We start from the raw sequence: 144,179 nt of genomic DNA on the forward strand, positions 1-144,179 counted from the left end.
TTCGCATTTCGCGTGCGATGCTCTACCAATTGAGGTACCACGGCACCGTTTCCCCATCCACTTTCTTGGGTATTTGTGTTTCCTAGTAGAACGCTGGGAGTGTTCGCCAGCGCCACTACTCACAGACCTTGGCGGCAGACGTGGAACGTCCTTTTTACAGCAGGTGTCACGAGAACGCGATTTCTTTGGGTGAAGGCGACTGGTCAATAAACCCACAGATGCTACCTGAAGGCATCAATGATGCCGGATTCGAGACGCTCGTTGTGTAATAAACGAGAAGGGAGGAGATTAACCGAGGGGCCCGATTTTTTAAATTATTGATATCATAAGAAGCCAACAAACACTGACACCAAGGACATCATAGGGGAAATTACTTGTGCTTAATAAATGAAATAAAGAAACGAGAAGTGATTGGAAATGAAAGTGGATGAAAAAACACCGCGAAATGCGAAGCTTGTGGACTCGGTACCCGCCTGCGGCAAATTCTTTTTTGACCTGATGCAGCCTGTAGTCAGCCGCGTGAAACCATCCTCGTGCTCGGCTCACCGTCGCGATCTTTTTCTCGCACCCACAGCGTACGGAGCGCGGGCCACGCAGGGTCTTTACGCACTTGAACTTCACGAAACGTCACGACGACGTTGACGCCGCCGGCTACGACGACGATGAAAATTCGCGCGTTCATATTATTGCTATCACAATAATTAGGATTACAGAAGGGGCGAAATTAGTGTTGCGAGAACTACGCAAAGATGTAGGAGTCGGGGTGGTCTCACAAAAGACGAAATAAGGTGGCACGCGAAGCTTGCCTAAGTGTCCATCTGTGAAGGGTGGCGAGGCCATCGGCTCGATGGTGGGAAGCTTTTGCCAAGTTGCACTTCATGGCGGAAGCAAAAAAGGGAACCGATCATTTGTTTTGATAGAAAGCGTTGGCCTTTGTCCGTGAAATGTTTTCAAGGAGCACCAACGCAGCACAGTGTCTCACAGAAAACGATGGACAATCGCCCACCGGCAGAGAGCCCACCGGCAGAGATTAGTTGCTATTAGCGCTGGAGATGCCACGTAGCTTATTGCCACACTAGCTTACCTATTTCCGGCAGCATATGTACGCAAAGGCCTTAAAATTTATACCGCGAAGCTCTTATGACATTTCTGATGCTATGGGAAGAGGTAGAGGTCGACACGCGAGAAAGCTCCGTGGTTTTTCTAACGCGCTGCAAAAAAGACACGAGAACATAAACAGCTATAGGCACAGTGGGAACTGCACAGCCAAAGGGGCAGGACCGTCGTACATGGTCACGAGCTTGGCAGACTCGCAGGTGTTCCGAAGCCGTGAAGTCACACAGCTGTGCGACGACAGTCAAGTGCGCACGAGCTGCAGCGGCTGGCAGCGAGTGCAGCTGGACTGGAACGAATACGCAAGGAGAAAGCGCAGAGAGCCCGTATTTACAAGCTATGTATAAAGTATGAGCCATCAGAGAAGACGGAAGAGTGCCTTCCAATGCAATGAAGACGTCACCTTGAACACAACGCGGGTATCTCTTTGCAAACACTACCTGCGCACGCGTGCACATACGCCCTCCTTATTCTAAACATGACGCAAAAGAAAAAAAAATACATTGTCGAAGTAGCACGCATGGAGTAGTATAAGTAAATAGAGGGAACCAGTTTCTGTATAGAAGCAAGCAGTCATTCTTTCTATCCTTTTTTCGGATCGATGTGGCGGTGGCAGCAGTTTAAGATGGAGAGCGCATCAGGGACCAAATAAAAATAAAACGCTTTCACTGCCGGCAGTAAATGTTATTTCATATCGAGTTTTTTAACAGCAGTCTGACGTAGAGCACAAGGCCCTGTTGCGTTTCTTACAGCTGCTGCACGTCCTTATTTATTCTGAAGTAAATAAAAACTGAATACTCTTTATTACGTATGAAACGTTCAGGTACTACCTCGACTTTGGTTTTAGTTGAAGGATTCGAATGCGCTATTTTAAAACCCTTGCTTTTTTTCTCGTCTTCCCGTGGCAATCTGCTGTCGCACGGTTTTTAGGAAACAGTTTCGTACACCACTGACGATGTTGCACGAGGGTCTGCATCGTCTGCCAGTGAACACGCAAGATGGAAAGCTCAACGAAGGAAAGAAAACAGCGCCCACGTTCGTTGTTCGTTGACCTACAACTGCCTATCGCCTGGATTAGTGAGACGCGAGCAGGCCATGTTGTACCCTAAGTGGCTCGCAGTCGCATTTACTAACTGCTATGCTTTGATTGGAATAGAGCACAGCCCTAAATGCTACGACGTGTGCAGATGTGTCGAAAGATGCACATACCTCCTTTGCGTCGCCCATGTTACCATGCAGAAAAGCAAGTACTGTGCGCAGCGATGAATAGACTGGGCCGTCTTTTAGAATAAAAGCAAACATTGCTAGCTCGGTACTTCCAAAGGAACTCCGCACAGAACTACGCTTTTCTCTCTCATTATCCCGCTACTCTTTTGACACCACGCAGAGAAACCAACCTGAACGACCTCTGGTTAACCTGCCAGCCTTGATATACATCCTTTTTTTCTCTCTCTAACATAATATGTGTTAAATACCAGACAAATGGTTTTTGCGTGAGAACGCCTTTGCCTTTTTTTTGTGTCATTAACAGTGTATGTGATTTCTGCAGCACATCAGTAACAAAACTCCTGCTGCCTCGTTTCTATTTGCAGATATGTGGCTCGAAATACGAGTGAGGAATTCTACTGTAGACAAGCCAGAAAAAACTTGCGTAGAAAGTTTCCGACAATCCTTGCCGAAACTGAAGGGCAAGCGAAGACTAGTATACAAGCATGAATGTCAGCGAATCCTTCCCCAAATAAATGAATGACGTAAGAGGCACTGGAGGCGCGAGCTTCCCGTCAATTCACGTTTGCAGTGGTCATGTCGTCAGCAGGCGCTCTCTCGGTGACAAAAGGCTACGAAATGCAACTTTTACTCGCTGATGTGTCTTGTTTTATTCAAGGTGCAGTGCGAGACTGACTGTGCTTTGAACACTATGAATGTTTTCAAGTGCTAACTCTTCGTCACAAATCCGCATCGCACCAAAAGGATACATAAATTCGTATTGCTCAGAACTGTGCGAATTGGTGCGCCATAATGTTGAAGACAGGGACGTACAGTCAAGTACTCATGACGCAAAGCGTTGGTATTGTCTTTCGTGAATAGTCACCTTGATATCCGTTCGTTACTCGTTCCGGCAAAATTTTTGGTCTCTTTACTGCGGCGCTTGCGTTAAGAGTGTTTCAAGGCTCTTACTGTCAGGCCTATCCTACTGCCTGACGGTGTGAACAACTTAGCGGAACTCAGTAGCCATGAGGAGGTGATGGTTGCGGCTGTCGCAGAAGGATGTGAATGATTGTTGCTGAGCGAAAATTGCATCATGGTAGGAAAGCTTGCTAAGGAGAACGTTTATAAAGTTGAAGGAATATTGATGCCAGGAAAATCAGTTTTTTTCATCGCTTATGCAGTCGCCTTATGACATACCCTAGAATATTGTTCCATAGCCTATTTGTGGTGGACGTGCTTGTAACTAAAAGTAACGCGAAAAGAACCGCTATCACAAAGGAGGGATCCCTCACTTAAATTTATGGTTATGTTGCGATGATTTTCATTGCAAGAATATTAGAATATAGGCTGTTAAAGAAACAATTCTTTAAAAATACAGGGTGATAGAAATTACAAAAAAAGAATTTCTTACAATTTGATGGCCCACAGTGGTTCAGAAAAGAAACCAAACAATCATGACTCACATCTTCAGGATCTGTAACGGATTTAGCTCTGGAACCAACTGTCGTATGCTAGTAGAGATGTCCACTTGAGTATATATGAATCTATCCTAAAAGCCCGCACACTGCAAGGCCTAGAATTTACGAAAATATTTACTACATGTGCGTGAAGCCAGCACTGTGCATATACCTCCGAAAAGCAGACGGGACATTTAGGTGGCAAAGCATGAGAGGTCGGCTATAATTTTCACACACAACATGCAACACTTGTATGCACTAAGGTTTTAAGCACTACGTTTTGAGGAACTTATCGTTGATTAAAGGTGTTTGACGTCTCAATGAGTCATTGGTGCCATGAGAGAAGACAAAGTGCCAAGCTTGAAATTGCTTTACAACGATCAGGTCTTTTTCTGCTGCAATCAATGATTGGATGACGTGTCATCTGGTCTTGAAGTAAACTTATATTATATGAATAAAAAAAAAAATAAAAACAGCGATGTACGTGAGGTGGTCAAAGCGGTGAATCTTTCCGGCCTCCACGCGAAAGACATGTTTACTAAGCAAAAAGGCTCAAAACATTGAGAATTAAGATTGTTTCAGTAATCTTACCATACATGTTGCTCTCTTTTGTTGAGTGCATAGCCAAACAACCAGATATTGTTGCGGCATTTTATTGAGCAATGTTTGTGCCTTGGCTAGTTGGGAATCCATTTAGGAACAGCGGATGGAATGAACGAAAGAACGAAGTCAAACGCTCACTTCCAACTGAGAGTTTTTAGAAAAAGTTAATTATTGGGTTGTTCGTGATGAAGCCACACTGTCCAAAAAAGCTGTTACTTTAAAGAAAATTGACAGAAACTTTCTGCACCGCAAAAGAAGTTTTCTGTGAGTGCTTCATGACAGAAACCGCTCAAAAGAAAATACAGAAATTTTGGCTTCTTGATCTCTAGCCTCTAAATCGAGTTAAGACTAACATGTAACCGTTTTATATTATTGGAACTGCATAAAGAACTATAAAACAAAATTTTAAAGTTCCTTTTCTTTTTATACACGCCGTGTTTTTTTGCATATACCACGCACGACGCGCTGTTTGCTGTGCGGATTTTATGCCCCATATCATAATCAATATGGCTGCTCTTAGAGTGACCGCATGTCGGCACTGCTCCGTTTCTGTTTTCGAAAATCGTAAGAGGTGAGCAGTTTTCTTTTCAAGTTCATTACAAACAGTACACGATGTATTCTTTTGTCAATATATTGCGTGTGTTGATAACATAGAACAGGACTACAACGTAGCCCGAAAAGAAAATTCAGGTGGACGGTGACAAAATTTAGCTACTACGTGTTCCGACATTTCAGCGTACGTTGTGCTTTGTGAGGTAACGTGGAATTCCGGTAATAAATTTTGCTTTAGTTTTTCGTTAAAACACGCGTAAAGGCTGGCCAGTTGGCTTGCAAAAGTAATATTGTCTATTCTTGCATTTTCAGAACGTACTTGTTTTTGCAGTAGCTGCGAGAAAAAAGAAGCATGCCTGAGCTCTCAACAAAGCTCACTTGGCGACCTTAGCTCTTAGCTATAATGAAATGTTTAGTTCATTGAAGTGACTGAAAGGGAGACATCTTGTGTTGTGTAATATTTTATTTGCTTTGATGCTGGCATATGAACCCGCCGCATGTGAGGGCACGTGGTATCCTGTATTGATTTCGTTGCTTCGCTAGCTACGGTTCGAGTGTATTAGTGCTTTACCGTCGTGATATGCTTTTGCGTCGACACTGACTAAATCGCTTCATTTTGAAAGTAGTTAGCGGGAACACTGGACTGCGTGGCTTTGTCTACTATCTGCGCGTTTTAAAAGCACAGCGCGGAAGGGGCTAGTACCCGAGCCGGGAAGATATGCTGTCGCCACGCTCGTGGCAAAGAATTGCTCGCATGGTGTCTGCTAGCCTCACTTGCCGACTCAGACAAATAATAACAAAATGTACGAATGGTGGACTGCAAAAATCGGAAACAAATGGTCGAAATTTGCATAGATTGAACTGCAGCAACACATTTAGGAAAGAGGTAACAAAGTAACATCTGCCATTGTTTCGCGTATATGATACCATACAGTTAACGTAATGTGTCCACCACTTTCAATTATCACGACTATTTTCTACCTGGTTCCATTCTGCTAGACATTGTTATGAAAATAGCTGATGTGTGGTTTGTTTGCGACTGTGTATTTAGCGGCCGGCCGCAAGGGGAACTGACGGAGGTAGCGCGGGAGGGACTTCGACTCGGCCAACAAGTGCGTACTTTGCGCGCGCGACTGCATGCCGTATCCTGAAATTGATCTGCACACGGCCCATGCCTTGGCGCGCGCTGTGTTCTCACCGCTCTTGCGTTGAACCGATAGATCGCACGAAGATCGCTTCGCTCGCTGCTGCTGCTGCGCTTGCGCATGCCAGTCTTTTGACAGCGGGTGTCCGCGCTCATCAAGTGTGATGTGTACACGTTTGCCTGTGCGCGCTAGCACCGTGCTTGTTCATTCAATCTGTAAGCGAATGTTTCTAAGTTTACACGGCCGATCAAACTAGTATTCTTACTTCTTATAGCTGTCTACTAATTTTCTATAATAATCGATGCTTCGCCTTTTGCGCGAAAGTGTGACTACTTTTTTAGTTCCCAAAATGTAAAAGAACGCATGGAGGATATAATAATAATAATAATAATAATAATAATAATAATAATAATAATAATAATAATAATAATAATAATAATATACCTTTCTTCATGAACACAAGCGGTACAATGTGCCAAGGCATAAGGAAAAAAGTTCATAAGAAAGCAACTTGGATGGTCCTAAAACCAGAAGGTCAAAAAGGCAGCAGACAGCAAGGAGCGATAAAAAAAAAGAGAAAGAAGGAAAAAGAGAGGAAAGAGGAAGAATGAAACGAAAGAGAGAAAAGAGAGAGTAAGTTCATAAGCACACAGGATCTCACTTAAACAAATTTGCTTCGCACATCAAGCAACTCGGGAAAAACAAATATAGATATATAGAGACACACAACTCTTAAAAAATAAGATTAGGTAAATAGTGAAACCCAATACTTGGGACAATAGAAATTATACAGTTCTCTGCCAGAGCAATTAGGTACATCGATGGACGCAGATCTGAGATTATTCAGCAAAGTGGGGAGGGGGTAACAAGCCATCATGCAAGCCAACACATGCGGCACAAGTCAATATTTCGGAGACCTGGTGTTATAATATGGGATGTTGCGTTCTAATCTAGCCAGAGATGAAACACCGCTCATGTTCTGTTTGGTTTCTTTTAGGTGTCCAAGAGCAAGGCGGTAGTTAAAAATGTCACTGACTTTAATTACCCGAAGTTTTTTTAAGTAGGGGCTCAAATGGGGAGTCGTAGGGCATACCACTAATTACGCGAACAATTTTCTTTTGTATTACAAGCAAACGATTAATATTTGTAACAGATGTGGTGCCCCAAATGAGGCAGCAGTAATGAAGTTGGCCCGCAAAAAAAGCAATATAAATTAACATTTTAACCTTCCGAAGCATGTAGCGAATGGAGAAAACGTGTCCAGTAATGTGGGAGAGTTTGCCTGCAAGAAAATGAATGTGATCGCTCCCGCTTACATTTTCATCAAAAAAGACCCTGAGTGTTTTCATAGCAAGGAAGACTTCAATTTTAGAAGGCCCTAACACCACGTCGCTACAAATACAGATATTCTTATTCTTCGCTTGAAATAAAACTGCCCTTGGTTTATGGGCGTTAATCTTGAGACCGTTTTCTAGAGACCATAAATATATTTTTTTCCAAACAAGAGTTAGCCACTGATAGTAGTTCCGGGGCATTATACGAAAACAGCACAGTAGCGTCGTCGGCATAGACTGTGAATTTGGCATCGGGATCAATATTAACGAGATCATTGATGTAAAGATTAAACAGAAGATGCCCAAGGATACCGCCCCGGGGAACACCAGCCGCAACACAAGAAATTTTGGACGATTTGCTGTTAATGAACACATATTGGCATCTGTGCTGCAAGTACGACCGAAATAATTTTAAGGCGACACCGCGGATACCGTAGTAGGTAAGTTTATTTAATGATAGTCCATGACTGATTTAGTCGAATGCCTCACTAAAGTAAATAAGTGCGCCTAAAGTAAGCTAGCAGTCCTGAAAAATTTGTGAAATATATTCTTTCTGCTAAAGAAGTCGATCTGTGTTTGCGAAAGGCATATTGCGAGTCAGGAGGTCTTTAGTTTCAAGCAAGTTAGAAACACGGCTAAAAATTATTTTTTTCTAGAACTTTCAAAAAGATCGGGAGTATATTTAATGGCTTGTATTTGTCCATCGCTGTTTTATCACCTTTCTTGAATAAAGCTAAGGCTTTTGCAGTTTGCATTTTACGTGGAAAGGCACCACTAGCGAGTGATAGATCATAAATATGCGTTAACACTGGGGCAATTACATCGAGAACATATTTAACAGGTTTCATCTGCAAGTTATCTATATCGCACGTGCTACTGTCCTGTACATTTGAAAAAATACAGATAAGTTCACTTTCATCAGTCGGCTCGAGAAAAACGGTGTCATGAGGCACGGCTTTAACATGACCGCATGCACTGATATTTTTGGGTAACCTACTAATGTTGGTGAAATAATCACTGAAAACATCAGGTAATATTTCGCCGCTATATCAACCCCGTCTTTCTTCATAATAACAGGGAGTCGGGCATCAGGTGAACGACCGAGTAGTGAATTGACCTTTTTCCATACTTTCATACAATCGCTCGAATAGGACTCGAAATATTCATTATTATAGCGAATCCTAGCAAGTCGCAGCTGCTTATTCGGTTTATTACAGTATCTCTTAAACGTGTTTAGATCTGCCATGTCACGGGACAAGATAAACCTGTTATATAGCCTATCTTTTTCTTTGATTTCTTGGAATAGTTCTGCCGTGATCCACGATTTTTTTTTATATTTGAGGAGCGCTTTGTTTTAGTGCGAGTTGGAAAATGCCGGTCGTAGAGCACACAAAAAATGTCCAAGAAAGTTTCATACGCGAAGTGAGCACAGTTTGACTGAAAAATCAAACTCCAGTCAATATGTCACAGTTCATCACGGAATTTGTGCACTCGCAATGGGGTAATTAGCCGGGTGGAAAATTCTTACGCGGAAGATCTTTCAATTTTACGGTTGACACTAAAAACAATTGGCATGCGATCACTGAAAACACAAGAACGGACACCAGCTTTTGTATTACGCTCACAGAAATTGGTAATAAATAAATCAATACAGGTGGCTGTGTGGCCGGTCACTCTTGTCGGCGCCAAGATAACATTTGAAAAACTGTAGGAATGTAACAAGAGCATAAAGTGACGACACAAGGGGGTTATGCAAGTAGGTCAACATTAAAGGTGCCACGCGAAATAACTTCATAATGATTATTAGAGATATAAGTAAAGAAGTTTTCAAGGAACAGAAAAAAAACGCTCAATGTTACCATCAGGCGGCCTGTACCCTACAGTAACCAATAAATTTGAGCATATAACTGAAAGGCCCTCATAATCTCTGGTCGCAGTACAGAAATCTTCTATGCGCTGCACTACTAATTCGTTTCGAACCAGAAAACTAACTCCACCGCCAAGTGTAATCGTCCTCGACTGCGTGGAGCATCTGTAGTTCGGAGGTCACCAAACGTCCGAGTTTTGGTGGTACCACGTTTCTAACAACATGATAAAGGCGAAAGAGACGCTTAGACTGCCAAAAATGCGTCGAGCTCGTCATGCTTATTGCAAGCAGACTTACAATTGAACGCATTTTACACCATTTCTGTGTGTATAGGCCCATAGAAGTTAAACACGTCAGAAGGGCACACCCAATCCGCACAAGACATGGTGGACGTATACAAATACAGTCACCGGGAATTCAGGAAACAAGTTTGGCAAAGTCACTGGGGCATTTTATCAAGTGCGCGCGATCGCCCTCTTCTTTCCGGACGAAAATTTTGCCACTTTTATATAGAGCTAAATATATTTATATATTTATATTTATATAGAGCAAAATAAACATTTCATCATATTAGAAGACGTCTTGCGTTTTCTTAATGAAATTGTGCGTGACACAGATTCGGTGGAGGCTTGTAAATATCGTTCGCAACCATTTTTACTAAATAAAATGATTCTGCGCGAAGGCCGGGCGTGGTTCAGCAGTAGAAGCGAAAAAAATATTGCCCTGCCGATCAGCGGAGCCGGTCTGGCTTGTACCAACTGGTGTTCAAAACGCGCGCGCCCATAACCGAAACCGGAAGGTGTTAATACCATCCGCTTGGTGTGCTACAGCCAATTCGGCCGCTGGGCTCAATGGGAGTGTCCGCTCTTGTTGAAATGGCTTTGTCGAAGCCGTGGGCTGCGTATTTTTTATTGCGATTGTACATTCCTTGCAGTTGAGAAGGGCGCATGCTGGCGATGCGCATATTGCGTCCTCGTCACGGGCATACATGAATTTCTAAGGCGCGCAACTTCATGCTCCACGCTACTGAAAGATGCCGTTAGAAGCGAATGTTTGGCTCCTGCTGCAGCTCGTCGGTGAAGCCAGTTGCTGTCGTGTCTCACGGCCCAACGCTGTCAGAAAAGCGACATCAGCGGTAAGAACAATAGCACTTTCTTTGTGCGGAGGGGCGTGCGCCTTGGACAACTGATTCGCATTGAAAATGCACAAAGGATAAGTCTTGTAAACTGTATACATTTTTTATTATCGGGTCAAAAAAAATATAGAAACAGGCGGTGGCAGGTAATATCGATGGAACGTTAGGAGCTTGCTTTGATTTCGTTGTGTAGGCAACAGATGCTCTGAGGGAATTGTGGTGATATCTAAACATATCTATCATTGTGAGACAGTGTTTTTCTGCTCAGCGTAAAAGATTCGAACTGGATAAGTGTATGCAGCATTTTCATCGCATGGAAGATAGCTGCAGTTATGATCTCAAGAAAAAAGATGAGAGAATTATCTCTGTTCTTCACGTTCTTTCTACTGCTGCCGGCAGCGGTGCGACTCAGAGGCGATCTCGGAACATTAAGGGAGCGACGAGGCGCTAAGATTGACATAAAGGACGTAAGTAGGAACATATATTACTCCCATTTTTGCAGTGAGACGCAAGTGTTTCGGAATTGAAGCTAGACTATTTGAAAGGGTGCTGATGCCTTTTTTTTCGGCCGGCTTGTGGGTTTTCGATGTTATTATGCAACGATACTGCTTTTGTTGCGAGTAAACACTTTTGCTTGTGAATTATAATTGTGAATCTGACATTTCGAAACTGCAGAGTTCGTACTGCGGTTGTCCTTAATGAAGAGCTCCTGACAAATTTCGACCTGCTGGTGGTTTTCACGTGCGGCGAAAAGCACCTGGGTGTTTTGGCATCTGGGTCTATCAAACCAACGACCTCGCGTTCTACATCAATAGCGCTGCGCCATATCCACTGAAGTCCTCGCGCTTGTGCAGCGCGTGGAATCAAAACTGCGCCATCTCGTAAATCAGGGCTGCGATTTGGCATTGCAGTGGGTCCCCGCGCACATCGGCCTGCCCGGGAACGAAGCGGCCGACGCCCTCGCGAAGCAAGCTCTCTCGACTCGCTTCCCCCTAGCCAGCTCCGTCACAGAACACCTATACAAACTCAGAGAAAGGAAACTGTACCTTCCACAGTGCTACGGAAATAAGCATAGCGGTGGCGTCGTGAACTAAAGTATGGGATCACAGGTGGCGCTGTGCAACAGGAAAGGGAAACGGGGTTTTGCACAGTACGGCGGCCGCTTTACCAGGTGTTCTGTGGCTTTACTGTGTTTCTGGCTGCTGCGCCTCGATCGTGCTCCCGCCAGTTTAGTTGCTGTGTGGCAAACGTAGCGCCTACATATATGTGTAGGCGCTACGTTTGCCACACAGCAACCAAACTGGCGGGAGCACGATCGAGGCGCAGCAGAATACATGTAGCGCTGAGTAATATCGAGTTAAGGCGCACTCTGAACTGACTTTTAAGGGCATCCCGAGCCGTTTTTCGTTTATTACGCCGCCGTTAGCCCGAGTAGTGCCGCCACGCTCCAGCTGTTGCATTTCGTGTAGGGCTACTGACAGAATGCGGTTTCCAGATGGCACGATGGCCTCGACTGGAATAAACGCACAGGACACCAAAGATTGAGTAAGCCTGAAAATATTTTATTTGCATTTTACAAGTACAACAAAAAGCACACGTCTACGCATCCACACAAACGCGGTTACATAGTCAAGAACATAGTCAAGAGATGGCTCATTAATAAGGGTAGCACAAACGCACAAGAAAGAAGACCTAAGCTACAAAACGTACGGTCGGCTGCTAAGTATAATAATGTCCCTGTCACCGCGTGTCACTTTTATACAGCATCCTTACAGCACTACCAGGCCGGGTAGTTTGGCGGAAAGAACGCAACAGCTTACGGCCGTCAGCTGCCTCTTCCTTACGGGTGTCATAATTATTCTAATCTCCGCATCAACGTCGTGCAAGTCCGCATACAGGTATCTGTATCTGAACCATATGCGCCAGCTTAATACATGTGTAGTGAAATTATGATAACCACTGCGTCTTATCAAACGTATTGGTTTTGCAAATGCGCATCACAGCTGACAGAACGACATACTGTAAGTGAAGCACTAGAGAACAAGGACAAAAGGAGGATACAACACTTGAAGAGGAAATGAAGAATTAGTAGGCGTACAGCAAACAAGCGATGACGGAGAACACACAATGATGCATCGGGTGTTCTGTGACATCGGTTTGCGTACTTACGGTGTTATGGAGATCAACGGCATAAAAACGTACCTTCAAGCGTACTCCGTCAACCTCCGCCGCATTCATTATGATAATCAACGCCTAAACAAAATGAGGCACTATTTTTTGCTAAGAGTAGACCTCTTTACAGCAAGTCTATGTAATGACTCGCAGACGAAACCAGCATGCTTTCGAAAATGTTTTACCGCCGTAGTATTCGAACGCCAACGGCCAGGAAACACATCGATACCAATAGGCTGTCGGTGGTTAACCAAGTACAAAAACCTTGACGCTATGACTAAAAAGCAGCTTCAACAAAAAAATTTAAAAAAATCAACTGCCTATTTGCCTGAGGTAAAAAAACATCCTTAGACACCTCGATTGTTTATGTGAATGGTTTGTGTAACGTAAAAAATTCAGCATGTTCAGCGCCCCTAGCAGAAAAAGCACCAATTAAAGTATTCGACAAAATTACAGTAGCTCCACTTGCGCGCTTACGCTGAAACACGCCTCGATTGATTTTTCGCCCTCTGTGGCCCATTTGTTGAACATGAGAGTGTGCGGGGCCTGGCTCCGTCACCCGTTTCGACGTGGCCAAGACGGCGATACTGCGCATTCTCCGCGCGCAGCACCCGGATCCGCGCGTTGCTGCAGGTACGCCCCCTCGCCTCCTCCCCCGCGCGGGTCTCTCCCGCTGGGACCGCTCGTTTCTCCTTCGGCTGCGCGTCGGCTGCTACAACACGGCCGCCAGAATGCACAGACTGCACGGAAGAGGCAGCCCCGCGTGCTTAGATTGCGGCGAGGAGGAGACGCTTGAGCACCTTCTGCTCCGCTGCCCGGCCTTCGATGTTGAGCGCACTGCGCTATTTGCATCATACCGTCGTGTGGGACTGCCCTGTGACTCGGAGGGAGCACTTCTCTTTCCGGCAGTGCACCCTTCCATTGTCAAGAAAGTGCTTCCTGCCCTACTTGACTTTTGCTGTGACACGCAGCTGAGAGCACGGCTGTAAGCCCCGCATTGCTTCTTCACCCTTGTTATTTTTTTCCGCCTTCTTTTCCTTCTCTCCCTGATCTTTTTCTCCCCACTCCCCTTTCCCTGTGCAGTGCTGTTGAGGTGTCCTCCTCTGAGAGATAGTTACGGCACTGCACTTCTCTCTTCCTCTCCTTCAAAAGTCACTACACACACACACACGCGCGCGGCAGGGTTATTTTTTGTTTACTTGCCTTCGCTGTATCGATGGGGTTCCGCGTAGGATAAACGCTCACCATGAGTGAAAGTTTACGCCGCAGGTGAACAAAGCATGCATCCACGCCGCAAGAAACATTCACCGTCATGCCTATAATGCATACCGAGGAGAACAACGGCACCGGGACGGAAAATTACTCTAACAGTAAAATTTAGCATATTGAGGTAGGACTTGGTAAAAGCATTGAAGAAAAAGCTTGCTGCTGCTGTGTTTGCTACAAACATGCTGTGGTATAAAAAATATACCGACTGCTCATATAAATGATTATGGACGAATATTTGTCTGAATACCTTCGAAGAAAGAATTCTGTATTCGCATAACTAAGCGCATGTTCAGCTTTCAAGAAGAAAAAAATATTCGCACATTAACGTTATTGTATTGTTAATATTCTTATATTATTGTCAGGCTTTGTGCCTGTAGCTCTTGCTTCACTTTCTTGTATTTCGAAAGAAAGAAAGAAAGAAAGAAAGGAGGAAGGAATAATAATAAAACGATGTATACACATGTAGTAATATGTTCAAACGTGAGAATATTTTTTCATGGAAATATCTCGCCCGGAAATGCCTGGCGGATCATCATTTTGCATATCGAGCTACCTATCCTCTTCAGTCCCGAATTACGGGGGGAGGGGCTGTTAATTCCTGTATCCAAGTCACAAAATTTGATTCTGAGGCATTGCAGGGGCTACACTGAAAGAAATGCAAGGTGGCAAGATGAACATATGGGCATTTATGTTCGGAGCATTTATAATTTTTGAGTAATTGTCATTGCTGACAAAACACAGCACATTCCAAATCCTGCAGTGTAGTCACACATAGCAATAGGTAGTGTTTAAAACATGGAGGCCGTGATGTATTTTTTTTCGGCTCCGCGATCACTTCCTGCACATGCATCTCATAAAATAATAGCCTTCGAGATCTGATTTGTTTGAAAGGCCGCTGGCGGCGGGGCCTATTATTTGAAAACCACCTATATTTTGCACACCATAGGTATATGGAGCTTCACGGGGTAGGCAGAGGGTTCAACTAAACCACAGCCTAAGTAGGTCTTCGTTTTTCTTTCCTTGCCACTTCTGCAAGGAACTGACAAGAAGAAGTCACAGAAACAAACATGCGCACAGTGACTGAATAGAAGGCATTAGATTTGTTAATTATATTGTAACGATGTTAATAAAACAACGCTATTTATTAAGGGTGAACTTGTGCCCACAATCAAAGTCCCTGCGGTCGAGAAGAAATCCCCGGCAGCCGCGTTCTCAAAACTGGCCTTGAACCGTCTTCCTCTTCCCCCTCGCGTGATACCTCGTGCGCGTCGCGCATGCGAGCCGGGTCCAACTGGCTGCCCGTGCCACGAAGATTGCTGCCTGTTGCTGAACAACACCACGGTACGGCGTGCACAGTGTCCAATACAAAGGGCGCACAACTTGAATGTCACCAAGTTTGTCGCGGCAATATGCTCAATACCTTTATAAAACGTGCCACATTCTGGCGCTAATCTTTGGATTGAGAAAGTAAATACTCGGGCGCATTGGTTGTAGTCCTCCGTTGTCGTGAACCCGCCGTGGTTGCTCAGTGGCTATGGTGTTGGGCTGCTGAGCACGAGGTCGCGGGATCGAATCCCGGCCACGGCGGCCGCATTTCGATGGGGGCGAAATGCGAAAATGCCCGTGTACTTAGATTTAGGTGCACGTTAAAGAACCCCAGGTGCTCAAAATTTCCGCTGTCCTCCACTACGGCGTGCCTCATAATCAGGGAGTGGTTTTGGCTCGTAAAACCCCATTGTTTAATTTTAATTTTTCTGTTGTCGTGGCATTGCGCGCCAAGATAGACAACAGACAATTCATAGTCCGATTCTGTCCTTTCACACACATTTTTATGCTTTTGCGGAGAAGCACTGATATTGGTCTAGAACTTAAGCTACTGGGTACAAGCTTGAGTAATATTAACGTACACTGTGTGGATCAAGTCACAATGCGAGGTATGTATCATTATTTCATTGCAGTTCTTCAACACAAGCGAACCAATGTGGACGTTCTTGTCATCTGAAAAAGTTACGGTCGACTGTAAAGTGGAAGTGGTGAAAAGTATAACTGACACTTACGTCAGCTTTCAAAGTTCTTTCATCGTGAAAAACTTCAGGTAACGTTAATGGCCACGTTTCACGGCGAGATGTGGTCATAATTACTGGGTTCTTGTCGCAGGGCAAATTTGACAATTCTGGGGACATTTAAGATGATGGACGCCGAGAAGAACAACAATAAGTTTGACACTGTTCTGCTTTCCAACCCAGGTAAGCTCGTAGCCCAGGCTGCGTGTTATGTGTTGCACAGAAAATTAACATTGTGTGCGTGATGAGCATTGATTATCTTGTGACAGAGGCTGTTGATAAAAATAGAAACACAAACAAAAAGAACCATAAAATGCAAAGGGCACACACAAAGTAGAAACACTCAAAGGCCAGTGACTTAAACTGGGCCTTGTAGTTGTAGTTAGGAAAAATTGCGTCCCATTATTGCTACTCGTTTTTCTTGCGCAATTCTTTTACAGAAAGAGCCTACGTGATCAAAGCACTAGGAACAACGAAGAAATTTCAAAATGTTAGGTTTTTCTTTTTGTAAAAGCAAGCAGCTAAATGTAGGTGTTGCTGTTTATTATAACACAGGTGGGAGAAAGAGCCGTGATATTAAAACCTCTGGAATATCTGCAGTAGCTGCATTTTGTCCCACAGGCTTTGTAGATTCAGGAATACCTAGTCCGCTCTCGTGATAACCTGTCTTTTCTTTTATTCTTGTTGCCTGAATATCGTGGGTAACCTCAGTGATTTGAATTTAAAGCTGACAAGTGCAAAAGGTAGCAATTAGCAGAACGAGGGCTGAATTCACGATACTTTGCCTAAATTCATGGTTTCGAAAAAAAAATTTGTTACCACAGCAAGAAAGAGAGGGACTTTAATGGCAGAAAGTTGGTAGAGGTCAGCATGAGCGAAATTCCTCTGGTTTGCTACTACACTGTAAGGAAGGGCTTTGGGGAAGCATCAGAGAGAGGATGCAAAGAGGAAGGGAAGATTCCCTACAAAAAGTACATCGTAAATTCCGGCACAGAGGTCCTGCAGCTCCCATAGGAACAATGATAGTACACGGATTGTCCTAATCTTCGTGCTTTTGACTTCACTCGTTCTTGTGGCGTTAACTACACATGCTTTCTGTCCGTAAAATTTCAAGCCAGTGTAGTTTTTTGAATAGAAAGCAATATGTCTCTCTGCGCATGCGCAATGATTGCAAACTGTTGCATCTATAACACACTATTTTGTTGAAAATGACCAACTTGCGAAGCCTCAAAGGCGCTTCAAGCCAAGACAAACTATAGGCAAATCAAGGTATTGCCTATCATTCTCATTCTGGATAAACTTCTGGACACTAATGCCAGAGTTCTGCCCAGGAACTCTTGTAGAATACTCTATGCTCGTTACTATTGGCGTGAGAAGAAACAATATCGCTGTAGTCCATTCAAATGAAAGATCGAACTGTAAAACATAGCATGAAATTCTACCAGCAAGGGGGAGAGCAAGGAGGTGCAGCGTTCAGATTCAGCTGTATGCTACCTTTAGAAGGAACGGAAGAGAAGAAATCCGGCAGAAACCATCTCACGATGAGTGCTGTAGTTAGTGCGATCTGCTTTGAAGCCAAGTAGCGACACGGCGTATTGCCAACGTAGGAACGCATCATGCACGAGGCGTGTGTGCACCGGGCTCCTCTTTCGGGCTTCGCGTTAGACACTCTGCGCTATCTAGCGGCGCCGCCATGAAGTATGCGCGTGGCGCGTGTGGACGACTGTCCACACGTACGTGATGCGGGTTGAATTCTACTCAGCACCAAGATATCTTAAATAATCTTTATTGTTATTGAAGAGCGGCAGATACCCATCGATCCAACTTGAGCCTCCGAGATGTGCCGCTGCTGCGGTACATGCTTTGAAAGCACAGCTCAATTCTGGCGCATAGCTAAGCGACCTGTGCGCCAGAAATCATGCTAGTACTTTTTGTAGGAATCTTTCCTTCTCTTCATTACCCTATCTCTCTCGCTTCCTCAAGTCCGGAACAATAGCTTTCGAGCTCGGTTCTCGCAGCACAGCAGCCCGATACTCTACCCACTAGATGGGCTATCCATGGACTTAAGTAGGCGGCAAAACAGTTCAAGACAAAAATAGATAGATAAAGAAAGCGCGATAAGTATCGTAAAAATGCTAATCGCATTAAAAGAACAGTCGAGGGGCTCGAGTAAATGTGATTCCAATTCTTATTTCACGCACTTTCCGGGGACGGACGGACCAGCCGACCGACCATCCATCCAACCAACCGTTTTCCCGCCAACTTAGGCTACTGTGTGTGGGTAGTTCATGGTCGTATGCGTAGGGCATCAGCCTTCTGGGCTGGTGGAACACGGTTCGGCACCAATCAATGGACCAACGTGGGTCACTGGGTACGTGGCAACGGGTATGTGGCGCTCCTCAATGAATCTCCGAGGCCAACTTGGGAAAGTGAGAACGTACAACTGTATGTGTGGAGCAACTCAAATGGCTAAGACACCCTCTGAAATTTCCCCAGTAGTCAGCGGAATCAAATCCGCGCATGCGCGGTCATTTCTCCGTCGCCACTATAGATGGCGCAGTGTGCTAGGGACTTTAGTTGGGAAGTGCGAGAGAGAACCCCGGCTGCATATACGTTTCGGCATTGCCACTGCGGTGTGCGGCCACACGCGTATTGCTTCAACAAAACTTTCATTAACGTGGACATTAATCTTGAGATGCGTTCTGTCGGAATTTTGATAGTCACGACCATGTATAGCGAACACTTGATGAAACAAGGAAAAACATTAGAGAACTTACCTTTGGTATCCATTGAAAGTAGAATAATACGATAAAGGGAACTGAAAGCGGGTAAATTTATAATTTGCCGTCGACGGGACCTGAACCCGCTCCTTTCGCATTACGCGTGCAATGCTCTAGCAATTGTGTTACGGCGGCGGCTGCTCTCCTGTCCACTTTCACGGGTATTTCTACAAATGTATCAGATCTGAATTTGGGAATGTTAGCTAGCGCTACTGCTGTCCTGTCCACTTGCTTGGCTATTTGTACATGTGTACAAGATCCTACTTTGGGAATGTTAGCTAGCGCCACTACTCTGCTGTCCATCACGCACAACCTGTGGGTGGCTAGAAGCCTCTACAATATTCATAAAGGGTGTGTCCTAGCATGTGGTACCTGGCCAGCCTCACATCCACACACATCACAATTACATGTCACGCAATATACACGGAGTCCAGGCACAGATGCACGGTGGCGCCTAGTGAAGCTTCACTACAGCCCAAGACACCACTTGTACGTGTCGCATAGCGTTTTGTAGACGCTATCCGCTGGAGAAGCACTAGAGCAACGCGCTGCGGAGATGTGTTTTCTGGAACCGTGCAGACCCTTTTCTTTGACGGAGGGCTCATTGGTGTGACGTATGCTGACGTAGCCTCGCTAGCACACTGGCCTGGAAAATTTCATCTAGGTGGCGGTGCGTCGAAGCCCTCTCTCACAATCGCCCCAATGGCAGCGGGCAGCGAGAGGCGCTCTTTCGTTTCCAGCTGCTTCTACACCACCTTCAGACGTAGGAAATCTGTCGCGCGTCGTCACGTCATCTCAAAGAGCTATAATAACCGGCGATGAGCGCTCCTCGTAGCACGGTTGGGCCAAAGCGCGCGTGCTTTTCACCGACGCCTTTGTACCGCCGCTGAAAGTCTAACCACCACCGACCGCCACGGAAGCGCGCGAAATAATCAAAGAAAGCTACTCGCTTTGGAGTTGTTACGACAGCACAAAGGACAGTGCCTTCGATTTTGGGGCATGAGCTCGCTTCTATGAAGAAAACCTACTTTAGCACCTATTTGCAGCAGGGTAAGGAATGTGGCTGCTGCACGAAAAAAAAAAACCGAGATGACGCAGCACGTTGCAATGAAATCCGAAGATATTCATGAAGTCGGACTCGTCGGCGCTCTAAGCTGGTGGGAACGTTAATCGGTCAGCTCACGAAATGAGCAAGACATGATTAGAATACTGGAGAAAACAAAAAGAGAAAGCATGGGAGGAATGCGGATTGGATTTTTACAGGCATAGATAGCTCTGTGAGATAGACCTATGATAGGAAGAATGCTAGATCACGATAGACACAGTAACAAATAAATAGCTCATGTCGGCTAGATGACTACACTTTGTCACCCCGATTTAAAGGGCATTCCATTCCATATTTTTTATGATGTTTTGGATCAGAGTAGTTGCGACACGGCCTGTCTAGTGCATTATTTTTGTACTTTTTAAAGAAAATGGAATGTAACGCGATTGCACAGAATGTCATCTTAGCCAAGAAAATATCCCGTTATCAATAAACCCCCTACGTGATCGTGAGTCGTGGCTTGAAGCAGATCCCGCGATCGATGATGCAGTCGTTAGCCTAATTAGATCTTTGGGAAGTGGAAGAATGATGCATTAATGACATATAGGACGAGGTGTAGAATATAAATCGAAAATATGAGTTCAATTTAGTGTCTTTTTATATGGCTCATGGGGCAAATGGTGAAGGCAGTGCCTTTACTACCACGTATCTCATAAGTCTATGTTCAGTGCGTTTCTTTCAAGGATTACATTTAAAATGCAGTCCAAATCCTCAAGAATGCACTAATGTTTTCGTACATCGGCTAAGGTTGTGTTATAAGGAATAAAGGATAAAGAATATATGTTATACAGTAAGTAGCCAGTTCAAAAGGCATTCTGGCATCAAACTAGAGATAAAATTTAAGATTGCAACAGACGTCACAGACAGAAAGTTACTTCGAGGGTAAAGGTATTTCGGATAGCCTTCAATATTGCTCCACGTTTCGCAATGCATAATGTGCAAGAAGATTTCAAAGAAGAGGTGTTTCATGGAACTCTTTGTCGAAGAGAGGAACTCAAAGTGGCTGATTCTGTTCTCAAAACAAACATTGCAACTAAATGAGAGTCGGGTAAATATATGAAGTGCTCAGAAAGTTGTCATAAAAGATCTGTTGAAGTATCTGCTCTCCACGGAATGCAGATTTTGAAATGTTGTGATGCAATAATGATGCAATGCGCTACGATGCCTATTATCTGTCTGATTTAGACTGCTAAGTTGAATGAATGAACAAATAAATAAATAAATTAATAATTCAGGAACACCCACAGACTTTTCTCATATTTTCTTATCTTGCTCCAGTGCGAGTGTCTGCAGTTGAGTGTAAGATGGCGAAACATTGAAGAACGCTAAACGGAGGCCTACCTTGTAGTATACGAGAATGGGTCACACGATGACTTCTGTTTACAGGTCGTCAGCCTTACGGATACGAACGTCTTTTGTTCCAAACACCGGACAACAAATGTGGTGTCTTTTTGGTGGCCATATATGGTAGCAAGTGTAAGTATTACGGTACCGTCCGCACTTTCGCTGCGTGCTTGAAAAAATGCAGTGTAAACGGTTGAAGGGATAAATTGGGAGAGGAAGGACCACATAAAGTATTTCCCTAAAATGTTGGCAGATATTAATATAATTTGGTGAAAGCTAGAGTGATTTGCCGGCGTCGAAGTCTTCGCGTATACTCAGCAGAAGAGAGGAGGAGGAAAAGGCCTACCAGAAGGAGAGTAGAAGAAATCGAAAAAGAAAGGAGTATTTGTCCAACTTAATAGACATATTCCACTTTTCGCTTTCACAGTGATGAATACTTCAATTGAAGGTGTCAATAGGAATGTGCTGCTTGCTTTCTATACGTTCTACGTGGGAGTACGAATGACAGCTAGAGCAAGGGAACAAACAGTTGAGGCTTTTCGCCAATTTTCTAGAGCGCAGGCAAAAAGCAAACATGTAAATAAATAGCCAAAAGAAGCATCGACGCTTTCCTAATCTTTGGTTAGAAAAAATAGGCCTGTTTAAGAACATAACATCATTTAAAAAAAAATATTTTTCGGCTATTTCTATAAATGAATAAATCGATAAAATGAACTTTTATTTCTCCTTGAGAAACGTTGGGTTGGCGACAAAGGGGCATTTACTTATCCCTACGTGGATGAATGAGAAAGCATTAGGGCCACGCCAGCGACACCCAGTGGTGACACGGCGGCACCCAGGGGCACGGCGACATCCAGTGGTGCCACTGGTGGAGTCAAGTGGCTCAAGCGGTCACGTCAGGTGAAGCGCCATGACGTCGTAAGCAACGGTCTTCGCCACAAAGTGCGCACAACGCAAGGTCGTGGGCTCGACTCCTACCAAAGATCAAGAGCGAGTGCCTTAATTGATTCTACCTTAGTTAACTATGCCTTAATTATCATCAAAGGCCGTGAGTTTAACTACCACCAAAGGTCGAGGATTCGAGTGCCTTTACTCTATCCTAACTGTGCCCTAATAAATTTCGCCTTAATTAAAGCCAATTATCTTGTGTTCGACTCTCACCACACGCTGTGGGTTCGAGGGCCTTAACCAACTCTATCTTAACTGTGCCTTAACTAACTTCATCTTAACTGTCTTAATTAACTTCGCCTTGGCGCCAGTTATCGTGGGTACGACTCCCACCAAATGTCGTGGGTTCAAGTACCTTAATTACCTCTATCTTAATTAACCGTGGCCTAATTGATTTCATCTTACCTAACACCAAAGGTCGCGGGCTTGAATCCTGCTAAAGTTCGAGGGTTCCTAGTCTTTTTGGACCATCGTTTGGTCACGCCAACGCCGAGAACGCCGGATTTTCTGCCATATTAGCCATACAATTCCTTCCCATTAAAAAAATGCTCAGAATTGCAGCTTAGCTGGTGAAACACAAAAATAAAAATACAACACAGCGCTTTATTTCCTTTGTTTTCGCTTACGCTCGCTCGATGACTCCTGCGCTGATGCTCTTTGCGAGGCCCAATTCGGCAGCACAGCTGACGAGCGATACAGCCAGAGTGAGTGCCAAAACGACGCTAGGTACTGCTCACACGTGACCGCCTACCGCATTGCGTTGGGACGTCATGGCATAGAAACCTGCGGTGAAAAAAAAAAACACAAGTAGCTGTAGAAAGGATATTATACTAAGTTTTAAAGGGTACTCTGAAGCTTGCCAGTGATTTATCTAAGGCTTAGAAGTCTACGACGTATATGTAATCTACGAAAAGAAGGCTTGACATTGTTGCATCCATTCTTCACTAATACCAACCCGTAAGTCATATGCTTACAAGTGTTGGTTTCCAGGCGCAACCACCTTTCGCGTGAATAACGTCTAAATTTTATAGGCACCTTAAATTGCCCCTCACCAGGCACCCCGAAAATTTCAGTGCTACGGTGGAAGTTGTCATGCACCGTCTATGGAGCGTTTTACCGCAAGAACCCTTCGAACTAGTCCATTATTAAAATACATAGGAGAAATTGAAACGTCGCGTCGCGATGCTGCCGAGAGGCGAATTTCTCTCCCAAAATGTACTGGCCTGTTCTTTTACCTCGAAGGGCGTCTGCCAGCGACATTCCGTTGTGTCCCGTCTTCCTCTCCTTCCTGTCTCGCACTCGCGTTCGCATACCGAAGCTGGAACCGCGTCACACTTACGCCACGAGCCCCGCTTCCCTATCTCTTTCTTCTCTTCCCCTTAGGCTGCTCGGCAAACTTTCACGCGTGGATTTTCGCGTTCTGCATTGGACGATTTACCAAGTTCAGGCGGCGTGATCGCTGACGTCGTCGGCCATGCGTCTGATGTAAACACGTTCTTGGGTGGGACTGATTCTCCGAAAATCGGGGCACCCTCGAGGAAAAGGGCACACGGCTCATGGTCTGAAATTTCAGCTGTTTTTGTCCCATGCATGCAGGGGTCCGACAATCGGCAGGAACGTTCGCAACCGTGTTGTGTGCGGGACATGCTTGTCCGTTTGTAATGACCGCACGTGGTCGGGATTGCTTTAGCAAATGACTGCAAAGAATCACCGGCAATGTCTTGCTTGCTAAGTACGACTTGTAAGTGCACATTTTCTATTTGCAGATAAGTGGTACGAAATGCGTGTGAGGAGCTCATCTTTAGCGAAGATAAACTTCGAATGTGTGCGACGCTTCGAACTCGCCAGACTACGCAACGGCAAGCGAAGAGCAGTGTTCACGAGTAAATGTCGCGACATCTTGGATAGCAGAAGGGAATGACATAAGAGGCATTGCAAGTAACAGTTTCACAGTCACATTTCACCCTTGAACAGAATGTCGCTGACTCGGAGGCCATCGGTTACAGGATGCTATGAATTGCAATGTCATGGCAGGGCTGTGCCATGCTTTATTCGATGGACCATGAGCCACATTGGGAACGAGATTTATATATATATATATGTCTTTCAATTTTGATGCTGTCATTAAAGTTATGGAAGCCGAATTCTAAAGCAATTTGTACACGTCATTACTCTACATGACTGTGAAATGGCGCGCCATTATTCTGCACCCAAATTGAAGGCAACACATTTGTGCAACTTTGCAACATCACAGCCCCATTTTCATCGAAGCTGTTGGTTCTGAGCTTGAATTATGTATTTCCGTCGTCTGTAATGAAACCACCTTTCAAATGTAGCTCGCGTATGCCATGCTCCCCTCACATGCTTTTAAATTCTTTGAAGTGTCGGCGCAACAAAAACGGGACAACCGTGTAACAAGCCCCCACTCATGGGGTTGTGTACGTGTGTGTGTCTATGTACTAAGAAGCTTTAATTCCCGCCTTAGTGTATATTGAACTTTGCACACACATCGTCCGCAATGCTCTGTCTTTTATCACCAAATTTGACCTGAGCGGTTCGGACAGTTCCACCATTGCAGGTGTGTAAATTCTATTTATTTTTTTTTCAGGCACACTTACAACTCTCTGGAGCTCTAACATGCATAATGTGGAGTAGATGGTGGAGCTGACCTCCTCTTACATCGCCTGTCCGGCAAAAAGTTAAATTATGGGGTTTTACGTGCCAAAACCACGTTCTTATTATGAGGCACGCCGTAGTGGAGGACTCCGGAAAATGCGACGATCTGGGGTTCTTCACCGTGCACCTAAATCTACGCACATGGGTGCTTTCACCCGAATCGAAATGCGGCAGCCGTGGTCGGGATTCGATCCCGCGACCTCGTTCTCAGCAGCCCAACAGCATAGCCACTGAGCAACCACGGCGGATTACCCGTCCGGCAACGTAATTCATAGTATGCATTATATTCACCCGAAATATAAACACGATGAATCGCTTAATTAAAGGAGGTCATTAAGGGTACCTCGTACACAACATATCAAGCTTTTCTGGGCACCTACCAGCTAGTGTGTTTTCAATGGAAGGAGCGTGTTTTGCGCGAATAATTGAAAGTACATGTCAATCATTGAAAAAGGCGAGTTACAGAGAGGTTCAAGATGACAAGCTACAAGAGACAAATTGAGGGGTTATGCTCGGATAGCTGCGATTTTGTTCCCAAAGCGGTTAAACATTCAGCCATGGAAGCCTAAGGAAACGACGAAAATTTGTACTCGGCTTTCGTGACAAGAACGTTCACTCTGATGAAAATAGGGCGGTGTGTATGTAGTCATTGTATATTAGTCTGAAGACCCAGCTTTCGATCAATGTCAGTCTCGACGTTGCACACTTGGCGTAACACTGTTGCCAAAACCTATTTTTGAAACGGTCCTGTAAATTCACGTGGCATCTCGATAAACATGAGCGTATCATTGCTGTATAGTCGGAAGCAGTGGCCCAGTGGTTTAACGGCATGCATCTGTCGCCCCACATCATGCTGGTGGTTGTTAAATTCCGATAATTACTTGTAAAGCCACATAGGACATAGTTTTACCGTCTCCCACCAGAAGGCAGAAACAGAAAGCTCAAGCCTTGGTTTCGGTTTCTCTTTTTGAGGGGTGCTCTTCAAATGAAGTATTTTGCATTTTTCCTTCCCAAAACTTAGCAACGTGCAGCTCACTTTTGACATCGCTTTTATAATATTTTATTCCTTGGACAACATTACCTTCAAGCATACGCGCGTCTTTGTGTTAGGCAAAAAAAAAGCTTTCCTGCGTTCTAGCATGGAATGCACTAAAACGTACAGTTGTGGCAGGGCACGGAAAGCAAACAACTTATAGCAATCTAGCCTTCCTTATAGAGGCATCTATATTTGTGGCGGAGAAAAGAAATAACAAAACTAGGTTTCTTGAAGGCCGCAATCTTTCATTTTTATACCATGCCAACTAATGTTGAACTCTAAAAAGAATCGAGGATGTAGAGGCTAAAATTAAGTTTAGCTAAAGACACCTCTTATAAGGTGTTCGGCAGGTTCTTGCTAAAAATGAAAGATTCCGGCCTTGATGTTGCGGAGTTAGAGAAGGAAGTTGTCCTGCAATCAAGCGCACAACACTTGAATCAACTTGTCGAGGACTTACGTGGCCAAAATACCTCATTGGTAAATGAGAATAAAGAACTGATATCTCAAAACTCCTCACTCACTCGTAAGGTCGAAGAACTTGAGCAATATTTACGCCTCAGCAATGTTGAGCTCAAGGGCGTTCCATGTTCCCAAGGGGAGGACTGTGTCGCAATCATGGAAATGCTAGGGGAGAAAGCTGGACGTCCCATATCGCCTAATGATCTCGACATTGTTCATTGCGTGCCTACACGGTCTACTGACAAAAAGAACATCATTGCAAGTTTCTGCTCTCATACTAAGAAATCTGACTTCATCAGTAAAGCACGTAAGGCCAAGCTTAGTCCCAGTGATCTAGGCTTCTCTAGCGTTTCTAACGCACCTATCTTCGTAAACGATCATCGGACCCCATGTAACAAGGCCCTGTTTTCCAAAGCCCTAGCACTGAAGAAACAAAATATGTGGATGTTTCTTTGGACTGACAACTGTCAAATCTATGCTAGAAAGACTACTAACAGGAGAGTTTTGCGCATCCGTGATCATTCCGACTTGACTAGAATAGACTAATACCACAGAAACAAGTGTTAATTTTCTCACCACTTATCATATCAATAATGGACTCTTTCCTGGAACCTAATCAAGTTAACTCTTTCATAAGGGGATTTCATTCCGTTATTCATTTGAATGCTTGAAGTCTTCGCAAAATCTTTGATGATATTGATCATTTCCTTTCATCATCTTCTAGCTCATTTTTATTAATTGCCCTGACTGAAACTTGGTTATGAGACGATGACAAAAATCTTTATTGCTTCCTCAATTACAATTCAGAATATTGTAACAGATTCACTAGCATTCATGGTGGTGCGGCAATATATATCTCTCCTGATCTTAGTTATCGCAGACGACATGATATACACTTACGCATCACTAATTGCGAATCTGTCTCGATTGAAATAGTTAATTGTTCTCCCTCTAATGATGACAGAGGTTTCATAATTGGTTGCATTTATCGTTCCCCTTCATCATCAGTCGATGACCTTTTTTATAATCTTGATCATACTTTACATACCCTTTCACTACAAAATAAAAATATCATTATGACGGGTGATATTAACATTTACCTACTCAATGACACATCACCAACAGTTATTTCTTACACCAGTCTACTACAAAGCTACTGATATGAATGCTTAATTGATGTTCCTACACGACAGGTTCTTAATGGCACAGGGATGCTAATTGATCACGCCCTCTCTATCTTAATAACTTCACCAGAGGCGAAAGTCCTTGATAATGACATAACAGATCATTACCCATTGCTTCTACGTTTTAAATATAACTCGAGTCCTTGCTCTCTTTTACACTATAAATACGTTCTGGACAAAGAGAGCTTCACAACTGCCATTGCTAATATAGACTGGTCTGAAATAAAAACTTTGAATGATCCTCAGAAGGCATTTTCTAAATTTCTTACTGTAATTATATCACTTATTCATAAATTCACTTGTAAAAGGAAATGTAAAAAAACCATTGCATTCTCTCACAATCCATGGATGTCTAAAAAGTTATTAGCAGCTTTGCGCAAACGCGATAACCTGTACAAAAAACTAAACACCAGCCTTTTAATACGAAATTAATTGCCCGATATAAAAGGTTACGCAATTCTATATACAGCCAGTTAAAAGCGGCAAAACGATTATATCTTGAACAAAAAATCTTACAAGCCGGCAATAAGAGCAACTTGAAATAGAACATCGTCAACTCCTTTCTATACAGGAATTCTAAACCAGAACACCTACCAAAAATCATATACAATAACTCAGAGTATAACTCCCCTATCCAAATAGCCAACGCCTTCAGCTCCTATTTTTTTGATAATGACAAACCCTCTCCTTCACAAGTAACTCAACTTAATCGTCTCCCTCACTCATTTTTTTCTTTTCCCCACAACGCCAGAAGAAATATATAACGTTATATAGGACCTAAAACCCACCAGTGCTGGAATAGATGAAGTTCTACCTGCTACCATTAAAATGATTGCCCACCTAATTTCTGATATCATGTCTCCCATTACTAATTCGATGTTCAAGACTGGCGTGTTTCCTGACGAGCTTAATCGCGGTAAAGTCATTCCAGTCCTAAAAAAAGGTGAGAGCACAATAATACATAACTACCGCCCTATTTGTATTCTACCTTTTTTCGGCAAAGTTCTGGAGAAATTAATCGCATTGCGTCTAAGCAAATATCTCACTAAATTTAATATTATCTCTTCGTGCCAATTTGGCTTTCGTAATGGATACTCCACAGATTTGGCACTCATACATCTAACTGACCAATTAAAAAAGTAATTGACGATGGTCTATTTGCAGGTTCAGTTTTCATTGATCTAACAAAGGCAGTTGATGCTTAAACCATATTATCCTTTTCGTTAAGCTCTAGGCTATCGGTGTTCGTGGTCCTGCGCTTTCACTATTAAAAAGTTACTTATCAAACAGAGTTCAGATAGTGTCTGTGTCTAATGTCTATTCCAGAGGACAAACCACTAATTTTGGCGTCCCTCAAGGATCCATCTTAGGACCACTACTGTTTTTGATTTATATCAATGAACTACGTAACTGTTTGTCGTCTACTAAGTGCATTCTGTACGCTGGTGATACTACCATATTTGCCTCTGATAAAAGCACGTCACTTCTTAACAAGTTAAATACTGATCTAGAAAATGTTTTAAGTTGGTGTAATGCTAACCGATTATCTATTAATGCCACCAAGACTAAATTTGTTGTATTTTCCTCGCGTCAACAACATTCGGCATCCTCCCCTTCTTTAACTTTTGGCTCACACTCCTTCTCTCCCAGTCCATGCTCATCTTTTCTTGGGATTTCTCTTGACTGCAGCTTGAAATATAAAGATCACATTTCTCACATCAAAAAGAAAATAGCATGCGGTATTCGCGTTCTAATTAAAACTCGTCCCTACTTCACACATAATACATTAATCTCGCTATACCACTCATATATTCATTCTCATATTAACTACGGCATAATATGCTGGAGTAACACGTATAACACTCACTTGGCATCCCTCCAGGTAATCCAGAACCAATCCATAAGAATTATTACAAGCAGCTCACGCTTTGCAAATAGAAAATCCATACTACATGAAAACCACATCCTAACCATTGCAGAACTCATCAAATATAGTCTAGGGATTTTATTCTATAAATATATGACTAAGATACTACCATCAATCTGCTTCTCACCTTGTGACCTGATAGCTCATAGTCACACTAGATTTGCCGTCAATAATAATTTCCGTCTACCTAAAGTGCGAACTAACTATGGTAAACAGACTGCGGAATTTTCCTCGATATAGCTTTGGAATACTCTACCACCTATAATCAAAAATTCAAAAAATTTATACCAATTTAAAAGAGAACTAAAATCATTCATAAAAAATATTTACCGAAATTGTCCATTTTTTATAATTTTATTTTGCTTTTTACATATTGTCATGCTGTTAACAAGTGTTCTTTTTACTCATATGCTATAAACATGTTTTTGATATTACTCTTAGATCTCATCTGTACTACTGTTGCTTTAAACATTGTATAACATCATAAGTGCCTTTAACAAGAGGTCCCGACAGAGTCTTTGACTATGGGACCTCCTTATGTATACTACGCACATGTAATTATATATACTTTTGCTAATAAATAAATTATGAAATTATGAAGAGGGGCAATTGGGCGAAGGCAAGCAACGGGCAGAAATGATAAACTAGTGCTAGGCTTTCGTTTCTCTATAGGACTAACCGGAGTGCAAAGAGGGATCGCTGTCTTATAGACAAACAAATCATTATTGTACCCTATCGCCTAAATAATATGCCATCTCATTGAAGACTTACTGCATCAAAATTTCGGGCATGCAAAAATGGCCTAGTGTCAGATAGTGTAGGCAAGAACAACCTTCATCAAATATAGTAGGTTCAAAACACAAGGGAGTGCGCTTCTATAAGCTAAACAGAATAGACGTTATCTAAGCCGAAACTGAAAAAAAGAACGCCATTCGCTCGCTGAAATGACGCAGAATTCAAAACATTGAGCATCAGCTAGCTCAAAAAATTTAGTATCAGGTTTGGGATGTGCGTCCTATCCGCTAACTATTGCGTGCCTACGACTTGCCTTTAAGTGGTACTTGCGGGCTGGAATAAAAGAAATAGACAATTACCAGCGTCGCCTCAGCGCCAATACTGCTAGATAGCCTATACGCTACTGATTTAAAACCACACAGCCGAAGTGAAATTTTATTGCAGCTGGACTTTCAACGGGATATAAAGTGTCATTTGGTTTTCCTCGGAGCGATCTCGACGCCTCAAGCAGGATAGAGCAGGAGTCAGAGGTTTCTAGAGCCACGCATGCACTTGCTCAAGTTTACCGCAGACACCCACATTTAAATATCCTTAGCTGGGCACTGAACACCGAGTTGTGCTTCTTGGTTACTCTCACAACTAATAAGCGTGACAGTATGCCGCATAGGAGAACAAAGGAGGCGCGCTTTTCTTAAGTTTAGGCCAACCACAATGCGCACATGGGAAACACTGTACACGTATAGCTGCTGACATCATGAAATATCTACCACCAAAGCGGACTGCCTCTACACGTTGACGATTGCACCACGAGTGACGTCCTCGCATGTTCTTTTGACATAACGGAACAAAGCAGTCAATATGCTTTACAAGGCTTTGTTGTTTCACTTGGGTTACGCTGGGTGCACCATGTAGCTAGCTGCCTGTGCAACTAGAAACCTGCGAGACTGAGTCGCTGTATGCATTCACTCATGAATTTGGCAAATGTTTGGGGAAATATGACAGAGATATGATAGGCGACTACTCATCAACTGGAAAACCGCGCTGTCCCGCCCCGAATGCCTGCTCCCAACCTTATTTCTTCATGAGGTGAAGACTTCCAAATAAGGAAAGAATCAATAAAGCAAAGAGGTACAGCGTTCGGAGTGATTGCCAAAGTTACTGGGCTGCCTGCAGTCGTGAGGTGTGAGTGCGTGGTTGTGGGGGAAAAGAAAACCTGTTTGCCTAAATGTCCCGTGCTGCGTTTGCCCCCGGTTGATGCATACAGAAGCCTGGTTCGGCTCACCATGGCCATTTAGGATAAACGTGCGGTGTCCCTCGAAAGGTTCATCGGTTTTTTGGGAGGCGGTAGCCCATGACGGTTGGCCGCCACTATGCATTACAGTAAAGCCATTTGGGGCTAGGGTTCCGTGAAATTTTCGTGTGTGCGAGAAAAAACTATCATCATCAGTAATGACTCGTGCCACTGCTGTGCGTTCGTTGTCGTCGTATTCTTCCACAGCTGGATCCGATGGCGCTCACCATGCCAGCGTTCCCATAGTGCCCCTCCCTCTGCGAAGGCGCTGACGGCACCGGCCCACTGCCAGTCGGTGATTTCGGTCTCAAATTATCCGCCTCAATATATCGCGAAATGAAAATACTAATGTATAACGCGAATGAACGCGAATGAACGCGAATGAATAAAATAATGTGTGTGCGTACCTCCCCTCCCGATGACCACATATGAAGACAATAAACATGTTCGTACCTTTGTTCAACATTCTGTGTGACCTCTTTGTAATGTGCTACACTGCTTCACCGGTGATCCACCTGCACGGAGTGCAATGGCTTTTGATCTTTTAAGCTCGTGTGTTGTACCCGTGCATAACCCATACCACTGGGTTCGCTGATTATATAGACTCGTAGGCGTGGAAAAGTCAGCGAAAGATCATCCTCCTTGTGGATGACGGGCGAGTTTGCTATAGCTGAAGACGCAGTGACCAAATGAGGGCGGCAGTTGGACGTAAACCATTTAGTCTTAATTAAAAATTATAATCGCCCACAGGAATTGGCCGTTGGAGTATCTGGGTAGCAGTTTTGTCGCGGTGCCTTTTCCGGTTACGTCCCTTTTCGAGCTTTTAGCCTGGGAGTGACGCTCCGCCCACGTTATCCGCGGCATCAACCGGTCGTGAACGGTGGAGGATAAGGATGGCACAGAAACGAGCGGAAGGCATTGCTACAGGAAAATTGCGTCCACTGAGGGTCTTTCTGCGTGGGGCTGGGCGATGTGTAGTGATGCAGATACACTAACGCTCGGGTGCTGTCTCGCGCTTCAGTCAGCATGGGAGTTAAGGGAAGTACATGAATTTGCCGAAACTTCGTCCTTCTGGCTACAAGCGGCTTCGTGAGATGGTAAACTTGTCATTTTCAACAATGTATTGCGTAATAAACAAATAAACACAAATAAAGCTGTCCGAGGATTCGAACACAGAGCCTTTAGCATAGAGGCCGGATATTGAGACCATTATGCAACGGACGCATGCATCGACAAGCTTCACAGAACACCCTTACGAATTTCTCGCGGCCAAGACCACGCGCTGAGACTGTTGGCGCGTGTCGATTTGGTCATCTGGACAGGCTTAGCCGGTGCAATGAGTAGCTATTGTGCGAGTTCGCCACGCTTTCTGCAGTTAGAAAAGTATAGATTGAAGGCATGCAAAGCCTAATAAACGAATCCACAAGAGCGTCTGAATCCACTAGCACGAATATGAGACAAATGCATGTACTTCCCATCATTCCCATGGTGGCTCAACGATTGCAGCGCCAGATCGAGTTCCCTCTATTATATTGTAGGAGACTATGATGCAGGATTAAAGGATTTCTAATTTAACTTACACAAAAATAAGTATCTGCATTGGAATTATCGTTGTAATACTGCAAGGTTGCTCAGGCACGTGTTTTTTCCTGTTTTTGCCGTGGAATGCGAGCCGCGGTATGAAGCGCACGCCTCGAGCTTAGTATACTGCTTGTGTATATCGCCGGTGGTTCGGCAAGCGTATCGTAGACTGGGAAACCATTACTGTTATACTTTGTGGTTTTCGCTGGGCTTGTTTGTTACGCTTCACGTTCGAATCGGAAAACGCTATTGCGGTGCCAGGGCCCCGCAATACTACGTAATTTGAACCAATGAAAGGTAACTTGAACCAAGGAAAAAAAAATATTTACTTAACGGCAGCGGGGTAAAACCGGTAACCTATGCTTGGCGTCATGTGGGGCTCATCGAAATATTTGGTATATTCCGCCTATTGCGTTAAATAACTTAGATCAATTATACATGGCAAGGTACAAGGTGGCGATTGCTTTCGACGTTTGAATAGAGCTCGCGAAATATGAAATAAAACCACGTGACTGCGCTCGTGCGCTATCGTATTGCAGACAACCTAGGCTCAACCGTGTGTCGAGCCTAATGATTGTCAGGGACGATGGCATTTCCTTTCCATGTGCCACCGTTAAAGATGCTGACGCACTGTGAAGCCGAGGTCTGGAGCGGCGGCCGCTCACTTCGACACGGTCCGGACAAACGATTAATTTTTTTTTTTTTTTGCGCGAAGCACGGTTCAGAGCGCTGCAATGCGATAGCGCATGAGCGCAGTCACGCGGCTTTATTTCATATTTCGCGGCCTGTCCGTAAACGCCGAAAAAAGTTACCAAGCAGCATGTACGTTGCCAGAAAAAATTGCATTGGTCGTTCTGAATCCCCTCTACAACTTAACGAAACGCTCTTGACCCTGAAGTATATACTAAAACATTTGCTCAATTGATCTTAGTCAACTAATTAAGCAGAATATTGGAAATGCTTTAAGCAGCACCACGTGACGCAAACCACAAGTCGTTGGTTTCATTCAGCTGCGGTGAAACACTTTTTTTTTTTAAATCCTTGGTTACGTGAAATACCTTGTAGGCACCGTTTTCTCTTAGTGTTAGCAAAATCTTAAACCTGCGGCACATAGCACAGTACTACTCATGGAGTTGGATTGCTCGAAAACGCGGACATCATGACAGTGTAAATGAAAATGCATAACTGTCTAATAAAATTTCACTCTGAGAACCCACGATGCGGCGGTTAGGCTCGGCCTCCCAGTCCCCACGTGGGAGCCTCCCGCAGCTCTGCCCTAGGGCAAAGCTTCTCAGGACCTTGTAATTAAAGTTCTTTGTCTGTCTGTCTGTCTCAATATTCTAACTAATTATTTTTGCTCTCGCACTGAAACATGCAAATTGAAGACGTGATTTCACAAGCCACATTCACTTCGAGCGAATCTTGAAACTAACACCAGCTTTGAGACAAGCGCTTGCAAACTTGCGGTAAAAATGCACTGTTGTTCTACTTTCTTTTCAACACAACTTTTTAGGTTTTTGTGCAATGAAGATAAAGAATACTGAACTCGAAACTGGTGTTATCTTGATGATTTGTCCCACGTGAATATCCATTTCGAAGTCGCCGGCTACAATTTGCAGATTGAAATATGTGTCGTAAAGTAATTAGAAGGAGAACTTGACCCATAAACAGCCATTATAAATTAAGAACGAAAGATATTAGAATTCCGAAATTTTTAAGGGCTTGCACATTTTGTGCCATTTATTTTCTAAAAAACCTGATACAAGGAACTGGTTACTGTTTCTTTACTGGTTGTGTTGGAAAAAAATAGCAAAGGTCATTACGCATTTTTCATTTATGAAAAATAAAAAATAACTGCTCTTATACGCACGTGCAATATTTGCGTGAAATTCGCGATGGGTTAACTCGACATCGGCATTTAGAGGGTTAATTAGGGAAACATCATTAATTATGCTAATATGCAATATGAATTCTAGTTCAAAAAACGTTATGCGTGGCTCTTCTATCGCAAACACCAGACACCAGGAGAGCTGCGGGAAGTTAAGATTTCAAAAAAATCTATGCTGTCTTCATCTTGGGCGAGGGGAAGGGAGTTTCGGTTGGAACGGCGCACCATTTGAGGCGCCCGCCGCAACAGAAGCGGTTCGTTGAGACGCCATATGCGTCAGTGTCGTGTGCAAGACACCGTACCGACGCGACGCGGCGGCAACCGCTTCGCCTTAGCTCTGATGCATGCTAGCTCCGATGTCGTGTGCCTGGTAGCTTCTTGAAATCCGCCGAAGCGAGCGCACGGGCTTTTATCGGAGATCAATGACGTCGCACCTCCTGTGTCACCATCGCGCCGCTCCTTCTCCGCCCCACCCACTCTAGCCGCTTCACTATGCGGCCGCGATGAAATTCGTGATGGGTCAACTTAAGCGGGAGACACGCAGTACGATTCGGCGTCTGATCCGACGTGCGGCGCCGCATGCTCCGGCATGAGGCATGCGACGATTCCGGGCACACGGTGCGTCCACCCGAAAGATCGCGCGGCGCGTAGGCTCCGCCCAGATACAGCCCCCCAGCTTGACTTCATATTGACGTCGAGAAACGCAATGTAGACAACTCTGCACAAAACTGCTTCCCTTTACGCGAACACTGTCAATAAAATTATGCCCCTGCGAGTGACGGAACACTTCACGACGGCGCGTTGTCCACTGACCGCTCCGCCAACAGCCAGTGATATATGGTCGGTAGGCCTAGCTAGGCGGACGCTGCGGCCGATGGCGCTTGCGATCCAACGCGAACTCGTCAAAGAGCGCTCATTTTTGTCAAAACAATTAACACTGTGCACTTAGTTCGCCCCTAATTAAATACAATTGGTTCACTCGACGCAGTCGTTGCGAAGGCCAAACGTGCAAGCGAAGCGAGCAGCCTCGCTCAGACGGTCGGCGTGTGCTGTCTGCCCGCTAAATGCCCTCGCGTCGCGGCTCCCGATCTTGCCAGTAGCTTGGTGCTAGTGTACTAGGCGCTGCTTTGCATAACAGGCACACGTTCGAGATAATTTTACTGAACTGGTAACTATTTCGTGTCGGAAACAAACTGCAGCAGTCAAGGAAAAAAAAAAAAAAGGCTGCGAGAGACCGGCCAGCCAGCGCCGCCTCCGTGGAGGGAACGTCAGAAACGTCACATGCCAGTGGCGCTGTCATTGGCTGCGGCCAGACGACGGTGCGGTTGTCTAACGCGTCGGACGATGAAAATCTGCCCGGTTTGCCGCACGCCGGACGTCCGATCCGACGCTTCGGCACGGCAAAACACCTCGGTTCCGGCTGCCGTTCCGCTGCATCGGACACCGGATCGGACACCGAATCGGACCGTGTGTCTCGCGCTTTATACTCTGATTTCACTCTCTCTCAGCTCTCTCTCCTCCAGCTGCGAACGTCCAGAGAAACCATGCGCGGTTCTAACAGCTACAGTGTCATGATGTTCACCTCGAAGAGCAACGTAGCTCAAGAACTGGAACTGCGCTACGTCCCAGGGGTTTTCTAAAATATCCTGGTAACAACGTGCTAGTTTAGGCTGCAAGTGCCATCGGTGAACGACAGGACGTGATTTAGAGAGAAGCTCTGTCTTTCTCAGTGCGTCGTCTGTCTTTCGGTTAAAGGATTTGTTCTAGAGTTGACTACAATCAAGTGCTACCAAATATAATACGTTCAATTACCTATCAACATGTGGATCATTTACTCTGTCATTAAAAACGGGGTTATACTTAGGTTATGGTCTACCACTGCAACGTCTCCTACCCTCAATGAAAAACAGAAGAGGACAGCTAGTGCGTCTTATTCAGATAGCAATAGTACGGACATTCCAGGCGGCTACTTGTAAAAGCTATCGCAAGGCCCGAGCGCCGTGTGTTGCAAGTCGTGTGATCTGCTGCGGCTTTGGAGGCAAACATACGATGACAAACGGAAAACACTGGTGGAATAGCCCTCGCACTTCTAGCGCGCTCAGTTTGAAGGCCGCGTGATCAAACCCTCGCAGGCCAAGCACGCACGCGTTCTCACACCGCGTGTTGGAGGTGGGACGACCTTGCGTGTGTGCCAGGTCGAAGGCCGAGCAGGGACGGGATGAGCCGAGCAGCCTGGCAACTTCTTGAGTGCGTCTTGCCGCACGCTCAGTGTTAGAGATAGCCTGATCGACTCAGTTTTGAAGAGGCGGCATAGTTGACCCTCTAAATGGAGCGGCGGTCAGGAACGCTCGGTTCTCTCATGCAAGTGCGCTTTCGGCTGCCGACGCTCCTCATCATGCCAGCTTCGTGGCGGCGAGTAGTCGCACTCGCGTAGTCGCACGGATGAGCGGTGTTGTTTACGTGGTTAGTCTTGTAGGCGAATGACACCGCCCTTATTTAGAAGGTAAGCGTATATTTAGTGTAATTTATACTGCCTCATTTCTAGTCTCGCCCTTCGGGCGAGACCACGTACACTTTTGGCTATCCTGCTATTCCTAGAGCTTATGCCATATTCCTCCACTGACTTGTCTCCAGCCTGCTTCTTGCATACCCTGTCATTGAAGTCGCCCAACAGTATAGTGTATATTGTCTTGACTTTACCCATCGCCGATTCCACGTCTTCGTAGAAGCTTTCGACTTCCTGGTCATCATTACTGGTTGTAGGGGCGTAGACCTGCACAACCTTCAATTTGTACCTCTCATTAAGTTTCACAATAAGACCTGCCACCCTCTCCTTAATGCTATAGAGTTCCACTATGTTACCAGCTATATCTTTATTATTCAGGAATCTGACTCCTAGTACTCGTCTCTCCGCTAAGCCCCGGTAGCACAAGACGTTCCCGCTTTTTAGCACTCTATATGCTTGTTTTGGCCTCCTAACTTCACTGAGCCATATTATATACCATTTACTGTCCTTTAATTCCTCCAATAGGACTGCTAGACTCGCCTCACTAGATAACGTTCTAGCGTTAACCGTTGCCAGGTTCAGATTCCAATGGCGGCCTGTTTGGACCCAGGTCTTCTTAGCACCCTCTGCTGCGTCACAGGTCTGACCGCCGCTGTGGTTAGTTGCTTCACAGCCGCTGGGGACCGAGGGCCGGGGTTTGATTGTTGTATTCACATAGGAGGTTGTGGGCCAAGTACTGCACCAGGGTGGCCAATCCTTCTCTGGTGAGGGAGTGCGTTACCGGTTCTGGTCAACGGGATCAGGCCGCACTCCAGGCCTGTTTATGCAATTTTATCAATACGCGGATTTTTTTTTAATCACATGGAAAATTGCGCGGCACCGGGATTCGAACCACGTTCCTCTTGGACGCGAGGGGGATACTCTACCTCTACGCCACCACTTCACCGGAAAGGAACGGAAGAAACTGGTACATAAGAAGTCGATCAATGAGTTAGCGGTAAGAGGGAAAATAGAGGAATTCCGGATCAAGCTACAGAACAAGTATTCGGCTTTAACTCAGGAAGAGGACCTTGGTGTTGAAGCAATGAACGACAAACTTATCGGCATTATTAAGAAGTGCGCAATTGAAGTCGGCGGTAACTCTGTTAGACAGGATACCAGTAAGCTACCGCAGTAGACAAAAGATCTGATCAAGAAATGCCAATGTATGAAAGCTCTAACCGTACAGCTAGAATAGAACTGGCAGAACTTTCCAAGTTAATCAACAAGCGTAAGACAGCTGACATAAGGAAGTATATTATGGATAGAATTGAACATGCTCTCAGGAACGGAGGAAGCCTAAAAGCAGTGAAGAAGAAACTAGGAATAGGCAAGTATCAGATGTACCCAGTAAGAGACAAAGCCGGCAATATTATTACTAATATGGATGAGATAGCTCACGTGGCTAAAGAGTTCTATAGAGATTTATACAGTACCAGTGGCACCCACGACGATAATGAAAGAGAGAATAGTCTACAGGAACTTGAAATCCCACAAGTAACGCCGGAAGAAGTAAAGAAAGCCTTGGGAGCTATGCAAAGGGGGAATGCAGCTGGGGAGGATCAGGTAACAGCAGATTTGTTGAAGGATGGTGGTTGATGGTTGATGGTGGATTGTTCTAGAAAAGCTGGCTACCCTGTATAGGCAATTCCCCATAACTTTGAGCGTACCGGAATCTTGGAGGAACGCTAACATAATTCTAATCGAAAAGAAAGGGGACGCAAACACTTCAAAAATTATAGACCGATCAGCTTACTGTCCGTCGCCTACAAAGTATTTACTAAGGTAATCGGAAATAGAATCAGGAACACCTTAGAATTCTGTCAACCAAAGAACAAGGCAGGATTCTGTAAAGGCTACTCAACAACATACCATATTCACGCTATCAATCAGGTGATAGAGAAATGTGTGGGATGTAACCAACCCTTATATAGAGATTTCACTGATTACGAGAAAGCGTTTGATTCAGTCGTTATTTCAGTAGTCATGGAGGCATTACGTAATCAGGGTGCAGACGAGCCGTATGTAAAAACACTGAAAGATATCTATAGCGGCTCCACAGCCACAGTAGTCCTCCACAGAAAAGTAACAAAATCCCAATAAAGAAAGGCGTCACGCAGGGAGATACGATCTCTCCAATGCAATTCGCAGCGTGTTTACAGGAGGTATTCAGAGACCTGGAGTGGGAAGAATTGGGGAAAGAGTTAATGGAGAATACCTTAGTAACTTGCGATTCGCTGATCATATTGCCTTGCTTAGTAACTCAGGAGACCAATTGCAATGCATGCTCACTGCTCTGAAGAGGCAAAGCAGAAGGGTGGGTCTAAAAATTAATCTGCAGAAAACTAAAGTAATGTTTAACCGTCTCGGAAGAGAACACCAGTTTACGATAGGTAGTGAGGCACTAGAAGTAGTAAGGGAATACATCTACTTAAGGCAGGTAGTGACCGCGGATCCGGATCATGAGACTGAAATATTCAGAATAAGAATGGGCTGGGGTGCGTTTGGCAGGCCTTCTCAGATCATGAACAGCAGGTGGCCATTATCCCTCAAGAGAAAAGTGTATAACAGCTGTGTCTTACCAGTACTCACGTACTGGGCAGAAGCCTGGAGGCTTACGAAAAGGGTTCTACTTAAATTGAGGACGCGGAAACGAGCTATGGAAAGAAGAATGGTGGGTGTAACGTTAACAGATAAGAAAAGAGCAGATTGAGTGAGGGAACAAACACGACTTAATGACATCTCAGTTGAAATCAAGAAAAAGAATTGGGCATGGGCAGGGGATGTAATGAGGAGGGAAGATAACCGATTTTCATTAAGGGTTACGGACTGGATTCCAAGGGAAGGGAAGCGTAGCAGGGGGCGGCAGATAGTTAGGTGGGCGGATGAGATTAAGGAGTTTGCAGGGACAACATGGCCACAATTAGTACATGACCGGGATAGTTGGAGAAGTAGGGGAAAGGCCTTTGGCCTGCAGAGGGCGTAACCAGGCTGATGATGATGATACTGCCTCAATTTTTAAACCACAAGTCTGTATGTAACAGTCTATTATTTTGCTATTGCTACGGATGCTCCGTTTCTCCGGCTAAATTGACATATTTTTGTTTGTCACTTTTAAAAAGACACATGTATGACGCAGAGGTAGGCGTTACCTCTAGTGGTACACTGAATATCCATAGACAGGTTCGTTTTTCTGTCTATTTTGCGTTTAGTTGCGTGAATATTTAATTGCGCTTTAAGAAATTACCGATTTAAGAGAAGCCGCTGCTGCGACCTCATTTGCTGGTTGTTCGACCAGAAGTGACTCCGAGAACACCTCAGCGAAACCACCCCTGGCCCTCATTGGCAAGGACCAGTCAGGCCAAGATCCTCAATGGCTACCGTCCGTCTTTTGATGAATTAGATTAATAAATATGGATGTCCAAAGCGCAGACGTACACAAGAGAGTCACGAGCCAGCCGTGAAACATTCCCGAACAGCAAGGGGGGCGGGGGAGAGGGAGACGAGCTTGGTCCGCAGCGCAATTCATGGGTGCGGCAACTCAGCCCAGGTTTCTCAGCCTAGAAGTACAAAATGCTGTGTGAGTTGGTATTCCGTATTGCCAAGGAATAGCGCAAAACACTAAGGAAGGCGATAGAATGAATACCTTCCCTGTAAGTTCGCGCAAATAAAACATTTTCATAGAGAAAGAGAGAGGAAAAAAAAAGGAAACAAAGAAAGCTGTCGGACAATATACGCGACAGCTACCGCTCTATAACATTTCGTGCTGCTTCTCACATAGAACTCGCTTTAGCCTTACCATCGTCTGTGAGTGTCAAGCCATTTACGCATATTAAAGCCTGTGGAGACGACCAGCTACCATTTTAATACAACTGCTTTCACAGAGTGTGATGTAATAGCGTTGCGCTGTCCGGCGCTTCCACCGCACGTGGCTGCGTTCCAGCAACATGACTCCTACAGTCGCGTGCCTTTCTACGTCACATTTCCCTGATGTTCCTTTCACGGCATAAGTGCGAGTAGCCAGTGCCTGAGCGATAGGCGGTAGGCATCTCTTATTCCTTTTGGAACGGGGCAGCCTGCCGCTATCCAGAAAAACATTGAGTTTTGTTCGGCATATTAACGCATCTTTAATGCATACACATCGCTTTGACGCAGTGGGTTCTCGCTGTTTTGTGACGTCGCGTGACAGCCAGGTGAAGTGGGTGCAGCCTAAATCTTTTGACCAATAGCCGAGGTCTAATAGCGAAAAGGCGTCGAAGGAGAAATAAGTATTTTTCTTTTGTTCGGTCCAATCATGCATAATTAGTGTGTACAGGTCATATCAGGTGGGGACCTATCGCTGTTTTACTTTATCTGTTTCATGTGACAGACAGGCGAAGTGGGGGTGGTCCAAGAAAGTATTTTACCAATCGCGGAGTGCTGATTGCAGAATTCGTATAGGAAAGTTTGTAATAGCTTTACGTTATAGCAGACCAGAACACTTTCTCGCAGAATGGCCAAAAAACAAGAATTTCTAATACACGTGTACTAGGTATGGTTTTTGAGCGACGAGAATAATAATAATAATAATAATAATAATAATAATAATAATAATATTAATAATAAAGTCGCACCAGCTTTCACTTTAAAGCGTGCTGTAGGCTACGCATACATTTCGCACGCGACTCCCCAATATTGCTTCCATTTAATATGCTGGACTGTTACATGAATACGTCTCCTCTTGCTTACAATGGCATCTGACTTACATATATATATATATATATATATATATATATATATATATGACTCCTTATATATATATATATATATATATAAGGAGCAGCGAGTAAACTTTAGAGGAAAAATCAAAGGTGTCATCTGATCCTCTTTGTGAAGCTACCTTTTATTAGGTTCTATATGTCACAGGATGCTCATACAATGACGTATTCTTGTTCTCACGCACGCAGAAATACAATCTGCGATCTGATAGCATGGTTTCCTGGCGTCACCACTATTGTCCTTTACCAGAATCTGCGCTTGGACGATGAGGTCGGACTGAGGGCTATTAACCCGTCCCGCATGTCCCGAATGAATCAGCTCTTGGGCACGATGCCGGCCATGGGAATGGACAACTTGTCATTGCGCAAGACGACTCTCATCAACTTGCTCTCCAAGTCCCCGAAGGTAAGTAATCCGAATGTGCTTGCGATGGCATCGATATGTCGATCCGACCCGCCGTGATGCCGCAGTATCTATGGCGCTGCACTGCTAAGCCTCACGGCGTGGGATCAAAGCCGACCGTGGCGGCCGCAGTTAAATAGGCGCGAAAGGCAAAAAAAAAAAATTCGTGGCTCTGCTATTGCAAACACCAGCGACCAGCGGAGCTGGGTGAACACCAGTAAAGTAGTGCCAAACCGCGCACTAGACACATAAGCGCTGACAACGCGTCGCTACGGCGTCCTCCACAGGCGTCTACTAAAGCGTCCGCGATTCGCGTGGCCAACGCTGTAGCAGACGCCGCGATTGTCTCCACTCTGTACGGAGTGGTGGGCGAGGAGGACATCGAGGCACCCTAGCAGCCGCTGGAGAAGAACGCCCCTCCTCCCTTGCCTGACCCTCCAGCCTCGCGCGCCACAGGAGAGGGCACGCATCAAGGACGCTTCCTGGCTCACGTCCGCGCTGCTTCTCCTCCGCTAAGCTCCACCCACCCTCGCCGCGTCGCTATGCTGCGCGATGCTATTTTTCACTGGCTCACGGCTCTCACTCTCCCAGCTCGGCGAAGCTGCGCACGTCAAGAGAAACCCAGCGAGGTTCTAACAGGTCAACTGTAAAACGCCCGTGTGCCGTACATTAGGTGCCTGTTAAAGGTGGAGGCGCTAAAAAGTTCATTTTGTCGATGTGAACGTTGTTGATAGAGCTGGTAATACGAGCAAGCTGCGCGCGAAGCGCTGTTACGAATTTTTTTCCCACTCGCTGCGAGCAACATACAAGGGGGGCATATTTTTTTTCTAATACGTTGCACAGTACTATTCGAGCTCGAAATTTCCAAATTAAGTAGCATGGCATAGGGAAGCGCTGATGCTCACGCCAAATAAAATCAGCAGTGCCTCTGTGGAGGAAATAATCCGCATGCGACGTGCGTTTAACGCTTTTTAAAGACGTTTATTTGCTTGATGAAGAGTGTCTTTAAAGTTGTGAACACAACAGAAACTATGCTGCATTTGAAGGCAGTATATGGTATATGCGTATGATATACGAGACTGGTCGTTTCACGAAGTTCTTGATAGCAGTGTGAAACAACAAGCAAACTATGTTACACGGTATTCGTTACAACGCGCTTGTTGTCTATTGTTAAACGGCCCTTGAATGTTCGAAATAAACCCACTTCTGGGGGCTGTGTGCTGACGCAGACTACGATCAAAGCGAATCGTAATATACACCAAACTAAAACAAATTGTCGTACGCGATGTCAGATTCAGGCGCTCCGATTTCTTATGCTATAATACTAGCAATGATGTACATGTTCTCGTTATCGTTTTCCACAGACTCATTGTTTGGGCAGTCAGTACTGCATGATCTACGGTATTCATAACGTGATGCACAGTAGCGGAATATTATTTCATGGAGATAATGATATCAATGTCAATATTGTTTGCAGCTGGCCGTGGTCATGTCGCCAAATGTGCATGGGGCACTGTCTGCTATGGAGACGGCAGCAGCTGCAATCAAACGCCCGCCGGCCTCCTTTCAGCGCAAAGAACTATTCCTAGGTTGTGCTATCATTCATCACACTGGAGCCCCCCAAGTACTTGTGGCAAAGGGTTGTTCCGCCACAGAGAAAGCCCACCAACACTTCGCAGAAGTTGAACATCTTGAAGTACGTTAAAGAATACCGCTTACTTTGCGCTGAGGTAATCTTGGGTGTCTTGCGTTGAATCACCTCTCGTTCCTACTGTTGGTGTCATAAAGGTAACGAATCCGTCCAGTTAAATATTTTTTTTACCCACTACATACGTTGTCTGACAGAAAATTCGTGGCAACATCGCGACAACATTCTTCAGTCACACAGTTTCGGAATTTCTAGAGAAGTTACTCAAAAAATTGTAATGAAGAGCTTTTGATAAGCCAGCCCTTTTTGTCTTCCTGTAAGTCAGGACTAACGTCTGTTATTGTTTTTTATCGACAAGTATAGGCCGACTTTTGCCTAAAAAGCATAAAATGCAGCTGTTGCCGATGATTCAATCAAAGAACTTCCTTCACTTCAAATTTATTAGCCACTGTTCTTTAGTGAGCAAGTAAGGGACCAGCGTCTCTCAAATAGGAGACGAGCCTGCTTAAAACACGTTTACTTCCGATCGAGATCTTGCATGATGTTGCTTTATAGTTACGGCGCAAGCCCTTACTGCGTGCCACAGAGCACGTCTGCTACACATTTCCCCATATCCGTGTACCTACCAAAACTTGTCTTCTAAGTATCAGTGGCCTAAAGAATTGCTACCTACAAAGGAACGGGGCTAGCGATTTCAATGAATGAATGAATGAACTTTATTTCCCTTTTAAGAGAGGGGAGGGGGCAGTGGAAGAGCGGGAGGGCTATGTACTCCAGTCCTAGCAAGCGTCCGTTACCATATTATGTGGCTGGACGCCCGTCTACCAGTCGTGGTAGGCATCCGCTGCCTCCTCAGCCCACCTCAGGACTCGGTCCTGTAGGGTGCGATCGAAGCTGCGCAGGGCAGTCTCTCACAGCTCGTCGCTACTAATTAATTATTTGAGAGCGCGGGGGGGGGGGGGATTTAGATGGGGCATTTCCATATGATATGGGAGACATCTACTATCACGACAGGGCAAAAGCGACACTTGGGTGTCGGGAAAGAATAAGTGCAAAGTGAGGGGGGTAAGAAAAGTGCGAGTTTGTATTTGGCGCCACAATATTTCTCCTGGCGCGTTCTAGACACAGAGAGAGATGGATACATTAGGCGTTGGTGTCTGCAATGTGTGCAAATTTTGTGGAATGTGACGAGTGTGTCTTGATCTGTGTGTTGTTGGGAGTCATTGGGTTCTAGAGTTAGGCCCAAATTTCCGGCCACTCGGTCCGTGAATCCTCGAGCAGTGGCATTAGCAAATTCGTTGCCTTGGAGTCCTTGATGGGCTGGAGTCTAGACGAGAGCGATGTCGTTTAATCGTGGGTGAGCGACAAGTAGAGAGCGCGCGAGGTTGTTGATGTAGCCTCTACTGAAGTTCCGGATAGCAGCCTTAGAGTCACTAATGATGACATCGCAATCAGGTAGCACCGATGCGAGTGCAATTGCGGCCTCTTCCGCGTCGCCCGCCGAGGTGGTCTTGACTTGCTGAACAAACAGTATTACCCTGGTTGTCTACGACCGCTAGAGCATAACGATGGCTAGTGGTGTAGGCTACGGCGTCCACATAGTAGACTCCTCCAGCCTGTCTATAGCTGCGTTCATAACTCATAACAGCGTTGAGCACCTTGGCTTGATGTTTACGGCGTTTGACGTGAAATTCGGGGTGCATGTTTCTGGGTAGGAGCTGAATGTGGTATTGGTGGTGTATGTTTGCAGGAAGTTGATGTCGCTTGCTCTCGTTGAATGGTGGAGCATGACGAAGTTGTTTCAGGATCTCACGCCCAGCTTCAATGGTGTTGAGCCTGTGGTATTGCGATGACAGATGTGCTTCGGTTAATTCTTGAAGGGTATTTAGTGTGGCTGTGGCCATCACCCTTTGTGTGGATGCTCTAATTGCCACACCAAGAGTGACTTTGTGTATCTTGCGGATAAAGCAATTTACAGTATCCTCTTCCTGCCTAGAGAATGAGCGATGTGGTAGCGCGAAGGTGATTTTTCTTAAGACAAAAGCCATGATTTGCTGAATTAGCTCCTTGTCTCGAAGCCCTCCGTGTTTGTTGGAGGACCTGCATATCAGGCGGAGCGTATTATCTACCGTTGTTTGTAATGCTTGCAAGGTATGCTTATTTGCTCGGTTGCATTGGAGGTGTAATCCAAGTACCCTCGTCCTGTGTACGTGGGGATAGGGTGCCCTTCAACCGTGAGTTGAGTATTCGGGAGTGAGGTCCTGAAGCGCCTCTTGGAGGGCAGAAGGACAAGCTGTGATTTGGTGGGCGAGCACCTGAGATTGAAGTCATGACCTACTTGTTCCCGTTAGAACCTCCGGTGATTCACAGCGTAATATCGCCCGCGTACAGTGTGAATCGGAGGTCAGGAACCTTCTTGACAGTGAAAGCTAAAGGTCGCGTAGCCAAATTGAAGAGGAGGGGGAAAGTACTGCCCATTGGGGCGTACCAGTGCTTCCTAAACTTATTTGACCAGATTGTTCGCTGCCTAATTTGAGCGTCGCAGTGCGCTTCGTGAGGAAGCTGCGTATATAGCGGTATATTCGTTCCCGCAGTTTATACCGTGAAATTCGCGTAGTATCGCCAAGTGGGACACATTATTGAAGGCGCCCTTGAGGCAGAGGCCGAGCAACGCTTGTGTGCCACGTGCGTCACTCGGTTCAATAATGTCTTCTTTGAGCGTTCGCGTGACATCTTGGCAAGAAAGTGAGTAGCCAAAGCCAGTCATTTCCGAAGGAAACAAGTGATAATGTTCGATGTAGAGGCGTAGGTGGATCACATGCTCCAAGATCTTCCCTATGGATAAAGTGAGAGAGATTGGACGGAGTTTATCAATGGGAATTGGCTTATTCGGCTTTTGAATGAAAATCACCTTAGCTGCTTTACATTGTTGGGGTATCTCCCCTGCTTCGAAGCAGTGGTTGTAATACTCGGTGAGTTTGCGCATGGATTGCTCATCGAGGTTGCGAAGCGTTTTATTGGTCACAGAGTCTGGGCCTGGTGCGGTGGTGGTTCGCATTTGTTGAGGGCATGTCGAAGCTCCGCCTTCTGTGACGGGACTGCAAAGCTCTTCATTCGGTTCATCAGCATAGTCGGGCATGGGTATTTGCGTAGGAGGGGGCATATGTTTCGAGGCCAGGTTGCTGAACCTGGTCGGCAGATCCGCTGCATGTTCATGCAGCACTTTCTTCATTTGGTAGTTATTGTGCGTCCTAGACGTGGAGGAGTCGAGCAGGTGCTGGAGCAATTGCCAGGTTCATTAGTTCTAATAATGGCCATGCGCTCCTTCACAAACCTGGATCCATTGCTCTGCCGCCAATTCGATAGCGTATTGTAGAGTCTAATTTGGTCATTCTGATGGAGAGTTTGTGACTGTAACGTGCTGTTCGTCATTTCCTAAGTGAAGCTTGCTTCATTTCCCACATGTGCAGGAATTTTGAATCAATTGTGACCACGGGGGTGTTCAGCGGGAGAGTGATGGTATGGGCCTCTACACCTGCCTTCAAGGCGTTGACCCATTGCTCAATGTCGGTAATGGTTTCTTCGTTAGCATTCGAGCGATATTTTCTGGATTTCGTGCCATTGGTAAGCCTTAGGGGTTTCGTGGCTAGCGGTCTATGCTTAAAATCTACACGGAGTTCGAGGATGTAATGGTCGCTGTCGAAGTTGCTTTGGAGGATTTGCCACGTCGCCTGAGTGATGCGGTGAGTTAGGGTGACATCGGGGTATGTATCCCAACTGGCGCTATTTCCTAGCCGAGTAGGAAGAGTAAAGTCATTGTAGATAGTGAAACCTTGATTTTGTGTGTGCTGCCACAGAGCTCTTCCTTTAGGGGCGGGTGCGGAATGGCCCCACATATGATGGGGGGGGGGGGGGTGCATTGAAGTCGCCCGTTACGGCTAGCGGCTGTTTATTGGCGTTAGCTTTGGCTTGAGCAAGCATGTGCCGAAAGCGGCGTTTTCGAGCATGGGGAAGGCTATAAACTTTCAACACGCATAGGATGGGTTGTTTGTGGCTTTGAGGTAGAATTCTGATGAAATAGTGTTGGATTTCATTACTGCTGAATGTGTCCCATTTAACAGAAAGATGTCTTCTTGCAAGTGCGGCAGAGTTGGGCTCGTCTATGTGAGAGTCTTGAAACGTGTTGTATGCAGGTAGCGTGACTTTCCCGTGTGTTTCCTGCAAGGCTATAATGTCAGGGAGCTCGTTAAGACTCTGTAGGAATAGTGTTAGAAATGCGCGCTTGCTGCAGAACCCCCTGCAGTTCCTCTGCCAGATGACAAGAATATGGGCTGGCTTCGTCATTATTGTCGTTGTTATGACGGATGGGAACTTGTGACGTCACGGAGCGTCTTTCCCAGCTGTCGATTGGAATCTGCAGAACTGTGCAGATGCCTCACAAATAAATGCATCAAGCTTGCTCTGTAGCCGATTTTCAAGGGCAACAAGTTTGTAGTCCAGGATGTTCATGTGGTCAGTGAGGACAAATATGGCGCTTTCAACTGTGTTCTCGGTGTCTGTTATTTCGGCGTTCTTCCTTTTTGCGGGTGCGGGCTGCGTGTGTGGTGAAGGTGGCATTGGAGTTGCTGCTTCCGTCGTAGAAGTGTATACCAGAGTGTCCATTTGTTCTGTCAGGGGGCGTGTGAGTGTGGGCGCAAGCGTTTGTGGCAGTGGTCTGCAAGTAGCAGCAGGAGTGTCACTGATTTCGATGGGGGGGGGGGGGTTGACCATTGCTTTGAGCTGCTTCATTTTGTTTTGAAACATTGCGTTCTGATTAAGCAAGTATCTTAAGAGAGAGCTATCAGCATCTTGTGAGGAGCTGCTATTGTGGGAGACTACTCCTGCCTAGCACACCTTTGTATGATTGATGGGTGGTTTCTCCTCGTTGCATGGAGCCAGCGGAGGCCAAGCTTGATTCGATGATTGGAGTTGCTCCGCTTTTGCAGTGTTCTCGCGGCCAGAGCTGCTGTGCGGCTTCTCCAGTGCGTTGACTGGGGGCCTGTACATTGTTCCTGGCTGGAAGTGTCAATTTAGACTCTGGAGGTGCCGGGGGCGGTATCTGTGGTTTGTAACCAAGTTTGCACTCTGAGGAACCAGTCTCGTGTGTTCCGTTGCAAATCATGCAAGTGGGAGTACAGTTGTGGTCCTGAAAAGCTTCTAGCGTGCTGCATTTTGGGCAGACAGATATGGTCACATTGTGGCAGAGGTTTTGGCGATAGCCAAACTGCCGGCACTTGGTACGCGCCTCCACTTTTCGTCGATATGGTCTGTGTGGAGGTAGTCAATGTAGGAGGGGAACTTTCAGCCTTCGAAAGGGACCAGGATTAAATCTGTAGAGCCCATTCTTTTAGCAGCTAGGATCTTGATTGCTGGATTGGACTCTCTAAGGCTAGCCAACACGTTCCCTTCTACCAGGGAGCCCGGCAACTTGGTAATACCCCTAAACGAATTTTTGGGGTCTGCCACGTTCGTGGAGACCTCATAGCTCTTGCCCTTGATGGTGAGGGTGGCGATCTTCATGTAGCGATCAGCCATGTCCATGCAGGGAGTGCATGTGATGATTGGGTTCTTAATCTCGTTGGCCTGATTCGATCTAGCGATGCTGCAACCGTGGAGAGACCAGTGGACTTGATGACGATGTTGCGGAGAGAGACTGAATGCATGTTGGCGAAGTTGACGCCACCTTCTACACGAAGAATGATTTTGTATTCAGTGGCTGGGCGTGGAGGAAGACAAGGCAGAATGTGGCTTACTCGCGGTCGAGCTTTGAGGGTTCTAGGCGAGGTGGGCAAAGGCTTCTGGGTGTCGGAGTAAACAAATTTCTTGCTCCGATCGAGGATCTCTTCCGCAGTCATGTCGATGCAGTCGACGACGCCCTCCTGACTCATGGCTGCTGCAGCTGCTATCGCAGACGCACACTACCGGCATCGCGCGGCAGAGGCGGGGGGTTTGGATGTTTCGAATAATCGGTGATTAATTTAAGATAACAGGTCCGATTTGCGCTGAAGACGTGTCATTCGACAGCCGGCCACTTACAGCACCAGTGGTCCAAAAATCACAAGAGTCGAGGGAAAAAATTTGGACGCAGCACAAGAAAAAAAGGCGGAGCCGATGCAACATGCGACCGCAGCTTTCCACAACGACGAGGCGTCTCCAAAATTCCAACAAAGTACCTGGCGCCAGGTTGAGGCACAAGCGTTTCTTTCTCCAGGTTTTCTCGCCCTGGTTCATCCAGGCCTATATCGAGAGGAATTTACGCTCTGCGGCACGCCTAGAGCCATTTTTCATCATATAATGTTCTTAGGCCCTGAGCTCCAGCCACCCTCCGAGTGGCAACTCACCGACGTCGAGGGATGGGAGACCGCGGTGTCTAGCTCCAACCCAGCCGACCAAATACGGCTGGTGGAGTGGGGCTCTGGGGGTCGCCGAGGGCCACAAACTCCCGGACACCCTACGCACTCCTGAGCCCCTCACAAGTAATCTTGTAAAAAGGCTCAAGTAATAAATGTTTACCACCACCCTGGCGATTTCAAACTTTTGGGTGATCTAATAATGGTAAAGCGTGCAAACTTTGAACGCGTATCTAAAAACACACTGGGACAATTTGAATTGTTTCTACTAATCGCATCCTTTGGTCTAACTGCCTATCGTGTGGCCGGAGATTGCAAAAAATGGCCTTGCAATTTTATATATATTGCTGGAGCGACAGAGAGAGCGAAGCAGTTTAGAAGCTGAACGTAAGCACATACTCAGTTGAATATCAGGCTTGTTCTGGCGATTGTCTTCAAAAGCGCTTGACATGGAAATAGCAATAGCCATGAGCGAGCGGGACGGACCTTGAGGAGGTGCGCCTTGGCGGGATGTCATAAGCGATAAAAATACAATGGCGCGCAAACATTTCATTGACAGGGCCGCGTGTTGCAATGCTTAGTATATACTGCGAGAGACATTCTGGTGCTGCGGAAGCTTCAAGAAATCGGTCTACCAAGGCTCTCAAGACAGCGAGCGTTGCAGAACGACGAAACAATAGAAAGAATGCAGAATTGAGCTCATGGTAGCTACAGAGTATGTTTGCAGATATCGTGCCATAGCACAACGTGGTGTGAAAGACTATTTTGTAATCATTAGGCAAACAAACTTTCATTCAAGTTCTTCTTGCGGTTGCCTGCGTCTGGCCATAGCTCTTGCTGGACTGAAATATCACTGCACATCACTGAAATATATTTCTAAAAAAGATAGCTTTCCCATCCTTACAACTTCGTTTGCTGCTCCTGAAGTCGAAAATAGCCCGCCGAAACATGCGACCGAGAGACACGGCTTTCCAATCAGCCATGTTACAGATGATATCTTTTAGCGTTACATAAAGTTCACAAAGGGGCAATTCCAGCGACGTAGCATATATCTGCAGACTTTTTGGCAGTTTTAAACGTTTGCGACCTGCGTTTGCCTTAAGAGGCATCGGGAGATCATTAGAACATAATAATATTTGTGTACATCGTCACCGACAAAGTCTGCACTGCAACGCAGCTGACAGAAATGTAATGCGGCTCCTACAAAAAACACCGCTCTGGCAAAGACAACGGTAGGTGCACCCACAGCTAGAGAGGCTTAGTGTTCCTAGTAGTTATTGCATTCGACTCTCCGTGAACTCATCGGAATCAATGCCGCGTTGAAGTTAACTGTCTAGTGTGCACCTTATTGTCACTCGTATTCATTTGCTTACATTGACACATTGCTATGCAAATGCCACATTGCAGCTCGAAGTATAGGGGCTTTAAGGAGCGCGCCTACCGGCAGCACAAATTCCGTTGAAACCATGTTGAAATGTTTTTCCTCTCGTCTGTTTAGTTCGACGCCTCATGGTCAATACTGCATCGCTGCTTGGTAGCAATACAGTGAAGCACGTCTCATCAGGCCTCTCAGCAAACTTCGGTTATACGTTTGAAATTGTTACGTGTCCTTTAATGAGCGTTCAGCCGCAAAATTTTATTTAAAATCGGCTCAATATTAGGCGAGATAGAAATATTTCACTTCCGCGAACCCATGAGTTCACGAGGCGAGCACCACTGCCAAGAGAGACACTCTCTCCACTTGCCCCGTCTAGCCCCCGGAAACGAAAAAACTTCCCTGTGTTCTCCCATACCGGAGCTCGAGGATCACGTGACGCAAACGTCGCGGGCCCCGCCTTCATTTTTTTTTCTCCTCGCTTTTTTGCGGAGCGGCGCACTTCCGCTGACGGCGTCGCGGGCGAGTGATTGTCTCGTTTCGTGCAGCGCAGGATTTTGCGCGCTGTACACAAGGACACCCGGCTATATAAGTTTGTACGGCACGAATACCGAGGCAGACACAAGTGGATCACAGAGCATGATCCCGCGCTGGAACATGGTAGAAAATTACATATTTACGTTGTCTGCGCACGCAACTGCACGACGTGGTAACAAGCAGACGAAATAGAAGTACTCTTGTGCGGTGCAAGGTAAAACAAAAACACACAAACATTCGGTCTGTGTGTTTTATTATTTTTCTAAGCTATGATTTGTCTATTCCAGTAACATATTACACAAATAACAGGTGTTGCCTTGAATAATTCTTGAAGTCACGTGTCACCACGAGTGACGTCACAGCACGAACACGTGTACGCAGGCGCACTAGCACGCGCACATCATCCTCCGGCTTAGAGCGCGGCGGCCGCGAGGAGGAGGAAAAACGACGCTTGGTTTGAAGTTTTCTATCTTTCCGCGGCGCGTAGCGATGTAACACTTTGCAGACAGGATCGTTATCGCGCATTGTATGCTCGGCGCTTGCTAGCTCAAGATGGCCAGACCTGGTGAGGGTCCCTTTAAGCTACAGCCTCGCGAGAAAAAATGTTTTAGGTCTAAATAATGAAAACAGTCATGAAGGCAATTAACGGCTTTCGCGATATCAGCGTGACACAGCATTCTCTAACGGAAAGTAGCAAACTTGAGTTTTCCAGCAAAGAAACGCAAGCAAGGCAGGGGAGGATTATCGTTGTGGGAAAACACCCTTAAAACAGTTGCACCCGTTGGGGTGTATATTTGTCCCACAACAGTAATCGTCATCTGCGTTGCTTGCGTTTCCTTTCCTGAAAACTCGGCGCTCGCTACTTTCCTGTCGAGAATGCTGCGTCACACTGATAGCGCGCATGCCGTTCGTGACTGGCATGTACAGGACTCGCAGCTTCAAAGAAAGGAAACGCGGGTAGGACAGATGACGATTATCGTTGTGGGGCAAGATACGCCCCAAAGGGTGTAAAGTTTTCTAAGAGTGAAGTCCAAAAGGGTGTAAAATCTTTAACAGTGTACTGTTATTATGAATTAATTACTTCAGCGCAGAAGATATTTATTTTGCAATTGCGAATTTCAATAAAACAATGTCGTGTCACCTTTAACTATTCCTTGAATGTCTGGAAAAAATATGTTGAATGGTTTCGACGCCTCTATCAGCATCTGCAGATTTTGTGAATAGTAGTGTGTACTCATCAGGAAACTGGTTTCAAGCAGTAAGCAATTGATTCACTGTTAGCCAAAGTAAAGGCGTGTATGACCCTGTTATACAACGCTACTAGGTAAATGTTAACGCTATAGGAAAATAGAAACCGTTTCGCCTTCATTCGAGGTGCAATTAGCGCGTCCATAGCAGCCTAATATCTTCACTTCAAACTACCATACCAAAAATGCTGTGTACTGCATTGATACCATTATTTCCGGAAATTATGTGCTCTAAAGGGTAAAACATAATTTTTTTTTATTTGCAGCTATCAGCCAGATGTGAATCTGTCCTCGAGAAAGTTGCCAGGTATACCAAAGTCACGCACCTTACGCTCATCTTCGGCTCGTCAAAATCTACTTGCTCTTTCTAGCCTCACGTGACGAAAGTGCTATCTGTACTCCACCTGGTCCACTTGTCACTTACAAACTTCAGTGAAGTGAAACTGTCAGTCATCGCAAATCAGTGTCCACAACTGGAGTTCCTTGGAATATGCGCATGTGGTGTTGAAGATGAAAACAGCTCTGGAAATTTCGCCAACTTGGAACACCTTCGCATCGGCAGTAACATGAAGGAACACTCATTCTTCAACCTCCTGAGGTCCTGCCCGTGTCTCCGAGAACTGCATCTCGAAAAGGACGAACTGACGACAGCGTTTGTCGTGGGACCTTCCCCATCGTGCGGAGAGCCCCCTGCATTTGAGCATCTGCAGCGGCTGACCCTTCGCACAAACATGGATGGCAAATGCGGCGTGGATACGAGTAATGACCTCCCGTCGCATCTTGATTCCATCATGCTGCGTCTTCCTTTGCTCCGTCGCATGCGCACTGATAAGATCCGCCTCCACATTGCCAGCTGCTTTCCGAGTATTTCGCTAGACTGGTGCTTGTGCACTTTCTGCTCCGCGGAGTTCCCGAAAATTGGCGAGCTCCAAAGTGAAGTATATGCGCAGATCCAGTGCCTCGATCCAAGAAAAATGGTAGGGGCGGTAGGTGGGCAGCTGCGAGTAAGTCAGAGAAAGCAATAAATTCAGAAGATCTAGTGCACACAAATAAGGAGGTAAGAAGGAACCCTGAGGCCGGAGTAATAATACAAGCCGAAGAGATGGTATCCGTTCCTTGGCCTTCGAACGTAGAAGGGAAAGCTGGGTCAGAAAAAGCAGTGGATACAGTAGAGTCGACAACTGCAGTAGAAGCAGTGACGGCCGAAGAACCAGCACATGCAGGAGAGCCAGAAAACGGAGTGCCAGAAACGGAGTTCCAGGCAGAGGAACCAAAAGGACGAGGTGACTAAGGTTCGCGGAACGACACCTTATAGCATCAAAAGTTTCCGTCACTATAAGTGAATTTTCGAGTCTAATAATACTAGCGTCATGTAGGAAGCTTCGAACAATGACAGTCTGGGATGCTCGGTTGGTACACAGTAAGGTGCTACGATTTTACAGGAACATTTATTGGTGAGTAGAAACATTTACTTACACTGGCGTGACTGTCAATCAACGGTCTGTGACGTACTGCAGACTGTGATGTGGAATGGCGATAAGACCATACACTCTAAAAACAGTTGTATCTATTGTAGTGTGTACTTGCCACACAACTATAAATGTCATCTGTCTTTAACACTGCGAGCCCGGTACTTCCAAGTCACGAATGGCATGCGCGTTATCAGCGTGACAGATCGTTCTCGACAGGAAAGTAACGAGCGCAGCGTTTTGAAGGAAGGAAGGAAACGCAAGCAAGATGACTGTTATTGTGGTGTGGCAAATATGCACCCGAAAGGGTGCAAATGTTCTTAGGGCGTATGTAACCTAGTGTGTCAAGAAAAAAACGTGTTGTTATGGCTCGCATAATACATATTTGAAACAAATCTACAGTTGCTCCTACGATTAATAACCGGCAACTGTGCTCACTTCCACTTTTTAGGTTTAGCGCAAACACGCACTATAGTACACCAGTTGCCTGGATTAAAGTTGAGGATTTGCTGCGCGCTGTCTGATGAAAAGTGCGTTAGAGCCGTCCTTCACAAACAACTTGCTAGAAGAGGCGATTGATAGCCGGATGTTTGTATAATCCAGTATAATTAGTACCGTAATTTCTGTAGCAACACTGCAATATTTCGTTTGGGATATATGATGATGCTCGTAAAATGGCAACTCAAGAGGCCATACCGCTTTGCTATTCTGGCTGCCCACGCCGAAGGTGCGATGTACGTCAGCGCACGTCAGCTCCAGTAATATCCAGCCACCGATGAGTTTACGTGTTACCACAGTGCGAACTGAATGGCCAAGTAAAGGTCTAGAACGCGTCATCCGACATCGATGGTGTTGTAGCATGCATACAGACGCTACTCAGATAGCAGGAACAGGAATGGCTTTATTCACAAAACGCGCACTGTTTATCGAGGTACGAACAGGGGGTGTGGCCTGGACGTCATTCTGCCACAACACTTCTGCCGGCTTTAATTTTCTTTTTAATTGTATCCGCATCTATGTGGTTGCTTGCGTGTTCGTGTACTACGCCTTAAGATTTCAGGAGTAGACTGCACTGGAAGCTGCTCCGAGCTCTCAGGGCCGGTTATCGCCTGGTGATCTTCAAGGCGCCCCGATGCTGGGGGCTCATGTGAAGATTGGTCTTGCAGTGTCTGATCGTCGCCCTGTTGACGGTCTGGAAGGGCTGCCATTTCTCGGGCCGCCATGGGGTCTGCTTGATTGAGCCGTGCTGGAAGTTGTAGGACGGAATGCGAGCTTCTGGATGGCTAGTAATTCGGGCGCTTAGCTGAAACGCTATGGTCGGCATGCACAAAACGTTCTTCGTTATTCACCCGCACTGTATACGTGACAGCACTAAGGCGGCGCGTCATGGTGCCTGCTAACCAAAGAGGGTCGCCAGGACGAGTTCCTTTCACCTGCTGTGAACTCACGCCATGTTGACCTTGAGCGGGCAAAAGTGGGCTGACGCGATTCAGTCTTCAACCGGTTACTCAGCTCCGGGTGCAGGAGGCTAAGACGTGTTCCTGGGGCCCATGTCAAAAACAACTGAGCTGGCGTAATCACTGTCGATGCGCAGGGCGTGTTCCTGTACGAGAATAAAAACTGACCGACGCACTGCTGTATAGACTTGCCATGCTTTATATGTTCTCGAATTTGCTTTAGTAGGCTTCTCTTGACCGTTTGCACAAGTCGTTGCGCCGCCCCATTCGAAACAGGATGATAAGGCGGAGAAGTGAGGTGGCGTATGCCATTGGGGGGAGGCAAGGAATGTAAAGAACAGAGCAGACGTGAACTGCGGTCCATTGTCTGTGACGACCATTTCCGGTAGAACGAAACTGGCAAATATTCTTCGCAGCTCTTGCACAGTGTCTTCCGCTGTAGTTGTTTTGATGCACACAACTTCTGCCCATTTGGAATAAGCATCTATCAGGACTAGAATAAGCATGAGTTTGCAAAAGCGAAGTCCGAGTGCGCTCTTTTCCATCGTTTGCTTGCACTGGCCCAAGGAGTGAAGTCTACCTGGGACGGCGTGTTCTGCCTAAATTGACGGACTGCACAGCTCTAGACAGTGTCTTCCATGTCCGAAGTTTGCTGGGGCCACCACACATGGCTCCTCTGAAGTATTTTCATTCTAGTCGCGCCTGGATGTCCTTCGTGCAATTTTAAAACCGGCATAGCAAGCGCACGTGGCACAATTACGCGATTGCCCTAGGTCACGCAGTCTCGATCCAACGATAGTTCATGGCGTCTAGTAAAGTACGGTGCTAAATTTTCATCGGCAACTTTTGCTGGCCATCCATTTAATGTAAAGAAGTGGTCCTTCGATAGGACTGGGTCCTTCTTTGTTGCTTTCCGAATATCTTCAGCTGGTAACGGCAGTTCGTCTGCTGCCGAGAAAAACTGCACGTACTCACTGACGCCAGCTTCGTTCTTTAGCGGAAGCCGCGATAATGCGTCTGCATTAGTGAAAGCCTTCCCTTTCCTTTATACCCATTTGTAACGGTAGGCCGCAAGTAGCAACATCCAGCGCTGCATTTGGGCAGCTGATAGTGCTGGAATGGGCTTGTTGTGCCCAAGTAAGCCATTTAATGGCAGGTGATCAGAGTTTATAGTGAACTCTCGTCTATAAGTATATTTATGAAATCGTTTGATAGTGAATACCACGTCAAGCGCTTCTTTTTCTGTTTGGGAGTACCCAGTCTCTGCTTTCTGAGTGTTCGCGAAGCGTACGCTATCGGTTTTTCATTTCCTTCGATTTCGAGGAAGAGCACCGCCCCCACTCCGTGAGGGCGGCAGACGCGTCTGCTACAAGGCCTATTGACTTCTCTGGATTGTAGAAGGTTAGGACACTGTCACTCGTCAACCAACGCTTGCTCCTCTGGAAGCACTCTTCAGCGTCTTTGGGCCACTGCCGAGTTCCTTTCAGTAATTAATACAGGTGTTTCAGGTCTGTGGATATGTTGGGGATGAACTTGGAGTAAAAAGATAGCATGCCAAGGTACGCTCTTAGTTCCGATTCATTCCTTGGAGCTGGCGCTTTCCTAACAGCTTCAACCTTTTCCGTGCATGGCTTAATTCCACTTGCGCTAATAATATGTTTCAGATAGGTGGCAGAGTTTTTGAAGAACTTAGATTTCTCTTGATTGAGCCGAACGCCGTGCTCCCAAAACCGCGTAAGGACGGCTTCAACGCGTTCGAAACATTCCCTTTTTGACGCTCCCGTGATGAGGACATCATCGAGATAGCAGGCAACGCCCTTCACGCATTTTAATACTTGATCCATCACCGACTGGAATATGGCTGGGGTACTGGAAATTTCATAGGGCATGCGGAGGCACTGAAATAAGCCGATCTGCGTGTGAAGCGTCAACAGCTTCGGAGAGTCAGGGTGCACTTCTATTTGTGGTACGCAGTGGTCAGGTCTAAGACCGTGAAGACCTTGCCTTCTACAATTACTGCGAAGATGTGTTCTACTAAGGGTAATGGATAATGCTCCGTCATTATGCAAGGATTTAAGGTAATTTTAAAGCCTCCGCACAGCCTCACCTTCTTGTCTGCCTTAGGGACGACGACCGCTGGTATAGCCCAGTCGCTTTGTGCCACGGGAACCAGGACCCCGTTCCGTTCGAGCTGTCGAGTTTCTTCTTCGACTGCTGTCCGCAGGGAAAAAGGAACCGGTCGAGCCTTGTAGAAGGCTGGTCTGGCGTCTTCCTTTAGGACCAGCTGTGCCTTGTGTCCTTTTATTAGTCCAACCTCCGTAGAAAAAACGTCGCTATACTTCCGTAGCAGCTCCTCCACCATTCCGTCTGTCTGCACTATGAATACGCAATGCCTGTCAATCCTTAGTTCTGCAAGTCAGTCACGTCCAAGTAGTGGCGGCTTCCTTCGAGGTACAACCACGGCAGGCAACGTCTTGCGTTGTTCCCGGTAGACCACAGGCACTTCCGCTTGCCCTATAATTTCCAGTGGTGCGCCTCCGTACGTTCTAAGTTGCAGTCCTGTTTTGACTGGTGGCTGTAAACAAGACAGGGAAGAAAAGACGCTCTCGCTAATAATCGAGACAGTGGCTCCTGTGTCTATCTGCATCTCCACCGGCGTACCTGCAATGTGCACTTGCACTCAGTAAGGTCGAGTCGTCGGTCCAGTTTGCTGAACGTGAAAAAGTTGCAACTCTTCCACTTCTTCATCGTTGTCGTTCAATGCATTAACCGCTTCTCGTTTTTTTTCTTGCACGCCCGAGCCAGATGACCGGACATTTTGCAATGATGAGACCTTGCCTTTCGATATGGACAGTATCCAGCATCGTGTTGCTCCGCACATCGGTAACAAGAGTTACCGGCTGCAAGACTCACCGAAGTCCTCACCTTTTGTTTTAGTTGACCCTTCTGAATGACATGGACGCCTTCGTCGAGAAAAGTCTTGTCAGAGGTTGGGCGGAAGGCTTTGGATTCTTTCGTAGCCAGTTCCGCGCTTCTGGCTAGGTCATACGCTGTTTCGAAGCTTAGCTCCTTTTTTTTCAGAAAAAGGAGCTAAGCTTCAGCTTCAGCTTGAATCGAAGCTTCGCTGAGGCCAGCCACCAACCTGTCACGAAGAGCATCGTCAAGGAATGGCCCAAAATCGCATCTTGCTGCAATTTGGCGTAGTGGCACTGCAAATGCGGAAATTGTCTCACCTTTCATCTGGTAGCGGCGATTAAACTTGAACCTTTCGGCAATAACTTTGCTTCACGGCGAGTAGTGTTTTCTCAGGACTGCGCCGACTTAATCGATTGATTTGTCTTCTGGCTTCGCTGGTAGCAACAGCTCCTTCAGCGTTTTGTAGGGGCATTTACCTATGGCCGTTATAAAGGCAGATTTCTTCAGGCTGTCATCTTTGTTTTGGGTCACTTTCCAGTAGCGGTTAAATCTTTCAACATAAGACATGAAATCTTCTTCGCCATCATCGACGAAAGACTCAAAATCCAAAGACTTCGCCATTCTTGTACTGCGCAATCTCGGCCTAGGCTTCAGATCTCATCTTCGTCGCCACTTGTAGCATGCACACAGACGCTACTCAGATAGCAGGAATTGGAACGGCTTTATTCCCAAACGCGCACTGTTTATCGAGGTACGAACAGGGGGTGTGGCCCTGACGTCATTCTGTCACAACAGATGGTGTGCAAAAAACCCAAGCGAGGTGACTAAACAGCTCACTGCTCATTTACCGCGGTCTTGAAGCGGGCACTTCTGAGAGCTTGCCACTGGACCCGGCCGTGCAGTATTTCTACACACCGTCTCTTTCTAAGAAGACACCGTAATCTATATGTGCCCTACTAGCTAGCTTTAGCATATGGGTAGGCTCAACCAGCCGATGCGCCTTCCTGCATGCATCCTGGTCGCACATCAAGAGTCCGGTAGTTCATCGAACCTACAAGGCACAATTATGAAAAGTATGATGAGTGGGATTTCTAGGAAAGCAATAAAATTGGTCCTTGACAGGATGGGGACTTCGCATCTAGACGTATTATGAAAGGTGATACGAGTTTGTTAGCTTTGCTGTACGCGACGACAGCGGCAATAATCAAACAGCAAACGGGTGCTGCTCACATAGGTCGGGCCAATAAGCGCACACTCACTAATTCTTACCGACCAATATTTTGGTAGACTATGTACTTACAGAGGCCCAGAGGTACTTACTGTGTACTACATACACAGACCCAGAGGCAAGTAGCCCAGTTGGCTTCAAAGAGGTTTACTAAAGAGCGGGACATGTCTAGTGGCCCATACGCACGTGAACGGCAAAATTTTAAAAATTCACTACCTTCTGGATTGGCCAAAATTTTAAGTTATTCGCTATTACCTCGTAGCACAGTTTCGCGCCGTTAGGCCCATTAATAGCAAGAGAGGCGAATGAGAAGCGCACGCTACGCCGCGTTGCTGAATTTCGCGCCGTTGGCGCCGTTCGCAGGCACACACCTTGGCAGCGTGATTGAAAGTGCTTCAATTTGTTCAAGCGCACGCAATGACGTATGCGCTTCCACAAATCAGCTATGCAAATAGGCAACGGTGACGCAAATCTGTGTTTTCTGGGACACCGTCAAACTATGTTGACCTCCGCTCATCGCGTGTGGGAAGACCCATCGATTTCACTCGTCGCCGTTCCCTCAAAGTCACACCATAGAGAAAAAATTTGGATGATCCTTAAGCTTCACCTTTAAGAGTGGAACGCGATAGCATTCAAACATCCCTGACTGTTTCTCACGCTTCCCGGCAACTGGAGCGCATGTATCCGCTATGTTTACCGGGAAACGCTGGCCGCGAACGGAGGCGGGATTTCTGGTCGAAACACGCTCTCTTGCGTGGGCCGCGATGCGACGGAGGCGAGCGACAGCTGGAGGTATTGCAAGCAACCGGTCGCAACTGGCGGGCGCCGCGGTTGGTTTGTGAATGGTAGAAACGCCTGAAAAAGGGTTTCTTGAGTTTTGGCGTAACAGTATTATGTTTTCTCGCCTACTCAAATTACAATCCGAGAGCTATCATGTCTGTAGGTTGTGTGTAAATCATAGTTTACGATTTTTACAAGCATTTTAACGTGAGAAATTCAATTCGTTCAGTAAATCTCTTGCGTCACGTGGAGAGCCCGGGTATGGGTGGTTCGAAAATTGTTTCGCCGAAATGGCGCCCGACACCATCGCGGGATTTTCTGCGGCGGAAGTTTTTTCCAGTTATAAGCGTGCGCACTCGCGCGCGGTAAGCGTACCTTTCGAGTGATCGACCAGCCTGAGCAACACCGAGGCGTCGCGCGTCCCACTGTGGCAGCCAGGGCTACATCTAGCCATCCAACTCGACGAGGATGGCGTTCCATGAGCCCCCACCCAAGGCGCACTGCTTCACTTTCATCGGGCCGCAGCACCGATGAAATAATCGATGCCATCGAAGAAACCGTAGGACAAGGAGGCCTTAAGACCCTCCAACACCAGGGAGCAGCGAAGTTCAACGTAGCTGTCGCATGTGCAGCAGCCGCTGTCAAGCTATCGTCCTGGGGCTTGTTTCGTTCTGAATGGTGCCTTGGTCCCAGACCATAAGTCCTCAATATTTCCGTCTTCCGTGTGGCCCCGTACGTGGGAGCCGCCGCACTTGCGGCAGTTCTTCTCCGTATGGAAACGTTCTTGCTATTCAAGAATCACAGTTCTTCTCAGAAGAGCACTACCGAAGTCAGCGCGACCGAGGCAAGCTCAAGCGACGTGGCCTCTCCCCTACAACTCATAATCGACGTGTCAGCGGACTTCATAGCGCACGAAGACGACGTGCCAGCCGGCGAGCTCACTGAGAGGCCGCATCATCCGGTAGGCCGTGGCCACCGCCCTCAGCCCCGGCGGATGCCGACACCTGGCACCGCACGAGAGACAGCGCTTGCCCAAGCCAGCGGATTCCGAATGCCCCGAACAGCGGGCTCGTCGTAAACGGATCCAGTAAGTCAAGATGCCGACCCAATCCTTATGGCAGAAGCAATGGAGACTGATAAGTAGGAGATAAAGTGAGTTCGCGAAACAGAAACGCACTCGAGCAGTTCGCATACAGAAAGCACATTAAATGCCCCGAAAAAGTTGCGAGCATCGGTTTCCGCCGTGTGCGGAACACTTTCACGAGGCCTGTAAACATGGCGAAGTTTTTCGCTTGTATAATGGCGACGGTGCATTTCCTCCCTGAATGTTCAAAGGTTCCGGTTCGCCGACGAATAGAGAGAGGTGCTGCACTTCGCGCGGGGCGTCGACGTGTTTTCCTTGCAAGAATGCAATTTCCGGACACGCCTTGATGTGCCAAGCTTTAACACCCGTTTTATTGGAAAAACGCTGTGCCTTGCGGCATGGGAGTACTGTTTTTAAACCCTCGTTTTAGGAAGGGACCGGCATTGTTCGTACGATTTAGACGGCCGCACGTTAGCAGTCTATTTTCTGCTGAAGACGAGACGAGTTACGGCTCTAGTGATATGTGCACCCGCGCACCAGTCCATTAAACGCAGTTATTCGAATAACTTGAGACAAACATGTTCGAGCCTTACCCGACATTCATATTTGGTGAATTCAACTGTTGCCTAAACGAGGGCAGCGATACTCGCTGACACGGGCGGTCCTGTCACCATAGAGAAAGGATTCTACAAGATTGGACACTCCCATAGAGCCCAGCGGCCGAATTAACTGCAGCGCACCAAGCCGCCGACATTAATACCCGAACCACGCTTCCGGTTTCGGGTTTGAACGTGCGCATTTTGAACGCTAGCCGGAACGCTTTACGCCGGCTGCGCTGGTCGCCGCAGCATTTTTTTCTTCCTTCTACTGCTCACCCGCGCGCGGTCTTGGTGCAGAATTGTTTTATTATTAGGTAAAAATGATTGCAAACGATCTTTACAAGCCTCTATTGGATATGTGCCACGTGCAATTTCATAAAGAAGACGCAAGACACTTTGTGCGATGAAGAAATGTTTATTTTACTGTAGATATAAATACTCGTTTCGGGCTTTTCATGCATTCATCCAACGTTGTGGTGCCAGGTAAGCAGCAATAGTTCCCGCACGAAGCTCCACTGTACAACGTCAGCTGAAGAAAGTAAATCACAAGCATGTGTCATTTTGGTATTAACACCTTATAGGAATAATGCGTATAGTGGCGAACCGTGTGCACTTGATGAATCGGTGGCATTAGAAACAAGATCAATTCGCTTTTACATAAACGCGTAGAAAATAACCCACTCATCCCGAACAACACCGTACATATCACGAAAACATCCCATTTGCAAGCATTCCCCCATTCCCGGGCCTTATTTATTCCTGCACTTTAAGCGCACAAATGAACGGGCGACGGCGCGTTTCCAAAAGAATTTGGCGTCAACCGACGCGAGAGTGCGCTACGTATACACAGAGGTGGTCACAGCACAGGCTCTCGAACAGACCATGCTGGACGTTCGCAGAATTCCTTCTACTCGAGCTCAAGACAAATGCTTGGGTGCAAAGCCTGTTTTCAGTCGCTCAGCAAACAGAATTTTCGTGTTGCAAGTTCTTGGCGTTTGAGCTCCTTGGTCTTATCTTTTGCGCGTTCTGCAGTCACAAGCAACACATTGCGATGGTATCACTCTTTGCAATAGCTCGTCGCGTTTTCGACAAGCGCGAGTACCGAAAGGAGGTATATGTTGTTGCGGGGCCACAAAAAGCATCACAAGCTTGTCCCACTAAGATTCAGTACACGCCAAACTAAGTTTGCCACCATGGCCGAGCTTCTTTTCGATGCGTCACAACAGGCGCGGCGAGTATGTCTCAATATTATCAGAAAATGTAATGAAATTAATTACAATCATGATGTGGGTCAGAGAAAGATGACGGCAAAGGGAACAGCCAAATCTTCAGCTCATAAATGATACCTTTCTTTACAGACCGTATGATCCCCATACCTTCGTGGTAAAGACACACGCTCAACTACTTCTCCTGCGCAAACTTAGTACTCGGCTTCTTTGCTTTATACAAATGTTAGGAATGAACTGCTGGACAAAGTGGTGTGAGTGAAATTGTCTGAGATAAGCGCCCGGCCATGTTCTGTCGGCGGTTGTGTTTTGGTGCGGCTGGTACGACGTGAAGTTATGAAATGGTTGTCTGGCAAATCGAAGTCGGTGAAATCGCCATGCACGACTAAAAAATAAATTCGGCCGTTGTTGGAAGCTGTCTGCGGTATGTGCATTCCGATCATTTGCAAGGGTTTCGCCTTGAAACAGACGCAAAATCAGCGGAACCTCAAGAAATTGCTTTGCTGTAAGCTTCAGAAATGCTTGAGCCAAGTGAACTTACTACCCGTGGTCGACCATTTGCGTTGGCTGCAGCTTGCCGATGTCAACTCACATCTTCCCCCTTCAAATCCAAAACATCCAGATTATCTGCACAGTCGTGTAGATCTTCGCAAAGGTGGAGGATGCCGTGGAGGACCAACTTTCGCCCCGGTTTCTTCCAGGCTATGTTGAAGCATAATTCTATCGTTTTACGTTTTACAGCTGTCATTGCTGAAGTCCTTGCGCCGAGTCCACGCATGCAAGAACATTGTCCACCATGCACTACGCCTGGGTTCCACCTGCGACTCTTTCTCAAGCTGCACATCCGAAACGGCTCACCTGCATAACATGTACCACATGCTGCCCGCTGGCTATCTGCGAAGCTTTCATGTGGCATGATGCTACGTATATTTCTTCTGAGTTCTTAATCCTACAAATATTCTGCAGAGGACCAGCCATCCTTGATGGGTGTTCGGTAATACCGACAGACCGACCTATCCACAATTTTAGGTCTTTTCCTTGGATTTTTTAGGCCTTTTATTAGCGTGCGCACACCTTTTTTGACTAATCCTTTACGTTGCGTGAGATAAGGTGCTGTTAACAGTTGCTGTAAATTTTTGCGTGAGAGAAACTCTAGAAAACAGGCCCGCAAACTGGGGTCCATTGTTGGACACGAACGTTTTTGAAAGCCCGAACTATGCAAACATTGACCGTAGTGCTTTGGTTGTTGTTCCGATGCTGCATTTTCTATTGGCATCGCTTCCATTTTCTCTGCTTTCATTTCTAGGACGACCAACATCATGGTCCATTCTGCGGGCCTGCAAAGTCTGCACGTAGTCGACTCGACTTTTCCTTAGTGGCCGGCAACACCGAATGTATTTGTGCACAAACATCTGTGCTGGTGGTATGGGTAGAACAATGTGATGTTCCCAGTACATAAAATAGCTGCTTATGGCGAGCTCTATTCTTCTGTTGAAGTACGGCCGTAGCCGCTCGTGACATTGTGGTACGCGTGGTTGCCGTCCAGCCGCAATGAACTTTTCGGTATGTTGAAGAATTATACCTCAGCCAGTCATTGATTACACATAGGAGTGCACACTGCCATTTCCTCCATGCTTTGGGCTAGAAAACGGACTCCTGTTCATTGACATGGCCATTCGGCGGCTCTGTAACTGGCAGAGGCAAGTGACTGTGGGCGTGGGCATTTGAATCCTCACTACCTTTGTGGTACTGCATAGTAAAGGTGTACTTGCTAAAGGATAATGCCCAACAATGTTTCCTCGCGGTCGCCATCGATAGTATTGCTTTGCCTGCATTAAATAAGCGGGCAAGGGACAAGTGCCCGTCACTAGCACGAAGCGAGGTCCGTATAGGTAGTGGCTGATCTCTTCAACGCTAAATACATGCGCCAGAATTTCGTTTTTCTGGCGGCGAGTAATTGCGATTTGCTGTTGTCAGCATCTTGGACATTGCGATGATTCAAACACGATTTGAGCGGTTGGACAGAACTACTGCAATACCAGCTGGGAAACGTCGCATTCAAGTCGCAGTGGCTTATGTGGATGAAAATGAGCCAGGAACTTAGAAGCCTCATTTGAAACGCTTTTCAGTCTTCCTGATTTCCTTGCCACACGGTACTTTTGTCTGGGAGAACGTATTGGCAAGATTTGACAAGGCTGTCCCGTAATATTCACAAGACCTATGAATGAAAACAAGACCTAAATAAATAACGCTTTCAGCTGATTCACTGAAGCCGGTGCTGGGGCTTCGACAATGGTTTTGATGATGTAGTTTTGGCGCATACCCCTAGCGTCTATAGGATGATCGATAAATGCGACTTCAGCTTGCCGGAATTGGCACTTGTCCCTGTGCAGACGGAGAACGTACTCCTGCACCCACTTCCGAACTATTCATGAGATATCATTCTTCTTGCCATCGTGATATTATCGTAATGAACCCCCGCCCTTGGAATATAGCCCAGTAGCCCGTCCATTCGCCTCTGGAATACGGCTGGAACAGAACTTGCGCTGAAAGTAGTCGTTTTAAACAGAAGGATACCCTTGTGAGTGTTGAGGACAGTTCTTGTTGTCTTGGTCTAAAGGCAACTGCTTGAGAGCCTTGGGTATGTCCAATGTGGCAAAAATTTCCGCGCTCTTTGGTTGCCGAAATATTACCCACTCGAGGCAAAGGGTACTTATGAGAATCAGCAGCTACTCCTGACTTGTGGACTTGTATAACTTCTCCACTTTCTCTTTACAAGCCCCACTTTCTCCTTTAAGAATGGCTTCCGGTTACAGGCGAGAAGCCTCTCATCTGATTGCACGACACGAATAAATATTTGGCATGCGAAAGCGAAGAAGAGCGATTTACTTGAGCCTGCTAAAAACTACACTGACGCATGGTTTTCTATTTGTTGCACTACCTGCACGGAAATATATATAATTTCACCAGTGGGTGTTGAACCTTCTTGTTTACGAGGCTGTTGTGGCACTGAATGACAGGCTTCTGCAAACAGATGCAAGGGAGACAATCTTGTAGCACGTACACAACGCGGCAACGCGACTAAGCGCGGTGGTGAATTTTGCATTTGTTCTCGCCAGCGGCACTGCTGAGCAGCGTCTGTAGAACTAATTTCATTTAGTAAAATGAAGTAGATTGTCTTTATCAAATTCAGTAGTAAAAAAAACAGGTGAAATATAACTGCACAGTCGGAGGTACCGAAGTAAAAACTGTCGGGGGGACCTACTAAGCAGGAAACAAATGGTGGTTACTGCAATTGTCGTAACAGTAACAGGCTGTATCATAAGAAGGTTTTGTTTGTCACGTTTGTCTTATGAGGCCGACATTGTGTTGCGTGCTTAAAGGAAAGTCATATGTAACGTTTGGCTAATATCTGTGGACAGAAACGTGAGAACTTACAACAAAAATTTAGCGTTACAATTGGTTTTATGTTATTTAATGAAAGCAATTAACAGACAGTGTCGCTACGGGGAAATAGTGTCGCCGGGAAATAGCTCGGGTAAAAGAATACAAATACGTTTGTGTATGGATAAACGAAGGCAATAGATATATGGAAACATAGGAAAAGAGAATAACAGCAAAGGGGAAGAGAAACGCAGCCATAATGAAACACAGAGCGTTATAGGGATACATTAGGTAAGAGGTGCTCCAGGGTATGTAGAAAAGTGTAATGGTTTGAGGAATTACTTTTGGAAACGTGGTTGTTTGCTTGAAATCAGTGGTTCAACCAGGACTCGAAGGCAACCAAAGGTCAGTAGGACGCCTCGCATTGGGCGCTCACGGGAAGACTACAAATGAAGCCGTGCAGGATGATGTGTCCTGGACAAGTTTGGAAGTGAGGGAAGCTCACATTAAAATTGATATTGAAGAATCGCTATGGAATATGCAAGAAAGTAAATGGGTTGCGAGAGTGTGCAGGTATTTGTACAGAAAAAAAAAAACATTGACTCACAGTGGAGGAAAAGAAGTAGGAAGCTTACCAGCAAGTATACGACAGGTATAGTAATCAAAATGGCAACAAAGAATGCAAGACGCAAAGATACAGGGTGTGCCAATCTCCTGGGTGGCGGCAAATGGAAAAGAAAGCTGCTATCACTAACTACCAAAGCGGAACAAAAATCTGGAGAAATAATTCATAACTAAAAGAGAAAGTCTTTACTTTTCGAAGAGAGATCATGATGCCTTAGAACGCGTAAAGGGAGGTACACCAACGAATATTGTAGTTGCTGGGGTAAAGCTAGTGAAAAGATGGAAAATATTTTACTGTAGTATGAAAATATCCATCTAGCTGACGGTTTAGTCTCAAGCCTCCGGGAGCTCTTTGGGTCAGGGATAACAGAGGAAAGTGAATATGTCCGCAACACAGATTAGTAAGGGGCGATTGGAGGTTTGTTGGCGTAGAAGTAGGCAGACCACAGACAATGGATGAGTACAAAAACAAAGACCCCTTGCTGGTTTAGAAAGCTTGATGTTGGAAAATCATTGTGTTTGTGTTTTTTTTAAAACGTAGGGAGAACATTAGGCAAGATATGAACAAGAGGTTGGTAGCGCAACCCACCGCCCCGTTTCAAAGGCGACGCTCATAGCATCCATCCATCCATAGCGCCACCTGACCCAGGTTGGAGAGTCTATTACAGAAGATGTTCGCATACCGCGACAAAGAAGAAGCGGGCCGCGTTTACCGACCTCGTTAGTTTGTCAAGAAACGCTGGCGTAGGAATAGGCACGAGCAAAGGAGAGCCCGCGTCTTCGTGAACAAGTGGGACGGCGCTTGCTTGCTGTTGTGCCAAGTGTTGTCGATACTCAATGTAAAAGTGCAGGTAAGAAACTTTCTGCATCTAAATAACCTAGCAACTCTGAAACAATAGCAATATTATGTACTCTGTGTTGTAAGTTCCGTCCAGCAGAGACAAAAGACTGCAAGACATGCGAACGCAGATGCGTGCGCGAGCAAAATTTTGTTCATTACGTCGTATTTGCGCGGTGTTTCGCTACGACGGGCACTGCGGATCCTGCGGACGCTACAGGCGTTGTCGATGGCACCAGTAGCAGACGACATAGCACGGAAGTATACTTTTGATACGTTCACCTTCCTGGTTCATCTCAACCTGATTGGTTGAGGGGTTGAGTTGTCAATCTCGGAATTCCGAGGAATAACTTTGTAAAGAATTTAAGACAAGGTATGTGCCACGCGGAGGGGCTGCGCGGTTGTCGTTTAGAATGATTATTCGCCATGCGACGCCTGCGGCGTCGACACCGGAATTTTTTTGCGACACGGGGCCCTTAACACTATCGCGTTGGTGCATGATGCGAGTGTGGCACGAAGGAAAGACAGCCCGAGAACCTCGTGTCAAGATTTACGCCACGTCGCATCTGCACAATACCCTCAGGACGCCTAACTAGGCGCGACCCCTGACAAACGCTGTGCAGGAGCTGCCGCGCTTGTCTCCGTGCTCACCCGCAACAGAAAGCACAGTAGATTGAGGAGGTGGGGAGAATGTTAGCGAGGGAATAGAGGCGAGGCAGTTTTGTGAGCTACAATGCTACATCCAAAAGTGGCCCCGAAGGGTGCACTTAGTCCCGAGGATACGACGGCTCGCATGGAGCGCCGAGCGGAGCAACAACAACCAACAGAAGGGGAGCAGGAAAGGTAATTTTTCACATCCCGTCACGACTGTCGTATGCCGTCAATATATCACCGCCAAATAACGTTAATGAACGCAAACAGCAGACAAGGGTTCGCTTACATCGCTTCCCACAGTGCGTGGGATCTGCATATTATTTCAAGTGAAGCTTTCTTGCCAAGTTCCATGCACTTTTGCGTACATATCTGGCTTCTGACGTCGAACGCATTTGACGAAATAGCGCCACATATGAACAGGGCAGCGAAGAAGTAGTTTATGAGTTCGTGGTTTTAAGCATAGAGTTCCAAACAATAATTGCTGTGTGGAAATCCGGAACTAGAATCCACGGGAGTTGCAAGCAGTGCAATTCAACTAGTATAGGATTGGTGGATAGTGCATGGTTTTGCCCAAGCTTCGTCCTTTTGGCATCAAGTGGCTTTGTGACTTTACAAACTCTTTTTGCCAAAGTACAGTGTTTTAAACAATTAAATGTACAAGAATAAAAGTCCCACGTCAGGATTCGAACACAGGATCTCTAGCACACGCGCCTGGTATTGAAACCATTACACCGCGGACCCCCCTCCCCCCCCCCACTTCAATTTTTATTGCGACAATGAACAGCACAAACACAGAAATAGCTACATTTGGGGGAACCGTCTCTAGGAACTGGCATTGCGCGATCCCGTTAATATTCGCGTATGTTTAACGATGGTTCAACTCTTGGGAGGCATTGAGGCTCTTGGGTTAGAAACTGGTACACTGCTATAATTCTACTGGTCGTTTCTTAGAAATATAGTTTCATAGGCTTCCGGTCTATGTCAGCGTTTCGAACTGCCATCCTAGATCGCCAAGTGATGCGGAGGCCCTAGACAATAAAGAGGACAAATGGAATACTATCCTGATTTTCAACTGGCAGAAATTCTCTGCCAAAGCATCCACAGGTGTGTCTTTCTTGAAAGACGTTGTAAGATATCCCATAAGAATAACGTTTCACAACAATCTGGAAATACATGATCGATAATTTTTGGCTTCCGACAAATGAATCAGTGAGTCGCCCAAGGTAGACAAAATCCCTTTTCCTCCAGATAAATCAAAGTCTAACGTATTTGTGTGCAATTTCAGAGAGGAAGTTTTAACTCCTCCTGGAGGGCTATTCTGTTAGTGCCCACCTAGTGGACCTGTCCATTTTGTCGGCTGCTGAATTGCTGATTGGCTGAAGGACTCTGTCTCCGTCTGACGTGTACCTCAGCTCAGCCAACCAGAACTTCAGCCGCAGAAAAAAATAAACATGTCCACTAGGACGACACTTACAGAATACCTCCCCCCCTCCGGTACATTCATGCCTTTGACTCGTCTAAGTACATTTGGTGATGCAGGGGCACATGCTTCAACTAGCCGCCAAGCGGCAGGGAACCCACTTTCTTGCGGCTGAGCCAGCGCGTTGAGGCGCTTGGCGGATTTCGATCCGAAGTTGCACGTGAAGAAACCGACGCAGGAGACACGCCACGAGTTCAACATGACACTATATACAGGGTGTCCCTAGTGACTTCACCCAAGCTTTAAAAATATGTAAATGCCACGCAGTTGGACAGAACCAAGGTAATGTTGCTTGCCGTTGCTTGATACTGAGATTATTTTTCCATTCTGCCTAATTAGATTATTAGTTTCAGTTAATCAACTTCTCAAGTAGCATAATTAGATGAAAAGTTTCAAAGAGAAAATTATGGAGCAACATGAAAAACTCGCGATACAGCTTTTTGTTGCTCGATGCGTGCTCCATAAATGTATTTTTACAAGCTTTAAAGAAGCCTCCCGAATATGCGCGAAGTGCCTCGAGCGGCCAGAAACGCGGCAATCTTGCCTCTATTTCCGGTCATCTTTCACGCTCAGAAAAACATTTTCATACAGCACGCATCAAGCAACAGAAAGCTATATCGCGAGTTCGTCATGTTGCTCTAGAATTTTCTCATCAACTCTTTTCATTTTATTGTAATATTCGAGAAGTTAATTAACTAATTAAGAATAATAATCTGATTAGGTGGCATGGAAAAAATAGTCTATGTACATCCAAGCGAAGCGGCAATCAATATTACCTTGGTTGTGTTCACCCACGCGGAATTTGCATATTTTTTTTGTTTGGCTCAGGTTATGGAGGACACCCTGTATATAATACATACAGATGACGTGCCGCATGTAAAAATGCGCATAATATCCAGCCTGTATGTATGTCGCTGCGAACAAAATAATTTCTTCGTATAACATAGTGCTCTTCAATACGAGTATTTATACGTTCAAGAACACGCTTTATAACGACACACACATGCTTCATGATGCAATCACACCAAGAATGGTTCGCTCTATGTAAATATTGACGGGAGTACCATTTGCCGCTTTTTGTTTTGTATAGATGAGCACATAGACAGGGTTGCTTTAACTGGGATTTCGGGGTCTTCAGAGACGCTGAAGGAAGCTTGGTGTGCCCTCAATATGGCATTCAGGAGATTCCGTGAGGCTATTGGATTCCTTTTAAAAATGTTTCCTATTGCAGGCAGGATTAATTACGGTTCTGCGATTTGTCTTCAGTCACTTTGACTGCGAAATGCGCGTGTTGACGATTGACCCTATTGAATATACTCCGGGAATCTGCGTCCGTTTCTAGGTCACCGCGGCAATGCCGCATTGAACCCTTCGAAGCTTTGTACATCCGCTTCGTTTATATAACCTCTATTTCAGCGGGTCGAATCAGAAATTGAGCTGATCGAACCCGACATGACCTTAATAAATCGAAACCTTTACTGGCCGCAAACTTGCGATTTCGCCGTGGTGGTGCTCCGAGGAGGCACATGACGCCACAACGCGCACCTCGCCGCGGATATTTTTCTGTCTCTCTCGCTCCCTAGTCACTACTGCGCATGCGCCACTAGTAGCACCGAGCCACAGGTGTTCCGCCGCTGCGCAGCGCCGCTCCTTTCCGCTTCCGCCGTTTGGTATGGCATCACACCGCGTTCCTCGTTGTTACTCTTTCACAAGTTCCTCTTTTCACAAGTTTTGAGTCTCATGTACCGCTCCTCAATGAGCCTGTTTGACGCCAACTACGGTATGCGCCTCTGTTTGTCACGGTGTATATGCCACTGGGTAGGTATGACTTGGTCCAATGGGTATGTGGCGCTCTTTGACGGACCTCTCGACATCATCTCTTGTGTTTGACACTGAACATGCGCCACTGCGTATGTGACGCTCTCCAATGAACCTCTGTGACGTCAATTTGAGTATGTTCCTCTGAGTGTGCTATGCTGAGAACCGTGCCAATAAGTATACTTGGCGTAAGCTAATGCGTATGTGCTGTAATTCAATAGACCCTTTGAGGCCTACTTGCGTTAATGCGCATCACAACAGACGACACCTATGTAGCGGCATCTGCGTAATGTGTTGCAGTAGCCAGATCTCGACTTGAGCTGAGCCGGCTTGGATCAGACTTCAGACTTGCTTCAGACTTTCCGGGGGGTTATCTATCTATCTATCTATCTATCTATCTATCTATCTATCTATCTATCTATCTATCTATCTATCTATCTATCTATCTATCTATCTATCTATCTATCTATCTATCTATCTATCTATCTATCTATCTATCTATCTATCTATCTATCTATCTATCTAACTATCTATCTATCTATCTATCTATCTATCTATCTATCTATCTATCTATCTATCTATCTATCTATCTATCTATCTATCTATCTATCTATCTATCTATCTATCTATCTATCTATCTATCTATCTAGCTAGCTAGCTAGCTAGCTAGCTATCTAGCTAGCTAGCTAGCTAGCTAACCGTTTTCCTGCAAACTTAGGTCACTATGTAGCCCATGGTCGATTGGTTAGAGCATCGGGCTGCTGTGCTGAAGATACAGGATTAGCAACCAACCGCCGGAACAACTTGAGTCACTGAGTATGTGTCCATGTGTTCACATCTGCCCCTTTAACCGAACATTATTCCCGCCCACATGGGCCACTGTAGAGGGGGGTAACATATTTAACAGGGAGAGGCGGGCTAGTTGGTGGTCGATATTGGAATGCATCATGTACCCGCGCAACGACAACGGACGAGGAAAGAAACACACAGGACAGGCGCGGAGAGGCGCGCCTGTCCTGTGTGTTTCTTTCCTCGTCCGTTGTCGTTGCGCGGTTACATGATGCACTCCAGTAGATGGGGGACTGGGTACATACCGCTCTTCAGTAAAACTTCTTGACGCCCGACTTGGAGCACTGGGTGCCAGTAGGTGTGTGTCACTCTAGGATGACAAACAAGATCGTTTGAATTTCTCCGACGCTGGGCGCAATTGCGTCATTTGTGTTCCTCAATGAGAGCAACCCGACGCTTAAGCAGACTGCGCGATAAATGCACTGGGTATGTGACGCTTTTCAGTGAACGTCGTTAATGCCAACGCTTTAGTGAGCTGTGTGATGATGCAACTAGGTGCCGCTCATTATTGAAGATCTCGGCAATTTGGATCTCACTCACGCGATATGTTCAGCGAGAGGGCGCCCCCAAGAAACTTCCGGTCACCGGCCCTATCAGTCTACTGCGCCGGACCACAAGGCACGTTTTTAAGTTGTTTTAGTGGCGGACAGTGTATTTTGAAGTTTTCAGATAAAAGACATGCGCATTGCGCCTCAAGACACATACATAAATATTTTCGTGTAAATAAGGGCAACATTCACTTGTAAAATTGTTCTTATGTGCAGAGGAAAAGTGTTGAAAATCTCCGATCTTAGGTTTTAACGCACTCTCGCTAGTCAATATCGCAGCCAATGCCTTTCTTGGTCGCTAAATTGAGCGGGCTACGTCAATGAGCAAAACGGGAAGCCGTCCAGGGCCTCTGTTTATAAACAGTGAACGGGTCCAAAATGGGTGTGCTGCAATAGAGGGAATAAATTACAGCGTTCTCACGCACCAGCGCACCGCCTCACTCTAGAAGGTCACACGTGCCATTCCTGGCAGCGCTATTAGATGGCGCAACATGCTTAAAAAGAAGCGCGAGAGAGGAGACTGGTTGCCCTATGGCGCGTTTCTCAGCGCTCGCATGCATGGGCTCGCCATGCATTTCGGAGGCCATGTGAAGCTTTCGCTGCGGATGGCGCCGAGTGTTCTTAAGGAAGTCATTCCGCGGTTAAAATAGGATACCTTGTCGGGGCTGGAAGTTAACCACAAAATTGGGAGGCCGGTTGGCCTTGGAAGCCCACAGTGAAACCACAAATGAGGCAGTGGAGGGTGATACGGGTTGGGTCTCTCTCGAAGTGAGAGGAGCGGAGAGCAAAATTAGGTTTGAAGAAAGGCTCAGGAAGGTATATGAAAATAAATGGGCGGATACAGTGCACAAGCATATGTACCTTCAAATGCTTGGATACAAAATAGAGGAAAAAGTAAAGAAAGTTGGCAAGCAAGTACAGGGTAATTGAAAGTTTAGACAACCAGGAGTCATCAAAAAGAAAGTGACAGAAACAAAGTGAATTGGATGCAAAGAGTGGAAACAAAAGGAGCATGGAGGTTTACAACAATGGGAAGAAAGAAATTACAAAGGAAAATCTATATGACAACAGAAAGGGAAGTGCATTGCTATTTGGTGCTCTAGCTGGTTGCCTAAAGATAAAAACATACCGGAGCAAGTAATCTCTACAAGATTAGGAATGTGCATGCTGCAGCGAAAATCCGGAGAACACTCAGAACATTCTAATAAAATTTAAAGGCATTCACCCAGTGAGACCTGTAGGTAACATGCACCTTCCAGAAGCGCTTGGATTTAAAGTGGACGAACGTATCAACTGGTAATAGTTAGAATAAGCAAGAGACGATTATAGTATTGGCGGAAAAAAAATCAGGGAAGAGAATTAAACCACCGGATTCATTAAATGCACAGGCAGCGCTACAAGGTAGATTATAGTGTATTGAGGAAGTGAAAGAATCATTGAGATGTATACAAAAATGCTACAATGAGAAGGATGTATAGCATATACGATTAACTGAAAGAGGCTAGGTGACCATTTTTCACCACCTCTTTTCAAAGTGCTTACCAATAAATCTATCATCATCATCGAACACGCCTCGTACATAACTAGTTTCCACTGTGGCACTGCTTTGTGTCGTTATGTTGATTCAGTGCTAAGCAAATTACTGTTGATAGTGATCGTGGGATTGGTACTGCCGAAATTTTTTTGAGTGCATCTTCAGAAAAGGCAGAAAACGTGTAACTCACTAAGGTTCATCACTTGCGGACGCGGTCCTTGGCTTGCGCATATGCAGAGCGAATGTCGAGCCACTGCATTGGGGGTGCCTGCAGAGAAAATGCGTAAATTTGCCCCCTTGCAAGAAGGATCATTTTGATGGAGTCAAGTGTTATATATTTAGACTGACTGTTCCAAAAATTACGCATAGACGCTTTGCGCAGTTTTATAGCCAATGCTTTAGCTTGCATTTCATGAGCTCAGGCATGTTGAAAACTTTCTTGATCTCGCATTTTAGATAAACGCGTATGTAATACAGGCAGCGACTCGCATTCTGCGTGGCTGGGGTATGCTTAACCCAAACAGAGGCACGGACAGGCTCTGCTCACTTCGCATCCGAGCAAGAGCAGCCTTCTCCATTCAGCTGCTGGCGTGAGCGTTATGCTTATGAACAGTGAACATTCCTACTCAGCAACTGTGAGCAACCGCTAATCTGTGCAGAACTGTCAGTAAACGCCAAGCATAAGCAATCCAATACTTGCACTGGCCGCTGTAAAACTCCGCAGATTTTTTATAGGTCCTATGTCTTTCACCGTCTAGGCGTGAAACCGCAGATGTTGCTACATTTGTCGGTGGGCCGGAAAAGTGGTGCTATCACATATACGAATGGTGACGCGGGCGCCGGTATTAACTTTTACAGTGGAGCTATTAGAACCTCGCTGGGTTTCTGCTGACGTGCGCAGCTTCAACGAGCTGGGGAAGAGAGAGGTGAGAGAGAGTAAAAGCAGAGTATAAGATAGCATCGCACAGCATAGCGACGCGGTGAGGGTGGGCGGAGACTAGCGGAAGAGAAATAACGGCGCGCACGTGAGCGAGGAACGCGGCCCAGGTGCGTGCCCTCTTCCAACTCCCCCTCAATCCTTTCCTGTGGCGCGTGTTGCGGGGGGCAGGCGAAGGAGGCGGGGCGTTCTTCCCCGGCGGCTGCTAGAGTGCCTCGCTGTCCTCGCCCGCCGCTCCGTACAGAGTAGAGCCAACCGCGGCGTCCATTACGGCGTTGGTCACGTGAATCGCGGACGCCGTAGTAGACGCCTTTGGCGGACGTCGTAGGGATGCGTTGCCAGCGCTCGTATCTCTTGGGTGCGTTTTCGCAATACTTTACTGGCCTTCCCCCAACTTCACTGGTCTCTGGTGTTTGCGATAGCAGAGCCACGCATAATTTTTTCACGTTATTACATTATTAGCCTTCTGCACGCGGACACATGTCCCGCGAGGAAGCCTCATAGCTATATTTATGTAAAGCCACAGTCCTTTCCTAAAACTGATGCCTTGAAGTTAGTGGCGATCGGTGAAAAACTACGTGGCCGCATTTGTCTGCACTGAAGAACGGCAGGGAACCCGCCTTAGTGGCTAAGGCGTTGCGCTACCCGCAGCAGCAGCATTGCGACGAGCGGCTTTTCGGCAGGCCGCATTTCGACAGGCGTGAAGCGTGAAGCGCCCATGTACCATGCATCGGGAGCACGTTGAAAAATCCCTGATGGTCAAAATTAGTCCGTAGTCTCCCACTACGGCGCGTCTCTTTATCAGATCGTCGTTTTGGCACCAAAGACCCCAGAATTTAGGAATGGCAGCTAGCCACTCCAACGTTTGTGTGTACAGAACTGCTGGTTCTGTAGCAAAGGCCATTACAGCGTCGCTGCGGTACACTTTTGTCTATTTTTGCATGGTCATATTTTGCATTCCCGAATTAGGGTAGGTATTTTACAGCCTTTGCAGGTGGGGTCTGTAGTCTTGCTCACAAAGGTTACGCCCGTCAGCTGCCCCAGGGGTTGATGTAAGGCTTAGTCAACAGGTGGCGTAAATGAGGATTACATAGTCGGAATAACGGTTTCCTCAGCTCAGATAAGCTATTTAGACGTAGGACCGATAATAGGAAAAAATAAATATATGGTTCAGCCTAGCGGCGCAGTTTTCACATTGCTGATATGGCAGCTTTACATTGCGAATGACCATGTTTGCCTGTTTGGCAGTCTTTGATTGCAACGGGATGCTCTCATCTTTAACATTTCTCTGTGCACGGCACCTACAAACCAAAACACTGAATGTCCAATGGACGCTAAATTTTAAGGAGCTCAAATGTAAGGCTTATATTAAAGGGCAGGTTTTTCTGTGTATTCTAAGTGATACGAGTATTCCTTACTCAAGATGAGGGAGCACCTGTTAGAGTGAGCCGCCATATTGCACTTGGCGGGAAAACTTGGTCAATGACGCGCGGTTTGTGGTTGCATTACATAAATAAGTTTGTGGACCTTGTACAGCTGGCTATGACAACTCAGTAAGTCTGCTGAACATTTATTTCATGTTCCTTCTTGATAATGTTTTCTCCCTTATGCGTACGTTGCAGCCCGACGTAAGGAGAGACAAACACAAATAGCGTATTCTTCGGTTTGAAGAAACGGCTGTTTTGGCACCATGGGCCCGCAAGAATTAATGGTGAAATTGATAGAAGAACTTGGAGACCCTCATGAACTTGCTAACAGCGAAGACCTTATCGTCCTGAAACTACAGGAGGCGCCTACAAAACAACGGCTTCTTCCCGAGGACATTGAGCTTAGCTCGGATTCAAGACGCTTCAGCATGAGCCAACGCGCCTTCATAAAATACCGAGCATTCCTGGGCAACCTGCGATATTCAGCTGCTCTGTTCGCCGGAAGCCAGGAGTTCCCATCTTCCAAGGAATTTCTTGCTACTGCCAAATATGTGCTGAAGAACGTGCGCTCCTTAGTCCTTGTACATAACAGGTAAGACTGCAGCACTTTGGCGAGTATCGGTGGCTTGAGGCATCATTTTGATATTACAGCGTCTTAAATAGAGCAAAGTGGGGTAATATTTTTGGCGTTTAGAAGCAGTGTTAAAGCCCTTTTAATAATCGATTGCCGGAATATATTTTGATCCGGGGGATTTACTTCGTGTGCCATTCATGTGTCATGGGCTTTATGAGTTCGCGATGCTAAGTTTAGGCCTGTTTTGTACAACGGCGAGACTTTTCCAGGTGTTTCCGTGTGGTAGTGGACATAGTATCAAAATAACTAGCGACGCCACTTGCGTAACTATTCGCAATACTTGCGTTAAATGTAATTGGTAATCAGAATAAAATAAAGGTTACGTTACGTGCACCTCACATCAATAGACAAGAAATTTATTAGGTATTTATCATAGACAACAATCCATTTTTTTCCCTCATGTCGCGTTCAAGCTGCTGCACTTTGTAGTCAAGTTAGGAAGGGCAAAAGTCGATTAAGGCTTTGCTTGCATAGCGTCTGGGACTTTTGGCTAAGGTGAAGTTACGAAGCACTACTCCATCGTTCGTTTTCCCTCAACGAGCGTCTCATCGGCATTGGCTTCAGCGTAGACGGGCAATGCCGGCGATCCCACCAGCTGCTAACCTAGGTGCCTCAGCCCTTCATCCCCGGCATTAAAGGGCAACCAGCAAGGCTGGCGACGAGACCTCAGCCCCTAAAGAAGTTTTGGATTCGAATGGTGCGAAAGCTCGTTTAAGACTAGAACACTCTGGCCAGTGTCGCTAACCTCCTGTGCCCAGATATCTTTAGCATTGCCACACAGAAATCTTGACATTCTGACATTCTTGTGCAACACTGACAAAACCGCCGACTTGCAATAGTTTCTTTATTCGTAACATATATTACGGTGAAGCCGTATATAGCGTAGCTCTGAAAACCATTGTGTATGATTATCGAGCCGTGTAGATCGAAAATTTCTCACCATATGTGGGCTGATCCCGAACATAGTGCAGTACCGAGCCGATCCGCGGCGAAGGTGAAGCAGCCTTTAAGCACTCCGCCAACTTGCAAAAGTAAGTTTAATGTCTGAGGTCGAAATACAACCCGTGTCAGATATTAAGCTGATAAGAACTGATACTACACTTCGACCCACGTCAGTCATGTCTGCGTTCGCACCGCCCTTTCTTTGTCGGCGTCCCAAGCCCTTGCGTATCTCCTTTCTTCTCCTTCCGTTCTCCTGTGGTGGCAGTCCCGTAAGCGTGCTGCCCGTCGGAACCGCGAGACGGAAAGAAATGCGAACCGTCCATGTGGCCCGGATCCCCCAAACTTGAAACGTTTCACCGGAGCAGCGGCCAGGTTTCAGAGGGAGTTTGTGGGGAACCAATTTTGTGTGGGCTTTGCTGTGTGTGACCACTTGTGGTTTTTTAGTGACATCACATCCATTACTGCATTGCATGACGTCGACCAACACATGATGGCCTTGGCTACGGTGAAGCAGTGCGTGCCCTCGAACTGCGGTGAGTTGCGTGTCTGTTCTACGTGCCAGGATTCGTTAGTAAAAGGCGTCGTGCCGCGTTTTGCAACAGTACATTGGCATGTGTACCCCCCGGTGCCTCACCATCTTCCGAGTCTCAACATCATGGAGGAGCGACCATCGCGCTTCGCCTTCCATTCGTGTCCATACAGCGTTTGACGCACGGCAATTGACACTCTGTCATTAAGGTGTCCAAATACACAGCTTCGCTGGTCATCCACCTCCACAGAGTGTAATGACACTGGATTTTTCTTAATATTCGTTATTCGTAATTACGCTTCACTACCAATCACTTAAGTGGTTCGGTGTTGAAACGTAATAGCACCATTGCTCTACTTGCCTTAAGGATACGTTGCCATAGTATCGCGTTAGTGGGCACCGAATGCATTATATTTTTGTTGCTGTGAAAGCACGTATGAACGTTATCGAACCAGATGCAGCAGTTGTTACAAGAACAACGAGCACGCTGATCTGCTTGGCCTGCGCCGAAACAGGCACGTGCTGCCTCCAAGTAAACACACAATAAGCGCTGGCCTGAGGTAAACAGGTATTTACCTGTAACATACTTATGCCTGACGTAGCCTGACGTATCCCAATTTACCTTGTATTTTGGGCCACTAGGTATGTGTGCGTGGTCGTGAAAACAGTGTGGGCGTTGCATAATCACCAACTTCGCCATGCGACTCTCGCTATGTCGTCGTCGTCACACAATCTTCCTCACATCAACACCGTCACACAGACGTCGTGCATTCGTTGCCACATCGCCGTCCTGATGAAGTCGTGGTTGTTCCATAATTGTAATCCCATCGTCGCGATCTGACTAACGTCACGCCATCATCGTCGTGCCCATACCATGCCAGTGCCTTGAGACGCTTGGCGCGCTTCGATGTGGCCACCTGGAGAAGCTCAATCGTTGCAATTATCAGCAATTGTGCGTGTTCGCGGCATCTTCTGCACTTCGGAGAGTATAGATTGCGCTGAAATTTACGACAATAAGATTTCTATAGCTCAATATACAAAGCCACAAGAACGTCTGAATCCACAAGCACGAAGATCAGACAAATCCATGCACCTCCCATCATTCCCACGGTGGTACAACGACTGCAGCTCCAAAGTTCCCTCTAGTAATTATTGTATGAAACTCTATGGTTACACCTCCTACACCGCCTCATAGCCCAAGTGGTCCAATATCTTCAGACTCTAGATATGTGCTGCTGATGCCGTCATGCTCGTTGCATGGTTGTCATTCTTTCTTTGTTATCCGACTCTTGTGAGGCCGTCGTCGTCACACGATCATCATCATACAGCCGTCATGCATTAGTTCCTACACCGCCATCGTGATGCCGTCGTGGTCGTTCCATTGTCATCACTCTCTCTCATCCGACTCTTGGAATGATGTCGTCACGCGGTAGTCGTTATACAGGATTCATGATAATGTCGTCGTCACGTCATTGAGGTCATACAATTATCTCATCGGGATCATACCATGGTCGTGTCAGCGTCGACAATGCAGCATCATCACGCATTCGCTGTCATATCGCCGTCGCGATGCCGTCACTTTCGTTCTATCGTCGTTCTACTTTCAACCTCCAACTCCCGCGATGCAGTTGTCACGCCGTCTTCGTCCTACAATTGTCGTGACACTATTGTTGTAGTACCATCGTCGGGATACTGGGGCGTTCCTTCTATCCTTGTCATTCTAACTTCCACCTACAATGCTTCTTATTCAGTCGTCTTCACGCCGTCATCCTCACACAGTATCACACCATTGTCGTTATGCCGACTTCTTCGCGCTGTCGCTTTGGCATCGTCATCACTTCAGTAACGTTTTCCCGTGTAGTCGTGCCATCGTGGTCATACTGTGTTCGATTCATCGACATCATTATATGTTCGTCATTCTGTCACAATCATGCTGTCGTCAATCAGTCATCATTATGCAGCCGTTGTCATACTGTCAACGTCATGCCGCCGTGCTCATTCCATCATCTACATTCCGGATTCGTTATTTGTTTATCGCCATACCGTCGTCATCATGCCATCGTCTTCATGCACTCGCCGTCACGCCAGTGTCCTCATGCCTTTATCGTCACGATGTCGTCGTTGCACCATCGCCATCATTTAGGAATTGTCACCTGTTTGTCGTCATGCCATCGTTGTCATACCGCCTTTGTCGTTCCATCAATGTGATTTCTTCGTCATTCTACCATGGTCAATGTATCAGTGTTTTACAGTCGTCATGCTCATGGCGGCCTCAGTCAACGACTACCATAGCGAGGTGGGTCAAGACTGGAGTATGTCGAATATAGGCCAAGTAACGCAAGTCTCAGAATGACCTCTAGAGATATTAAATAAACGTGACTTCAGAAATATAGTGTGCCGCTACAAGCTCGATTGCTGATCGCATTACCGTCGACAGCCACCGTGAGATGAGTCCTGCAATTATATTTTTAATATATCTGTCTGTCTGTCTGTCTGTCTGTCTGTCTGTCTGTCTGTCTGTCTGTCTGTCTGTCTGTCTGTCTGTCTGTCTGTCTGTCTGTCTGTCTGTCTGTCTGTCTGTCTGTCTGTCTGTCTGTCCGTCCGTCCGTCCGTCCGTCACCCGAGCGGACCAAGAAGTCTAGCAGCTTGGGCCCTAGGTATATTCTCGCTATAATGATGCCATTTTTCCATCGTCTTTATTTCATCTTGCTAATACGACTCTCGTGATGCCATCGTTATTGCCTTATCACCTTCATACACTCGGCGTGACGCAATCACCATCATACCCTCGCCCTATCAGGCCATCGTCGTCATGCTGTCACCATGCATTAGTCGTTATACTAATTTCGCGATGCTCTCGTAGAGGTTCCAACGTCGTCATTCTAATTTCACCATCCGGCGCTCGCCGTGCCGTGATCGTCGCGCCATCGTGATCGTAGTCGTAGCGCTTTGTCCTAATGCCATCGTCGCCATACCATTGTCTTGATGTCGTTGTCGTCGCGCTGCTGCCGATAGCATCGCCATCATTTCAGAACTGTCATCTCATCATCACCATGCTGTCGTCGACATAACCCGTTTGTCACCCGATCGGCGTCATTTCTTCTTTGTCATTCTGCTGTCGTCACTGCCTCGTTGTCATAATGTTGTCGTCATGCATTCTTGCTGGGGGTCGACCTTCGCAAGCGAATGCCACAGCAACGTGATTCGATACCGCACAACAGTGTATGCACACGTAGCCGAAGCAACGCAAATGTCGCAATGGCCACTACAGATTTCAAACAAAGATGTGTTCAGCAGTACGGTGTGTCGTTACATTGCATGAAAAGTATTCGCATTACCGTCGACAGTCATCGTGAAATGGTTCTGCTGAATTTTTTCGTTCATCCTTGCACAGAAATAAAATCCGGGATCTGGTGACATGGTTTCCGGCCGTCACTTCCGTGGTCCTTTATCACAATCTACGCTTGGAATGGGAGGGCGGAACGATAGTTCAAGGCTCGTGCACCACGTCCCGCATGGAGCAGCTCTTGGGAAACATTCCGATCACTGGGTCAGACGTCCTGCTCTTTAACCAAGCGACACTGACCAGCTTGTTGTACAAGTGCCCGAAGGTAAGCAAGCTCGAATGTGCCTTCGACCACACTGCGATGTGATTTCTTGTGCATCCAAGTGTGGCAACTTGCTCCTGCTGCTGCCTAGTATTATTGCACGTAGACGGAAGTGCAAGCCATTTGCTGAAACCCTTGTGCAGGAAGCATCTATATCTATGTGTGTGAGACTAGCAAAGTTGATTGCATAATGATGTTATGAAAACAAGAAATATGACAGATAGATGTACTGCGTAGGTAATTATCTGCAAGTAACTAGTTGTTATTTTTAAAGCTGCACACACATACAGAAATTTGGCCGGACCAATTGGCCAAATCGGCGGATAGAACTGTTCCGCCTTTTGAGGAAATGGAATACGTTGCCGTTTTCGGTGACATTTAATCTATTTCATGCGTGGTTAGCTGTCTAGCCGTCAAAATTGAATGAGCTAGGCCAGATTTCATTCGTGTAATTGCATCTGTCTTGCAGTAGCGAACTGGTGATCAATACGTTCATCACACGATTTGGGTAGGTCGGGAAACGTTAGCTGTGCGCGTGCCCAGAACATACAGCTCGACCTGACGTGCGTGGCTTCGTGGTTGATTAACATTTTTTTCGTAATTCATTCAAAGCAGCACTGTGGGTGGCGCGCAAGAGCCGCGATTGTAGGCGTCAGTTCAGGGGTGTTTTTCTTTTCGCGCGATTGCGATAAGGGCCCCGTGTAGCAGAAAAATCTGGTGTCGGCGTTGGCAGGGTTGTCTGTTAGAGGAAAACGATCCTCCACCACGCATCTGGAACCACGCAGGCCCTACGCGTGGCACACATGCGTCACTTAACTAATTGAATTTCTCAAAGTAAAATGCGTCCTAAAATACGTAAAGTACGACTTACACACAACCTTCCGACATCAAACCATCGAATTGTAATTTGAACGTACGAGAAAACATAATTTTGTTGGGCGGAAACTGAAACACCTTTTCCAGTTACCGTTCGATATATGTCTTTGGGGCCGCGGATGCTAGCTGTGGATAGTAGGGAGACATAGAGAGTGGGTTGTCTTTAAATTAAGAAAGTGCGTTAGAGACATGTACTCATGCGTGTTTGAGTAATTATGAATATGCTAATTATGAATGAGGCAATCATGCGAAATAATGGTGATTCCGATATTTCATTGTACTTCGACAATCAGGTGCGTTCGTATCGACATAAATTCGATTTTCAACGAAAGAAAACGCGGAGTAGCCATCTCGCTTTTCGATGGACACTTCAACACTGCCGTGAAGGAAGGAACGCCTGTGCGCGTGAGATTGAGCCAGGAGCGGAACGGTTCCATTGCTCGCCGGGGCCGAGGAGGAGAGATGACGTCAGCAGTAGAGCATAAAGCGCTGGAGTGCGTGCTCGTAGTAACTACATAGTTATGTGACTCAAGACCATGGCAAGCGAATGAGAAGCCGATGTGAACGGGGCCCGATAACGCTTTCGCGTTACACTCTTACAGGTGAAGCTTCAGCGTCCTCCAAGTTTTTCTTTCTGCACGCTTACTGCGAGTTGCCAGTGGAACCTATGATCATAAAAAGGAAACTGACAATGAAGCCAAGAAAAGCATCGGACAAAGTAACTGTGGTTTAAATAGGAACGCAGAAAATAATGAAGAAAAGGGAAATGAAAATGGAAGAAAAGATTACATGTCCTCGGTGTGGTCTGAGCCCACAACCTAAGCATTACGCGTGTGTTACACTACGTATTTGACTATATGGCGATGACTATCAATTCGTCCACTCACTTGGGTATTCATGTTTACTAGACGTAGGCCTAAGAGTGGTAGCCAGCGCCACTCTGAGCCAAGATGAGCGGATGTGGAACATCCTTTTTTGCCCGATGGAGTCACGTAACACGTGATCTTAGGATAACAGGCACGGGGCTAATAAACCCTCGCACGCTACCCAATGAAATCAAGCCTGTTAGATTCAAGATGCTCGCAATGAATAAACGAGAGAACGGGAAATAAGGGGCTCGATTTTGTCAATAACGATCACATAAAACCAACAGACAATGAAGACAAGGAATTCATCGAGAAAATTTACTGTGGTTTAAATTGTAATGTGCAAAATAATGAAAAATGTTATATGATTCAGCGCTTTTTTGTTAGAGCGTGTAAATAAAAGCATGACATGCCTGTGCTATCGCGAAAATTATGTAGTACTAGAAGAAATCTTAAATTGCTGTTCAATATGCCGCAATATCCAGGAAAGGGAAATTGTCATTCAATCAAACGTAACACGAAGCTACAAGAAACCCATATGAATTCCCTTTCTACCTGCGTGCTACGTTTGGGTTGTTGGTAATTGTGCCTTGCATGATGTTTCCTCTGCCCTGCGCAATTCCGCAGAACTGATTTGCTATGTTCGGTTTCCCTCTGCTGCGAATTGTAAATTAACTCACCCTCGCGCTTCAGTCAGCTAGCCTCGAGGTTAGCTCAGATGATACAGCGAGCGCCTCGGAAAGCCGTTGGTCCCGGTTTTGGTAACTGGACTAGGAAAATTTTTCCTCAACTGCGAAACTTTTCTTCTGAGAAACACGTATGGGCTTGCTCTGTAGCTTCGTGCAACATTTATGTCGATGGCAATTTTCTCTTTCTTGACACTTTCGCAACTATGAAGTATTTTTCAGAACTAATTTGCCATATTCCGCTATAATTCCTCTATGGCAACGGCAGGCATAAGACCATTTTTTACGCGAAATCTGTCAGGCACGTATTCACATTGCTATTTGGCCATTCAATGATTCTCTTTATTGGAGAGTATATCATTATACACCTAAAGTTTTCAGCCATAATGTATCGCTAATGAAAAAGAGACGCTAATCTGTTTAGATATCTATAGCATCTGCTGATATACTTAAAAATGTGCCAAGCTTGAATTCCCAGAAGGCACAATTGGGAAATGTATGAGGGTAAGGACGTCATTTGAACTTCTGTTACTGGGTCACAGGTGCGCAGCTACTGCCTTTGAACTTTAAGTACGTCAAGGAGTTCACGACGGTAGAAATTTTCGCCTATTGGTTACGTGAGTTTTCTAAGGTGTTGCGCACGGCGAACACAAACAGAGTAGGACATATGCCTCGTGCCGCTGCGTGTCCTGCTTAGGCCCAAGTTTGCCATACGCCACTCAATACGAAAGAATCATGGAAGCAAGAACAACCCAGAAGACGTACATTATTCGGTGCGTGAGCTTCCGGAGTTTGCACAATATGCGCAGTGGGAAATCTAGCCAATGGCTTCTCTAAATGGTCTGTTACTTGTTTTTCCAAAAGGTATTGACGCCATGAATGACGCGACAAGTGACCCTCTGCATAATAATTTCTAAACCGGATAGTGTGCTCTTCGTAATCATTAAGAGACTTAGATGGGTTGGTTGGTTGCTGGCTTGATGGAGCATGGATATGAAGGCGCGTTTTGATGACAGGACACAGAACGAATACACAGGACCAGTCGCCGAACTTCAGCTGAGTTTTACTGCGGAAAAATCACACGACGAGCAGTTGCTGCGTAGAAACATTAGAAACAACATAGCCATAGCGCTCTCGCAATAGCACCGCGTCACTTAATTGATCAAGAAGAGATATATTTGCACAATAAGTTTAGAAGTGAGCGGATATTAAGAGTGTAGAATATGTTATAGCGTTGTTAAAAATGTGTCTTTAATCTTGCGCAGATCAGGACTTTCAGTAGTGAAGTGAGACACGATGATCTGCTTTTGTGCTGACAAAGTGCGCTGTGCCGATGTTGTTTCTAATGTTTGTGCTCAGCAACTGCTGGTCGTGCAATTTTTCCGCAGTGACGCTAAGTTAAACTTTGGCGACTGTCTTCTCTGCATTCTTTCTGAGTCTTGTCCGCAAAACGCGCCGTTATAACCACGTTTCATGGTAATCATGTTTTATGCAGTTATCCAGGTGGGAAGCAATGCGCGTCGGAGAGTTATGTTAGCAGACCCTGCAAGCTTAACAAGATGCATAAATAAAGTATGCACCGGGCAACTGATTGCTGTGAAACGCGTATACCAGACGCGAACGGAAAGTAGCGTTCGGTCGGCGACCAAGGGAAGGAAGCGTCAATACGTGGTTGCTCCAGCGTGCTTTTGACTTTTGCACAACCAAAATGGAAAAGTAGTCATTTCTTTCCGCGCAACAGTTGTTTCAGAAGGTGAAATCCATTGATTTTTTGTTCAGCAAGTAAAACCAAGTAAAAAGTATACCAGAGAGGATTAGACATTATGCAAAAACCTTCGTCAAACACGATTACACAGTAGCAGATGCTTGCGATGCTGATAAAACAATAGACGATATACGTGTTATCAATATTGTTTCCCAGATATGCAAGGCTTTGACAGCCAGCTCTTCCCGAACTGCGATTTTTATGTTGATTTCATCTGTGACGTCTTTTTTACCAATGTAATAACGTCAACGTTGCTCACAGCTGTCTCTGGTCATGTCACCATACATGGATGAAGCACTGGCGCCCAAGACGACGGTAACTATGGCTGGCAAATGCCTTCCAGTCGCCATTAAACGCAGATTCTTGTTCCTTGGTTGCACAACGGCTCGTGACACTGGATCTCCCGACACAATTATTGCAAAGAGCGATCTCGACGTGCAGGAAGCCCATCGACACTTCGCCGAAGCTGAATATCTGGAGGTGAGATTCATAATACCACGCATTTTCTAGTGAGCTAAGTTAAAAGATGTCGTGCGGTTTAGCGTTTGGTTCTTAGATTATGGGGTATTACGTGCCAAAACCACTGTCTGATTATGAGGCACGCCGTAGTGGAGGACTCCGGAAATTTTGACCACCTGGGGTTCTTTAACGTGCACCTAAGTCTAAGTACACGGGTGTTTTCGCATTTCGCCGCCATCGAAATGCGGCCGCCGTGGCCGGGATTCGATCCCGCGAACTCGTGCTCAGCAGCCCAACACCATAGCCACTGAGCAACCACGGCGGGTTAGCGTTTGGTTCTATCTGGTGGCATCAAAACGCAGTGAATCAGCTGGCTCCTGTGTAAGAACGACTCTGTATCAAGTGCACAGGTTCTCTGAGATAATACTCGTATCTACTATGCGAGCAGAATGTTTAGTGATGCGGTAGGACAATATCCAGATGTGTGGAAAAATTCGTATAGGGATATCGTGGGGGAGTGAATGTTTTCATGGTGTTCATGCAAGGATTTTTCTGGGTCTGTTAACATCTGCCGCTCTTTCTATGCTTGATAAGGGTTGGATGGCACATGTGAAGCAGATTATTAGACACGTCCCTACAGGCTACAAAAACTTTTGACCACAAAGCGTCAAACGGCTCATTGAGCGAAAAAGCCCGCGTCCCACGTCTGTAGCAGCAAAACGGCCCCTAAATTTTATTGGATGCGACAGCACGCCAAGAGCACGCCTCAACGGAGTTCCGATTGGTTGCGATGCCACGGCACGACATGCCTCGACGGAGGATGGCGGGTGAAAGATTACACCTGCTGCTGCTGCCGCTGCTGCCACTGCTGCTGCTGCTCATGCAATGATTTTTCGGGGTCTGTTAATATCTGCCGCTCTTTCTATGCTTGATTAAGGTTGGATGGCATATGTGAAGCAGATTATTAGACAAGTCCCTACAGGCTACAGAAAATTTTGATCAGAAAGGGTGAAACGGCTCATTGAGCGAAAAATCCGGCGTCCCACGTCTTTAGCAGCGAAACGGTCCCTAAATTTTTATTGGCTGCGACAGCACGTCAAGAGCGCTCCTCAACGGAGTGTTAAAAAACAAGAGCAGGCGTGTTAAAAAAACTAGATCATGCGCATACATACATGCATAGACAGACGAGGACATACTATATACCGACATACCACAAACTGAGCTCACCTAAATTATGATTATAAATTATTTGCAGATGTTTGGTGTGTTGCGACGCCGCGTATAGCCATGCGTGGGTTAGGCGTGTCTTGGGAAAAGAGGATCCTGGAGGTTCAGGCGATGCCAGGTCTTCGGACATGTAAGGCCTCCGAAGGAGGCAACTTAGCTTTTTGCCCTCTGGTTCACACAGACTGCGGATACAGACTGAACCACCTTGATGAAATGGCTATTCGCCGTTTCTTGTTCTCCTCTACAATATTCGTATTTTTCTCTCTTCTGATTTTCCGGCCGGCAAGGATTAACCTTGTGTAATATGTCCAGCATAGAATATATATATATATATATATATATATATATATATTGATAGCCGCGATTTACGGCTGCCGTCTGCAGGTATTCTTCCAACCTAGTAATGTCCCCTTGTTTTGGCTCTGTAGTGTGTGGCTACATGTGTCACCGAATTTTCGAAGGCTTACAGGGGAACGTTTGTACCCTCCTTCAAGACAACCCCCACAAAAACGCGGACCCAAGAAACTTTTCTATTCTTCTTTTTTTGAGCAAACAAACACGTCTTTCCAAAGTACCATGTACTTCACAGTGAACGCAACATTGCTACAAGGAAACTGTTAGGTTTCCTTGTATTTAACTGGCTAGGAAACGCGACTGAAACTTGTTGCAATGTTTCAAAGATGGCAAGCCGAAACATCCTCTTGGAACTGAAAAACAAAGAACGAGTTGAAAACCTCGCTGGCCGCTCTAGTATCGGTGACATTAACATGGCGAGCTCTGCACATTGCTGGCTCAACCCAAGCAGGGGAGTAATATCAAAAGATTTCCTTGAAGAATTTCAAGATCAAAACGTAACTAAGGTACGAAGAATGACACTCCGGCGAAATGACCCTTGGTGGCAGCAGCCAGTGCGGCTTCATCATCGAAGACGGGCCGGCACACTGTAGTTCCTTGAAGAATTTCAAGATCAAAACGTAACTAAGGTACGAAGAATGACACTACGACGAAATGACCAACAGGCCCCCACAAACCACGTGATACTCACGTTTGGTACCAGTGCTGGGTCCACTTGACTTGATGCAGGACATGTGAGAACCAACATCATCCAATACATACAGAACCCAAGGAGGTGCTTCAAGTGTCAGACGTTTAGGCATACATCACAATCGTTTAGAGACAAAGAAACACGCATGAACTGAGTGCCAACGACCATCCTCCTGACAAATGCAATGCTCCTGCACAGTGTGTCACTACCCTCCAGCTTACTCACTCACAGTGGAAACCCTCCAGCTTACTCACGGAGCTGCCCTGGCTAGAAGAGAGAAAAAGAAATTATCGCAATCGCAGTAAAGGAAAAAAATATCATTGAATGAACAGAGGAAAAGGCTAGAGCACTCAGGTCAAGTAAGCTATGCCAGTATGGCGCGGTAGGGGACAGCGCCATACCAGTTTCAAGGGGTCTACAAGGTCCACGTGCGCTATTCCCGGAGAAACTACTTCCACACCCTTGGTGGTAGCAGCCAGTGCTGCTTCATCATTGAAGACGGGCCGGCCCACTGTAGTGTCGAAGGGCTCGAGGATGAACCGAACTGCACGGCCCAAGGCACGCCTCTCGGCGCCTGGCTCTCGATTATCCAGCGCCTCTGAGAAAGCGATGAAGGTGTGCCCGCAAATCCCGGCGTCATGTGTGCTAAAAGATCTGCGCTCCCTGAAGCGTGCGAAGAAGAAACTTCTTGTAACTGCACCGAAAAAGGGTCGGGTAACCTGAACGGTCACTGTCATTGATAAAAGTGCTCAACTTTTTAATACATATCACCTGTAACGTCTTAGCTCACACACATGAGTAAATATTTTGAGTTACAACGCATATTTTTTATCATTCTTTGGAATTGCAGAGCCCTGATTCACAATCTAGGTGACATAAATTACATCATAAATAGCTTCTCGCCAGCAGCAATCTACCTTCAAACAGGAACTTTGGTACAAAATTACACATTTTCCTAAGGGTTTTACTGTCGTACGAAAGGACCGCGAACACTGCAGTAGTCTCTCTGGAGGAGTCGCTTTTGTAGTGCAAAGTGGCGCCTCCACACGGAATGTTCAATTCAATATCGAGTACGAGGCTGTAGTCGCCATTGTTAAACCACATAATACGCTCACCATCTGTTCATACCACATTCCACCCCATACTTTTTATTAAACATCAACTGTAATAACAAAGTCATTGGCGTCTCTGTTATGCACTCCATATACGTCGACAATCTGCAAGCAGCATGCCACGCCTTAAGTTTAATAACATCTGAAATTTAGCTGCAGATTACAATAAGCTAATGAAATTGGCTGATAAAAATGGCCTTTGCTTCTCCACCCAAAAAATTGTTTAAGCGGTATTTTCGCAAAAACGAGGATTGCAGTTGAGCTCCGTTCTCAAACTTAATGATGTGATGCTGCTCGTCGAGGCGCGCTGATAACGCGACGTCGCGGCGATGCCTTCTCCCCTTACGCAACAACTCGTTTCGCTCCCTCTGCTCCGTTAAGGCCCTCCCGTGACGTGGCCTCACAGCCAATGGGATTTTAGGCGCCATTTCGCTGCTACAGACGTTGGCTTTGTCGCTCAAGGGGCTATTTGATGCAGTCGCATCAATTGAGCGTCGAATCCCAAAGTACCGGGTCTCCTACCATACGTGCCACGTATATGTATTTGTTGGTCTATTGTGCGTAGCAGTCTAGGCTATGGCTGTGTAGTTTATTTCTCAGCCAGACAGTCTTGCATTCCACGATTTGATCAAGTAGATAAGCGTGGACTGGAACTTGCAAGTGGTGCTGACAGAACATCACCTGCCAAAAACTTATGTTGACTGTAATTAACCTTCTTTACAGCTGCGAAGTGCGTCCAGTAATCCACACAACACTCATGCCTCAATACCGCTACAGAATACAACTGACGCTTACACTATACAAATAAACTGAAAAGGACTCAGCCGCTTGTCCTACGATATGAGGAATATTCTTGGGGTTAGAACATTCTTCATGAGGCTCTCCAGGGTGCTAAAATGCCAGAACGATTGCCCCGTGGTACTTTACACAGCTATGCCATTGGACATTGATACATCTAAAGAAAAGAGACACCCCACAAGAATTCATTGTACCGGATTTCCGCGCTCTTGAGGAGGAATATAAAAATTACATGGAATGTTATCCACATGGCTTAAAACATGACCACGGGGAAGTGGGGGCCGTAACGAAAATCGGAAAATAAGTATTAGAATATCCAGTATGCCTCTGTTTTCATTGTTGCAATATATGGAGTATGGACTCTATGTAGCAGAATATCACTTACAAGCCCGAAAACAGTAACTTACACTGATTCATTGAGCAAACTGAAGGCTCTAGTTCTGACACCCCACTGGTAACCTCTGCTATCAAATACCTCCAACGCGATGGCCTTTAAATACGGGAGATGAATTCGCTTCTGCCTGGCCTCAAACCATGTTGGTATATACCGGGTAATGAAACAGCACATACGAGGGCGAATAAGAAAGTCCTTGCGCCTATTTTGCGGCCATATTACAAAGTCCTTGCCCCCATTTTTTCGGCCATGCTAGCGCTGTAAATGCGAAGTCAACATATCTATGCCTAGCGGTGGACCTTTCTTGGACCGGCCCGGCCTTATCTGCCGGTAGCTCCGCGGCGTGACGCTTCTGTCAGTTGTGCAAGATTGCGGTTGTGTTCCACAGAAGCAATAAAAATGTATGAATCGTTTTCTATGGAGCAAGGGACGAACGCCCATGGAAATTCACAAGGGAATGCAGCCAGCGTATGGAGAAACGTGTTTCACTTAGAGAAGTGTGAGGTGGTTGTGGGAGTTCGCAAAAGACCATGAAGACTTGCATGACTATGAGACAGAACGATTCGGGAAAGCACTTCAAAGACACTTCCCAGGAGCTTGTCATTTGGTGTGAGAGTGTTCACGGCATCATTTATAGGTGCTCAGGATACCGAGAGGTTTCATGTCACCGGCTACCAAAGCATATCATTAGAAGCCAACAAACACTGACACCAAGGATGAAATAGGGGAAATTACTTGTGCTTAATAAATGAAATAAAGAAACGATAAATTAATGGAAATTAAAGTGAATGATAAAACAACTTGCCACCGGTGGGGAACGAATTCACAACCTTCGCATTTCGCGTGCGATGCTCTACCAATTGAGCTACCGCGGCACTGTTTCCCCATACGCTTTCTTGGGCATTTATGTTTACTAGTAGAAACCTGGGAGTGTTAGCCAGCGCCACCACTCACAAACATGGTGGCGGATGTGGAACATACTTTCTGCCACAGGCGTCACGAGAACGTGATCTTTTTGGGTGAAGGCAACCGGTAAATAAACCCACACGTGCTACCTGATGGCATAAGACCCTTGGTATGTAATAGACAAGAATAAAGGGGTTAAACCGAGGGGCTCGATATTCTATTAGTCATATCATTAGAAGTCAACAAACACTGACACCATGGACAACATAGGTGAAATTACTTGTGCTTAATAAATGAAATAAAGAAACGATAAATTAATGAAAATGAAAGTGGATGAAAAAAGACGACTTGTCGCAGGTGGGGTAAGGATACCACAAGTTTCGGATTTCGCGTGCAATGCTCTACAAATTGGGCTACCGCGGCACCGTTTCCCCATCCACTTTCTTGGGTATTTATGTTGCATAGTGGAACCCTGGGAGTGTTAGCCAGCGCCGCTACTCACAAGCCTTGGGAGCGGATGTGGAACATCATTTCTGCCGCAGGCCTCACGAGAACGTGATCTTTTTGGGTGAAGGCAACCGGTCAATAAACGCGCACATGCTACCTGAATTAAAGCATCAATGTTGCCGGATTCGAGACCCTCATTATGTAATAAACAAGACGAAAACGTCCTCGGTGTGAGTGTATGTTGGCTTCTAACGATACGACTAAAAGAAATCGGGACCATCGGTTGAACCCCTTTCGGCTACCTAAGTAGTTGAATGACATGCTGAAAGACAAGCGAATGATTGCTTCACTGAATCATCTGCAAGGGTATGCTGAGAAGGGTGTACGTTTCTTGCACCGCCTTTTTAGTGGCGTAGAAATGTGGATACTGCATTAAACGCCGGAATCGGAGCAACAGAGCACGGTGTGAAGACATCCGGGTTCGCATGTGACAAAAAAAAAAAAAAAAAAATCCGTTCATTTATATCTGTTGGGAAAGTGATGTTAACGGTCTTCTGGAATCGCCGAGGACAGCTCCTGCTGGATTTCATGCCACAAAGCGTAACCATCAATGCCGATAGTTATTGTTCCCCAATGTTATGTCTGCTGGCTGCCATCCTGAGAAAACGCCGAGAGCTTATTGATGTAGGCAAAGTGGTTATCCTCCACGACAATGCGAGGCCACCTGCGACAAGCAGAACTGCCCACAAGCTCCGGCCATTCCACCTGGAGAGTCTGGACCAACCGCTATACAGTCCGGACCTCTCCCCCTAGTGATTTCCACGTTTTCGGTCTGCTGAAGAGCTTCCTGGCAGGGCAGAGATTCACGTACAACGATAAAGCCAAGACAACAGTCCGACAGTGGTTCCACAGTCAGCCGGACAAATTATGCCGCAGGGGTATCTCCAACTTAGTCTGCGATGAAACAAATGTTTGAACCCGTGGGGTTACGGAAAAAAGGTTGCGGAAAATTGGTGCAAGATACCTAGATAAGTACATTTGCAATTACCTTTATGCGCTTCATTTTCGTGGATAATAAATAGGAGCCAATATTTTCTGATTTGCCCTCGTAGATGCGCATTCATGGCAGCGTACAAAGCAGCACGAACACGGCACTTCCTTAAGAAGATAGTATCAGAGCGATTCGGAAGCCCTTGACATCAAAATGGCAACACAAATGGGACTCATGCACGAATAATAAGACGCATCGTACTGTACCCGTGCTTGGCGAGTGGAAATCATGTAATCATTAGGAAGTAGCTGTATGCCGTTTAGGAACAGGGAAGGCACACCTCTCACACAATTTTTACTTTCAAAAGAAGTCCCACAAACACGAGAAGGGCCAAGAACCACTTACAGCGATGCGCATTTTACTTACATGCACACATATTGAAACACGCAGACGAAACTTTTGCAAAATTATATAAATTTGACATTCATTGACTCCCTGCTTTAGTGTTACGAGATGATCCACTAATGCCAATACCAGACGTGCTTAAATTTGTAGACAACACCAGCTGGTTACACATTCTGCATATACATATATATATATATATATATATATATATATAACAGACCAATAAACAAAGACACCGACCACAACACAGGGGGAAATACTTGTACTGACTAACTGAAGTAAGGAAATTATAAATAATGGAATTGAAAGTGGATGACAAAACAACTTGCCGCAGGTGGGGAACGATTCCGCATCCTTCGTATTACGCGAGCGATGCTCTACCAATTGAGCTACCGCGGTGCTCCCAACCACATTCTAGGATATTTCTGTGCTACTACTAGAACTAACCCTGGGAGCATTAGCCAGCGCCACCGTTCACAAAGCCTTGGCGGCGGATGTGGAACATTCGTGCTGCCGCAGGCGTCACGACAATGTGATCTTTTTTTTTTGGTCACGATCACGTGATCTTTTTTGTTCTCGTTCATTCTATAACGAGGGTCTCGAATCCGGCAACATTGGTACCTTCAGGTAGCACCTATGGGTTTATTGAGCAGTTGCCTGCAACCCCCCCCCGCCCCCCCTAAAAAAGAAAAGGTCAAGTATTTGGGACGCCTGCGGCGGAAAGGATGTTCCGCATCTGCCATAAAGGTTTGTGAGAGGTGGGGCTGGCTAACACTCCCAGGGTCTACGCCTCCGTCTCGACTTGTTCCATCTTTTCTAATAACTGAGTAGTTTAGCGATGCGATTTTCTGTCTATGGATTGCAGGTGAGAGCCGTGGTTCAGTGACGCTGACGATGCCAATAAATGACCATGACCAAGTAAAATATCTTCAAATGAGTCAAGTTTGTTTAGCATACTTCTGGCGTTTATATTCACCAATGCCAATTTTTTCACTGTACATTGCTGCGAGTCAGTGGTCATATTATATCTTCGTCATTTTCTAGCAATAACACCTAATTATTATTTTTGTCACACAATATGTGGCTGATTGCGTATTTGTAGTAGAATGTTCACTGGCACGTTAAGTTGCAAAATATTTAAGTAGACTTCAGCCTCGTGAGGCACATTTTTTAAGGTCAATAGAATAAGAAAGGTTACCGACAAATACTATATGGTAATCATACCCCGTCGGCACATGCAAAAAGAACACGTTATTTCCCTTTCACTGGCGTGGTTTCTAGCGCCTCTAAAGAGACCATGAGTCAGTGTGTAACAGTTACCATAATGTAAATAGGTAACCGTTAGCAATGAACAACTTCTAGGGTTTACGTATATTTTGTCTGTATAATTACTCCAGCACATATGCGAATCTGTTTATTGTAAACAATATGATGTTTTCTGTTCTTTGCAGCTCTCAGCCAAATGTGAAAGTGCATTTCAAAAAGTTGCCAGCTACACCAAAGTCACGCATCTTTCACTCGCCTTCGACACTGCAAAACCCCGCTGTGCTTTCCAGCCTCATGCAACCGAATTGCTATCTGTGCTCCGCCTCGTACAACTGTCACTGACGAACTTCTGCGACGTCAAACTTTCTACGATTGCGGATCAGTGTCCACAGCTGAAGTCCCTTCGAATATGTGCGTGTGACATTGACGATGAAAGCCCCCCTGTCCAAGGTTTCCCTCATTTGGAATATCTTCGCATCGTTAGCGACATGAAGGAGCATTCATTCTTCATGCTCCTGAGGTCCTGCCCGGGCCTTCGGGACCTGCATATCGGAAAGCATGAACTGACGACAGCGTTTGTAGTAGGCCCGTCGTGTGGCGAGCGTCCCCGCCTAGAGCACGTGCAGCGACTTACGCTGGGCACGAGGAAGAATGACAAGTGCGCCCTGGATGACCGGAACGACCTGCCGGCGTGTCTGGACTCCACCTTGCTCCGTCTTCCTTCGCTTCGCCTCGTGCGCACTAACAACTTCAATATCCGCCTCCACATCAATAGCTGCTTCCCGAGTGTTTCGTTAGGATGGTGTGGCTGTACGTTCTGTGGGGTTGAGTTTCCGAAACTTAACCACGTCCAAACGAAAGCCTCTGAAAAGCAGAAAGGCTCAGTGGAGGTGAACCTTCAAGAACAGACAAATGAAGAAACAAAGGCGGAAGAAGCCGCGAGCAATAAGGAGGAGGTAGAAATAGAAAGTGAGAACTTAGAATAATAAATGCAGATGAGACAGCGCTTCTTTTTCGGCCTTTAAATGCAGAAGCAAAACCCGAGTCACATTAAAGAGTAGACATAGAAGAGTCAAGAACTTCAGTAGAGTCATTGAAAGTACTATAACTGAGAAACGCTTAAGAGGCTGTATAGCCATCAGATTCATTGAAGGCAGCAGAAAAGCCAGGAGATTCAGATGCACAAGATGCATGACATCGTGTGTCATAGCGGCCGAAATTAATGAATATTTCTGAAAGCTTTCGGTTTTCTATGTAATGGCGTGATACAGGAAATTTCGAAGAGTGATGACTAATCTTCAGCGCTTTTTGTTCTCTTATTGGGCGCTAAGATGCTGCGACTTCTCAGGCAAAATGAATTATACGTATTAAAGAGTAGTCTCAAGGCATACGCACCCTACGGTAATTTTTCATATTTTGGGCACGTCATGAATTTTGCGGTGACCAATTGGTTTTATCGGTAGTAGCCGTAGCATAGAATAGGGAGCCTATTTGGAAATAAATGTGAGCGTTTGGCTTTTTAAATGATTGCTTAGGGATGACATTGTGAAACATCGGGATCAAATAAAAATTGTTCTCCGAACTTCTTGCTCACAATTGTGGTATATTTCAAAATATTCAAGCTATATCTAAATGTTTCAGTATATTCAAAGAGGACCTGTTAGCTGTCTTCAAGTGAAGCCAATGTAATACTGCATTGTCTTAAGGAAAGCGTGTGACAGCTTTATTTTCTCACGAAGCTCACGAGAAGTGCACAGTAGGTTGCACGAATGCCACGTAAAATTTCTGCGCCAAGTATGTAAAAACACCTTTTATAGAACGAACGATTGGGATAGCCGGTTTAACACTAACGATGAAGCAGCTCGAAACTGATGAAAGATAGCATAAGTATTTATTCGCTCATTTATTTGTTTACACATTCAGGGTTATCTTCTTACAGAGGGGTAGGGCAAGAACAGAACAATACAAGTAAAGGAGGTATACACTACTGACAATATAAAACCAAGTAAGATCAATTTACCAGGGTTCTTTTGTGAGTTTCACAGGGGACGACAAGAGGAAAATAGGGTGGTAGCTGTGAAGATCATGACTTCGTAGGAGCTTGTGCACTGGTACCAATCTGGCCCTTGGCCATCGTTCAGAATGGTCGCCCATTTAGGCGGTCGTTAAACTATGCAGCTTATAATTGTAGCGAATATACAACCATGTTCATTAAAAGTTTAATATTTTTTCTGCCAATGAAATTGTATTATGTATTTTAAGGCCCTGCATTACAGCACACACACCCTCCAACGTAATGACAATGAAGTCTAACATACCAATTGGGCAAAGTGATTGGTCATAATTACTCTATCTTGAACTTCTCAGTAGCGTTTTTACCGTTTCTAAATTTACTTTTCCTCGAACCCACGCTCTGCTACATGAATCTTATTTTGCTTAAAATATCAAATAATTTTTTTATTGATGGTAAAGCGTTCAGCAGTCTGTACATACAGCGAAACCACGTATCACTACCATGGAAACGAGTTATGTACGAAGCATGTACTACAGAGATACTCCTATTTCGCGCTTCCCTAAGAACACTCAGTGTCATCTAGCACCACCTCCGCGAAGCCTTCGCGTGAGCTCAGAACTGCACGGCCGGGCGGTGCCAGGCTACGCTGAGAAACTCACGATGCGGCATCCGCGCTTCCCTCTCGCGCTTCTTCCTGGACACTCTGCGCCATCCGGCGGCGCTGCCGAGAAGCTTGGGGTGCTGGTGTCTGCGAACGCTGAGAATTGTTCCCTCATTTTATGCGAACTCCGTGACGCATACTCATTGACGCGAGTTCGCGAGAGGTTCATTGAAGAGCGGCACATACCCAGTGCATTCATGGCGCAGCTCGCGCGAGGGTTGGCGTGAATAGGATAAATTGAAGGGATGTTTTCTGTAATTGTAGAGCGGTACGTTTGCAGTTGCAGATACGTAGTTATCGAAGATGGCGCCAAAGACGTCCACAACATTGCCACACACATCTTCTGGCACATACCAAATCAACCGAATTGTCATCAAAGAGGTTCATTGAAGACCAGCGCTGACCGAGTGGCACATGACCAGGGCTATAATTGACATCTTCTCTTTATCACACATCGGTACCTGCCCAATCCTGCATCTACAGTAACCCATGTCGCCGTGAAAGAACTTCGTTGGAGAGCGACGCATATGTAAAAATTGTCACACACTTAGTGAGCCAAGCTCGTCGAACGGCTGTTTTAGAACTCTGATCCCACAGCACCACAGCCCGATCCACTGTCGATTCGACCATGGTATACCTAACGTCCCAGGAAGCAGGAAAACGGGTAAATAGAAACGTATATAGTAACGAGCATAGATATATGGCCCCCGGAAAGACCGTGTAATACTCTGAGAATGCTAACGCTTTGAAATTCAGGAAGAAAGCATCCCTCGATGAAAGTCGCTGGTCATGGGATTAGCACTGAAATAAAATATAGCGACACAACCTAGAGCTGCACATAGCCAGTAGCATTTGCCTAAGCTTGCATCAAGGAGTTTTATTGAAGATCGTGTCATACGTGATGAGCCAAGTTGGTATCAGAGGTTCAGAAGAGTGACGCATACCCACGTACCTAAGATTGGTTGAAGGAGGTCCATTTAAAAACAGAACATGCCCAGCGTCCCCTACTATGCGACCCAAGTTGGTGCAGCGGTTGTTCTCGAACACGGTTCTTGCAGCAATGTAGCTTGAAGCTCTACGCATTAGACTATGCAAACTCAGTGACCCAAGTTGGCTGGATAATGGTAAGAGATATCCTGGAACGTGCATCAAGTACCCTACAAATGCGAATCAAGAAAGAAAATACTTATATAGCGCCTGGTTCTTTGTCAGCGATCATGTATGATATGATCCATTGTTTAGAAATAAGAAAAAAAGATGAATCCTCACTACTTGATGGATCAGCGATTACTTTAATAGCTGAGATACCTGCAGGGCGTGTATGTATGCATCTTCCCTGGGTTGGTGGCTTAAGCGCTCCTTTATAAATGCTCTTCCAGAAACGCGAGTGGTGGCTTTACTCTTAGGGACGATGTAGTTAAAATAACAATTCGCTCGCTTTCGTCAGCTAGTGGCAGTGTTTTTCTGCTGCTGCGCACGAGCTCGCGGATTCAATCTCCAGCCACGATGGCCTCATGTCGATGGAGGCGAAATGCAAGACCATTCGCATGCTTTGATTAAACTCCACGGTAAATAATTCAAGGTGGCCAAATTAACAGGAGCCCTCCGCTACTGCGTCGCTTGTAACCCAGTGTGCATCTGAGAAGTGCCAAATTCCACAATTTTTAGCATAACAAGGCGTTGCATTGCTCTGCTTGTCTATATGGAGATAATGCACTGGACAATATGTATGGGCCGGAGCTGTGCTCTACAATGTGCCTCGTAACCAACCGTGCCGTTTCGGAACATCAAATTCCAGAATTTTACGATAACAAAAAGTGCCATACTGCTCTATTATTCAACTCGACGACGAGCTATTTACGTTAGTGCACATTACCTCCCGTCGTCGGCCAGTGGATGGCGCCGCCTAGGTGTAGGGGATCTTTAAGTATAAAGCGTAATGCGGCACCACAAACCGAAGATGATCGTGTAGCACGAAAAAAAAAAGAAGACCCTACAAAAAAAGAAAGAAACAGTCACCTGCGCAAGCACCACCATTGTGAAGCTCCCTGAATTTAAGATTAGTCGTGAAAAGTATAGGTAAAAACGTGGCAGAGGAGGGATTCTTTGCGGTGCGGTAGATTTTCAAGTAGCCACGCTAATCTCTGCATGCTTCAAATTTTAGGTTATGGTCAGGCTGTTCCGGCGGACATGCGGGCCTGCACACAGAAGGCCACTCGTCAAAAGTTTCTCACTCCCACGAAGCAGGCCGACGAAGCTATATGGAAAGGTAGGGTGAGCGAGTTCTCAAAGGAAATACGATAATGTTGGTCCTGAAGAAGGTAACGCTTTCGGAACGAGGAATAGAATGAAAGATATGAGAGGCGTTACGTTAAACGACACGAACACAGCAGTGAAGATCAGAAAACAAGCGGGTGTAGCAACCGAAAATCTTGTTAGTATTATCAGAAAGAGCAAGGGTCGGATTGATCACGAAATACTTCGAACGCATGCTTAGGTGTCCCTTAGAGTAGCAGAAAGCGTGCCAAGGGAAGAGGAAGAATCAAGAATGCGGAAGAACAGATTTTACTGAAAATGCATACGCATCTGGCAAGACTTTTCGTAGTTAAGGTGCCGTTGCGAGGCCGGTAGTAGGTAGCCACTCTTGTTAGGCCAAATTCTTCGCTACTTAACACCAGGATTGCTTGTGTTTGTCAAGGTTGAGGATGTCACTATTACAAACTGCAGTACAGCGCAATGATATGAGCAGCCATTCAAACACGCAGTTAGGCTCACTAGCACGGTATTAAAAGCCCCAGAAAAGTAGCACAACTAAGGCACATGCGATAGAAAAGCAGGCTACGTGTTGGAGCAGCGACAACTTGAAAATAGAGAGCGCATGCATCTTTTATGTCTCTGTCGGTGGTGTCCTGCTGTAAAGATGTGCATTATCAATGTTCCAGTGTGCTGTAAGCATTGGTTAGGACGACTCAATTCCACGCTTTCTTCGGCTTGGTAAAGCATCCTTCTACGAACATCCTTCGGTGGACAAAGCTGCTCAAGGGTTTCAGTGAAAACACTGACCATAAATATTGCCTATGCACGCTTACTCTAACGCGTCTAAGTGAATGTTCTTTTTTTTTTGGTTCGCAAAACAGCACAATTTCCGCAACCATTGCCCTGCCTTCACCGAAGTTTTTCATGGTCTTCAGTCAGGGGAAAATATAGAGCGAAATATGCGCAGTCACAAGGGCGAAGTCCTATTTATTCCATTTGCAATGTACATTTTAGCATGTCGAAAAAAAAGCTTCGAGTCGAAAAAAAAGCTTTAAGTGCGTTTTTATAAAGGAGCACTCGTAGGCGAAAGATATGTTTCGAATATTTTCTGTGGAAGCTAGCGTTACCGTGAGTGCAAACTTGAATAAACCCGACGTGGTAGAAATAAAGAAACGTTTCGTCTTGGACTGGAGGGGGGAGGGAGGCGGAGTAGTATTACTATTAGTTGTGGTAAATGCAAAAGGGAAAGCAATGTCAGGTAAATGCTATATACTCTGTGCGAACTGCCACCGTGATCCAAGACATCGACGCGGTGACGGGAAGCAGAGTAGGACGGCGAGCGCGGGTGCAGTGGCGTGAGCCATGGCTGGACGCTGCTGGCCAGGGGAGATATTCTATAAGAGTCCACCCACTGGATATCTCCATTTCGACTGCTGTCGCAGTTTTGTATTGCTGGGCTACGCTCCGCGTCGAAATAGATGAAGTAGACATATCCACTAGGTGGACTCTGACAGAATACCCCCCCCCCCCCCCCCCCCCCTAGTAGGGTTGAGGTCTGCTGGCGGGGACTGCGGGCCCGCGCCACTTTCAACACTAGTGCCCGATCATGGGGGCCCGACTGCGTTCCGCGGCTGACCATGATGGTGAAGGTGGCCAGTTCCACAGCAGGTAAGAGCTCCTACTCTGGTCTACAGGACAATTTCGGCAGCGCGAGCTGCATCTTAAGTTGGTGATGATGAGCGCTGTTCCTGTGTCATCATCGTGGTACCCGGCGCGGGCACCACGGGCGCTGTCTCCAACGCACTCCTGCGGCTCCCAGCGCAACCATCGGAAGAAGGGCGCAGACGGCACATATGACTTCACCAACACGATGACATCAGCTCGAGGAGGTGCTGTAACTCCTCGGCCACACAGCATAAAGACTTCCATGGATCGAAAGCATGGATCAGCTGCGTTCACATTTCCTCCAAGGTCGAGGTCGAGTTCGGGGAGACCAAAAGCCAATTGTCAGCGGCAGTGGAAGAAACGACGTCACCGTATCGCTTTCGTCACGGATGGTGGCCGACGTCGTAGCCCAACCGCACCACTCCAAAGAGACGCTAGCGCTGTTCTCGAGATGATTTTCCTTCTGGGTACCCAAGCACCTCACATGGCTGACCGGTATTTGTGCAGTTCCGTAACATATAGTAGCCGGCTGCATCCCTTAGTTACGCGCTGAATCACTCTTTATAATCAGGTCACTGAGGGAGACTGGATTTGCACCTGGAATTTTAAATTTTTGCTAGTGCCAGACTTCAGAAACTCGGAAGCTGCACTACCAGGTCTGCCGCATCTTTGCCAGGTAGGTGGACGAGAAGGCAGCGAGAGTAAGGACCTAGGAGCTCCTAGAAAGCCTTGGCGACTCGCACATTTCCTTTCCCGCATATCCACGTCTGGTGCACTATCACGCAAGGTATTACCCGAAGGTGGGGGCACCACACCATCGCTAGAGGCCACGGCTGGTTAGTGCCATCGCCTTCGCAGAGGGAGGGGTAGTGTGGAGACTGCTACCTTGATCAGCGATAATGGAGCTAGTGCCAGAGGAGGACAACGAAGACGCCAACGGTGGTGCACACCGTGACTTGACTCGGCTCGCCGGAGCTTAAGACTGCTGGCTGAGACTGTGGGGTTGTGGCCATTTCCGAGAACTTACGTGCCAACACTAGCGCACGGTGCGCAACTTCGTCGGTGTTTACGCCGTTAGGATTTCGGTTATATTTTTTTTTCGCTCATTTAGTTGTGCCCACTGTTGACAAAAGTCTGAGATTGTTACCTGAGTCGCCATGGATCTCTTGCCTGACTGATAATGGTGGGAAAGCACCCCATAGCAGAGTGAAAGCCGCCGCTGTGTGTGTGTGTGTGTGTGTGTGTGTGTGTGTGTGTGTGCGCGCGCGCGTGTGTGTGTGTGTGTGTGCGCGCGCGTGTGTGTGTGCGCGCGCGCGTGTGCACGTGTGCGCGTGTGCGCGTGTGTGTGTGTGTGTGTGTGTGTGTGCGTGCGTGTGTGTGTGCGTGTGCGTGTGCGGGTGTGCGGGTGTGCGTGTGCGTGTGTGCGTGCGTGTGCGTGTACGTGTACGTGTGTGTGTGTGTGTGTGTGTGTTTGTGTGTGTGTAGTTACGCTGTAGAGTGAGCAGTTCAGTTTTCCCCGTGCCTTAAGGGTAATTGCGGATAGCGCTTCGGGGTGAATCGAACGATGGCGCATGACATTTTGAATATCCACATTTCAATAGGGAAACGGTAAAATAACGAAAGCTTTGGAAGTGATGAACTATCTGACGGCTGCATCGCAAACGGTGTATCGACTAAACCGAATTGGTCTTTAGTGAACTTTGCATATTTAGAACACCATTGAAATCGCTGGCTTCTACTTTTGTTTGAGTGGCCATTGAGCTAAAAAGGCTAAAATATCAATAACGAGTTGTAAACTTTATGCCTTAGTTACTCGGTGGTTTAGCACGTTTTGAAGTCGTCAAGCATGCGTTAGACCCAAGGTATCTTATGTCCAGTTATAGCAGCACAAAGTATTTTATTTTCAGTGTTCTCACAAGCTATAGAGTTTTTCATGTCAGTGCGATTGTGGTAAAATTCAAAGTGTCAGAAGCACTACGTTGCTATATAAAGCAAATGCGTTCTGTTCGAGGAGACTTGTACAGGCACTGCGGGTTGTTTAATGCGTAAGCATTCTTAAGCGAGGGCCCAGCCTATCAAGCAAAAAGTGTAATGTGTTGTATCAGCACAAAATGCGCAATTTGCGAAGTTAATAGATTTATCGTTGTAATAGTGTAAATGCAAATGACTGGTAGCTTTATAATTATAACTGATACATAACAATAGAAACGAAATAAAGAAAATAGTGATCCGAGAGAATTCTCATTGGGATACATACGGCTCCTTAATAAAATGCATGGGTACGCCTATTCGTGAGAAAACTGAAATTTCGGGGTGGGCCAACATAAATTCAGGGGTGCACCAATTGAAATTTGGGCGTAGGTCAACTTGCAATTTGGGAATGTGCGAATATAAATGTGGCGGTGGGCCAACCTAAATTTCGGTGTGGGCCAACTTATACGTGGGGGTGGGCAACCTTCAACTGGGAATGGGCCAACTTGAAGTTTAGGTGTGGGTTAACCGAATTTTGGAAGTGGCCCAACTCGAAAGTCAGAGGGAAGCGTGAGAGAGGAGTCCAAGCTTCATACTTTCCTAATACCTGATGAGTTTAAGGGGTGGCGATACGGTCTGCCACTACATTGGTTCAATCGCATTAACGTAGAAATTCATTCTGAGATGGCACAGGTGAAAACTTTGGTTTCACCATAATTGCGCCCCATCTTGCTGCAGTCGACAAGCTGGCACCTGGCACAAGGCAATTGGCGTGTCGCAGTGAGTTGAAAGGCGTGCATTGATGATCGATATTCTCTTTCAGGGCATACGCCATAGCAAAGGTAACAACACTGCATGACCCCCTTTATGAGAAAATAAGGTACATCTGCGGTGAAGGGCCGCATCAGTAATTAGGAGCGCCACTGCAAATATTTTCAGCAACTGTTTCATTGCTGTGGGAGAGGCCGTCTGCGGCATGCAAATTCTGGTTACGCACGTCATTCAAGACCTCAGCAACACCAGCTGGGCATAGTGCTTTCGAAAAATGTCGGCAGAACGTGAAACGAGAGATCACCTTGGGGAAATACTACAGTGCAATGAAAATTAGAGTAACGAAGCCATCTGGAACCTAATCGACGATTGCATGCTGGCGCAGTTAAAGTAAGAACTAAAGTAATGAGCAATACGTAATGGGCAATATGGCCCCAGCATTGTCGTCTGGTCGGCTGCTCACTCGCTGGTTTCGGCCATCTTGTTTCCACTGTCGCAGGTGGTATTTTTGTGTACATTGTTTGGTTTCGCGTACGGTATTCGGACTACTGTTATTAGAGACTTTTAGCGTGTCCGGTATTCGGGCAAGCGCGGGCGGTTTTCCGGTTTAGCGGGGGCGCCAACGTGAGCGGCCAGATTGGTGGCGCCAGCTGGTGGCGCAAAGCTCAACCACACAAACACAGAGCTAATTACTATATTCTGCTTAGCTGCTGGCGTAAATTTTCGACAGTGGCGTAATCGTGTTCACAATTACGCCGCTGCCAAAAATTTGCACGGGTGGCGAAGCAGGATATGGTGAGTTACTGCAGTTTTAACTATGCGTTTGTCTGGTTGAGCTCTACAACACCAGGCGGCTTCACCGCTCACGTTTACGCCCCGACCATCCGGTAATCCGCCCAAACCGCTCCAGTTTACCGGAATAGCGTACAAGCTAAAAGTCTCTATTCTTTCTTATGTCATCACGTGACCGAGATTTGTTGACGGTGGTTAAGGGGTATACGAAATCCCACAATTTTCGTGCCGGTCAGGTGGACTTTATGCTCCCAGCCACTGAGTTTTCAACATACAGACATACAGATATCCATCTATTTAACCCCACAAAGCCCAGAAGAACATTTCACGTCACATAAAATATAAACAAGCTTTGCACATTTATATCTGGCCATGGAGAGTATATTGATAAGAAACAGTGAAATAATAATTTAGTAAAGATTAGTTAAAACTGTAATTTCTTTATCAGTAATCGATAGGCTGAACAATGCACAACATGAAACAAGTATGGTTTCTGCGTGAGGTTTCCAGAGCTTTAGTCAGGGTCCTTATATACGAAACTCAGCGTATTAAAAATTATGCGTTGAGGTGTGTGGGGTTTGTTGAATCCCAAACTGAAATCGAGTTAATTTCTTTCTTCGTTTTCAGAATGTGATTAAAAGCATCGAGAACAGATTCAGACAGGAAAATGTATGGTGCGCTATCCTCGTAATGCACATTCATAGTGCTGAAAGGGTAGCCAGATTGGGCTATTCATAGCCAAATTGGGCTACCTTTTGTCCGAGTTGGCGTCCGAATTTTCGTTTGACTGTGGGGCTATTTTTCGGCTACATCTTTTTCCTATGCAAAAGAGAAAGTGAACGTAGGTAAGAACAAATGAAAAGCACGCTGGAATCAAAATGCGGACCACAACAGGGTAAAGAAATTGAGCACGTCTGCTACAAAATCAAAATTTGCAAGTTCTATGTAAGAGAAGACGTATGCATGTCAAAAGCTCAAGGATCACGGCCTTTTGATAATTTTAATTAAGAAAGCCGGCCTCACGAAACACGTCTCCATATGCGAACTAACGCTCACTGCGCGCGCGCCAGCGAACATAGACTGTTTGCTGTCTCCATATGTGAGCTTTCGGCGTCCTATGTTTGAAGCATGAGTTGCTTTTAGCTCCCGTTGACGGTGCGCCGCGGAGGAGCTCGACGCCAGAGCGGAGGGAGAACACCGAGCTGAACCCAACCGAAATTTGCCGATTTTTCTACCTGCCGCATGGCGCCTAAGTGGCAATTCCCTCGGAACCTTCCTGCCCGAATTGCTCCTCCTCCAACGCCAGCGTAGAACCTATACTCTTCCGTTGCCCCACAGCCACCACAGCCATCCGTTTCCTACACAACTCCTAACCCTACTCCTGTGTTTGCTGTCATTACTCGTATCAAATGCAGCCGTCGAACGAATATTCAGCCTGGTCTCGCTCATTAAAACCGACCTTCGAAATAGAATGTCGAAGGAGACATTCGTAGCGCTCGTCCACGTTTAGTTTTGCCTGGCCAGGAACGGAGGCTTCTGCAAGGATTTTAAACCGGGCCAGGAATTTTGGTTCCGTTTCAGCTCTGACATATTGAATTGACCAAGCAGTTCCACTTCGCAATAAGCTCGTGATGCTTAATCATAGCATATTGTTGTTGTCTATATATCGTACTAGATTTTGTTCCAACCACCATCTATTGTGTTAGACTTTGTCTTGCAATTTCTTGTAGTTTTTCGTTTAGTGCATTTTGTGGTGTTAAGCGAAATTATCATGAGATGTAAGTAATAATACTGAACGCCTGAATGCAAGACATTGCTTAGCGTGTTTATTGCGCGGTGCTATTTGTGCGTTGTTCTTTTCGTGATTTTTCGGTGCTCGGCGAAAAAAAATACAGTGCATTTGCAATGAAGACCGCATTTGCCTTATCATGAATTTGCCTGCTGCCTGCGTTTCTGCATGAGCTTGTGCAGCATGTGTTTTCCGTGCCGAATGGCCTCGTCAGGGAGCTCCGACACGATGTGCGCGGAGGTCATGCGTGATCAAGTGTGGAAAATCTCTTATATAGGTATTGATGCCGAAAAAAATTCAATATCCTTAAGAAATGACTGCACAAAAAGACAAAGCTTTATGGCTACTTTTGGGCTACCCAAAAGTGTCGCTTTTGGCTACACTGGCCAATTGGCTACCTGTGGTTGGAGCGATCTGGCAACTCTGAGTGCAGCTAATCGACTGCAAACGTAAAAAAAAAGAAGAAATGTTCCCTCTTTCTTGGGAATCGGTCATCAGACGAAAGCGAAATGTGCCTTCGTAGAAGTAACTGTAGCTTTGTTGGACGTTCAGGAATACATTACCATAAATTTGCAGTCACTACTTGTCACTACTTGTGACGACTTTGGTGTTCTGCGGAATGAAGAATGGCTGGCCTCAACTCACCCTCTTCATTTCCTGGTGCACTGAGGTGAACAACATTTGTATACAATCACACTAATGTTTTATGCTGCGAACAATAAAATAAACACCAAATGAGGACGCGACGCATTTGCTTAGCGGATAGTGCGTTGCGCTGCTAAGCCCGAAGTTACGGAATCAAATCTCGGCCACGGTGGCCGTGTCTCCGTGCTGGTTAAATGCAAAAGCGACTGCTTCCTGTGCGTTGGGTGGACCTTATAGAACCGCAGAGAGTCAAAATTATCCAGCAGTCCCACCACTGAGGCGTACCTCACGATCAGATCGCGATTCTGGCACGTTAAATCCCAGAGCAAAATTGCACCGGTGGAGTTATTTTTTATTCGAATTTACCCACACAATGAAAGAACCATTGTCACGAAGTGCACAATATGTTCTGCATGGCAAATGTGGGTGGTGCGCAACCAAAGTAGAATCGCAGTTACTTGCTGAAGGATCATACGCGGGGCCACCAGCGCTTTTATGCGAAGGCATCAGTGCACTCATTTTTTTCTCTACAGAAGTATTGCTGTTCATAGTCCAAAGAATTTTCCATGACGTGGCTTTCTTGCGCGCGGTCCTTGCACCTATGAACTTTTTCTTGCATGCACGAGACGCGCATTGACGTATATAGCGCTGACGTATTGTGCTCAAGCTTTCTACAGGAATGCGGTTCTTTTAACCTTCGGCCTAAATCAATTATTTTTGTTCCTTCGCCACTCCTGCGCGATACCTGTCCACACTTGTCAAAGCTAAGGTATTGTAGTGGGTTGGTTAGCGCATGAGCAGTCCTATTTTTTTTTTTTTTGCTTTGAAAGTTCGACGCTCTGAAACTATGACGCCTAAAGATATTTTTAAGGGTTCTACTGTTCAATGTACTCCATATTCACGTCAAGCTGTTCGTCACTTCGCATTTTTGCACTTCATAAGGTCACTGTACTCATTCCGAGGCGCATTCTTTCCAGCACTAACGCGTTTTGTTTCATCGCATTTGTCACCTCTCGATTATATAATTTTAAGAAATAATTTACTCAGTGGCATCTGGCAGTCACTTCCAGCTTCAGATAATGTAAACTCTTCACGTTATTTTCCGGTGTACTCAACTCAGACCAAGGTAATAAAAAAATGAAATAACAAATTAGAGTAGAAACCATCTCAGACTAACCGTTGACATTCATGAGATTGGCATTCCAGCAACAGAGCGGCACACCGTATTGATACCACCGAAGAAGATCATGTATGAGGCGCACGATTTTAGACAGCGTCCGCCATCACGCTTTTCTCTTGATAGGTGCGCCATTCAGGGGCGCTGATGCAAAGACCGCGCGTGGAACGTGTCTGAATGCGCTATGCTTATTCAGACATGATTGTCGGAACAGACACGATTCGGCCTCGATTCCGCCCACATCGGAGTAACTTCAATTAATTGCTAATTCTCATTGAAGAGTGGCTCGCACCGAGTGGCACATCGCCAGTGACGGAAGTTGTCTTCTGTGCCAGACAGCTGCCAGCAGCAACTTGTCTATTCATCAAATACACGTGGACAAAGTCGTGCACTTGTAAACTCCCTAGTCTTCTACCTCTATCGACAGATATATCCGGCGATTAAGCAACAACGAACGCAAATCACAGTGGAATAAGCAAGGAAAGCTTCGCATTAGTATTGGTTTGAGCCACAGAACTCTGACGTCTACACGGGTTGAATGAAAATTGTTAGTCACTTAGCGCCTCTACTTGCTGGCATCTCCGAAGTGAAGCCGGGTAAACGGTACGTGAAAAGCGAACAATACGAAATATTGGCTGCTATGAATACGTTGCAGCGGCGTGGCTAACGCCTCCAGAGCAGGCGAAGAAGATGGGCTCACTTGCAGGTAGCTCTTGAATAGAACACGCTAGCCAGCTCGACCTGAGCGCCCGCAGTGTCGGCTGCTCCCGATATCCCGCTGCCGCTTGGCAGGCCGACCTGGTTACGGCGGCTACCTCTTCGAGCTGCCTCCCACGAATTTTTGACGCGGACGACCTAAACCCTACTTCCCACAAGTTGGCGACACCGGCGTCCGAGCCCAGCCATGCCAGAAAACCACAAATTGGTGACACCGGACGATAAAGCCCAGCCGTAACAGCGCCAGTGCACCCACTCTAGCAAGGCGAGTAGTGACGTGGCCTCACTTGGTCTGGCAGACATCCCTCGATTGTAGAGTGTTCGGGAATTCTACATCGACATGCCGGACATCTGGTTCATCTAGCTGAACAGCCATTGTTTTCGCAACAAAGTTCAATGCTGCGACTGGGTTCCAGGCCCTGGCTGCCATCCCCGGACCCGCCATCTACGCGGACTAGCGGGCAGCTATCCGGGGTCACTACATCAACTGAAGCGCTCACTCACAACAGCTCTCGTCATTTGAACTGTCGCGTCATTCCGCGTCTCGTGGCCCCACATCGCCTGTACCCACGCTTGCCGTTGGTCAGCTCACGCGCCGGCCCCAGCATCAAACCTCTACTACCACCATCAGCCTCCTGCTGCGCGAGAACTCTCTCTAAGTATTTCACTGGGCCAAACGCGAGCGTGTTCAGCTATTCTATGGCCTGTCACTCTCTTGCCTTGGATGTTTCCATACGCTGTCCGCATTCCGTTCGGGGGCACCTGTCTCATCACCGTTACAGAGGCTCTTCCACAGATTTCACTAGGTGCAAATTTTGCTCTTGCAGGCACGGCGGAAACCACCACAGCTGGTTAAAAAAAATCGAGGACGCTTAAGCTTCACTTTTAAGAGTGGAACGCGATAGCATTTAAAGATCCCTGACTGCTTCTCACGTTTCCCGGCAACTGTACCGTATATGACAGTTTTAGTTTAGTGTGTGTCGCCTTAGGTACGGTAAACGTAAGCACCTTTGCGTGATGTTACGGTGCGCGTCCTTTCAAATCTTTTAGTTAATCGTATGGGAACGCAAACATAATATAAAACGTAGGTGGACGTAGCGCCATCTCTTATTTAAATCCGTAATTATTTCCTGTTTTGGATACAAGCGAGTCGCATGTAGCCGCGGAAATGGCCAATCCGTTTATGTGTGAGAGAAAACATCGCGACAAACAACGATTCAGCAGCAGGTATTGTGTCGAACGTCCTGTTCCTTTGCGCAGACTCATGGCGCGTTCTTTTGGACCCTTTTTCCTTGGCTTACTTAAGCTGGGACGACACTGAAGCAATTATGACGCGCGAGCGACAACCAGGAGCAAGGTTGTATACATCCAGGAATGGGCTCCTCAACATAGATGCCATCCCAGACCACATGTTCCGTAGCCAATTTTGGTTTGAAAAAGCAGACTTCTTTATTCTTATGAAAGCGTTGAAAGTGCCGGACTATGTGAGAAGCGTTAGAGTGTCTGCCCAGGAAGCCCTGTGCATGTGCTTTCGTCGCCTAGCCGACCCCAACCGCCTGTGTGATTTGCAAGACTTCGTCGGTCGCCAGTACAGCGACATTTCAAGTGTGTCGAACAAAATTATGTTCCACATTGAAAGAAAGTTTGGGTTTCTACTTGACAGTCTGCTCTGCCACCAATGGCTCACACCGGCGGATTTGCGGGACATGAGCAATGTAGGTTTAATGGCGTATTATTATTTCTTACTTCATATTTTCGTATTACAAATGAGTGAGAAATCCCCTTGATATGTATTGAACTTTTGAAGAACTGCCCTGACTTTACGATTGCTTCCAGGCAGTTCATTTGAAAGGCGCTCCACTGGATAACTGCTGGGCGTTTATAGATGGCAAAACTTGATCCATATGCTAGTCGGCCAATGATCAGCGAGTGTACTTTTCCGGCCACAAAAGACTGCATGCACTGAAGTACCAGGCACTGATGTGCGCGAATGGGCTCGTCTCTGAACTCGACTGGCCGTAGCCTGGGAGCAGGCATGATTCTGGTAGGTGTCAATTTATGCATTGAGTGGTGCTCGCACGTTTCCCATATATGTGCGAGACCTCGCTGCAGAGCTCAATAAACAGCATTGGTAATAGTTACTGCTGCCCTCATACAACTGCTTTTTTTTATTTCATTTTATATTGACTGACCCTTTAATATCGCGATAATTTGGAATCTTAGGAAAAAGGCACCCCTTTGTGCCCTGCTTATGGGTGGTTTATTGACTCCTTGCTCAACTAAATTTTCTTATTGCCATTATAATGCATGTATTATAATGCTGCAGCGGTGGCTGCAGCGGTGGCTGAGAGGTAGAACATCCGCCTCGCGTAGAAGAGGACCGTGGTTCGAATCCCCGTGCCGCGCGATTTTCCACAGGATTGAAAAAAAATATCCGCGAGTTGATAAAATTGCACAAACTGGCCTGGAGTGCGGCCATATCCCGATGACCAGAACCGGTAACGCACTCCCTCACCAGAGCAGGATTGGCCACGCTGGTGCAGTACTTGGCCACAACCTCCTATATGAACACAACAATCAAACCCCGGCCCTCAGTCCCCAGCAGCTGCGGAGCAACTGACCACGGTGGCGGTCAGACCTGTGACACAGCAGAGGGTGCTAAGAATCCCTGGATCCGGACAGGCCGCCATTGGAATCTGAACCTGGCAACGTTTAACGCTAGAACTTTATCTAGTGAGGCGAGTCTAGCAATACCATTGGAGCAATTAGAGGGCAGTAAATGGGACAGAATAGGGCTCAGTGAACGTAGGAAGACAAAACAAGCCTATACAGTGCTAAAAAGCGGGCCCGTCCTGTGCTACCGGGGATTAGCGGAGAGACGAGAACTAGGTGACAGATTCCTGAATAATAAGGATATAGCCGGTAACATAGATGAACTATATAGCATTAAGGAGAGGGTGGAAGGTCTGATTGTGAAACCTAATGAGAGGTACAAATTGAACGTTGTACAGGTCTTCGCCCCTACAACCAGTCATGAGGACCAGGAAGTCGAAAGCTTCTACGAAGACGTGGAATCGGTGATGGGTAAAGGCAAAACAATATACACTATACTGATGGGTGACTTCAATGCCAAGGTAGGCAAGAAGCAGGCTGGAGACAAGGCAGGGGGGTAATATGGCATGGCCACTAGGAATAGCAGGGGAGAGTTATTAGTAGACCTTGCAGAACAGAATAACATGCGGATAATGAATACCGTCCTCCGCAAGTGGGATAATCAAAAGTGAACGTGGAGGAGTGAAATAGACTTTATACCATGCGCTAACCTTGGCATCATACGAGATGTTGCCGTGATCGGCAAGGTGCGCTGCAGTGACCATAGGATGGTAAGAACTCGAATTAGTCTAGGCTTGAGGAGGGAACGGAAGGAACCGGTACATAAGAAGCCGATCAATGAGTTAGCGGTAAGAGGGAAAATAGAGGAATTCCAGATCAAGGTACAGAACAGGTATTCGACTTTAACACGTTAAGAGGACCTTAGTGTTGAATCAATTAACGACAATCTTATGGGCATCATTAATGAGTCTGCAATAGAAGTCGGTGGCAACACCGTCAGACAGGATACCAGTAAGCTATCGCAGGAGACGAAAGATCTGATCAAGAAACGCCAATGTATGAAAGCCTCTAACCCTACAGCTAGAATAGAACTGGCAGAACTTTCGAAGTTAATCAACAAGCGTAAGACAGCTGACATAAGGACGTCTAATATAGAAAGAATTGAACATGCTCTCAGGAACGGAGGAAGCATAAAAGCAGTGAAAAAGAAACTAGGAATAGGCAAGAATCAGATGTATGCCTTAAGAGACAAAGCCGGCAATATCATTACTAATATGGATGAGATCGTTCAAGTGGCTGAGGAGTTCTATAGAGATTTACACATTACTAGTGGCACAAACGACGATAATGGAAGAGAGAATAATCTAGAGGAATTTCAAATCCCACAAGTAACGCCGGAAGAAGTAAAGAAAGCCTTGGGAGCTATGCAAAGGGTGAAGGCAGCTGGGGAGGATCAGGTAACAGCAGATTTGTTGAAGGATGGTGGGCAGATTGTTCTAAACAAACGGGCCACCCTGCATACGCAATGCCTCATGACTTCGAGCGTACCGAAATCTTGGAAAAACGTTAAGATAATCCTAATCCATAAGAAAGGGGACGCCAAAGACTTGAAAAATTATAGACCAAAGAGCTTGCTGTCCGTTGCCTACAAAGTACTTACTAAGGTAATTGCAAATAGGATCAAGAACACCTTAGACTTCTGTCAACCAAAGGACCAGGCAGGATTCCGTAAAGGCTACTGAACAATAGACCATATTCACACTATCAATCAGGTGACAGAAAAATGTGCGGAATATAACCAACCTTTATATATAGCTTTCATTGATTACGAGAAAGCGTTTGATTCAGTCGAAACCTCAGCAGTCATGGAGGCATTGCGGAATCAGGGTGTAGACGAGCCGTATGTAAAAACACTGAAAGATATCTATTGTGGCTCCACAGCCACTGTAGTCCTCCATAAAGAAAGCAACAAAATCCCAATAAACAAAGGCATCAGGCAGGGAGATACCACCTCTCCAACGCTATTCACAGCGTGTTTACAGGAGTTATTCAGAGACCTGGATTGGGAAGAACTGGGGATAAGAGTTAATGGAGAATACCTTAGTAACTTGCGATTCACTGATCATATTGCCTTGCTTAGTAACTCAGGAGACCAACTGCAATGCATGCTGACTGACCTGGAGAGGCAAAACCGAATGGTGGGTCTAAAAATTAATCTGCAGAAAACTAAAGTAATGTTTAACAGTCTGGGAAGAGAACAGCAGTTTACGATAGGTAGCGACGCACTGGAAGTGGTAAGGGAATACATCTACTTAGGACAGGTAGTGACTGCGGATCCGGATCATGAGACTGAAATAATCAGAAGAATAAGAATGGGCTGGGGTGCGAGTGGCAGGCATTCTCCGATCATGAACAGCAGGTCGCCATTATCCCTCAAGAGAAAAGTATATAACAGCTGTGTCTTACCAGTACTTACGTACGAGGCAGAAACTTGGAGGCTTACGAAAAGGGTTCTACTGAAATTGAGAACGACGCAACGAGCTATGGAAAGAAGAATGATAGGTGTAACGTTAAGGGATAAGAAAAAAGCAGATTGGGTGAGGGAACAAACGTGAGCTAATGATATCTTAGTTGAAATCAAGAAAAAGAAATGGACACGGGCAGGACATGTAATGAGGAGGGAAGAGAAGCGATGGTCATTAAGGGTTACGGACTTGATTTCAAGGGACGGGAACCGTAGCGGAGGGCGGCAGAAAGTTAGGTGGGCGGATGAGATTAAGAAGTTTGCACGGACAACATGGCCACAATTAGTACATGACCGGGGCAGTTGGAGAATTATGGGAGAGGCCTTTGCCCTGCAGGGGGCGAACCAGGCTGATTATTATTATTATTATTATTATTATTATAACACTTTGTCAAATGACCCTGAGGCCCTAATTTCTATTATGCTGTACATTCAGGAATTCTGCGTGAGAACAAGCTCTACGAGATACGGGAGCTTCTAGTCCCACAAGAAGACTTTGGGATATACGGAGATTCTGCTTATCCACTGCGACCACTTCTTATGAAGCCTTACGGTGGTGTGCGACTCACAAGCATGGAAGAGCAGTTGAATGGTGTTATGGGCGCTGTGAGGCAATGTGCGGAATGGGGATTCTGCAAGATAATCTCGCAGTTTGCTTTTGTGGACTTCAAATAAAAAAAAAACGAAAGCTTTTCTTGCAGGCTGTGCCTAAAATATACCGAGAAAGCGTGCTTCTCATCAATTGTCAGACATGTATGTATGACAGCCAGGTGTCCTCCTACTTCGGGCTGGAGCCGCCTTGCCTTTTCGGTTATCCGCATCCCAGACAGCAATGAGCAAGGACACTGAACATACTGTAATATTCTTGCAGACACCAGAATATTCAGCTCATTATTATTTATGACTTTATTTTGCTTACAAGTGCTTCAAGAAGGGCAAGCAGTGCTTGTTGAGTGACGTTTTGCAGGCGTTTTTATTTCTTGTTCTTCGTACAGATCACCAGCCGGTAACTTAAGGTCTAGCTCACGCAGCTGAATATCCTTTTGCATTCTGTATTGCTTGAGTTTATTCTTCTTCTCTATCCTCAGTTTCTTTCCTGCTCCGCTTATTTCACCTGTATTCTTTCCATTTCCACTGCTATGTCCTTCTTATTAATATTGCTTTCACGTCGCCACCATTCCTCCAGGAACTCATGATCTGCATTTCGTTCTGCTGGAAGCCTCCGCCTTCCTGAAAAAAAAAAATATAATGACATGAATAGCAAATTTGCCTATGTATTACTGAATAGTATGTTGTGTGAATTCACGATGAGGTTCTTGCTGTATTTTATATATTTTTCCTGATGAAGTTTTTTTTAACAAACCATGCACGGCTCTGGTTTGTTGACGAGCAATGTGTATATTTCACTGGCAGCACTGAGGGTGCTGGCAGAAAGAGCACAGGTAAATGGGAGGGTATATGGCATGGTAAAAAAGCGGGGTACGTTCTTTTTACGTGCACGGAGGAGTAGCGAATTTTTCCAAAATGCTTGCTGCGAGCAGTTTGTATTCTCGGCATTTTAATGTCGCCAGATTCATCCTATTCCGGGTGAGCGCCCGTTTCTGACCGCCTCACTGTGTTGCGTGTAGAGGCACTGCTTCACGTGGCACCCATTGGGTGTTCTCATCTGGATATATGGGGTCGCAGGGTGAAGCGAAAACGTCGTTGCCATAACATATTATGTCAAACAGCTGAGTCCAGCTCTCTGGGGGCTCCAATGCTGAAGGACTGGCCGGCGAGGTTACGAAAATATGCACCGCATGAGTTCAGGTGGTGGAATAAATATTCATTAGAGAAAATACGACTGGGTACGCTTGAATGCCAGGACTCAGTGAGGCAGAAAAATACATACGATTATGTCTGTATGTGCCTTTTTGCACCTCACTAAGTCACACACCTCCCGCAAAGCACGGATTACTAATTTGTCAAAGATGTAGCACTCTTAAGTCATAGAAAGTGTCTGCCTTTTGATTGCTTAAGTCTAAGAACACAAAATCCACAGTCATATAGTGCGGCACAAAATAAACCGAGCCCAAACCAAGGAAAGAAAACATGAACTATGAGGCGATGTTGTGCGATTAACGTGAGGTTCATCCGTATCTGACGACACTCGGCAACTGACGCTCGAATAATGACGTTTCGCGTAATAATATCGCCGTACTGTTCATGCTTTAGGTTCAGTTAACCTTGGGCCACCCGTAAGCGAAGCGATTACAGTCCGCCTCAGACAAGTGTACTCTAAGAAGCAGCGCACAGTCGCTCGGAGGCAACGTCAGTGTTCTTGTACAACACAATATTAGGGGTAGAGGAAAGCGGAACACACCACGTGTTCCGTTGTCGAGGTGACTAATTGGAACGCGACGGTGTATACGTCCGTTTGTCGCTTTTGTAAACCAATAATAATGCAAAGCTTTCTTTGCCTATGCCACTTCGCATTGCGTTCATTGCTGTTTACTCACCCGATATATCTGTCAATAGAGATAGACGACTAAGGCGTTTACGAGTACGCGACTGTGTGCAGGTGTATTTGCTGAGTTGTCAAGTTGCTGCTGGCAGCTGTCTGGCCCAGAAGACAACTTCCGTCACTGGTGATGTGGCACTCGGTGCATGCCGCTGTTCAATGAGAAGTAACAATCCATTAAAATTACTCCGATGTGGGCGGAATCAATACCGAGTCATAGCTGTTCCCACAATCGTGTCTGAATAAGCATAGCACATCCAGACAGGTACCGCACGCGGCCTTCGCGGCAGCGCCGCTGCATGGCGCCACGTGTCCAGAGAGAAGCGCGACGGCGGACGCTGGCTAAAATCATGCGCCTCATACATGATCTCCATCAGTGATATCAATAGGGTGTGTCGCTATGTTGCTTCAATGCCAATCGCATTATTGTCAACAGTTAGTCTGAGATGGTTTCTAATATAATTTGTTACTTCGTTTGTTTATTACCTTGCTCTGTATTGAGCACACAGGAAGATATTTAGAAGAGTTTTCATTATCTGAAACTGGAAACGAGCGCCAGACAGCACTGAGTAAAAGATATGCGATGCGATGAAACAAAACGCGTTGATGCTAGAATGAATGCGCTTCGGCATGAGCACAGTGACCTCATGAAGTGCAAAAATGAGAAGGGACGAACAGCTTGGCGTGAACAGTGGAGTACATTGAACAGTAGAGCCCTTCAAAAAATATTTCTGCGGCATAACTTCAGAGCATCGATCTTTCATTGCAAAAAAAAAAATAATAACTGAACAGGACAATACCTTAGCGTTGACAAGTGTCAACGGGCATCGCACAGGAGCGGTGAAAGAATAAAAATAAACGATTGACACCCAAGGTTAAAAGAACTGCATTCCTGTAGAAAGGTCGAACACAAGCTCACCAATGAAAAGTTCGGGCCTTCAGTACGTTAGCAGCATGTGCGTCAATGCGCGTCTCGTGCGTCAGACAAAATGTTCATTGGGGTAAAGACCGCGCGCAAGAAAGGCACGTCATGGAAAATTCTTCCGACTATGAAAAGCAATATTTCTGTACAGAAAAAAAAAATGAGCGCGCTGATTCCATCACATTAAAGGCCTGGCGGCCCCGAGTATGATACTTCAGTGGGTAACTGCAATTCTACATCGGTTGCACACCACTCATATTTGCCACGCAGAACGTATCCTTGTGCACTTTGTGACAGGTGTTCTTTTATTCCGCGGGTAAATTCGAATAAAAAAAGGCCCCTCCGTCGTTGTTTTTTCTGAGATTTAACGTGCCAGAATCGCTATCTGATTATGAGGTACGCCTCAATGGGGCGATTCCTGGATAACTTCGACCATCTGGGGTTCTGTAACATGCACTTAACGCGCAGTAAGAGGCCCCTTTGGATTTCACCACCACGGAGCCACGGCCACCAGTGGCGTAGCCAGAAATTTCTTTCGGGGGGGGGGGGGGGGGGGGCGCTCACGTTGAAGCTCAGGCTCCTCGCTCAGAAATTTGTCGAGGGATGAAATACATGAATAATAACTGCATTGCCATCACCAAATATGCTGCAAACGAATTTGAACGCTACGCGCTATGAAGTCAAGGAACATATGTATTTTTTTAATGAACGCATAAACTGGTATGTCCCAAAAATTGTACCTGAAATAACTGATATCGATGCTTCCCTCTTTTTGTCTATTTAATAGGTAAAGAAAATATCACACGAACTTTGGACCTATATTAGTTCGATACCAGCAAAGCACTGCATGCTGCTCATATGAAAAATGTAAAGGCCGTAAAATGAGCGAGTTGAAGACAAATATTTTAATGGCACTTTGTCATTGAAGACTCTTATTTACATTTTTGTACAAATGCAACGGCAAGGGAAAAATCTCAATGATGCATTTCGTTGTTCCAATTTATTTCGCAGGAGCAGCTGTATCGGGTCGTGTATTGTAATTGCATCGAAAATATATTCACAACAGAGAGCACATATAGAAAGGAGCATGGCGCTCTTTGGCCATACCTGGCCCTTGCGCCATAAAACACTACACATCATCATATAGAAAGGAGTAGTTTTGCAAAATACACGAGGGCGAGTCAAATGACAGCTAGTCATTGCGAATATATGACAAACGGCGTATTTTGTTTAAAAGTAGTCTCCATGAGCATTTAGACATTTGTCCCACTGGCAAAAGAGTCGCGTGAATCTCGTCTCATAGAAATCCTTGGGTTGCTGCTTCAGAAAGTCTCTGACGCTTTCCCATCATCGTCCGACACGAATCTGGTTCCCTTGAGCTGCTTTTTCAATTTCCCGAAAATGTGGAAGTCCCAAGGCAACAGGACTGGGCTATATGGCGGAGGTTGCAGCGTTTCCCACTTGAACTTTGCCAGTTTTGTATTAACCGCATACGCGACGTGGCCACGGGCATAGTCGTGAATCAGGATGACCCCACTCGCCAATTTTCCACGTCATTTGTTCTTGATTGCAACACGCAGCCCATCCGGCGTTTCACAATAACGGTAACGACTGGTAGTGTCTCCTAGTTTAGCAAATTGGAACAGTAATGGCCCTTGACCATCCAAAAAAAGTCAACAACACATTTCCGGCGGAAATAACGGCCTTTGCTTTCTTTGGTGTGGTGAATTCGATTGTTTCCATCGTAAGCTTTGCCGTCGTGTTTCAGGCTCGTAGTAGTGGCACCATGATTCGCCCTCGGTCACAATTGCAAACAAGAAGTCGCCACCCTCATTGTGATACCGGATGAGATGGGTCAAGGTAGCGTGAAACCTCTCCTTCTTCTACCGGTGGTTCAAGATCTTGGGCATCCATTGCACATACAAGATCCGATAACCGAGATGTTCATGAATTATGGTGTGAACCGAACCATGCCTGATGTTCAAACGCTGTGCCAGTTCATCGACGCTTATACTCCGTTCTTGACTAATCAGCTCATCAATTTTACATCTATTTTGGGGGTTATTGCGCGGTGGCTTTGGCCTGGTCTTGGATTGTCTTTGCAACTTTCACATCCTTTTTAACAGTTTCCTCCAACGCTTCACAGTGGCCAATGAAATACAATGTTCAACATACACGGCATCTATACGGCGACTAATTTCTTTTTGGAGAACAACTTCAGCGGTCAAAAACCTCAGTACACCACGCTGTTCAACTTTTGGAGCGTCCATTATGTCACGCAACCATGTTCAACCCAGTGTATGAGAGCATTTAAGAACATTTATCCTCATGCCTGCCTGTCACTTTTGTAAATGAGATGCCTGTGTGCTACGTGCATTCCTCGCAGATAATGAACCGTACCATTACTGCACGGGGTTTGTTGGCTCACTTTCATTTGACTCACCGTCGTACATTGTAAATGCGAAGATATAATGGCATATACAAATGCAAAGATACAGCTTGATAAAGGGCAAAATAGTGTCACTAGAAACAAAGTTCACTGCACGTGTACACAAATGCTCGCAACAAGAGATATGAATATACGTCTAGCTCTCCAATAAAACTACGTATCTAAGAAAAGGTTACTGTATATAATGCGTCAAACAAAGCAAATAAACATGTTACGTAATCAGAGATTCACAGATCACAGAATCCTAAGGCCTTCCTCCCCTCCCTCCACTCCCCCTGATGCATTGCGCGCGACGGAAGGCGGCGCGCTTCCTCCCCGCTTTTCTCCCTTGTGCACACAAGCCACCATCGTTGGCTCACCCATGCCACCACCACCCACCTGCGCTTTCACTCGCACATACAGCATGCGGCACACGGTCACGATGTTATCGCATAGGACTTTATGCGGAACATACGGGCGACGGTGACGGCAGGAATGCGGCGCAGTGTCCATATAATTGCTATCACAGAAATATAATAAGAGCATCCTGCCACTGAAGCGTCCCGCGGCTCATCACTTTCTGCAAAAGTACAAGCAACAAAATCGGGCTTTCACCATGCGACAATTCGCTGCGCCTAACAATGTATTCTTCTTTTATGGGGCGGGGGCACCGAAATGAAAGAACCCGAAAGAAAGCATGTTGGCTACAATCGAATGCCTACTTTGGGCACCTATTCTGGCTGCTGAAGCAATATCGAAGAAAACGTGAGACGCTTTGCCTACAGAGAACCACAGGCATACTGCTCGGTATCCTACGCCGGCGAGACAAGACCTTCCGGAGAGGTTGCGCTTAAGCGAGCGCGTTGGAATCCGTCGAGTCCCCACAGTGATGGCGGCAAGTGGCCACCGTTCTTTTTCTCGTCTGCTAGTCGGAGGCATCGAAAACTGTCCCAGCTGAAAATCCACTCGGCCAGAGAAAAACGAACGCGCACCAAAGTGGCCGCGTGGTGGTCGACGCAACACGAGAAAAACACATGCGCTTCGGCTTGCTCATGCAGGCCGCGGGTAGGTTGAACAAGAAAATTGCAGAGGCTCAATGGGTCCTCGCGAATAAAAGTCAAACTACAAAAAAAATAACAACGAAGTTACGTTTGCTAGCTTTACTGTCTTAACATGAATGCTTCGGCGCAGGTGAAAAAAAATGTCGATATTTTTTTCTGTGCCACGACGGCACAAATGAACCAACACAACACTTCCTCTCATCGCACCTCGCTGCGCGCTTTGTCAACTTGTCTGATAGTGTGTTTATTCGGCTGGTCTAGTTGTATGAGCCGATCTACGACTTTAAAAAGTCAATGAAACTTTGGCCTGGAATGTTTATAAGAACCTTTAACCCACTAAGTTCCGCATTTGAATTCCACGCGCTCCATAGATTCCGAGGCCTCCGTGATAAACCACGACGAGCCCTCTCGCCATCAAAACGCCCTTGAAGCTTGGTGCTTGGAAGGGGCTCCTCGCGTTCTGTGACTCCAGGTCCACGGGCGTCGCCATGAAGACCAGCCCGAGTTTGCAATGTTCGCGCTGAACTATGTCTTTTCGAGCGTGAAAAAAACATTCTCGAAAAAATCCAGAATGATTTCCAGCGCAGGGGGTTGTTTTGGTCGGCGGTGCAGGACAGAACGAGAACATTTTGGGGAAGGCTGAAGCCCCATAACTCCCCTCTGCCCCTGGCTTCGCCCCTAACAGCCACCGTGGCTGAGATTGGATCTCGCAACTTCGTGCTTAGCAACGCAACGCCCTGGCCGCTAAGCAACCGCGGCGGGTTCTCATCCGGTGTTTGTTTATCCACAGCACAAAACAACAGTGTGATTGTATATAAGTGTTGTTCACCTCTGTGCACTAGCAAATGAAGATGGTGAGTCAAGACCTGCCCGTCGTCGTCCCCCAGAACACTAGCGCCGTCACATGTAGTGACTCAAACAAAACGATGCATGAGGCACTTTATGAGAAAATAGGGTACGTCTGCCGTGAAGGTCCGGCATCAGTAATTAGGAGCGCGACTGCAAATATTTTCAGCAATTGTTTAAGTGCTGCGGGAGAGACCGTCTGCGGCATGCAAACTCTGGTTACGCACGTCATTCAAGACCTCAGCAGCATCATCTGGGCATGGCGCTTTCGAAAAATGTCGGCAGTACGTCAAAGGCGAGATCACCTTGGAAATACAGTAGTGCAACGAAAATTACAGTAACGAAGCCTTCGGGCACCAATATCAAAGATTTCATGCTGGCGCAGTTAAAATAGGAACTAAGATAATCAGCAATACGTAGTGGACAATATGGCCCCAGCGTTGTCGGCTGGTCGCATTGCTCGCTCGCTGGTTTTGGTCATCCTGTTTCCACTGTCGCAGGTCGTATTTTCGTGTGCGGTACTCGGTTTCGCGTACGGTGCACGTGCTACTGTTATTCTTTCTTATGTCATCACGTGACCGAGAGGCTTGAAGTTGCGAAACAGTATACCAACCAAGCGAGCTTGCACTGTTTTTTGACAGTGGTTAAGTTGTACATGTAATCCCACAATTCCCGTGCAGGACAGGCGGACTTTATGCTCCCAGTCACTGAGTTTTCAACGTACAGACATATAGATATCCATCTATTTGACCTCACAAAGCCCAGAAGAGCATTCCACGTCACATAAATTATAAAGAACCTTGCTACATCTATATCTCACAATGGAGAGTATATTGGTTAGAAACAGGCAAATAATAATTTACTAAAAATAAGTTAAAACGCAAATTTTTTAATTTGCAATAGACATGCTGAACTATGCACAACCTGAAACAAGTGTGATTTCTGCATGAGGTTTCCAGAGCTTTAATCGGGATTCTTATATATGAAATTCAGCGTATCAAAAATAATACATTGAGGTGGGTGGGGTTTGTTGAATCCAAAGTTGAAATCGAGTGAATTTCTGTGTTCGTTTTCGGCATGCGATTAAAAGGAGCGAGAAGAAAGATTGAGACAGGAAACTGTATGGTGCGCTACCCTTGTAATGTAGATGCGCAGTGCTGCTAATCGACTGCAGACTTAAAAAACGAGAAAAAATGATCCCTCTTAGGCATCGGTCATCAGACGAAAGCGAAATGTGTCTTCCTAGAAGTAGTTCTATCCTTGTTGGACGTTCAGAAATACAAAACCTTAAATTTTCAGTGTCTCTTGCTTTGGGACGGCTCGGCAGATTTGATGGGGATGCACCCAAGCTCACGCCTAGCTTCCGTCTCCCCCTTCCCTACGGCTAGCGTTGACGCCCATCAGCTACCCCTTCTCGTAAGTGAAATATATAATGTAACCCCTAGACACAGAGCACGGTAAAGGACGCACAGAGATAGCACCAATACATGTTTCAGGACGTGTCGTCCCTTGCGGTCGGCCATGCGATGCAGGTTAAGTATGCTCTCCATGTATTCGATGAACCAACGGCCACATGGCTTTGATATGTCGACATAAATGTCGCCTGCTACTATCATCTAAGAGTTTGTCCGTAAATTGCTTCGTGAATTAGCGCTCCGTTACCGGGAAATTTGTGAGTTGGCGGCCTTTCTGCGGCTTCACGTGGTGCTACATTCGCGAAAGGTAGCAGCACTTTGGTCCGGCTTGGATGTGTCTGTAGTTGCCCGGTAGCTGGAAATGCGCCTCAGCTTCGCGAATACAAGAGGCGCAGTTCCTAGTGCACGCCCAGCAAACACGAATGCGTGGTGCTTCCCGCTGGTGTTTTTCTCGTTGGTGCAACGCGGTGAGATTCATGACATTTGCCCGTCGATGTCACCCTGTTTCTGCTGCGCTTATGGCCGGAGCACTCTTATTTGGCACCATTGTAAACTAAGCATTAGGTAGCAACCTGGTGTCATAGGCTAATCCGACGCGGAAGAAAATTCATTAGAAGGAACTGCATCGTTACCGAAGTCGAAGTGTACAAACCCCAGAGACTCGAAAAGTTGTGCCATCTCGCGGAGTCATATAAAGCTACGGACGCTAGGAAGCCAGACATCTTGGTGGAGCATCGCATAAAACACTTTCGTGTTAAAAATGGGCAGAAGCAATCATATGAAATATCAATTGGCTGCAGACTGTCTGCACAGCATCGCAGGCATCAGTCATGTCACGATTGCTCTGTTAGCACACCTCTCAAGCGGAACAACGGTGGCCTCGTATAAAAGCGAGTTCGCAATTTCACTGCTTGCACTGAAAGGCAGTTCCATTTTCCGCTGCTTTGTTTATATTGGGATGTATGCCTTGTAAGGGGGAGCGGTCCGTGGGAAGGCTCCGCGGTGAAGCCGTTTTGCCAGAAACGTAAAGGTGGGGCTGCTGCGCCTTTCACCTAGGAAAGAATTAAGAGTACGACAACTGTCGATGTACATGAAGTATTAAGGCAAGGTTGTCCTCTATCACCGCTGCTGTTCATGCTTTAGATGACAGGCACCGAAAGAAGGCTATAGGGAATCATCCTAGGGTGTAAACTGTCGTACAGATTAGGCGGGAAGGCTGTTGAGCAACGACTACCTGGTTTAATGTATGCAGACGGTACTGTACTGTTAGCAGATAGCCAGAAAGATTTGCAAGCTTTGGGTTATTATTGTGGAGACGAAGGAGGCAGTCTAGGTTTCAGTGTTAGCGCAGCTAAGTCCGGTGGGATGTTTTTCAACGATACAGCTGATCAGGAGCTTGCAATACAAGGCCATGAAATACCCCGAGTGGCCGAATACAAATATCTCGGGGTATGGATAAACAAAGCGCAGATGTACTACACGGAAAAGCATGAACAGTCTCTCATAGCAAAAAGGCGAAGAGATGCCGGGGTAATGAAACATAGGGCATTGGGGGGGTGCAACAGGTATGGAGTACTGAGAGGTATTTGGAAAGAAATAATGGTGCCTGGGCTTACTTTCGGGAATGCGGTCCTGTGCTTAAGGGCAGAAGTTCAGTCGAGACTAGAAGTAAATCAGAGAGCTGTTGGAAGATTAGAACTAGGTACCCACGGGAAAACCACAAACTAGGCAGTACAGAGGGATATGGGCTGGGCATCGTGCGAAGCACGGGAAGATGAAAGTAAAATCCTATACGAAAAACGCCTGAGGAAAGTGGACGATAACACGTGGGCAGCGAAGGTATTTAAATATCATTACAGAAAAAGCATTCACTCACAATGGCAGAAAAGAACTAGGAAGCTAACCAGTAAGTATGCCAGACACGAGGACGGAGAAAGACAGAGCATTAAACGACAGGTTAAAGACGCGGAAGGTAAAAATTGGATAAATTCAATGGAAAAGAAGCAAGATGTTGAACTATATCAATACAGGAAACAGCAGATCAGGAAGGAAGCGTTTTATGATAACTCAAGAGGCAGTGCCCTACTCGTTGAAGTTAGGTCAGGATGTCGTAGAACGCGTAGCTATAAAAATAAATTTAACGAAGAAGAAGACACATGTACTGTGTGTGGTAAATGTGTAGAAACAATAGAACAGAGCTCACACTAAAATGTGCTGGTATCCATCCCGATGTCGATACGGGCAGAGTCACGCTTCCTGAGGCCCTAGGGTTTAGAAAAAACAATAGTCATGTAAATAAATATGCGGTGGAAATTAGAAAAAAGCGGTTGGAAGATTGGTGACCCAAAATCAGAGAGGTGACATAAGGTTAAAAGTGTATTAAGACGTGTTTAAAGAAAATGGTGAATTTTAATGACTTACAACACAGTTAAACAAAAATAAAAATCTGAGCATGGTGGCAACTGCCATCACCCGGTTTCCAAGAGGACGCTCCTACCTTCCATCCATCCATCCATCCATCCTGGGCCCTTCATGTATGTATACACGTCGGATGTATCATCGCCGGGCTGGAAAAACGCGTTTCAATTCGCTCCACCACGTTCTCTAATATACAGAAGATAGATAAAGAGGGGAAAGAAATCGAGTTGCTTCGTTTTCTTCTCTTGTTCCTTTTTTCTTGCTAGGACACAAGCTGAAAACGTCTCATTGGTACATGGGAGTCCAAGCACACGCCAAAGGCACGAGTGGCTTATCGGAACCTGCATTGAAAAGAACATTTTAAGCGTACAGACAGGTGCAGTTCTGCAGGGAGCGCTTTATTTACACATAATAAATGGGCTCCAATCCATCCTGTAAAGGTGGTTGGAACACGAAGCTGTAAACAACAAAAATAACGTACAGTGCGAAGGACAAGGACAGCGATAGACGACATACACAGCGCTGGCCATAACACTAGGACTTGCTGAGGAACAGGGGAAAGACGAAGGGAAAGGGCCCCTTTCCCTTGACAGAAAGACCACAATGGTATGTGCAGACATCTCACCATGCGGATTTGTTTGATATGAGTCTGCACTAACGACGGGTGCCAATTACTGAGGTACTGAAGCCGCATTATGGCAAGGGTACAATTAAAGAAGAAATTATCGAGACATCGCATTATTCAATAAATTTATCGGCTAGTTAACATGAGCTCCGCTTCATATACATGGGGTTCATAGTCTTTGTCTGCGGGACGCACCTGGCACGTATGTGGACCATGTTCTCCTAAACACCGGTAACATCGTATTCATACCCTCTCCCACAGAGGTCAGCGTCTTCCCTACAGCTGCCACCACAGAGGAAGCAGTCTAGACCCGAACAAAGGAGGAATCGCAGCCGCGAGCTTCAGCCATCCAAGCTGCAAAGGGTTGTCTTCTGCTACTTCTCCTGAGCGTACTGTTGGAAGCTCCCGCTAGGTGGCTATCAGTGGTGCCTCTATAGGCGGTGCACTAGGCGTATACCGGGGCGGGCGTCAGCCTTTTTTTTTTTTTTTTTGTTAAAAAAACTTCCTGTGAGAAACCCATGCATACTATTTCTACGGTCGCGAATTTCGTATTGGTCTATGAGAGATGTGGTTGGTAAAAATGCTTTGCGCTTCAGGTATTTCTGCGACTGTTCGGTGACCTAATACGATCAAGACCTTGCAATATCTTTTCGTGTGTGAAAGCATGATATACGACGTATCTATATGTGCAATGGTTATCCTGTGAAACGTATTTGTAGGAAACCTCTGATGAAATTAGTTTCGGAGTATGATATAACTATCTCCTCCGCACACTTGAGTCAATAATTATGATGGTCGGTCTCTTCGCTCTTTTCGTGACGAACGTGATCCAGGGCACGAAGGCAAGCTAAGGAAGCTGTCATTCGTTCCAAACAGTGCGCACAATACAATAACAAAATAGTGTGGAATAAAAAGCAACGAAGTGTAGGTATATCACATGGCCTATCACGTCATCCTCGTAGATTTTGGAGTTGTGCTGTCGAGCTCGCGGTCGCAGGTTTCATCCGGGCCGCGCCGGTCAAATCGAGATGGTGGCGACATGCAAAAGCGCTGTGGGCCTTATATATAGGAGCGCGTCATAAAACAAGAGGCGGTAAAAATTATTTAGGGAGTACCCCTAGGGCACCTTTCATTATCAGGTAGTGGTATTGGGACGTAACACCCCAGCAGTTAATTTTAATTTTGCGTAGATCGCATGAATGTGCACGTGCAGAGGGAAAATGACACAGAATGCTATGGTGTTTGTTCTTGTTTTTAGGGTGTATAAAACAAAATGTTTTAAAAGGTATAGCTTCATTGTACCCATTTTTTCTGCAACGCATAAGGCAGGGAGTCACTACACGTGACGACTTTGGTGTTTTGCGGGATGAAGACTGGCTGGTCTTGACTCACCATCTTCATTTGCTGGTGCACGGAGGTGAACAACCTTTGTATACAATCACACTAATGTTTTATGCTGCGAACAATCGAATAAACACCAAATGAGGTTGCTTAGTTGCTTAGCGGCTAGTGCATTGCGCTGCAAAGCACGAAGTTGAGGGATCAAATCTTGGCCACGGTGGCCATGTCTCCGTGGTGGGGAAATGCAATAGCCGCTCTTTATTCTGCGTTGGGTGTGTGTTATAAAAGCCCAGATTGTCAAAATTACCCAGGAATCCCGCGACTGAGGCGTACCTCCCAATCAGATCGCGATTCTGGCGCGTTAAATCCCGGAAAAAGATTACACCGGTGGAGTTTCTTTATTCGAATTTACCCACGCAATGAAACAACCATTGTCACAAAGGGCACAATATGTTCTGCATGGAAAATGTGAGTGGTTTGCAACCAAACTAGGACGACCATACGCGGGGCGGCTAGGGCTTTTATGTGACGCCATCAGCGGGCTCATTTTTGTCTGAACAGAAATATTGCTTTTCACAATCCAAAGAATTTCCCATGACGTGTCTTCCTTGCGAACGGTCGTTGCGCCTATGAACTTTCTCTTGCACGCACGAGACACGGATTGACGTATATACTGCTGACGTATTGAAGACCGGAGCTTTTCATTGGTGAGTTTGTGTTCAAGCATCCTACATGAATGCAGTTCTTTTAACCTTGGGCCAAAATCATTTATTTTTCTTCCTTCACAACTCCTGGGCAATACCCGTTGACACTTGTCAATGCTAAGCCATTGTACTGGCTTGGTTAGGACATGAGTAATCCACTTCTTTTTTTCTTTTGCAATGAACGTTCGATGGTCTGTAGATATTTAAAGGGCTCTACTGTTCAATGTACTCCACTGTTAACGTCAAACTCTTCGTCACTTCACATTTTCCCACTTCATAAAGTCACGGTACTCATGCCACAGCGCATTCATTCCAGCGATAACGCGTTTCCTTTCATCGCATTTGTCATCGCTTATTTATATAATTCTACGATATCTTTTACTCAGTACTGTCTGGCACTCACTTCCAGCATCAGATAATAAAAACTCTTCACAGTATCTTCCGGTGCATTCAATGCAGAGCAAGCTAATAAAAAAAATGAAATAACGAATTATATTAGAAACCATCACAGACTAACTGTTGACCTTAAGAGGAAGCTTCAGCTCGGGTGCTCCTATCTAAATACATGTAAAAGGAGAATTCGTTTTTCTCGGCAACCACTGCACCAAGTTTGACGAGGTTTGTTGCTTTTAAAAGAAAAACTTAAAATCTAGTGACTGTTGGTTTCGAATTTTTGATTTAGATTGTTAATATGTTATTAAAATTTGACAAATATCGCAAATTTTCAAAAAAAGAAACTGTAATGTTTACAACTCTGTAACACTAAAACGAAAAATGATAATACAATTCTTTTAATTGCATGTAATAGCATATATAAAGCGGACAAAATTGATATGCTATACATGAATCTAAAAAAATGTAGTAATTTGGAAATACAGCTTTTGCAGAACCTTTGTAAACAACGTAACAAATTCACGTAAGATATAATATGACATATCAAATCTGTCCGCTTTCAATGGTTTAATGGATGCCGTTTACAGAACCGCGATATCAGTTTTTGATGCAGAGTTATGAATTTGTAAACTTCGTCCTTCTATTTTTTTCGGACTTCCGAATTTTTGAAAATTCTTTTAACAAAATTCAAGCCTTAAATCGAAATTCTGCTTCCAACAGTCACTAGAATTTAACTTTCTCTCTCAAATGCAACAAACTTCACTAAAATCGGTCCAAGGGTTATCTCAGAAAAACGTTTTTGCGTTTTACATGTATTTGAATAGGCCGCGTCGGAGTTGGGCCCGAGCTAAAGCTTCCTCTTAATACGATTGGCATTGAAGCAACATAGCGACACAGCGTATGGATGTCACCGCAGGATATCATGCATGTAGCGCATGGTTTCAGCCGGCCTCCGCTCTCGCGCTTCTCTCTGAACACGTTGTGCCATTCAGTGGCGCTGCCGCGAAGTCTGCGCGTGGCACGTGTCTGAATGCGCTGTGTTTATTTAGACACGATTGTCGGAACAGATATGACTCGGTGTGGATTCCGCTCACATCGGAGTAACTTCAATGAATTGTTACTTCTCACTGAAGAGCGGCATTACCAGTGACGGAAGTTTTCTTGGCCAGACAGCTATCAGCAGCAACTTGCCTATTCAGCGAATACACATGGACAAAGTTGTGTACTCGTAAACGCCTTAGTCCTCTATCTCTATCGACAGATATATCCGGCGAATAGCAACAAAGAAAGGAAATCACAATGGAATAGGCAAAGAAAGCTTCGCATTATTATTGGTTAGATCCAAAGAACTCTGACGGCTACACGGGCTGAATGAAAATTCTTAATCACTTAGTAGCCTCTTCTTGCTGGCACCTCCAAAGTGAAGCCGGGTAAACGGGAGGTTCGAAGCGAACGATACGAAATATTGGCTGCGATGAATACGTTGTAGCGGCGCGGCTATCGTCTCCAGAATAGGCGAAGAAAATACACGCTGGCGCGCTCGAACTGAGCGCTCGCACTGTCAGCCATCCCGAGGTCTGGCTGCCACACGGCTGGCCCGTCCGGTTACTGTGGCTACGTCTTCACGCCGCCTCTCAAAAATTTTTGACGCGACCGACCTAAAACCTACTTCCCACAAGTTGGCGAAACAGACGACCGAGCGCAGCCATGCCAGCAAACCACAAATTTGTGACAACGGACGACCAAGCCCAGCCGTAACAGTGCCAGCGCACCCACTCGACCAAGGCGAATAGTGACGTGGCCTCACATGGTCTGCCAGACATCCGCGATTGTAGAGTGTTCGAGAATTCTACATCGACATGCCGGACATCTGGTTCATCTAGCTGGACAGCCATTTCCTTCTCAACAAGGTTCCATGCTCCGGCTCCGTTTCAGGCTCTGGCTGCCATCCCCCAGACCCGACGTCTACGCGGACTAGCGGGAAGCAGTCCTGGGTCACTACATCACCTGAAGTGCTCACTCACAACAGCTCTCCTCATTTCAACCGTCGCGTTTATTGCGCGTCTTGGCGCTCGACATCGCCGGTACCCACCCTTGCCAATGGTCAGAAGGTGCCGGCCCCAGCATCAAACCTTTACTATCTATAGCACCGTGAGCCTCCTGGCCAGCTCAAACGCGGCGGCTCTTTCTAAGGATTTCACTGGGCCAAACGCGATCGCTTTCAGCTACTCTATGGCCCGTCGCTCTCCTTCCTTGTACGTTTTCGTATGCTGTCCGCTTTCCGTTTGGGGGCACCTCACTCATCACCGTTTCAGCGGCTCTCCCATAGGCTTCACTAGGTGCAAATTTGCTCTTGCGGGCACGGCACAAACCACGGATGTTGAAAAAAAAAATTGGAGGACGCTTAAGTTTCGCCTTTAAGAGCGGAACGCGATAGCATTCCAACATCCCTGACTGCTTCTCACGGTCAACAACAAACTGTAGCGTATCAGACAATTTAAGTTTAGCGCTTGTCGCCTTACGTACGTTAAAGTTAAGCACCCTTGCGGGACGTTGCGGTGCGCGTCCTTTAAAGTGCTTTAGTTTACCGTACGGGAACGAAAACTGTAATATAAAACGTAGGCGGATGTAGCGCCATCTCTTGTGTAGGTCAATATTTAATTCCTGTTTTGGCTCCAAGTGAGTCGCATGTAGCCGAGGAATTGGGCGATCCGATTATGTGTGCGCGAAAACTTCGCGACGACGATTCAACAGCAAGTTTTGCGTCGCACGTCGTGTTCCTTTTCGCAAACACATGGCGCGCTCAAATGTTCTTTGGGACCGTTTTTGCTTGGCTTACTTAAGCTGCGACGACATTGAAGCAAGTATGACGCTCGAGCGAGAACCAAGACCCTGGTTGTATGCAGCCAGGAATGGGCTCCTCAACATAAAAGCCATCCGAAACCACATCTTCCATCGCCTATTCTGGTCTGAATACGCAAGCGTCTCTACCATTGTGAAAGCGTTGAAATTGCCGGTCTATGTGACAAGCGCTCAAGGAGTGAAAGTTTCTGCCTAGGAAGCCCTGTGCATGCGCTTGTGCCGCCTTGCCTACCCCAACGGCCTGTGTGACTTGCAAGACTTCGGTCGCCACTACAGCGTCATTTCAAGTGTGTCGTACAAAATTGTGTTCCACATTGAACGAAAGTTTGGGATTCTGCTTGATAATCAGCTCTGCCACTAATGGCTCAAACCGGCGGACTTGCAGGACATGAGCAATGTAAGTTTAATGACGTATTATTCTTTCTTACTTCATATTTTTGTATTGCAACTGAGTGAAAAATACCCTTGATATGCATTGAACTTTTGAAGCACTGCTCTGACTTTACGATTACTTCCAGGTAGTTCATTTGAAAGGAGCTCCACTGGATAACTGCTAGGCATTTATAGATGGCCAAACCCGACCCTTATGCTAGCCGACCAATGATCAGCGAGTATACTTTTCCGGCCACAAAAGACTGCATGCACTGAAGAACCACGCACTGATGTGCACGAACGTGCTCGTCTATGAACTCGAGGGGCCGTACCCTGTTATGCGGGCATGGTGCTGGTAGGTGTCACTTTATGCATTGAGTGGTGCTCGCATGTTTCCCATAGATGTGCGAGACCTCGCCGCAGAGCTCAATAAACAGCACTGGTAATAGTTACTGCTGCCCTCCCGCAACTGTTTCTTTTTCTTTAAGTTTTATATCAACTGACTCTTTAATATCGCCATAATGTGTAATCGTAGGAAAAAGGCACCTTTTGTGCCCTGTTTCGCGCAGTTTATTGACTCCTTGCACAACTAATGTTTCTTATTGTCATAATACCTGTAATATTATCACACTTTTTAAAGAGTTCCTGAGACGCTAACTTCTATTACGCTGTACTTTCAGGGTTTCTGCGTAGCAGCAAGCTCTACGAGAAACTTGAGCTGCTAGACCAAGAAGAAGACTTCGGGATATCGGAGATCCTGCTTATCCGCTGCGACCACTTTTTATGAAGCTTTACGGTGGGGCGCGACTCACAAGCATGGAAGAGCAGTTCAATGCTGGTATGAGCGCTGCGAGGCAATGTGTGGAATGGGGACTCGACTAGATAACATCACAGTTTGCTTTTGTGGACTTAAAAAAAGAAAACGAGCTTTTCTCGCTGGCTGTGTCTAGAATGTACCCAGTAAGCGCCCTTCTCAGCAATTGTCACACATGTGTGTATGGCAGCCAGGTGTCCTCCTACTTCGGGCTGGAGCCGCCTTGCCTTTTCGATTATTTGCATCCCAGACAGCAATGAGCAAGGACAATGAACAGACTGCAATATTCTTGCAGAGAGCACAATATTAACTCATTATTTTATTGTGACTTCATTTTGCTTACAATTGCTTGAAAATGAACAAGCAGTGTTTGCTGACGTGCGTTCTACAGGCGTTTCTTTTTTCTTGTTTTTTGTATAGCTCATCAGCCCGTAACTTAAGCTTTTGCTCGCGCAGCTGAAAATCCTTTTGCATCAGTTCATACTTGAGTTCATACTTCTTCTCTGTCTGGCGGCGCCCATGGCAGCACCCATGGCGGGAGCCATGGGTTCCGCCATGTTCTACAACGCTATTACTTTGCGTCCGTAAATATTACGGACGTTAAACTCGCCAAATGACGGATGTTTTCATAGTGCACGTAATCCGCAGAAACCCAATGACTTCCCGAGAATGCGTAGTGAGGACAACACTATTTCCTTACGTACGTAATGCTTTTACGTTTGGTTGCAAACGCTAAACTAAAACTGTCTATGAGAGCCATGGGAGCCATGGCGGCAGACATGGCTCCTGCTTCAGCGTGAATTCTGGCAATAGCTACGCTGTCACTCTCGTTCATCGCCAGAAACTATGAAAATGAGCTTTCGAATCCTCTAAACTCACCTGAAATGCTAGTTATGAGCGCATAGTGCGTCCAACATCTGAGACCGTTGGGTGATTCCGGCGTCTGTAAGCCTGACGAGACGCGTCGTCATAACGATTGGATGCTTCCTAATCAATTGTTTTCTCTTAGGCGGGTTTGAGAAAACTGAAAGTTGTATTCTGAGTTTATTGTTTACTCTAAAAACTGGGAAGGGTATCGCGGCCGATTTACGCTTCAAAGCATTCTTTTACTACCGCAAATTGTCGAGTGGAGTGAAATGCATTGTTCACTCCGTCACGAATGAGAGCGTGAAATTTGCTTTTCACTGTGCCCTTCTGAAAGAGTAGAACGCCCGTTCTACTCTTGCGGCAATAGAGAACAAAACGTAGCGTAATCTTCTGCTTCAGCAGTAGGAGGCTGGCTCCGAACATGGCAATGTATCACTCACGCAAGCTGAGCAAAGAACAAACCGTTTTTCTTCTAAGAGAACAGGCAGCCACACTTCAAAGGAACGCGGAGCGAGCGCTCTACTTTTTCTCTCGGAGTTGCTCCACCGCGCGTTCGCTCAACCTAGCGGAACAGCACAGCAGCGGAGAAAGGTGATCCGTCCAGCGAGCAGCAACAAAGGCCATCAAAGAGAGATCGTGTGTCGGCCATCTCGCATCGCCGCGAAAACACGACAGTCGTTCGTCGTCCGTTGGATATAACAAATCCTCCACGTTAAGTGAAGTCTAACTTAGGTGCACATTCTGCGTATATGACGTGCCATCGCCAGGAAGTCGTCGCGGCGCTTAGCCGACCCCATTGACAACGGACAAGGCAGGCGCCCTGTTTCTCTCGATGCCAATCGAAAAAGCCAGTCGTCGCGATAACTGCATCTGATTTTATCACAAGAGCTTTGAAAATCGCAAACGCTGCCAGAATAATGATATGTTCAATAAGACGCGAGGCGAGAGGACGCTTAAAATAGTTTGTTCACCAGCCCATGGTTCCGAGCCTATGCGGAGGGTGCTTAGCTTGCGTTTTGTGTGCTTGAATTTGTTCAGTTTGGCAGTCTGCTGTGTACGGAACGCTGTTGAAATAAGGAGGCATATAGAAGAAGGCGTCCTATTGCTGGCGGCATATTTCGTTATAAACAAGCCGCGCTCTTGGCGGTGTCTCGCCCATGGATAATCTGCGTACACTGAAGTTACGTGCAGCGGCAGTGCTAATTAGAAACTTTGCCGCAGAGCTTCAGCGGCATGCTGCAAGAGGTCAATTGGGCGCGTTATTTTGAACTTACTGAAAATACCTGAGGACTTCACGTTTTATGCTGCATGAAGTAGAAACCCCATATAAGCGATCTTGCGCGCGACAGCTACAAGCGATGCGATGGAGATGACTGGCGCGTTCGCTCGTCGCCTACAAGCTGTACTCCGTGGGAGCGACGATGTTGAGCGACGATGTTGACCGACGTCTCCCCGGCGTTGCCGGGTTGAAGGCTGCAAATACGCGTCAAAACTAGCGTGACGCGTGCTTTTGTAACTTAAGTTGATGTATTTTATTGTAATAGGTAGCATAAAATATTTCCGAAGGTCAGGCGGTAGGTTTTTATCCTTGCACGTAAAAAAAATTCATTCGTTTGCTCGTTCCGCGCGACAATCAGTAGTACTTGAGTGATGTACATCCAGGTCCGGCTTCGCGCTATTGCCTAGTCGCTCATAGCCCTTCAGGGCGACGATCGACGAATTCAAGATTTCTAGAACAGGGCGGTCTGATCAAGCGACGGCCCGTTTTGTCGCTCGAAGCCGTTGCTTGTCGCCGTCGCGCACTAAATCGCTATCATGGTGTTTAGCCCTAATATTGAACTGTTTTTGCACATGTATTGAAATGGTGTGAATATATGTCTGATTTTATGTCTCCTGTTGCGGTTTTTGAGCACGGTGCGAATCTGAAAGGGTGATTATTACGGCTGCTTTTTGGAACTACAATTGCAGGGGCGCTTTGCATACGCTTATTGCTTTGTACATGCCTGTGCATTTGCTAATATAAGTTGGCGTTTCGGAGTTATGTCATATGAACAGCTAAATCACCCTTCCTCTGGGGGTTGCAAGCGTAATATGTGCATCTTGCTACTGCATGGCAAATCAAAATGTGTTTATCACTTAAACATTTTAGTGAAGAAATAACGTATCAAAATAAAACGTTGCTTTAATTCCGCGTTACCAGTCGTCTGTCATGCACAAAACAAAGAGTTGGTCTAATAACCTAATAAATGCGTTCTAGCTGCAACTTTTGCATGCCTTCAAGGATGTAAAATCCTAAATTTCGAACTGCAGCAGTAGTCGAGTATGTCAAAAATGAACTCGGCTTCGCACCTCATAAATGAAAATAAGTTCAAGACTTTTAGTAAGCATAGATTCAGGCCGCAGTGAACTTTCTTGTTATTGAAATGTGGGTAAGCTTGCCATAACAAGCCTTGTTGCCCTTTCTTATAGGCACACCCAGTCTGATCCATTGAATTGGAGGGCCATAGTTTCATCCCTACTGAGCATTATGTTTGCAGATATGATCCTCAAATTATGGCTTGAGCAGTGGCCGACTAGATATGGTGCGGCGGGCACACTGGGCACGTGCTTAGGATGTGTCAAATGCTGTTTGCGACACACCAGACTAATGACAGACTTATGACATCTGACAATGACCAATATTTCATTTCTTAGCAGGAGTATTTTAAGATTGGTGCTGAACGAGGATGAACTTTCATTTATTTCTATTTGTTTAGTCTAAAAATTGATGGTAGTTCAGCAGTTGACTGTTGCAGTCATTTAGATGTTTCGCATGCATTTCAGCAGGAGTACTAACAGCTAAGACTTTCTTTTAGTGGCGTGACCTTGACTGTCTTGATGTTTTTTTACACTATGTTCTCGTGTTAACTTTTGCACACGATATTTTTCAGGCACCCGTTTTATATGACGCAAGAAATCAGCTGCAATGACACAAATATGTCAAAGAGCCAGCCCAACGCGACTCTACGTAGTGCAGAGGAGCGCACGCCAAAGAATGAAAATACATTACTATGCAATTTAGACGAGAAAACTGGAATGTGGGTATATTGGGTGTACCATTTGACTAAATGTCAACAAAAGCAAAATGTAATATGTCACATGAAGATAAAAATTCTCACGTGCTCTATGCAGTCATCTTAACATGGTATATTTATTTAGTGTCTCTGATGGGTATGTCAAAATCAGGGATCCTCTCTGGAGACAAGCACATAGGAACAAGTGTCATTGAAAAGTTAGAAATGTGTTAAAAAAAACTGATTAGTTTTGTGAGAAGTGACTGCTTTTTGTCTTGCCTCTCCACAGATATGTCCATATGATAAAGAAATAGTGGTACAATGAAATTGAATATTTGCTTAGTGACATGATACATACTTGCAATGAGCACGGTGCCTGTGTTCACTATAAAAATCAACAGCTCATGCTTGGTTGGGCGCTTACATACATTTAACAGCTTTAATAGCTTACATTTAACAGCACCTGAATGCAAGCGTGCTAATACAAACTACTGCGATTTTGTACTTTAAATGCTGACATGAAGCAGACAGATTTCCATGTCCGTTTCATCCATTTTTTACACTTAATTTTAGAAGTATGGCTTCCTTTTAGGTTCCAGAAAGGGGAAGCATTGGGTAAAGAGAATCCCATATTTAAGAAGTCATTATCGTTTATGTGCATGCTCACGAAACCAGTTCATTAGAACCGCTCGTGCCTCCCGAAGCGAAAGCAAGGAGCAATTAAGGCCTTAACTGTGTATACCGTGGTGCACACCTTACGTATTAGAAGCCGGAAAGTCACTTGGAATTGAAATTTATTTTTAAGATGTAAAATTGTGGTTTCTCCTGTGAAATAGTCACATGAAAGCTTCTGGCAGGTATTTGATATTTTGATTAGGGTGACTGAATCTACTTGGCAACGAAGTATGTTAGTGGAGGTAAAGATGTGTTCAATGCAAAGAACTGAGAGCATCTGACTAGAACACTTATTCATCAATTGACGGATGTGAACATATAATGCTAAGCAAAATCCCCTTAGTTTCATGGCTTCTGTAGACATAATTTTTATAAGGGAAAATAAAATGAAAGCATTTTTGCATATGGTAAATTTCTGGACAGTGAGGTGATGTATTAATCTTCCCAGACACATATGTACTTGTTTGGAGACGAAGATTCTGTGAAGTGCGATAATTTTTCTTACTTTACCGCATTTTAATCACTTCAGTACGAAAAAAGCTTTGGTTTCAGGTAGTTGCTTCATTGTGCAAGTATATGCATAGTCGCATGCAAAATCCATGTGCATGGAATGGATATGTGAAACAGGATGGTGCCCTTCTCAACTTATGTTTTACTTCTTTGTTTGTCATTTTCGTGCATTTCCCTGTCTGTACTTATACTTATGTCGCCTTTGATGCATCATATTCATCAAATATGATTTTTGGTTCGCATCTGAAGCCATGCTATACTTTAGTTAGATTGCAGATTCAGCGAGTCACAATAATGGATCATGTAATTATGCAAGCTGCTCCTCAGAAGTAAAGCATTCTTACCGTAATGGGAATGAAAAGCTACCATATAGGGCAATAAATTTGATGCGCAAGATTTTAATGCCAACGCACCTTGCAGTTGTCTGCTCGTTTGCTACACACTAGATAATATTGTAAATTTAATTTTATTTTTTTGTGAGAACGTGTGACGGATCAATCCCAACAGCACCAGGAAACTACTTTCGTGAGGAGGCCAACCGAATAGGAAATATGACAAGCCTCTGTACCGCTTTGAGGCAAGGTAGGATATTGCTGAAGAACCACGATGAGCCACATTTAGAAACAATAGGGTGCAGGCCGTACATGAATAACTTTATGTGAAATATAAGCAAAGCCAGCTAGACCTGCTACCTCACATCAGAAAATACAACACATTCCTAAATGCACTGTACTATCAGTCGGGAACATTCATATAATGTACGGGACTTTGTCAAATGAGCTGCTCTATTAGAATATGGCACACAAAAGAGGTTTCTTGCACAATTTATCTAAATTACCAGCCCCATGCTTAGCAGTTCATCTGGTAAGCTCTGCCATATAAGTGTACGCGTTTTGTGCCAGGAATGCGTTTGCTAGCCAGTAATGTGGCGCATATTTCTCTTCGATCATAGTGTCAATACTATACTAATAATAGTCTGCACACATTCGCTCTATGTTTAACTTTTTATTGTATACTTTATTTTCGAAAACAAGAAGCCAATTTAAATCAAAGGATATTTCTGCACTGTAATACTGATGAAACTTCAGAGAATATACTGATGTTTTATTACAAGTTCTGTTCTAAAGTTAGTGGGCATCATTGTAATCTCATCTTATGTTTCTCAGTATGTTTATCAAATTATCATTCAGTTTGTCTTGCGACTGATCAATAAAGATTTTGACCTTTTAAGAGAAAATGTTTCATTTAAGTAACTCGGCGACTACAGATTACATCCCATTCAGCAAGCTTAAGTGCATGAGCTGCTTATGAAGGAATCAAATATTCCGCACATGTAAGTATTGCGAATCCCTTCTAACGTGACCATGGATCTACATCGTGCTTTCACACTATTGGAAAGAGTACTAGAACTCTGTTGTGAGGAGTGCAAGCACTCTGATTGCGGGAGTAGAAACACTCGGCTTGGAGGAGTAGAAGTAATAGGTTTGGAGGAGTAGAAGCACCCAGTCTGGGGGAGTACTATCACCCCTGGGGGGAGATTATTAGCACTCCGGAAGAGTACTAACACTTCCTTGCGGTGGAGTAACAAAACTCTATAAGGAGGAGTTGTCCTACACTCTCTCAAAGAGGGTCGATCTACTCTCGGAAGGAGAGTGAAATATGGGACAAGCAGATGCTCCCTCAAAGACAGTGCCCAGAACTCTTTGTTTTTAGAGTGTTGGCAAACAGTTTAGAAATCGAGCCTGTACCAGCAACAGGTGTGACACGCTTGCGATTCATCGAGAAAGACGATGTAGCTCTTCTCCGTGAAGCGAATGCTTCCAACCGGCTTCGAAATGCATCAAAATGGCAAGAGATTGCAAAAACAACAACAAAAAAAAAGAACTTCCGACGAAGAAGGTGTTCAGCGTAAGATCCCTGCGTGAAAGATACAAGCTTCTGCTCTCACATTTTACCAAGAACGACCGAGCATGCCTTCAAAATTAAGTAGCCAACTTTAATTCTGCAGAATGTCAACATGCACAAAAAACTTGTTTATTCGCGTCACGTGTGTTGTTCTGGTCGTCATAACTGCTGATGTTAAAACGTTCTACCTCATGCATTGAGGAAGAATACGCAGACAGAGAGTGGCTATAGATATATATATATACTGTAGGAAATTTCTGAGCTTGCCGCCGAAGTACGTCTGGAAATTGGAGAACGGAAATTATCGAATGGCGTCAAACAGCGTGCCAGAGCGGCTGTGGTCAGGTATGGTGCGGACGCAGCTTTGCAGTCATCTCAAAGACTTACGCGTATGTGTTCCATGGTTTATATCGCTTGTAAAATTATTAGTGAACAGCTTTTCTCAAATTCTCACAAGTCAAATGGCTACAGAAATTTGGTCCACGTCTCGGAGTCTGCCAACCGCTACAGTCGGCACAGACGGCGCAGCTGGAAACCACGATGCAACTTCGCCTGTACAGTTTCCCCTTTTTTTGAGCTTTTACCTTAATAAGCGAGGTGGTTTCCAGGGTTTTTAATGATATATTGAGTTTTTATACTCGGAGGCGCGATATACAAGAAGCGCGCGCACTTCTCTGTAAAAGGACAAAAGGACCAAACGAACATAACGTCGCATTCCACTCAGTCGCCTCGACAACGGAACAGGATGTGTGTCCCGCTTTCCTCTACCCCTAATATTGTTGTGTGCAAGAACACTGGCGTTCCCTCTGAGCGACCGTGCGCTGCTTTTTAGAGTACACTTATCTGAGGCGGACTGTAATCGCTTCGCTTACGGGTGGCCCAAGATAAACTGAACCGAAAGCAAGTGAACAACACATGAACAGTACGGCGATATTATTACGCGAAACGTCATTATTCGAGCGTCAGTTGCCGAGTGTCGCCAGATACGGATAAACGTCCCCTTAATTGTACAACATCGCCTCACAGTTCATGTTTTCTTTACTTGGTTTGGGCTCGGATTATCTTCTGCCGCACTATATGACTGTGGATTTTGCGTTCTCATACTTAAGCAATCAAAAGGCAGACAATTTCTACGACTTAAGGGTGCTACTTCTTTGGCAAATTAGTAACCCGTGCTGTGTTAGAGGCGCGTGACTTAGTGAAGTGCACAAAGGAACATACGGGCATTCCCGTATGCGTTTGTCTGCCTAACCGAGTCCTCGCATTCAAGCGTACCCACTCGTATTTTCTA

General features: G+C 45.9%; 2 protein-coding genes, 1 long non-coding RNA gene and 3 pseudogenes across 8 annotated transcripts in view; 5 read left to right on the forward strand and 1 right to left on the reverse strand.

Moving 5' to 3' along the window:
- LOC126534032 (uncharacterized) overlaps positions 1-2,915 on the forward strand; it is an 18,752-nt gene extending 15,837 nt beyond the window's left edge. Inside the window, exon 5 of the long non-coding RNA XR_011895492.1 lies at positions 2,706-2,915. This is a non-coding gene — a long non-coding RNA (uncharacterized lncRNA). The remainder of the gene's footprint in view (positions 1-2,705) is intronic.
- Positions 2,916-10,483: 7,568 nt separating this feature from the next.
- Positions 10,484-55,136, forward strand: LOC126534033 (uncharacterized). Of its 6 annotated transcripts, none has more exons than XR_008613159.2 (7): positions 11,693-11,960; positions 15,815-15,951; positions 16,014-16,102; positions 21,191-21,280; positions 42,365-42,581; positions 44,056-44,274; positions 54,041-55,136. XR_008613159.2 is itself a non-coding variant. In XM_055072587.2 (7 exons), exons 4-7 carry the CDS (start codon positions 21,269-21,271, stop codon positions 54,143-54,145), a joined length of 492 nt encoding a protein of 163 aa, XP_054928562.1. In that variant the 5' UTR covers positions 11,693-11,960; positions 15,815-15,951; positions 16,014-16,102; positions 21,191-21,268; the 3' UTR covers positions 54,146-55,136. The 6 variants fall into 6 exon arrangements, 4 of the variants coding, with proteins under 4 accessions (XP_054928561.1, XP_054928563.1, XP_054928560.1 ...); XR_008613160.2 differs by having other exon boundaries at positions 42,426-42,581; positions 44,056-44,308; XM_055072587.2 differs by having other exon boundaries at positions 42,426-42,581.
- A 14,100-nt stretch (positions 55,137-69,236) lies between these two features.
- LOC126534030 (uncharacterized) lies at positions 69,237-99,106 on the forward strand. Its single transcript, XM_050181241.2, has 5 exons — positions 69,237-69,392; positions 78,822-79,218; positions 84,126-84,342; positions 88,794-89,012; positions 97,768-99,106. Exons 2-5 carry the CDS (start codon positions 78,890-78,892, stop codon positions 98,566-98,568), a joined length of 1,566 nt encoding a protein of 521 aa, XP_050037198.1. The 5' UTR covers positions 69,237-69,392; positions 78,822-78,889; the 3' UTR covers positions 98,569-99,106.
- Positions 80,201-80,380, reverse strand: LOC126535012 (U2 spliceosomal RNA; annotated as a pseudogene).
- A 5,013-nt stretch (positions 99,107-104,119) lies between the features above and the next one.
- Positions 104,120-118,013, forward strand: LOC140219587 (uncharacterized; annotated as a pseudogene).
- A 16,611-nt stretch (positions 118,014-134,624) lies between these two features.
- On the forward strand, positions 134,625-135,499 carry LOC140219306 (uncharacterized; annotated as a pseudogene).
- Positions 135,500-144,179: the final 8,680 nt, after the last annotated feature.

Source organism: Dermacentor andersoni, chromosome 7, assembly GCF_023375885.2.
Source record: "Dermacentor andersoni chromosome 7, qqDerAnde1_hic_scaffold, whole genome shotgun sequence".
In the NCBI taxonomy this organism is placed as follows: Eukaryota; Metazoa; Arthropoda; class Arachnida; order Ixodida; family Ixodidae; genus Dermacentor; species Dermacentor andersoni.

What these genes read in the sequence shown, in the direction of transcription:
- LOC126534030 (XM_050181241.2), top strand. Translation starts at nt 78,890, where the DNA reads ATGGGCCCGCAAGAATTAATGGTGAAATTGATAGAAGAACTTGGAGAC. An exon ending in TGTTGTACAAGTGCCCGAAG is followed by an intron (nt 84,343 to 88,793) that starts GTAAGCAAGCTC and finishes CGTTGCTCACAG; the next exon opens with CTGTCTCTGGTCATGTCACC. An exon ending in CCGAAGCTGAATATCTGGAG is followed by an intron (nt 89,013 to 97,767) that starts GTGAGATTCATA and finishes TGTTCTTTGCAG; the next exon opens with CTCTCAGCCAAATGTGAAAG.
- LOC126534033 (XM_055072585.2), top strand. Translation starts at nt 10,748, where the DNA reads ATGATCTCAAGAAAAAAGATGAGAGAATTATCTCTGTTCTTCACGTTC. An exon ending in CTAAGATTGACATAAAGGAC is followed by an intron (nt 10,883 to 15,814) that starts GTAAGTAGGAAC and finishes ATTTCATTGCAG; the next exon opens with TTCTTCAACACAAGCGAACC. An exon ending in TGTTCTGCTTTCCAACCCAG is followed by an intron (nt 16,103 to 21,190) that starts GTAAGCTCGTAG and finishes TTCTGTTTACAG; the next exon opens with GTCGTCAGCCTTACGGATAC.